Here is a 110106-nt window from a genome sequence, read left to right as displayed (position 1 = left end):
TTAGGAATGTAAATTGTGTTCTTTAGCTCTTTAGCAGCAACAAAGAAGAGTAGTATTCTGGGCCCACTTATGCAGGGACCTCACTTAGTATTCATATCAACAAGAAAGATGGATTAGAGCAAGCTGTTTTGATTCAGGAAACTTTTCCTCCATAGGAAGTTTAACTTAATACTCAGAAAAAAATCAGATTTCTATGGCCCCTATGATTTATATGTTTAATTAATTTAAACATTTAGCTCTTTGGACAATAGACTGTCTTTTCATTGCGTTACCCACCTCATTATGACTTACACTTTAATGTGGCTTATAGAGAGTACTGCAACTTAAAAGGAAATAATGAGGAAATGGTCCTGCAAAGTGAAGCTGCTACTGTAGCAGTGATACTGCAGTAGTCCCAAGAGAAATAGGTGTTCATAGGTGCTAAAGTCACCATAACAGCAAACTCCCGCAGGCCCTTTGTGCAAAAGGAAAACCCAAAGGATATGAAAATGGTCCTCACTGTTCTAACTTAACAGTGAGCAAACAAGCAATCTGACAGGGTACAGAGGGGACAGCCTGACAAAAGGCCGACAGCAGGTGTGCTCTACTACTGAATAGAAAGTTAATGGTAATAATCACCTCAGAGAAAACGGACTGCACAATGTGACCATTCTCTCGGCTTCAGGCAAATCCTTGTGAAGAAACACCCGGAAGATGAGTGACCCAAGAAAGGCAATTATTCCAAGTTGCTCTTGATAGTATTGCTTAGTCCTGATGGAGTTGTAAACATCATTTGAAGTATGGGCTTGAGTGCTGCAGCCACATTTTTCTTCACAATTAACACATTTCAATAGCTTTTTGTGGTAAGCAGCACCGTATTGCTTCTCGTGACATGTGCTGATGGGTTTTTCAAGGCATCCAATGTTGAGGAAAAAGTGACAAAGCCACCTGAGACTGCAATTCAGTTCGAATATCCTTCTGTTCACGGAAGGGAGGCGGATGACATTTCACTGTAGCTATCTAGCTGCTGCATATTTCCTGTCTTCCCTTCCTTGCTGACCTGCTGTTCTTTTTTAATTCCTTCAGCCTCCACAGTGATTTCCATCTTCAAAATCCTAATAAGGGCTCTTTTAGATAACGGTTGCATTTTTTTCAGAGATGACAGAAATAAATAGAAATTATTTGGCAGAAAGATCTAACCCTCATCACTGATTTCATATTCCTCTACAGAAACAAGTAGATCCATCAGACAGGTAGCATCCTCATCTCTGTGCTGTAAGAGGACAAGCTTCAAAATGTTGAGAAGAATCCTCTGACTCCCACTCTGCTTGAGCTATCCACAGACTGGTATCAGCACAGACTCATAGAGAAACGAGACTTAATTGAAAAGCCCAAACCATGCATCACATTTTGTTTCTGTATGATGTAGCACCGTTTTTTAACCACATTTTCCAAGAAAATGAGGTGGCTGCTCCCTTGTCTGTCTCTTCACATTAGCCTGCCTATCTTCCAGTTGGTATCCTCTTCCCCTGTTAGCTCTTCAACTAATTAATAGATATTAGCTGAGGTAGGCAGAGGAACAGTGTTCTCAAAAGTATTTGCTTCTATATGCTACGGTTGACAGAGAAGTGAGTCCCTTTTAGTGTTACCAGCGAGGGAAAAGCAGGAGAATATGGTTATGGTCAGTTCTGCTGGCCCACAGCAGCATGAGAGTGCTGGCTGCCCAGGGAGCACACAGCGTGTTTCTGCATCTGAGGATGTGCTGCCCCTTGTCCAAAAAAAAAAAAAAAAAAAAAAAAAAAAAATTAGGGAATGTGGGACGTAGAAATAGCTGGGAATTTTACAGCAGAGATAGATGATTTGGGGTGTAAGGCTAGAAGGGCCATCATGGTATGGAGAAATGCTGGGAAATGGTGTCATTGTGTTGAGAAGTTGCAGGAACCAGCACTGTTGCAACAGTGGGTATTTACAGGGTGTTGGACACAAATCTTTAGGAAATCCAGCTGTGAGAACACAAAGGCTCGGTGAACAAGCTGTTATACCTCTTCTGTCTTTGAAATCTCATCAAGAAAATGTTGTCTGTAAAAAAATAATGCTAATGCACACTCCTAGCCCTGCTGCCTTTCTGGAATTGAATGTGTTTTGCAACAATTGCACTTCGCCACCGTTCTAGGAGGCTGCCAAAGTATAATTGCTGTAGGTCAAATGCACGGTCATTGTCAGAGCACAGACCAGACCATGGGGATCCGCAATCTACGTCTCTAAGTCTTCCTTGTGCTGGACCCTGAAGTTAGTTCTTTTCTTCAGAGTCGATAAAGGTATCATCTGCAACCACCCTGAAACACCACAATCCCAATTCGCGTAACACAGAGGTGCAGCTGGTCATGAGTTGTTGCCTGACCACTGGTTTTGGATCCTTCGCTAGTGTTTCAATGTCACCTAATTTCACTACAGGATGCCCGTGTTCAATTTCAAATGCATTGCTAATGGCTTTTCTTTAATGCCTCCTTCCACTCACGAAAGAGTAATAATTCCACCAAATACATCTCATTGAACAATGTGTGACAGTGGTAAGGTCCCTGTTTATGTTCAGAACATCGTATCTCTACCTGGGAACAGAGTGCTTCAGGGTTCTACCCCGACCCAAACAACAACAACAACAATAAAAAAAAAAATAAAAATCCCCCTATGTTACATAAGGGTAGAATTGAGACATGAAAGTACAACAGTATCTCTGTACCACACTGAAAAAAACCAAACAGAACCATAGAATGGTTGGGGTTGGAAGGGACCTTAAAGATCATCTAGTTCCAAGCCCCTGCCCTGGGCAGGGACACCTTCCACTAGAGCAGGTTGCTCAAAGCCCCGTCCAACCTGGCCTTGAACCCTTCCAGGGAGGAAGCAAAGAATGAGTTCAGCAATTACTTCACTGAATAAATGCAGCTAAGAAGCTCTCAGAAAAAAAAAGTACAAGAAATCTAAAGCAGAGATTTTGCAGCTTGCTCCCTCTTGCGCTTGTTTTGCATTGTTTTGATAACACGATGCACAATGTACACATAACACACTGTGACTCCTGCAACATCTGTGTGAATAAGCAGGGATCATCTACCCTGGGGCAAGGTGCTAACCAGACGTATAATTCTTTCTAATGCTAGCTTTTATCTATTTATCAAACCTTTAATTTTTGTCAGACTAGGCAGATTAAAGCCATGTGAATTTTTTAGTCTGCAGAGACACTTGACAGAGAAACTGAGAGATAGGTCACATTATTTCCAGATATTTTTTTAAAAGCAGAGTTGTCACAGTAAAATCATTGCTAGGCCAAACAAATTGAAGAATTACAGTAATTTGTGATAGGGAAACTCTAGGAAGCTTTAAGGTCTTAGAATTAATTTTTTCTCTCTTGTCAGCTCTGTGACCTTGTGTTCCAAGGATATTACTTGCATGCTGTGAGAACCAATCATTTGTTTAATAATATTGAATAGACAAAGCACTAAGAATTATTTCTAACGAAACACCCAGTCTTCTCTTTTACTTGATTGGATCTTCTTTATATCAGTACTAGTATCCACACAGCACTGCACTGTATGGGATGGACATAATGTAGATTATACACAGGGAATCATATTGCGCGATTAAAAAAAAAAAAAAAAAAAAGGTGTTACAGTAATTATGATTTAAGCACATTAAACCTGCTAGTTCTTCACATCCGAAAGGTTGACCATTGACTAAATTGTTGCTTCTGCTAGGAAGAAACAAGCAATAATAATCAAGAGTTTCCTTAGTGGCATCCTGTGTGTTTGTACGGGAGGTTGCTGCTTCCATGGGCATGGCTGGAGTTGTGCAGCAGGGGACACTTCATTCTCACCATTCCGTGCTTATTTCCAGACAACGCACTGCTCAAACAACCTCTCATGATCCTCCTGCTAGAAATGAATCTGTGGTTTTGCTGCCTGCCCAGGTCTGTGACCGTCACAAGTAGACGCTCCTGATTATTCCCAGTCTACAGTGCAAGGGTTTATCAGCAGGCATAAATTTCTGTGGCTATAAGTGTGCATGTGCCCTCCTGTTTGTTAAGTGAGATAGCAAAAACCAATTTTTCAGCCTGGGAACTGGTCATCTTTGACCCTCTATCCTTCCCAGTGGTCTTAGTTTTCAAATTACAACTCTGTCAGCAAAATGAGTATGTAGACACTGTATTGTTTATATCTGTTCCAAAAGGCCTTTGTCCATAACCTCCAGTGCCCCTGCCTTCAACAGCACTTTTGTCGCCCCTTTGAAGCTTGGGAAGGGAAAGGGGGCAAAAGAATTACAGCCCTACAATTCCCCCTTCCCTAAATATTCCTCACATGCTCTTGTACTGTCTCTTTCCTTCCTAGCCCACTTTGGAAATTGCTTAATATAAAGAGAACAATCAACTCTCTGTCCTCAGAGTTTTGTTCAGGGCATCCAGAATTTTCAGCCTGTGAAAAAAGAGAAGGTTTTTCACAGCTGTAATGGGACAACTGTAGGAACAGGAGTATTTGTGTAACACTGCAATGGAAAAACAAGCCGATAGCAGTGAAAGAGCCAAGAAATTATGTTAAGAAAAGGTGAAGTCCTTTCACAAGGCAGCTCATGAAAACGATCTCCCCTATGCCAACCCCTTCAGGATTGAATGCTTTACTCAGTAAGGAGCCTCTATCTCCTCTGCTTCTTGCTATGGGCTCCCCATGTGATTTGGTAGAATTAGTCCTGCAGATGTGTGGCAAAAGGTAAGTCAGCTTGATACCAACTTTCACAAAGTCTACAGTTTTCTGAAACCCAGAGGATCTGGGATGGATCCAAACATGGAAAAGGAGGGCTGTCAAAGAAGTGCAGCAATGTGTGGTGGTGAATGCAAGGATATTTTTAGCCTAGTTACCAAATGTTCAAGTTATCACTCTGTTAGAATATCTGTCTGGGTATCGGTCTCCAGTCATTTTTGAACCTGCTGGTTAATTTTATTCCAAACAGTGAGCATAATATAATTACATATCATACAATGCCTTACAGGGGAGTGTCACCCATCTCAGTATGATACAGTACTGTGCACCATATTGCAAAGCATAGCAATCTAAACTGCAGCATCTCACAGTGCAATATAATGCAACATAATGCATTTCCCACATGAAAGTAGTCCTGCATTGCCTAAAGGCTTTCTAGAGGACACAGTCATTGGGAAGGTCAGAGATGGGGAGAAACAAGAAATATTTACCATACTTGAAACCTGAACTTCTGAGAATCAGGAAACGGAGTTAATAAATTCTCTAATGAGGCCTTACTTCTTCCTTTTTCAGCAGGTAAACTGCACCACTAATCTACACACTCGCACTGTGCCAATATGCATTGTTCAGCACACAGCAAATGTTATAATTATTGCAAGCACTGTAACAAGTGCTATCAGGCAAACCTTGTTCTGGGCACGAGGCACAGAGTTGAACTGCCTGCACTTATCCTAGTCTTGAAAACCTTGATTCCCCCACTGACACGCCTCACTTCTTGCCAGTGCTTACAACCCATTCATTTTCACCCAGGGCATTCCCTTTGACACTGTCCTTTCACTTGTCTTTCATTAACATCCTCCCTTTATCTTCCTCTGGGTAATACAGCTGAGACATTTTAAAGGAGGGTAATAAACGAATGCCAAAATAGCAGATATTCTGCTGACTGTGTATTGGCTTGAGATACAGGTTTCAGCTTCAAGCCTTGCTCCAAATCCTACAACACATCCTCCAGAAGCTGGATATCAACCTACCAAATGTCCTTTCTTACTAGCTCGTTCGGGCAGTTGTTTCTTTTCCTCTTTTTTTCCAGTCCCTAATTCCACTTGGAACTGAAAGCTTTCCCTGACAAACTGTTGGCAGTGTGGTGTGTCTAAGTGACAAGCTGTGGTTTCAGCAAGTCCTCATTTTTTGAGAAAAATATTTCATTTGAAAAATAAGTGACCAACTCTACTGTTGTTACTGTTGTTCCCTTTACTGTCTAACAGGCAGTGGTCTTCCCACCATTTCGATCTAAACCAAAATATAGCATATTTCCATAATTTCCATATTTCCTTCCCAAAAAACAAACACAAAAAATAAAGAAGAAAGTAGGTCTTAGTCTGAGCATCGCTGCAAAGAAGTGGTGCTTAACACCACTTCTTTAACCTTGATAAAATGAAGGATAAAGTCAGAAAATGGTAATTTAAACTATTTTAAATAACAATATTTAGTTTTATTCCTATCGTTCATCACAACAGAAGTGTCAACATTATTAGAGGTAGGGTCCTTTAACTATCCTTACACATGAACACTGGCAGAAGTAGCTGTTTTTAAAATGCTGCCTTTCTCCCTCATTAATCCCTCATTTTGAGGAGATATAAGTCTGTTGTCTAGGCCTTTTATTGTCACTGCAGGCATAAATCTCTTGCCTTAATATCTGCATAAATAGATATTTTAGATGGCCTAGTGATGAAAGACTCTTTCCACATTGCTGAAACAAGACTCTGTGACTTTTTTTTTATTTGTTTAATTTAGTATTTTGTTTAAAATTGGCCTAAAAAAGCAAGGAAAGGTGTCAAATGACCTCAACAGAAGGTCAAGTATTCTGAAATTAAATAATAATGTTGCTTCAACTGGTTATAATGGGAATCCTGTGCTTCCTACCCTGCACTGCCACAGGTTGTTGCTGAGCTGGGGAGACATGGAGGGTTGAAGTTGGCTGCGTGTCCGGGACGTGTGTGCTGCCAGCAAAAGGTTTCAGCAGTGGAGCCTTCAGGGGCATTTCAAAAGGGCATAGAATTTTCATTCTTCTTCATCTCCTGAGTTTGTTGTACATCATTGCAATTGCCAAAGAGAAAACGCAGTGAACCATCACTGTTTTCCTCTTCTCCCTCTGTGTCTCTGCCTGCTGCCTGAGGCAAATCCTCAGAGGTGTCATTGCAACTTGTGATTCTGACTCTCTTTCTTTTCACACTTGGGTTCTGTAAGAGCACTTAGTTTTTTAAAGCAGGCAGTTTTTATCTTCTTTCCTCTACTCAGGTCATCTATAATTTTATAATTTTCTTTGGCATGTTGCTCACTGTCAATCTGTGCTATCTTCCTGTTCCTGAATATCTCTCCCACACCCCTCAGCAGTGGCATGCAACCACCACATCCTGCTCCATCAAAGAAACCATGCAATTCTAATCTTTGTCACACAGCTAAACCATCCCTCCTTGTAATCCGAGGATAGTCATGTCTTCCAGAAGTGTCTCAGATGCATCCCCTGATCTCACGCTCCCTTCCACGTGAGAAAGGGATTTTCTGCTTAAAAGAGTGGAGAACCAGCAATGGTGAAAATTTCTCACACCAGTAGCTCTGCCAAGCACCCTAATGCAACCATGCAGATTCCCTTCCCTTTTTCCCACTCCCCTTCATCAGGAACTCTCTTTGGTTCTCCCCACAGAGGGGCTGAAGTCCTTCAGTTTTGATATCCCTGTGCTGTCCTAGCCTTGAAATACTCATCTTGCATTACCGTAGCCCTCAGCGCTGCCTAGTTCCCCCAGAACAGTGACTATCAGGGACTATCAGGAATATGGAAAATTTAAAATGTTGGCATTGTATTACATCATTCACAAAAGAGACCACAAATATACTTGTTGTCTACAGCAGGACTGTCAACAACGTAACATGGGATTCAAATACTCTGTATGCAATTGGATCTGCTTAAGCCCTGTCCCTGAAGATCAGATTAGATATCTCTCCTTCTCTGTTACTCTTTTGTTCTGCGAGAATTTGTCTCTGCAGATTAATACAAATGGGCTTTTCCAGGCTTCCCTAGCAAGTAAATATGAATAAACTACAATGTCCTTCAAAATCCACAGACCCAGGCTATGTTTTGTAATGGATTATGCAACTAGACAAATTGGAGATGAGATGCACAAGGCACTTCCTGGAAGAACCAGTTGGAAACCTGCTGACGCTCTTTGTTTTTCATGTCATTACAATGAAAGGTCTTAGGCAGGGCAACAGATGACGCCCTTTTCTCCTTCCACTCACTCCCACCAAGGCATAGCGCATGGAACAAAGGCATTTTTATTTTACTATTCCACTACAGTCAAGATTGCTACCCTTTTATGTGCCATAGGAGCTTCCTCTGATAAGCCATGGCATCAAGACTCACCAGACCCTTTCCAACAAACTTGCCAATAATCGTCATACTAGACGACAGGATGGCATAGTCAGAGTTCATTTCAGCATTTGCAACAGAAAGGCACTTTAGCCAGAAGAGCGCCTTTACCTTGGTGAGAGGAGCCCACATTCACCCACCCTGAGGAGTACTGGGTGGGAGATGAATGCTTTGTTTCTGGTTTTGGTTGCGTAGTACAAAAATCTATTGGAAATGTTTTAAGATAAAGGCCACTAGGCCAGTGCTTTCACTGAGGCAGGGTGCCAGGGCATATTATGTAAAGAGCTGATCTTTCCTACATATTAAATTTGATCTAGAACACTTGGTTTCTACTCCTCCCTCCTGGCAACAGGCCCAGCCTCGTGCACTTCCATATAAACTGGGCCCCTCACAGCAGAATAGCTGCCCAAGGTATCAGCAAGACCCAAACTGCAGTGGTCCTGCTGATGATGGCAGTTCTACTCTCAAGAATCAAGGGTATGCTCTTCCTCTTGTTTCTCCCATTCTTTTGTTCTGGTCAGCCTGCACCTCCACTGCTGCGTTTCTCCATCTTCCTGGATCCTTCAAACACGGTCTACCTCCGCTGGGACCATGACGAACAGGAGCTGATGACGTTTGAGCTGCAGGTCCCTACAACGGGCTGGGTGGCATTTGGATTCAGCCCTCGCGGAGAATTGCCTGGATCTGACATTGTGATAGGAGGTATCTTCCCAAATGGCAGTATCTACTTCTCTGTAAGTTGAAAAGACTTCCTCTGCATCCCTCTTTGCCAGGGGTCATGATCCAAGTATACTGGCTTGAAAGCATATGAGCTCAACTGGCTCAAGATAGATGTCAGAGGCCACTTGAGATCCTTAGTTGGCATGGCCTCTGATTGACAGTCCAGAAGAGCCCAGGTCTTCTGCAGGTCCTGTGTCATACCTGCTAGCTCCATGCAGCTTCCTGAGACACCTCGTGGTATCCCAAATGGCACTAGATGATGTTTAGGCAGACAAACTGATCCCATCTGCAAGTCAAAACCACAGCCAGAACCAATTAGGTATGACTGAAGCAATCACCTCCCATGAAGCTAGAAGAGGCTGCTAGGAGTGTAACTTCTGATTCACCCAAACCAGAGGTCAGGTCAGACAGCAGTCAGACGTGAAATTCCGATGTTTTCCCTCACTGAAGCTCCTCAAAGATTAATTTAATTGGTTTCCTCTGTAGTAAGTGGAGACATGCATTCACCTCCAAAGGTTGCTTCTTCCTGATGGTCTTAAATGTCTCCCTTAGGAATAAGGTAGGACATCCTTGGGATTTTCTGCTTTTCCCATTGTCTGTAAAAGCAACCACTAAGGATAGATGTCTGATGTTAAAACAGCTGGAATTCAGAGGAACAAAATGCCACTGAAGGTGCTAAATAAAAAAAAAAAAAAAAAACAAACAGGCTGTTGTTTGGTTTTGTTTTGGATTGCGAAGGAGAAGCAGGCAGTTTAATGTTATCCAGATACAGAAAGAAAAAGCATTTACACTCATGAAGTGCTTGCTGGTCACAGTGGTTTTATTTTGTTCAGCTGTTTTCACTTCCCTTTTCACACAACAGTAAACTGTGTTTTGCATGAAATACGTCTTAGTGATTTTCTAAAATGGGTGAATTTTGGAAGGGGTGGGGTAGCTAGACTTACTTGTGGTTGTCAGTTGCTTGCAAAACCATTCTTGTAATACCCAATTTTGAAATCTTCTTGTAATTGTGACACAGACAGGCCATTTTTAGTTGTTAATGACTACAGGGAAGAAAATTGTGATGAATATAGAAGAAGCACTTGTTCTTTATTTTTTAATAATTATTTTTTAATAGTGTTTTGGGGTAAAACCAAACCATTAATTTCTCCTAAAAGAACATCCTGAAAAGTGAAGTGTTTGGTTTCAAAAATACAAAATATTCCATTCTTTTCAGAAGACATATTTAACATTTTCAATGTTTTTCTGCATTGGTAGCTGAAACTCATTGCTTATGTTAGAAAATAATTTTGGTCTCACAAAAGTTTAGGTTTTTCCAATTCTTTTATATATCAGAAAATATCTCCCAATGCATTAGGTCTGGAGACATTTCAGTAAACAAGCACATGAATGACCACAGAAATCGACATTTGCTCAGCAGGCTGTAAAGCACATCCACTGAACCCATGGAACAGACTGAAGGAAAAATATGCTAGTCACTGTAAATGGAGTTTAAGTGGGGTTTTCCATTTGCATACTTCCTTCTAACCCTCTCTCTCTCTCATCCTTGGTTTTGGTTTTAATTTTCCTCTTTACTACAGCCATAGCAAAGTCATTATTGGATTAATGTCCAATGGGAGAAAAACTAGCCAAACAGTCTTGTTTTCACAAAGTCTTTTTTTTTTTTTTTTTTTTTTCCCCAGGTGTTTGCTTCCTTCCTCTTTCATAAGGTACATTTAATTTTAAATATTTAATTTATTTCAGAGTAGCTCATTTGCAGACTACTTATCTTTGAATTTTGATCTTTTAAGGAAAGAGTGCAACAGCTATTTCAGAACAGTAGGAAAACAAAAGCTGTATTTTCAAACTATGATATGTCTCTATAAATTGAGAACTTGGGTTAGAGAAAACTTGTTTTGAATACTCTGAAATTCCAAATCCATGGATAAATTAAAGAAGAAAGAATAGGAAGAAGAGGAGATACTGGGAAATTTAGCAAAAGCTATAAGCAGGTTTTGAAATAATCACTTAAAGGAACAGAGAGGGGAGGAAAAATTACCAGGAAAGATTTCACATAAAAATATTTTTCAATGTAGCACTTAACAGCTGTATATTAGGGAGACATCTGCTTTATTATGTTTCAGGTTTCTCTAGGAGAGATTTTCATCCCATCTGCAGCCACTACCTTCTAATTTCTGGTCATTTGAACTCCTTTGCCACAAAAATATGACACGATCTCTGTCAGCCAATTCGGAGCTTTGCTCCTTTTTAACCTTCTTCCCTTTCTTCAGCTGTGTGTACAGTCCCACCTTCTCACCTCATATTTTCATACCAGCAGTTATTGTGGCCCATTCTGTTCCCAGTGAGATTTCTACAGGATCTAGACATTCAGATATTTTTCAAAGTCTGCTCATGTTTTTGTGCCCTTTAACCAAGTAACAATTGCATTTGATGACCGCAGTAATGTATTATTTGTCTTTTTCACTATGCCTGTGCTGGTAAATCCATTGGTTAGCTTGTTGTTTCTAGGAGACCTTAACACCCACAACCAGGCCCAGCTCTCAGGTGGTATGGAAAACCTAAGAGTTAAAGTAGAAACTCTGGTATGGATAAAATATTTTACTTTTGAACGACCTCTGTTTTTCAATAGGACTTATTTTACTTCCCACCCTGTGTGGTTGAGCCAGATGTGCTCCTATGCTCCAGCGTGTAGCAAGTCACTCGCTCAGGGAGCAGTGAAGACCCTCTAGTTTCCATCCTACCCAGCCCATCCTCTGGGTGATGGGGTTCATGGGCTTTCCTTGAGCAGCTGGATATAGCAGGGACTGGGTGTGAGTTCTTTTCAATTGGCTTGTGGCAATCACCAGTGAAAGCAGAGGAGCTTTTGGAGAATTAAATGCTTTGATAATTACTTGGGTCCCACCAGTGGTACTTGGAAACTTGACCTCTTGGAGTGTAGGAAGTTCTGCTCTTCTCTCTATTGCTTTGACCACTGTTCCTTTTCCAGGATTGTCACATGGTAGATGAGGCAACGCTTGAGGAAGATGAGAGCCAGGACTACCAACTGCTGTCAGTGACAGAGAATGAGACCTCCACTACCATGCTGTTCAAACGCCACCTCCGGACGTGTGACCCAAATGACCTTGATATCACGGTAAGAAAGGGGGTTGCTCAAGGCACATCCCAAACAAAGCTGCTCTCATGTCCCACTGTATTCCCAGATCCCTCAGATCAGATCTGAGAACGACAGGTTTTTCTCACAACAGTACAATAATAGTAATATAAAGAAAAATATGGAACCATACAGCCACATTTATAGGAGCCCATTTCAATGGCACTATTTTGATGTACAGATGTTTTCTTACAATGTTTTCCATCAAAGAATCAGGAAGATATATATCTCAACATTTTCTTAAGACTGAACACAGCTCTTAAAAATTCTGCTCATTTCTCTGTTTCTCTCTTCTTTGTCATGTACGAAATAACAATCGTGTGTGGGGGATAAAATTTTTATTTGCCTAATACAAGGCAGTATGTTGGTAAGAATTGTGTTTAGCAAATTCAGAACGTTTTGATAATCTCAGTCCTCTCTTAGAAGAGCTTCATATTGGTATTGACTGACACTAAAAGCTTAGCAAACCCAAATTGTTATTTTAAGTGAGAGATTTTTCAAAAATATGCTTTGCTAAGGTTTACAAGCAATTCAAATGCTCACAGTTGTGGAACTCTACATATATAGACACTGTTTACACTATCTCACCTTTGCTTGAGAGACTTCTGGGTAAATCAGCATTATCCAAGGCTTATCCTACTCAGAATGTGTCCGGAATTAGGTGTACATTCACCATTTTTCTGCAGTTCAAATACACGTGCAAATGACTGGTTAGATGACTTTGTAGTCATAAACCTTAATGACCTTTACTAATCGAAAGAAATATTACCCCATTCTGAGTGGGAAGAACCTACAGACTTCGATGGTGGCCGCTGTCCTTACGTGATGGGGCAGATCCAGGTAGATCATTCAGCACATTCGTGCTCAACAGTGCCTGGTAATGGGGAATCAGGGGACTAGAGTTTTGTTAGTTTTTTGTGTAAGTCCCTCAGTAATGCTTTGTAAAAATTGCCCAAAGCGCATTAACAGTATATACAGATAAATGAACTGCATCTGCCTGCTCTAGGATGTGCAAATATCTGAAAATAGGATCTTTAGCACCATTGTACAGCTGTCACAGCTAGAACATTATCCAGACACTCAGTATCTGAACATCTAAACACAAAGTGATGCAGGTTCGGAAATCTCTATCAAAACCCTCACAGCCTTTTTTTCATCTTTCTTTCATTTCACATACCAGCACTTTAAATCCATGAGTGCTTTAATAATGTGTGTGAAATGACAGTGTGTCTTTTCTAGCCAGCACCCTCTCTTTGGGAATAAAACATTATGTCTCTGGACAAGACAAATCTTGTGTGTTACACTGCTTACTTTCTGTTGTGTGTTCTGACATATTGATTGAGTGGTGTCTGGGTACGTACCAAATATGCACAGTTATATTATTTTGGGTGGCTTCTAATTGCATATGGTTAGTATGTGGATTGCATTTTAATACATGTGCAGTAGTATAAGGCATGTGGTGTAGGGTGAGTACGTGTGTGTGTGGTTGATGGGAAGGAATGAAGGAGATTTTTCAGTGAAACACTTCCATTACAGACGGACACAGCACGCCTCATTGTTGCATTTGGCACTGATGACACAGTCCAATTCTTTAAAGGCCAAAGATTTTCCAAATCTCTTTTCTTGATGAGGTACAGAGGCCCATCTGACTTAAATGACCCCAAAATATTCTTCACCTATGACCTGAGGCTGGACAATGTAAGTATTGGACAAGAACTTGGCATACTAAAAATTTCCCCTTCTTCTGCCTTTCTTTGCAAAGTTGATCATGCCCATGCTGGAGGTTTGGATTGCACAGGTCAAAGATGGACAGGACTGATCTTGGAAACACGCAACTAGAGCTGGAAAGAGTAGGAATGAAGTGGGAATGGAAGGCTTGCTGTGTGGAGGGTAAAGGGCTTATTTGTTAGGAAAATGCTGTAAGGTGTTATCTGTTCCCTTGACTAGAGTTTAGGGAGCCAGACACAGACTGTGGTGCTACTAAATTGCAATGTAATTATTATATGTATACAGGTCTGTTGTACCATCCATACAGACCCATATAAAAAAACCCTGTAATACACTGAAGATATTTACTGCTTCCCATCTTAGTTTCATGGGAACTGCACAATATGACAGAGAGGAGAAAGAATGGATATACATTTAAATGCTCTGTGACAAGTCTGGCTCAGAAAATGCCATATACACTACTGTGTGCACTGCCTCCAGTATTAATTCATGGAGCATCTCAGTGTTAGATATAAGGATTTACCAGGAGAGCTGGAGCCCCCTGTTAGCATCACCTCATGCCACATGTGCTATCCTTGTCAAATGGAGTTCAAAAATGCCAGCACAGTGTGGTATTGCATTAACACCTTCCTTCTTTAAACAGCATCAGCCCACACAGTCAGCACTCACTCACTCAAGACGCAGCAGAATCTGCTGATCAGTGTGGGCAATATTCCATAGTAAAGAGGAGCACTATTTTTATGCAAAGATTTGTGGGATTAGTGCTCTCACGTGTTGTGCTTGTGACTGCAGAAAACCAGCAATTAAAAACATTAATTGAACTGGACGGATGTTTTCTACACTTGGTTCATGATACAATAGGCAAATTAGTAATGCAATTCCCTTTTGGGAAAAAACAAAAACAAAAACAAAACAGAAAAAATCTGAAAGAAAAAGGATTTAAGACCTGGTGAAGCTGACAAATATGATTTCCCTTCATCAGAATACAGTTTCATCTTCTTGAATCCTTTAATCTCACTCATTACAACCAAATCCCAAGCAGTTGTTTGCTAAATGCATGACCCTTCCTGTCCCCTCCAGTTCTGGGTCTCCTTCTCCTTGCACTACATCCCTTTGGCTTCTTCAATTCCTCGTGCACATTATTGAGTTGCCAGTGTAACTTGTGTGTGTTTATTTTCCAGTTTGCTGTTCCCATTGAAGAAACCAAGTATGCCTGTACATTTCTCCCACTGCCCGTGGTCAAGCAGAAGCACCATATTTACAAGGTAAACTTGCAGGATGCCTGACTGGGGAAAAACAGGACAGGACAGACTTCCTCCTTCAATCATGCATACAGGTGTGTCTTTTACAGCATTTTAGTATAAATTTGGGAGCATTCCATCCGTCCTTCATTGCCATTGGTATGAGCCAGCTACTTTGGCTCGTGTGGAGATAAGCTCTGCCTTGTTTCTAGCCTTGGAAGTACCTTTGTCTTTATGTACATCACACCTGAAGAATCCTTGCTACACGTCTGATGTTGCAGTGTAGTGAGCTCAAGTCATGTTACCTGTTGGCATCTCTGAGAGTAAGTGGATCCTCCAGAATTTTCTATATTGAAAGGACCTTAGCTTTTTTTCTTCAGAGATTGCTAAGAATATTTATATAAAAGGGAAAACATTTTTGCCGTCCTGTTTTCAATATTGAATATGAAGAAAATGAAGAGCAAAGAAAAGAAACAAGGATCTTTCCAAAGCAAGACGAGTTTACTTCTCAAATTCAGATAACTTTGCTTCAGGGTCAAGCAACCCTTCTTAGTTTTGTGGGTTTAGAAGATTTAAAAATAGATGTTCCACTACAATGGCATAAGGCAAAATTTCATAAGGAAGATTTTGCATGGACTGGAAAAATTAATTTAACAGGTAAACCTACTGAGCAAACTCAGAAGTTTTAGTCAGTTCTTGTGGTAACATCAGGACTTTAAAACCTGATCTCATCAGTGCTGGTAGAAAGTTCAGTGATTAATGAACAGATACAAGTTATTTGTGAGGTTTATTTTAAACTATCTTGATTATAGCACTTTTGGCACAACTGATGTAGCTGTGAATTACAGTGAACCTGAGATCAAGGTCCCTTATCTTGCTTTGCAGCCTAGAAAATGGTGCATGTCGTAAACTCTTTACTTTTCTGGTCTGGAACAACAGGGCCCAGCGTAACAGGTCAAACAGACACCCTTGTGATTCTGATTAAGGGGAGGTGCTTTAAAAGAAGATGAGAATCCTTTCTGGAAAATGGACTATGCTGGATGCATACCGAAATAAGTAGATAAACCATCCTCCAGTTTATCATCCATTTTGCAAATCAGATTACATCTGTTTGCCCAAGATATGGTTAACTGCTCTTTCTGGTTGCCTGGGAAATAAATCTTTTAGCGTTGACAGTAACTTTTTTTGACTCTCTCTTGATTGCAGTTTGAACCCATAATAACACCCCACAACATAACCTTGGTTCATCATATTCTTGTTTATGCTTGTGGCAACGTCAGCGTGTTACCCCGTGGCATAGATGATTGCTATGGAGCCAATCCAGATTTTGCCTTGTGCTCTCAGGTGCTGGTGGGCTGGGCTGTTGGAGGAGAGGTGAGTCTGCAGGGCCCATTCCCCTCCCCATTTCTTGTTATGAACAGTAGTGCCCTTGTTGTCAGCTTGTCTAGTAAGATCCCACAGTCCTGCAGGGCCAACAAATCTGGAGAAGTTTCCTCATACTGTCCCCACTCGAGTCTAATTCTGTTGCATCAGGTGATGCTGGTATTATCTAGGTAGTTGTTGATACTCTGTGTGTGTGTATGTTATCATATCTGCATTAAACAAATATTATCTGTCATATATTAAGGCTTTCATTCTGACCTTTTGATAATGTTACGATTAATTTCACAAAATTATCCTCATTTCAGTCTTGCATAACAGAAAGAAGTATACCTACTTATACCTACTTTCTACTTTTTTTTTTTTTTTTTTTGTACTGGCTCTGCCTCTTTTTCAGAAGAGTATAATTCAAAGTTCAGTGAAATTGGTGCTTCTGACTGAGTAGCCTAGTTAGAAGTCAGTACTGGACAAATTTTAGCATCCATCTTGTACTTTTCAGAGCAAAATATATTTCGTATTTCTATAGTATGCACGTATATGAGGATAGAGAGAGAAAGGAGATAAGTTTTGGACAAAACCCTTACACAGATTTTATTCTGATTTTATATTATGCAGTGGCAATACTGATATGGAATTTGTTGTAAGAGTGTACATATGCTATAACCATTTCCTATTCAATATAGTATAAAAATAAAAATTAAAACAATCAGAAGGATACATTAAAAATATATTTTGAAAACTCTTCCTTGTTCTGATTCAGAATGAAAAGAAATGGAACTGACATAATTTCCCACAGCATTTTGATTTCTAATGTCTAAATATTCAGAGATGCAAGAAAATAAAAACTTTCTTTTTCTAAGTTTTCAATCAAGAAATGACAGAGAAGAGTTAAAAACTAACTACTTCAAATAAGTTTATTCCTCATCTTCCTCTTTCTACAAGTCTTATCAACTTCCAGATGAAGCTGCATTTTCCATAGGGACACCCTGGGACCCTCGGTACATCCGACTAGAAATCCATTACAGCAATTTTGACTTATTACCAGGTGGGTAATGGGGATGGGCAGCTGTCTGACAAAGAACAGCCTCAGGATGGAAGCTCAAAGTTCACCTACAAGCCTATGAGAAACCAGCTTCTGCATGAAACCCTTCTGTATGTTGCTCAGTACAACCTTCAGGACAGTAAGAAGAAACTAGACTGTGCTCCCATTCAGGAATAACTTTAACTTTAGAAACATAGACAGTTACATCTGTTTAGATTAGACATGTCTTACCGTCAAATAAGCTGCGCACATCTTCCTGATATGATACTAGCAGGAGCATTAGGAAAAACATCAGGGAAATGTGGGCATCACGGGAAAAAGTTGCAGAGTGAGAAGGGACAGAGTGGCTGCAAGAAATAGGTGTACCGACGGTCAGATGAAGTCCTGAGAGCCTAATAATACCACCTCAGGCTTCTACCATGACCTCCAGCACTCAATCCCTGTGACAGGTGATGAAGAATGCCACCACCATAGCACTATTCTAGCTATTAAGAGGAAAAATTAGCTCTATCCCAGTCAAAACCAATGCAGCTATCATTTTACAGAAGGGGAAACAAAAGTGTGGAGTGATTTTATGGGAATCGCCTGAGACTCTAAGCAGGGCTGGATCCAGATGTGCTATGATTGGAGATCTGTGCAACCGTGCACCTTGCATGACTTGGAGGCTGTACATCACAGTGGGCCGTACAACTGCGGGTAGAGTGGGGGGCTTAGGTCTTCCTGTTAATCGGTGGCTGCTCCCATCCTTTGATTGGGAAAGCAACACTATATGTGTTGTTCCTTCAGGCCCCACTTCTGATGTTTCTGGAGTCATTACTGAAGGAGTGATCATTTTTTTTTTTTTTTTTTTTTACAGGCTTGATTGACAGCTCAGGGATACGAATCTACTATACTCCAGAGCTACGGAATTATGATGTGGGCGTTCTGCAAACAGGCATCTTCACTTTCCCTGTGCATTTCATTCCTCCTGGAGCAGAATCCTACAGATCTTATGGCCTTTGCAATTCGAGCCAGTTTGATGAAGTGAGTGTGGGGAAAGCCATACAAAATCCTTCTTGACCTTTCTCACTTAGGGCTTTCATCTTGCTCTAGATGTGACCAAAAGATATTTGGTGCAGGGTATTATCTCAGCCTCCATTTCTGCATGTTGCAAAATTAGTATCTTTTCCAATAGCACTACTTAGCAGGTAGGCAAGATTTGGCCCAAGAGTATTAGCAGAGCTGTGTAAACATGTCAGAATCTTGGCTCGAATACCCATTCAACCCATCCAGGTGAAAGGGAAACAGAATCCAAGGGATGTAGTGACTTCCAAAGAGCCCCAAGGGACCCAGCTCCACCACATGCAGAGGAATTTGTCTTACCTTAGGTGTGTTGTACTGATGCAGGAAGGAAGGTACTAGGCTGGGAGGATGTGGTGCCCTCTCTCAAGTCAAGAAGGTACCTCTAGAGCAGAGGTATAACATCCCTCAAAACGAAGCCAAGAGGCTGCTAACAATAATAAATTCAAGTGGACAGTGGGATCCAGGGGATTCGTAGGTCCCTCCAGGACTGCTAGATGTGAGGTTGCCACTTTCCCTTTTCCCAGGCCCAGGTGGTGCTGAGACTGGAGGGAAAACTCCAAAGATATAGACACCCCCCACCCATGCAAGCACCCATGCCCAGAAAGCAGAATCAGCTGGCCATAAATAGGTCAACACAGATGGGAGTACAATACCTTTACAGGCACCACACAGACATGAACAACATCCACACGAGCATGGAGAACACACAGGACCCAATCCTCTTCCTCCTTTCGGGCTAATCAGGATTGAATTTCACTAGGGGAACATAACCATACACTCACTCACTCAGCTCCCATAGGTAATCACATTTGTGGGTCTCCAACTTCTGGTCCAGATCATAAGTCCTTCCAGCATCTGTGCCAAGATCAAGGGCCCTTTTACACAGTGTCTGGACTGGACCTTGAGTCTTTCTGGCTTGAAGTTTCCTGGTGGATCATCCCACCCCAAAACCACAGGCACACACCTATGCACAGTATAGAGAGCACAAACACACAGAAAATGGTTAGGAACAGAGTTTAGTAAGACAGTCTTGATTTCAGTGGTTAGGCACCAGATTTAGTCAGACAAACATACTGACCAGTATCCTTCTTAAGTACAACAGGGCTCTCCTCCTCTTCTCTCCATTTTCCCATGTTTGTTTCTCTCTTTCCCTAACTTTGACGTCTTCCCTAAGCATCTGATAATAAATTTTTGCACATTTCTTACAATCCACTTAGAATATCCCATAAATTTTGCACAGTCCCACAATACCCCTCAAACAACCCATAGGTTCCCTCCCTTTTATGAGACCTGTGGTAATCTTATTTTTCTTCTTTTCATCAATTTTCAACGATTTTCTTGGAACCTTTTAAGGTTTATATTTTGATAGTTCTTTTAATGGCCTGTGGATCAGTGTCTTACAGTTTCTGCTTTTGTTCTTTCTATTATCTGCATTATGTATCTGCATGTTTAACTTATTACCTCTCCTGTATCCTATTTTTTTTTTTACATAGCTGATAGCAAGATATGCTTACAGTACCCAGCATGAGATATCACAAACTCAGACAACTATGCCAGAGTACCTAAAGCCAGAAGAGCAATTTTCAAAAAGTCTCATCAGAGCAACCTTTCAATCAGCAGTGACCTACATAAGGAAATGGTCTTTGACCTCCTTTTTTTAAAAAAAAAGTTAAGCTGACATGAGTTCCATCAAGCATTTAGCTTGATGGGCAGGTCTAAAACATAGTGCTATGCTCTGACTGCCAGGCTCTGACCTACTTCATTTTGAACCACAGATGAATGGGATGCTGGTTCCAGATCTGCATGTCTTTGCCTACTTGCTTCACACCCACTTGTCTGGCAGAGGAGTGAAAGCTGCTCAATACCGGTAAGAAAAGGAAACTCACAGTATTGCTGCCCATGCCACAGGATCAGAGTGCCTCTTGGACTAGAGTGGATGAGAATCATAGAATCACAGAAAGGTTTGGGTTGGAAGGGACCTTAAAGATCATCTAGTTTCAACCCCCCTGCCATGGGCTGGGGCACCATTCACTAGACCAGGTTGTTCAAAGCCCCGTCCAACCTGGCCTTGGACACTTCCAGGGAGGGGGCAGCCACAGCTGCTCTCGGCACCCTGGGCCACTGTCTCACTGCCCACACAGTAAAGAACTTCTTCCTTATAGCCAATCTAAATCTACCCTCTTTCAGTTTTAAACCCCTTATCCTATCACTACATGCCCTTTTAAGAAGTCCCTCTCCAGCTTTCTTTTAGGCCCCCTTTATGTACTGGAAGGCTGTGATAAGTTTTATGCAGAGCCTTCCCTTCTCCAGGCTGAACCCCCACAACTCTCTCAGCCTGGCCTCACAGGAGAGGTGCTCCAGCCCCCTGAGCATCTTCTTGGCCTCCTCTGTACTCTCTCAAGAAGATCCATGTCCTTTTTATGTTGGGTGGCCCAGAGCTGGACACAGTACTCCAGGTGGGGTCTCACAAGAGCGGAGCAGAGGGGGAGAATCACCTCCTTCAACCTGTTGATCATGCTTCTCTTGATACAGCCCAGGATGAGTTGGCTTTTTAGGCTGAAAGCACACATTGCTGGGTCATGTAGAGCTTCTCAACAAACAATACCCCTAAGTCCTTCTCCACAGGGCTGCTCTCAATCTACTCATCACCCAGCCTGTAACTGTGCTTGGGGTTGCCCCAACCCAAGTGTAGGACTTTGAGTTTGGACTTGTTGAACTTCATGAGTTTTGCAAGGGCCCAACTCTCAAGCCTGTCAAGATCTGAGTTACGTTCCCAGGTTAGTCTCCATCTGTCTGTCAGTGCAGGAGACTCTGCAGTGTCTGAACTGTACTGCAAAGAACTAGCTCCTAGGGAAAGAAGGGTCAGCTCAGCAGAGGGTAAGAGACTAGGACTGTGCCTCCCATTAAACAGAACAACTCCAGGCAGCGAGCTCAAGCACTGGACTGCTGCTCATTCATGCTAGTCAGCTGCTAGACGGTGTCCTTGCATAACTTGGTTCTGCTACCCAGGCTCACCCTGGGGCTACATAAGTGCAGTTCTGGGGATTGCGTGTACCAGTTCCCATGGGCTGCATAGGCAAAACTACACTGGGTTTGGTTTCCTCCACCATCCTCCCACACAAAAAATTTCAGCACTCCTGTGCGCTCTCTAATCACACGCCAGCCCATGAAGCATGATTTCTCAGTTTCAAGCTATGAAAAGAACCAGTCATGATCTGCAGCATAGCACTAGAACACTATTTCAGCCACTTAGAATTTGAAAATAAAACAAAACACAGAACTAAAAATGAATTGTACTTTAGGCCAAAGAGGCATCACAGAGGTCTAAGTCCTTGGTAGTATAGATATAACACCTATCTGCCCCTTAGGTTTCTAATTTCAGAATAACCCAACACGAGGCAAGCATCACACTGCAGACAATTACAGGGAGGCAGACACTTAGTCCATGCCAGTGAGCCAGAGAATAATCCACTATCCTACAATATTTAGCAATGCAGGTGTAGCCCCAGATGTTGCAGCGACACTCTAAGATTAGAGTGTTCACTGTGACACCTCCAAGATCAAGTTCCTTGCCTGTCTATGTGACATTGCTGGTGCACACTCTGGAGTGTGACGTGAGTTCCATCTGGAATGGCAAGGGGAAACTTTGGTATTGTCTGGTCCTTAGATGGCTGTGCTGTCACACCAAATCCTGACCCCTGCACTGTCTCACACACTGCCTCACATGCTGCTTCACTCTGCAGAAACTCCACACATACAGTTGCTCAGGTGGGTATGCAGGGAACCTGAACTGCACTGTACACAAGCTATGGAAGGCAGGAAGGTGCCTGGCCCCCGACAACTGATGTGAAACTCTGTTATGAGGAAGGCAGATGTTGCCTCGTTTGGCTTCTAAGTACACATTAGAAATATCATTCAGAAGAATCTAAGTTGTTCCAAAATGGCACATCTGGCCTTGAAGATGGCCTTCCTCAGTTATCCTTAAACACCAGTGGCACCCTGCAATCAAACATGGTTTAAAGACCCTGGCCGTGCGTCTCTCTACCCACTCCCCAGCATGCCAAGGAATGGGGCTAAGTGACCAGCAGCTCCTTCAAAGGCAACCTCAGAAAAGTGGGACTAGCATAATTGTATGATGGGAATTTTCCCCATCTCTGGTCAGCGGTATCTGCAAAATACTCACCTTGCAGCCTCTGCAGATTAACTGTGACATGGCAAAAGCAGGGGAAAACTTTTTAAGAACCGTAGGAAACAAACTTGGTCTGCTATAACTAGACTAAATAAATGGGGATTTTGTAACATGAAAGGTGCACTGTGAATATGCTTGCTCCCCAATTATGCCTGTCTGTGTCTCTCAGGAGTAGCACATTATAGCTGGCAAACACAGTTGTCTCTTGGAAAAGGAGCAAAGTAGACATCAATAAAACCTATTGGCTTTAAAGACATCCCACAGTTTCAGTGCTAGTGATCATCCACCCAAACTGGCCTGACACTTGGATTGCCATGCTAGACAAAAAGAGAACATGAGTGAGCCTCACTCCATCTCACTAGATAACACCTTCCAAGAGCATGCTCCAAGTAGCAGAGAGTGATATAATCAGGAGAGTTTTCCTTAGGCATCCGGAGAAAATGGAAGATTCTGCCTCTTTGCTAGGAATCACTTGAGGTGAGCATAGGGAGGACTAAAGCAACAGTTCAATTCACATATCATGAGCACATATCTGAGAAAGGACTCTTACAGACTTTACCATGTTAGGGCCATGCCCTGAAGCCATCTCAAGCACAGTCTCCAGAACAGAAGGCCAAGTGTTTGAAACACCTTCTGAGCAGAGATGATTCAGGCACCATAAGCAGTCTAGGATTTCCCCTGTAACACATAGGATAACTATGTTGTTCTTAGTCACTTGTCCAATTAGTAGAGACCCCAGACTCTTTGGAGCTTGACCTTGGTAGAACATAGCAGACTGTGAACCTTGATAGCAATTTAGAGGCAGACCTGCCTCCTTTTTAGGTGATAATTCCAGAATACCTCAGCATAGGCCAAAAGGCACACACAGCCAGTATGAGTGACCTAGCCAGAGCTATTCTGTTCTAGACAGTACCCATAGTTTTTGGCTCCTGCTCTTTATGCAAGCCACATGGTATACATAAACCATGTGCCACGTGACAGAGCATCTTCTTTCTTGACTTGAATTTTTGTGAAGCCTGGCCCCCAAGCCAGGTTCCTCCCTTCTGAACCCATTTTGTTATAAGGTGTAGCTGAACATTGCCATGAGCCTACCAGTTCACCTGCTCAGGGGTGCCAGCAGTCTCAAAGAAGACCTATACCAAGAAAGCAGGGTGTGTGACAGCTGCTGGGACAGCCTGGCCATGAGGGCCACAAGGATTTGTGGGCTGGGTGCCTCTGTGCACGATGCAGTGTGTACTGTGAATGTACTTAGCAAGATCTCATGACCCATAGCACGGATGGAGAAGCAGCACTCGAGCAGAGAAGAGACCACCTAAGAAGCAATATCACAAAGCCCTGTAGATATAGCAAGGAAGAATTCATATGTGATGCTTCTGCTTCTGCAAGGGAGGTCTAAGCAGCCTGCCAACTCAACTCTGTTAGGGTCAGAGAGTTTTTTTATTTAGGACAGTGTTTTGCAATGCAAACGTTGGAGTTCTTACTGCTGGGATCCCAGACTGGCGTTTGAAAGGTAAAAGTTTCAAGGCACAACAATTGCTGACATGTAAAAAGTTCATATTTGGACTCCAGACTGAAAAGGGTTGGGTGAGAAATTTCAAGTGTATGATTGGGACTGACTGCCACTGAAAATATGTTCTGTGAGTACAAAAGAGATCAGGCATGATTTCTGGAGGGGATTTTTCTCTGCTGTTTATTTCATGCAGCAGTTGGTTATTCCACTCCCCTCCCTGGAAATATTATCACTTTCTCCCCTTTTTTGTCTTCCCCAGGAACGGCGAGCAGCTAAGGATCATCTGTGAGGACAATAACTATGACTTCAGACTGCAGGAGATACGGGACATGAAGGAAATCCTCATAATCAAACCAGTACAATCCTCCCCTGGGGTGTAGCCATGGGTGGTCAGGCTGGGGAGGTGGTGTCAGAGTACATAAACATATTCTGTCCTTCATTCCACCTCAGGCTGTGGCCCGTTGTTTTCACACAGTTTGCTGGTTCCCCATGTCGCGAGCGGTTGTTTTGCATGTTTTGCCTGTACCACTCTGATGGTGTGACTTACTGTGTTCCCTAGGGGGATGAGATCCTGGTCGAATGCAACTTTCAGACACTGGATCGGTCAGGGGTTACTTTTGTAAGTTTGTTTTTCTATCTACAAATCTTCCATTGCTTTTAAAATTAGTTTATCACCATTAAAATCTTTTGGTCAGACACACCTCTCTTCCTCAAGCAAACGTGGCCCTGGCAAAAATTTCTTGTGTCAGACACAGTATCACTGACATACTGAGGCATGTCTTGCACAGATGCTTCATGGCTGGAGAGTAGCTCTCCATCTCCTACTACAGGCTTATGAACAGATTACAAAGCTATCTTGCATCTAATACTATACAAGCTAACTCTTGTCCAAAATGTCAAGAGCAAGTAGCGAAACTTGCAGCTGAGTTGGTGTTCAATCATTGAACACTTGGATTTAGCAGACAGGCAGAAGTCAAATACAAAAGATGACATAATCTGGAAGGTGGATCTGATTTAGACTTCTCAAAATATGTTCTTTTTAGTTCTTCTTAGTCAGACCAGACGTCAGTTTTGCAGAACTTCACATGCAAACAATTATTGTCATACTCAACCTTCATAACTTATTTTAGAGCATATGCCATGCAGAGGAGTTAATGATGTTATTGCACTTAGAAATGTGCACAAGAAACTGAGACTCAACCTAAAGAGGATTACAGAGTTTAAATTCACAGAGAGCAACACTGTTTGATTTGCTTGGGCCCATTCCAAAAGCAGGGATCAACTTTAAAATTCTGATCTGGATGTCACACTCAGTTAATTCCCTGAATATTATAGTTGAACTTCCCGAGGTTCCAGATTTTGTTATCTTGTAAATTGAAATAAAAAGATGGTAGTTTTCCTGAAGGAGAGAATAAGTAGATTTAGGTTATAAAACCACAGAGCAACCTATTTATGAGACTCTTGTGAGGATACTTTTATTCTCTGTTTCTAACTCTCAAACAATTTTTTTTTTCTTTTTTTTTCACCAAAGAGGATTTGCATGAGGTGTGAGAAAGAGTGTTTTCTTGAGGAGAAATATTCTCCTTGTTGTATCTCAGCAGACCTCTGAGTCATCCTTGTGTCTTTGCAGGGTGGGCCAAGCACCATGAATGAGATGTGTCTCACTTTCCTCTTCTATTACCCTCGTAACAACATCTCCAGTTGTATGGGCTACCCTGACATTTTGTACATTGCGCACGTACTCAAGCAGGAGGCCTCAGAGTGAGTCCTGAGTCAACATGTTTCTGGAAGTAGCAGAGCTAATTATAACTATGAAGAATAACAAATGGAAAAGATAAAGAAAATTAAATGTTACTGATAGGGAAGAAAGAGCCATGTACTTGGATCTGTCAGATTGAACCCTCTTGTGGCATGAATCTATGAACTGTGATAGTTTAACAATCTCTTCTCCTTTATCTTTTTTTCCTCCTTCCTTTTTTTTTTTTTTTTTTTATCCCTTCCTTCCTTTTTCTTCTCATTGTTTATCTTCACCTCCCCATTGCCCCTTACTCTTTCTCCAGTGCAGTGGAAGGAATGATGGCCATGGACTTCGTTGACTGGGACAACGATACTGTCAAAATTGCAGAGAAAGCAGCCAAGGAGGCAAATCAAGTAGTCATGATTAAAAACATTAATGTAAGCCCCCCTTCTGCTCACTTTGTGGGTTGGGAAATGGACTTGGCTCTCACGTTCCAACAGCAAAACACAGCTGAAAGACAGAGCCAACACACAACACCTTGGGTAATACCAGCTGTTCATATCTTATCCATGGCTATAGGAACTGAAAAGGATTACCTGAATTATGAAGTCCTGACTCTTAGGCTGCAGTTGCAAATAACTGTCCAAGACATATTTAGCTATCACTTAACTTTGAACTAAAAAAGCTAGAAATTCCTCTCCAAAGAGAAAAAACACTTTTGCATCTTGATAATATAACAGTGCCTGGGGAGTGATGTCATGGCAGAGTATTTTGGACAGAATAAGCAATAAAATAGTGCTGGAGATCCAGAAAACCCACATACATGGAACAGGGTTTCCTGTCTCCTACTTATCTGACTGCATTTCAGTGCCTTATTCTGGTACCTACTCATCTTAGAGGTAAGTTTGGGAAAAAATCTCTTAAATTCAGAAAGGATCAAAATTCCATCTTCTCATTTCCGAGAGCTTCTCTGCTGTCAGAGGGGAGACCTATGTCATTACTTTATCTGAGATGGCTAGCAACACTTCCAGACACCAAGAAAACTGACTAAAACACATCCAAGACTTGCAGTGTCATGCCAGAGTATTGTGGCTCACAACTTAAAAACAGATCATGTAATTTTGTTTTTCCTTCTTTCCTTCCACCCCTAGGAACTCCAAAGAAGTGAGAGTGGTCTAATCAGAGACATTAGTATTCCAGAGCAGGCTGCCTGCCACAATATTTCTGGACAACTCTCACTGTCGGGTCTGAGGGCCACTGCAAACCTTCATTTGACCTCAGTGTGCACTTCTGAGTCATCAGCTACCACAGAAATTGCTTCACTTCCTCTTATTTCTCTCACACATCTGGTGTTTGCTTGCCTTATTTTGGCCTCTGACTATGGGAAGTAAGGGGCAGAAGACCAGAACAGATCACTGGCCTGCTGAAGCAGTCTCTGTAATTACCACCTGGTAGTGGGGTATTCCAGATCTGACAGCCCTGAACATGAGAGGATACTTACAGAATAGAAAATCATCTCCCTTTGCAAGAAATGGGTTCAAAGGGCATTGGCGTTTATTTTATTTTCATAAAAAATACTTTTGAGTATAGCTTGTTCTAAATCAGAAAAGCAATGTACTATAATTCAGTAAAGACAGGAATATAGTAATCTCTTCAATAGCTACTGCTTAATTATTAAATCCAGAGCTTTCATAGATGGGCTACTGTATGTATTTGGTCACTGTAATCATTATCTAGTCTCAAGCTATCTACATACTCCCTGTATTTAGGTGAGTATAGAAAACTAGGCTCCTTAGTTATTAAATAATGTGATTGATTCTAAAACTAGTCCTGCAATATCCATCAGTGACTACATAGCAGGGAATTTACCTGCTGATGGCCAGGTAATAATGAGGCGATGACTTGGAGCTTACTGAAAAACAGACTTTATATGCTGTCATATAGCAAACCTATGAATTCCAGTTGTATAAAAGCTGAACCATTTTCTGTTCTCTTCTCTTATATTTTTCCCCAGTATATACATGAGAATTAGAAGAGCAAATCTGATGATAGTTACATTCTTTGTCACCATACTGACTCTGCCAAATTTCAGATTTCATACTGGGACTTTTCAACGAATTCTCTCCCCACATTCCCCAAGGCAGGGTCTCTGCTTATTTTGACAATAATTAGTACACTAGGTAAAAACAACTGCAGATTTTAAAAGCAAGCATCACAAAACTGATTAGGAGGGTAATCAGCCATGCAGAGTGGATTCCTTCCTCGCTGGGCTGATGAACATTTATTAGCTAGCAATTATCTTGGTTAAAACTGAAACATGGACAGAAAAAAAAATATATTTGCCTTGAAGCTCATGAAGAGAATCCATGCGATTCCAAGAGAATCATCCAGAGACTCAGCATTGTGTCCCAAATAAAACATACATTACTGAGATCACTGTGCTGTGCTTAGGAGCATATTCTTAATTCTCACTAAACATTTTCCCCTTCAAATTCCTATGGGAATATATCACATTACTTCTCTTTCACAGTGTAGCCAAGTCATGGCGAGGCTGGTAGTACTGAGTGAGACATTCAGCCTCCCTTGTATTTAATTAGGGCAAGAGGCTTAATAGAATAAATAGAATAGAATAGAATAGAATAGAATAGAATAGAATAGAATAGAATAGAATAGAATAGAATAGAATAGAATAGAATAGAATAGAATAGAATAGAATAGAATAGAATAGAATAGAATAGAATAGAATAGTTCCAGTTGGAAGGGACCTACAGCGATCATCTGTTCCAACTGCCTGACCACTTCTGGGCTGACCAAGTTAAAGCATGTTGTTAAACACTGACAGGCTCGGGGCATGGACCACCTCTCCAGAAAGCCTGTTCCAGTGTCTGACCACCCTCTCAGTAAAGACATGCTGCCTCATGTCCAGGCTAATCCTCCCCTGGTGCAGCTTTGAGCCATCCCCACGTGTCCTGGCACTGGGTCCCAGGGAGAAGATCTCAGCACCCCCCTCTCCACATCCCCTCCTCAGGGAGCTGCAGAGAGCAATGCGGTCGCCCCCCAGCCTTTTCTAAACTAGACAAACCCGGAGTCCTTGGCCACTACTCACAGGAGATGCCTGCCAGCCCTTACACCAGCTTTGTTGCCCTCCTCTAGACACATGCAAGGACCTTCACATTCTTCCTAAATGGTGGGGCCCTGGGCTGGTTTTGACTGGGATAGAGTTAATTTTCTTCATGGTAGAAAGTATGGGGCTATGTTTTGGATTTGTGCTGGAAACAGTGCTGATAACTCAGGGATATTTTAGTTACTGCTGAGCAATCCTTAACACAGAGTCAAGGCCTTTTCTGCTTCTCTCACCACTCCACCAGCCAGCAGGCTGGGGGTGCACAAGAAGTTGGGAGAGGACAGAGCTGGGACAGCTGACCCCGAATGACCACAGGGATATCCCCGACCATATGATGTCCTGCTCAGCATATAAAGCTGGGGGAAGAAGGAGGAAGTGAGGGACGTTCAGGGTTATGGTATTTTGTCTTTCCAAGTAACCATTACGTGTGATGGAGCCCTGCTTTCCTGGAGATGGCTGAGCACCTGCCTGTCCATGGGAAGTGGTGCATGAATTCCTTGCTTTGCTTTTGCTTTAGCTGTTGCTTTACCTTTTAAACTGTCTTTATCTCTTTGAGTTTTCTCACTTTTACTCTTCTAATTCTCTCCCCCATCCCACTGGAGTAGGGGAGTGAGTGAGTAGCTGTGTGGGACTTAGTTGCCAGCTGGGGTTAAACCATGACAGGCCCAGAACTGCACCCAGCACTCAAGGTGAGGCTGCACCAGTGTTGAATACAGTGGGATTGTCACCTCTTTTGCTGGGCTGGCCATGCTGTGTTTGATGCACCCCGGGATGGGGTTTGCCCTCTTGGCTCCCAGGGCACACTCCTGACCCCCACTGAGCCTGCTGTCAACCATCAGATCAGGCTGGGTGATCAGGCTTCTCCTGGCAGATTACACCTGCCCCCAGCGCAAAAACTAAATCTGGCATTTTCAATTGATAAACGCTGCTATGAGCTGGGATATTTCCTCTAACAACGATTCACAGCATTGTCTTCTGGACTCTGTAGGGCTGTTCCCCATGATGTGCCATGGGTCCCTCCTGAGAGCTTTACTCTGCTTCCCAGGACTGACTTCCAAATCTCTGTATTTTTCTTCTCCTTTCCATTTCATGTAATGAAGCTTGGATTTTCAAAATACGAAGTGTGGGGTGGGCAAGGTGTCAAGATTTGGAAACTCAAAATACTACTAATGTCAGAACCACTTCCCAACAAAGGCCATCAAAGCCACAACCTTACCTTTAGCACGCTACTATCAAAAGATCAATTAGAAGTAGGCTTGCTTTCTCGTTAGAAGTTTCTCTGTGACAAAAAGAGGAAACAACTTCCTCCTGAAGGTTAGAGAGGGGAGGGAGCTATGAGTCATCCTCAGTCCAGAGTACCATTTTAAAAAGAACAGCAAGAGGAAAAAAGAAGAAAGGGGGGCAAGAATGGCAGAAAATCTCGTTTATGCTGACTTGAACCTGACTGAACCAACCAAGCCCAGACTACAGAAGGTCGCTGATGGCCAAGGTAGGTCAATCGGTCTGCACTGAGCTTTCTTTGTATTTTTCAGCCTCCCTCCCACATATTTTGAAAGAGTGCTGTGGAGCACCAAAACCCCAAAGAGGGTGAAGGAAATGTGAGGGCCAGTGATGTGAAAAATGTGCAGCTGGATTGTCAATGTAGTTTTTTTACCCCCAAAAAAGGGGATTGCTATGAGGTCTACTTTTCATTTGTTAAGGTGCAAGTGTGAGCGGGAGTTTCTTGTGTGACATTGAGTAGTTGCTATCAATTTAGGAGACTATTCCACAGCTGAATAACAATTAGCCCTGAACCAGGCATGTTCTCATGTAGCAGACTGATTCCTGCAGCAAACTGATCAGGAGATTGAGTGCCTCATGTTTCTGTTGTTTGAAGCAGTCTCATGTGTAGCCTGTTTCTGTCTGCTGAGCATAGCAGGTATTGATTCAGGGTTTTTTCCTCCTGTCTTCGTCTGTACAGACTACTGGTTTAGTAAATTAAGCATAAAATGTTTCATGGACAGATTTAGTTTGTTTTAGTATAAATGACTTTCCAAAATTCTAACCTAAAATTTATATTTCTTTAATGCACTAGGAATTATTTAATAAACCTTTGCACTGGTTTTGCTACATCTGCATAAAATTACATCCTAAAATAGCAGGCTTCATACACTTTGTGCTTCATTACTTTTTTTTCTTCCCTTTTCAACCTTACTATCTCTTTGACCAAAATAGTAGTTCCTATTTCTTGATATCTTGTGCTTGTCCTTTGCATAAAGTGTGATCCCTTGGCATCTATTTTCAGATGGCTGGAGTTTCTCATGCCCCAGGAAACACTGTTTCTACCATCTCTTTCAACAGATTACTTCATGGCTGAATAGCCATAGCTACCCACAATATTAAAAGTTAATTTAAAACTTGATTAAAAGTTACATTTTCCTTATATTTTAATCCACGCACCCCTGTTTACGGTTTTTATACTGTTTTAATAGCATTTTTATGTTTCTCTCCTTGTTCTTTTCTGGAGAACCCCTATCTACTCTTTTTTTTCCATGTGTTTACTTAATTTATGCACAGTATTTCCCAGTGATTACACATATCTTACAGAAAAGAGCTCAAACACTGCTTTCTGTCTTATTTTCTTTTTCTTCCAGTTTGATATTTTATCTTTGATAGTGGATTCCCACGATCAAATGCAGTGTTCTCAAATGAATAAAACTAATTCCATAAGCCAGAAGAATGCCCTTAAATGCATAGAAGACATTAACTCTGTACAGTGATAGAAAAAAAATGGGCTCAGTGCTGTATATCAGGATGACTTTCAGTGTTTTATAAAATTTCAATATTGTATTTCCTACTTTCTACCCCCTTTTTATGTGTCCCTGCCCTTCCTTCCTTCCCCAGATGCTTTCTGTATACTGATTTATATTTATTATATCCAGATATTAGAACAGTTTTCACTTTTCTCCCTGTTTTATCATTAACCAGTAACTCATTCAAATTTAGCATAATCTGCAGTTCTCCGGTTTGCTTCAATGTTGTAGCCATTCCCACCACTCACATATGGATGTGAATCAAATAGTACGATCAGACAACCTTAGACATTTTTCTCCACTTCTCTTTATATTTAAAAGGTGTGTGCATGTGTCCATGTCTCCTCTGTTATTGCCTGAACTGAAGATAAACCAGATCTGTTTCTGCCTATAGCAAGTCCTCTAAGGTGTGAATGCAATGGACAAAAATATTGAGCATAGTTTACACAGTCACATAAATCACTTGCTGTCATGTGTTTAGAATTTCTCCTCCTTTTTCCTCATCCTTTCAGTCATTTTTGTTCCATTTAAGTTGTTTCTCAATTTTCTCTGTTCTTTGTTATTTTTGCCTGGTTGTAGATTCTACATACGCGGAAGTGAAAGTGCAGTCACGAGACACAAATGCTGCAGCTCACTACACATCACCCGGTGAGTTTTTAGCCGTCTGCTAAATTGATATGAATTTAAACAATGAGGGGAGAGGTGGCCATTCCTTATTTTCCAAAAATGCAGTGATATAAAGCCATATGGGAGATGGGAAGATACAGTTGTCTGCTTCACATAGCCAGAGCAGGGGGCAGTTGATGTGTCACGTTATATGCAACTAAACACTTGTTGGCTTCACTGGTATAAGAACGCAGCAACCTTTTGGGTCAGACCAAGAAACCACCTAGCCCAGCCTCCTGTCTCTAATAGCTGGCATGAGTGAACAACTAGAGGTGAATAAGAAGAGGGTAGGTATATATGATACCTTCCTGTAATACTTTCACATTCATGCATCTACTCAGGGATTTCCCAAGACAGATATGTTTCTATTTATGTACCCTCAGTGTATTTCTTTCTGCAAACTTGCCCAATCTCCCCTTGGGTCTATGCACAGCCCTGATTTCTATAATATCCTTTGACGAAGGGTTCCACAGTTCTTTTTAACATCACATGAAGAACCAGCTGTATTTCTCTTACTCTGAACTGGTCTCCTATTAGATTCAGCTGTTGTTCACTGAAAGAGACAGTAAGCAGCCAAACCCTATCCAAGTCTCCATGACACTCGGGACTTTATATAACTCTGACATAGATTCTTCTTAAGTCATCTCTTTTCCATACTGCAGAACCCATCTACACTGTCATTTACTGCTTCCATTCTCTGAACATTTTCCTATATGCTTTTTGAAACAGGGGTAGTAGAACTGCATGCACCATTGAAGGCAGAGGTGAATCGCGGATTTATAAAACCATATGGCAGACAAAACATCCCTGATCTTTGTTTGTTTTCCTTCTGAATAATTCCTAACGTGTGAGGTTGTAGAGTCTTCATCCTAGAAGATATTCAAAACCTGGCTGTGCGTGGTGCTGGACAACCTGCTCTAGTTGACTACACCTGAGCAGGGAAGTCGGACTAGGTGATCTGAAAAGGTCACTTCCAACCTAAACGATTCTGTGACTGTGTGGTCAGGACAGCAGACCTGAACTTCACAGATGTCCTCTAGAATTTCTTTATTTTTAAATTTTTAATTCACATTAGATCTGTTACCTTCTAGTCTCTGGGTGCAAAAATAGCTTTAAGAGTGGGATTACAAAATGGCATTAGTAATCCAGCTATCTCACACCTAATGTCTCTTGCTAGTATGTCCATTTTTTAAATTTGGGCCATATGTCTTCCAGTTCATGTGGCTCCTCACAACAAAGTGCCCTGAAATGGAAGATCTACCCAGTTCTTACTCAGTCAACCCTGATATGAGGGATTAATTTAGCTTCTCTACTATGACCTTATCTTCAGAATGCTTCCTGGATAGCCTACCATCCACTGGCCTACAGATCTCCAGCAAAATACCTTCTCTTCATGTGTTTGAAGACACAATGTCTTTGAAACACATGTTTGAAAGCACATGTTTGAGGTATTTTCCTCCTCAAATTCCTTTCTGTCCAATTGCTTTTTCTTATATATAATCTTCGATCTTCCAGGGTTTGTGATGCATTCTGTTTTCCTCATTTAATGTCTACATCTATGGAAAATTGGCAATCTGCTTCTAATAGCTGTGTCAGCTTTCTTTTGCCTGTTCCCAGATCGTTCTTGGTAGGTGCCTTCTATTGGCCATGTGTTCCCACGATGTTATCCTTCAATAATATGTGGTCTGCCTGTATGGACTTCATTCTCTTAGCCATTCATTGTAGCTTCTCTTTGATAAATGCCCTCTCCTTCCTGTAGTTCCTCTCTTTTACCCATTAGCACTCTGTTCTTCCTTATGTAGTCTAGTGCTGTGATGACTCTCTTCCTTTTAACCCTTTCCTCATATACATAGCAGATTGGGATGATGTTCAGCTACCTAACTACAGGTGTCCAGAGCCATCTGGGAAGCATCGGGACATTCGATCTAGATTCAGAATGCAAATCTGGAAGACCACAGATTCTTGGAGGTCCTGTGTAATATCTTCCAGGTCTGTGCTGTTATCTGATACCTGAGGGTACCTCAGATGGCAGAAGCCACCCATTTTCATCTGCTTGACATCTGATTATTTTAGCCTAGGGTGGGACATTCCAGGTCTTCCCATCTTATTTTTCAGACTTCTAGTATATGTGTGGAAGCTGGTGTGCCACATACATTGTTTACTTCTTAACACTTCATTTAAATGACAGTCAGTTTTGCATTTTCTGCTCGACTGTTTCTACACTCTAGTCTTTCCTTTTCCTGAGAACACAGTGGTTTTGAAGTCCACACAGGAAAGCTTCCCTTTCCTCATTTTAAGAGTTACTTACAACCTTCAGCCTCTGACAGCTTGCTCTTATTAATCTTAAATGTTACATAAAACCTTTTAGATGTCATGTCCATCAGCTTGACTCCTTTATAGTTAAGATGAAATCTGTTCCTTCAGAGTGTTTGGACACTGCACCGAATGTGTCCCAAATTCCTGAAGAATCGGGAATCTGGATCCTTACTCCATATTCTCAGCCAAGTGCTAAAATGCTGCTTTTCCATTTCTCCCTCCAGTCTTGCACAGGGTACTGGGACCACTGATGGAATTGCCCCCTTAGGATTCCTGGTCACCCACCTCCTTCCAACAAGCTTCATTTGTGTGACTAAAACTTCTCTCCACCCTTCCCAGTCTCGTTGGGAAGCACATGAACTGGAGTATCAGTAGATATTTTGCACCTATCAAATAGATCTGTTGATTATTGTAATAAAAATCTGTTCAGGGTGCAACCATTACCTGACCAAACCTTCTCAGGCAGAAAACCTGACAGCACAGACTTCTTCTCGAGTGCCTTCTTCTTTCAAAGACTGGTTTAAAGTCAGTCTAGTTTAATACTATACTAAGTATGAAACTTCTTAGTATTTCAGTAATTAAAATAGTAATGCACAAGTAGGTGTGAAAATAAGGTTACCAGGCAGAACAGACCAGATATTCACTGCAGTTAGGATGAAGATTCAGGATGGCTTCCTCATTTATCTAAAACTGTTTACAGAGTGGGGGTAATAGCAGCAAAAATCTCAATTTGATTTTCAGATCCTAATTGTCACACAGACACCATAAACTTCAAAGATAGCAGAAGGCATAAGTAAATACTCTAGCAGGTATATGAAGCAAGAAGAGATGGAAAGCTCTCCTTTAACTTTTAATTCAGTATCTGATGAGTCCAGTCAACATATTATTTGTCCCCTCTGGGACCTTCTTTTGCTCTATAGCACCCAGCCAATTTCCACTGAGGTGACAGACTAATGAATATCACAAGGATCCCCTTGATGTAAATCCTGAACATAAGTCCATAAAAAACAGTCAAAAGAGAAAGAGGAGACTGTTCAACCCCTCTGAAAAATTTGCTGTGTTGAGGAGTATTACACGGCAGGACCTTTATCTGGTAGGTTGATTGGGTTTTGCTTTCATAGTATTTTGGGAGGACATGTAAGTATCCCAGTGAGCACTTAACTCTAGTATCAAGCACAGCAGAATTTAACAAAGTATTCTAGGCAATGGGAGAAGGGTTCAGGTTGAATGTCAGTGATGGAAAAAAAAAAAACAAAAACATGTCCACACCATATCTATTACAAGAAGAACAAACACCTGAGGGGACAGCACTGAAGGGCTTTGTCTAACAAGAAAAAGTTGTCTCAGTGTGAGCCTGAAAAGGGCATTTTTGAATGAAGACAAAGGGTTCCTTTTCCATTTGTTACCTCAATCTTTATTTTTTCTATCTGTAGGTAAAAGATATTGCTCCAGAACACGTGTCGCTGTATTGGTTGCTGTGATAATCCCCCCACTGGTCTTAGCAGTGTGTCTGATACTCTTATGTAAGTCCTGCTAAAAATGTAATAACTGCAATGAATTTGTGACCCTCACCCACTGGCTGACACCTAAGTCACGACATCCAAACCCCGTAGCAACAGAAGGCTAGTTTGAAGGCACAGGACAGTAGCTTTTAGCCAACTGTGGCTGTAAGAGGAAATCTGTGAAAAAGTAGAGTGGTTTGATGGTTTAAAATTCCAAAAGAAAAAAAGCCAAAACCCAATTAAAAAACTGACAAAGTTCAAGCAATAAATAATTTATTATACAAATGTTTTGAAGAAACAAGTCAAGATTAGATAATGCCTATTATGAGTATTATGACTGCTAACTGTAAGAATATTTCAAGGCAATGCTCTTGTATCATGTCACCAAGATGTCCACAACACCAAAAATCTTTAAACAAATATGAATAAAAGCTCATTTGAAAGAGGTGGCTAAGTCACAACTTAAAGGAATTAGTTTGTCCTTTACTTGAATAAAAGCCTAGTACTAGGTCTCTCTGCATATATGTCACTCAGTTCATAACAATTTTTGAACTACATAAAAAGATATATATATTTTTTTAGAAATAAAGCATTCTAATCTCCATTAGGAAAAAAAAAAAAAAAAAAACAACAGATTTTAGTAGAGTCATGTGATACTTCCCTCTGATTATTTTCAAGGAATAATTTTTAAATTTCAGATGTGGTTGCTTGTTTCTTTTAATCCTTTGACAGTTGAGCAAGCTTAGGAGGCTTCCACAATCAATCAGTCAATCAAGTGCCAGAGTTTGCAACCTACTCAGAGATGCACATGGAGAAACTCTTTCTGAGGACATGCCAAACCCTTTGATCCATGGAACTTAAAAAATAGTGTTGGGGGATGTAATTATTTTTTTCTTTTTCAAGCCAAAGCGTAAAGGACAGATGTCTCATAGTGCTCTGACCTGTAAAAAGGTAAAATGCCACAGGAAGGGCAAAATTAAAACAAAACAAACCAACACAGCATAACAAGATGAAATTGCTAGCATTACTGAGGAGTTGAATGAGGAGCCATTAGACTTTAATTCAGGTCTGGCTTCAGTTATAGTTACTTTGTTGATTTCAGTACTCCCTCAGTGAACCAAAAAAATACTCCTAAGAAACTTGAGATCTAGATCAAACTTGAGAAACTAAATCAAATTAGTTTTTTATTTCAATAGCGCACAGTTTTCAGTTGTACTCCAAATGAAAACTGTTGTCATTTTGACTGTTTTATTTCTGAGTTTTAATTTTATATGAGTTTTCCATACAGTTTTGTTTTGCCAAATATACCGTTCCTAATGAACAACTTTAAAAAGTGAACTGTCACCTCTTAATATTGATTTATTATAAAAGAGCTCTGCAGGCCAGAAGGCATTTTCCATTTCTGTTCAAGAAAATTACAAAAATTTTACTCAGTAGAACCTGACCAGAAATTTTTATGATTTTTATAGTAGTGTCATACTATTTTCTTTTTGCTTGAGAGAAAATTTATCTGCTGGTAAGTAAAAAACTGGCACTGCAGTTCATGAGCTGGTCTTCCATAAACAGGCAGGTCTGACTTTGTTTCAAATGCTCCTTCATATGAATTACATTTTTCTTTTTTCTGAAACTAGGAGCTGATATCCAGCCTCAAGATATATGCATATAAATGCATATATGCATGAAAACCATACAATTCCAAACCAATTATTCTGTTTTATTTTTCCTTGTTGCTCTAGGGATTCAGTAAAATGCAAAAAAAGCCTTGATGTTCCCAGTTAGCGTATGACTAAAGCACCATAAAATTCAGTGTTAAGTTGCTCCAATTAGAAAATAACACATTGATGATTTCTTAAGTTTCCTGCCTTTGAACCATTCGCAGAAATGTTACTGTCTGCATCTCCCAGGCAGATTTCAGAGTTAAAGGTGACAATATTCCAGAAGAAAATCTTGACCCACCATTTATGTGTTTTCAATTGATTTCCATCCAGTAGAAGAATCAGTAGGGTGGTGTTCATTTTTTTAATGCATACCAGTATGCATTAATTTCTATTTTTTTCTCAGAAATCAGTGCTTTAAAATTATGTTAGGTACTTTTAGTACCAGTATTTGGTACTATTATATACTAAGGAATTCAGCATATAATTACAAGCAGTACTTCAAGTTTCTACCCACAGGCTCAGGCTATATGCAAACCCCAGCTTCTTCATATTCTAAATGAAATGGTCCTGATATTTGTTCATATCATGTTTTTGAGAATTTTTCCTGAAGAGTACATTCTGTTTTGCCCTATTCCAAACACGTGGTTGCTTCCTCAACTTCTCAGTCCTCAGCTTTAACTTCATTATTTCCACCACAATTATCTGTTTTAATACTCTTTAAAATGTAATGCATACTTTATCATGTGTATCTCTGTATACAGGTTTGAATGTAATTCTATATACCAGAGCTTTAAGTACCTTTGTTTTCAAATATTCAGACATACATCTTTCCTTGTTTGTTTTGGGTTTTCTGTTTGGTTGGTTGTTGTTGTTGGTTTTGTTTTTGGTTTTGTTTTTGTTTTTTTTTTTTAATAGTGATATCCAAGACTCAACTTCTCCTATACCAATATATTGGAAGCTAATCCCTAAAAAGAAAAGGGCAAATCACAAAATTTAGTCTCTGCAAAATTAGACTTTTATTGATCAACTTTGATCTTTGAATTGTAAAAATAGTATTATACATTGTCAGTATTTGGTTCTAGGTGCTACAGTGAAGCTTTTTCTCACAACTGCAAGAGTCTAGTTCTTGCTTTCTATTAGGAAAGAAATGTAGATTAGTAGGACTTCCTACGCAGCGTGGTTTTGAAGTCTATAGTGGCTTTTACAATTCATACTTCAGCAATATGTAAAAGAGTAGTTTGATAACTGTTTATCACCAGATGCCAGCTCATTACAATCCCAGTAAAAAAAAGAGCTCTCAGACTCTGTAAAGTATTACTTAAAATGCTATTTATTAGAGCTAATGCTATAAAGAAAGAGAGAACAGTATAGAAAATCCTAGGTCCCTTCAGATGCTGGGAACCCTAAGCAAAATTACAGAACAGAGAAACTTGGTCCAGTGGCTCTCTTTTCTGAGAAAGCAAATATAATCATTTCCCAGAATAATACTGTTATTTCATACTTACTTCCTTTTGTCACCCACTGTCTGGCTCTAGGTTTACTGAAGGAGCTGATTAATCCTTTGTGCTAAATTTGAGATTCACTTCTGTCACTGCTCAGTTTGGAGTCTCTAGTGGTCCTTGAAATCATTCTGGACATTTTTGGCAGTAGGGTCTATGCTCTATGGGGTGAAGTGATCTGTTTTATAAGACAATCATAAATTTGTTATTTATTTCAATGTTGAGTATTCTACTGAATCATTTAATGTAGCAGTTGGGAGGATATTTCAGCCATTGGGAGTATTTGTAGCTGCCAGCCAAAAAAAATCTATATTTATGATTGTCATAGGGATAAAAGTTGTTTCATTTTGGTTATGAAGAATGCTGTGAGATGGAGTTGGTAGAAAAAATCCTCACATGGTAAAGGCTGGTCAGGTTGTTTCTCACAGCAGGCAAAAGTGCACCTAGTGAAAGGTATTCCCTTTCCTGAAAACCTTTGCCTTGTCTGTATTCTTTATTTCTTGATGAAATAATGAATTTCTGCAGCATTCTATGAAAACTGAATTTCTTACCAGAATCAGCTATTCAGTCAGGGCACAGATGCTCCTTAGGATTACTGTCACTAAAATTTGGCTACAGAAAATGAATTGGAAGAAGAGATGCTACATTTATGACAAAATAACCTATTTTTGCCAGAGGTGGGTACAGGGCAAACCCAGATTCTCTGTAACAGAGATGCTCATCTCTCAAACTCAATAGTTACTTTTGTCAGCATAGTTACGACTACATTCTGGTGGGCTGAAATCCTTTCAACGTATCAACTACTGCACCATAGAGTCTTGCATCTGTAAGGATGCATAGGTACTAGGGAAGTGGCTCGACCCCAAGGAAAGTAAGAGCTCGGGATTGCCACCTCTCTTGTTGATAGTTGCAGTTTGGATGCTTTGGGCTAGTAACCTATCCTTTCACTACCAAACCTCAATGTCCAGAAGAGATTAGGTGTCATCAAATCTAACTGCCACTCTACTTCTTTTCCCTCATCTTATTTTTGAGCTTGCTGATTGTAGACAAAGTTCTTCCTTTAATATTCTGTTTCTTTTATCGTTTGGCTCTAGTATGAAGTCTGTAAAGATGTCAGTTCTTTCACGCTCCGTGTCATTCTGGTACAAGCTTCTTAGAACTTTCTTTAATTCAATCTTTTTCTTATTTTATATATTCTTTTTTAAAAGGAATTTATCAATTTCGGTTTCAAGTATAAGAATTCTACCCCTACAATTTTTAGTTTAATGTTTCTTTAATGTTATTATTCATCCCTTAATTTTTTAACTTCAGTTAACCTCAAAAATACCTCCTTAAAATTTGTTATAGACAATTTAGTATCTCCCAGTCAACTGAACTAATAATAGCCATTCATGGCATGGGCAACTGTGTCTCTAAAGCTAAGGTTTCCTAAGCAGAGAATCTGGGAAAATACCAAGATTTTCTTACTGCTACACAGAGCCACCTGGAACAACATAATCCTCCTTTAGCCTGTTAACTGTGAGTGATCCCTGAACTGTATACTTTCAACATGGTCTAAACTCCTGGGGGAGTCTCTAAACTGATAAAAACCAAAGCCCTGAGAAGACATGAAAAATACATAAAAATCACATGAGCTTCCATAGTAAACTAAGAATAAGTTTAGTTCACCTGAGGCCTCAGCTACTTTCTTCACCCTCTCAAAACATTTTCTTTTCCATTTTTCTTTGTGATAAATTCATGCAGTCCAGCTAGTCATCAGGTAATATGAATAAATTTGTAAGCCGCCCTCCATGGCCCCTTTTTCTTGGAGCCAGAAACCTCCCATGGAGCACAAATCCCTCACAACCACTGTGTTAGAAGAAGAGGAAAATCAATGCTATTTCAGGCTGGGTATATGCTTTAAAACCTAAAATGAACACTGTTGTTGTGTTTTGGTCTAGGGGAGCAACGTCATTAGATAAGCTTCCAGCTGGGGCATGGGGTGTGCTCTGCCTGAATATCTCACCCCAGCTGTTCGGGGTAGGAGCCAACAGTGTCCGCAGCTCCAATCTGTGTGGGAGCATACTTAAGCAAGAACAGATTGGCTTGAGCACTGATCTCTCAAAAATGGCTTATTTCTTATTGCTATAGTTATGCGTATACTGTACACCACATTTACCACTACTCTGAAAATGTGCGGAGCATTTTTTGTTAAATTCCAGAGTTAGACTCTTTAGAAATCTGCTCCATAGTATGGCACTACAGGTTTGGGTTTTTAAAATGGAGAAGAAAAAAAGGTGAGGAGTAGGCATTCTGTGTGGGATGATGGTGGGGGTCAAAGATGTCCAGAAGAGCTCTGATGGTGTACAGCAAAATGGCCAGCCATTCAAAGCAGAAATTGTATTCCTATTTCCAGACTATCCAAATGCAAGCAGCCCACCTGACTCAGAAACATTCTCCACCACTTATGAAGAGGCACTAGGTAGGTAATCTTCTGTCATTCAAAAGACAGTTTCTAGAAGCCTGTTAGATTGCCTTTTAAGATGGAGGGGGGCTGGGAGAGGGTGTCTAGATTTTGTTCAGAAAAAAAAAAAAAAAAAGAGAAACCAAAAAAAACCTCTGACATCACAGGAATAAACAACCTTATCTTGTACACTCATACGATGAGCTCTTAAGTCCAGAGACATTTCACATTTTCATCTTCTTTAAAAGCAGTGCTTGGTCACCACTGCATTACAGTTTCAGAGGTAAGAACTGATTACTCTCTCACACTAGTACGGAGGAGCCCACGGTGAGGTGAATGGACATGAATATAACAATCCTTTTGGTATCACAGCATCGTAGTGAGTGTGATGGATCGATGTGCATGTACTGCTTTTCAAATACCCCTCCATTCTTAACATTTAAATAAGTGCAATTCCCTTTTGTTGTTTAGGAGATGCAGGATAACCAACAAAGCTATAACATGCAGTCCCTATCTCCCTGAATCATACCACCCTTTCCAGGTCCCATTCTCTGTTCCTCCTGGGACCCTGCCTGGCAATGGAGAGAAATGTCTTTAAGTAGCATCACTATTGCCATATGTTACAGAAGGCAGAGAAGACATTTAAAAACTGAAAGCTGCTTTTTACCCTGACCATTTGTCTTTATCCCGTGAGCAAAGATTTAAAAGGCTGGATAATGTTATCTGTGAATCTCCTTGTCTGTCTCCTCCTCCTCACTCATGCCTAGTGACTCCTGGGCTGGTATTAGCTACAGAGATTGCCAGGGAACCCCGTTGGTCTGGTGAAAATTATAAGCAGGACCTCACAGGTACTCTTCTGGCTCTAATTTACTCTCTTAACTTTCTTTTGTAATGGGATCCTTTTGTTAGTGAGCACATGGATTTTTTCATACCTGTTCTTCCCTCCTGCAGGCTGCCCCCAACACTGGAAAAAAAATGGGGGAAAATGCTACTTCTTTTCTCAAATGAAGAAAAAAATTGACTGGAATGCCTCCCGTAAAGAATGTACTGACATGAATTCAGACCTGGTGATCATTGACAGCAAGGAAAAACTGGTGAGATCTAAATTCATAGGGCTGCTTCTAGAGTTTCTTAACCTGTATGCCAAAGGGCTGATGGGTCTTCTCATGTTAGATGTCTTTGGGGGTCTATAATCTACTGCTAGCTGTATACACCAAATATCTCTGTATGGTAGCAAACACCTTCACAGACAGACGTATCTTGGTGCTTGAAGTCTTGCACCTGGAGCCTTCTCTCTCCAAGGATGTTCCCATGCGAAGGAGCAAACTCTCTGCCTAGCTTACTTATGTTTTAAAGGCATTTAGCACACAATCCAAGACCAAGCAAGTAGAACAGACGTTTATTTGTGAGAGCCATTGCTTTGGCAAAAACTGAAAAGGTTTTCACATCACAATTGGAATTGAAAAGTGTCTCCAGGTATCAAGTAACACCTGGCTAACTACACTGTATAGCTTTAATGGTATCACAAGTGTATTATTCTACGTAGTTGATTCATAAGAATCCCCAGGAACAGAGATGAAATGAAATAAAAATGGAAAAATTCAGCCTCTGAAGCTGTGGAAAGAGATGGTGTGGCTTTACACACACTGGTCTGTTGGCTATTTAGCACTAAGCGTTCTGTGTGCTTCTAGTGAAGAAAATGTAAATTTAATGTATTATAACTGTTTGTTTCCTTTCTAGGATTATCTCATTTCACAATCAGAAAGTCATTACTACTTACTTGGTCTCACATACTCTAAGAGCGAGAACAAGTGGAAGTGGTTTAACAACGTGGAACATAGCACAGACATGTAAGCCTATTTCAGCAAGTCACTGTGATGCAACATCTGGAAGCACATCCCTGTGACAAAGTCAAAGGGAGCCTATAAGTCATGTGGGAACACAGGTGTATCACATCAGGATGGCAAAAGAGAACACAGCTGTAGTTCTGGAGGGGAAGGAGGAATATGGCTGGATGGAGTTCAGTGGCAAAAGAAAGGATACACCGGGCAGGTACAAGAGAGAGTGTGATGTCAGCACCACTGAATGGAGACTACCAAAGAAGGAGAAGGACTCTGGATGGGAAAGCATAGCCCGTATGCTTTTGTTGAGGTCTGGGGAAGAAAATTAAGGAATGGGAAGGATACTCCAATAAGGCAACTTCTAACCCCACTGACAGTACTATAGCTTAGCAGCAAGGCCAGGTGCCACTCTGCCTTTCATGGCAGTGATACCGATTGCATTGCATCGGTCAGGAATTAAACTAAATCTGACTTTCTCTCCTTGTTCAGGTTTACCATAGGAGGAGACTTTACTGACTATTTCTGCAGTGTCATTGGACATGGCAAAGTAGAAACCGCACCTTGCAGTGGATCCTCAACAACACAAAATATGTGTGAAAAAGCTGCAGATATTTCAAAGAGGCAGAAGGAGAGCTAAAAACAAAAGGTCTGTAGAGCTTGGGCATAGGATGGGTGGGTAAACTGGATCTGGTGTTGGTGGCTGAGATGAAGCTCTGCTGAACCTTTCCTATGGAAGCCCCTTTGCCAGTTCAGGAGGATGTTTGTTCAAGGCCAGATTCTGACTATATTATGAAAATGAAATTTAGAAAAATGTTAATGACACCGTTACCCTTACAGAAAAAAATCTGCAAAAGCCACTTCTGATACCTAATTAAACAAAGGATCTTGAGAGACCAAGAAAATATTTTCAATGCAGCTTCACTGTGTGAGAATAGCATCCATTTCCCTTGGATGTGGGAAGCAGGTTCGGAGCATGAATAGGCCTGTTTGTTATTGAATTTCTTTTTATAAGTTTGAAATTATTAATTACAGGAAAATTAGGTATAATTTATGCCATTTAGCAATGTTTGATATGAGACACAAGTAATGTGTAGGCATCTGTGATCCCAGAGGACTCCTCTGGGTCACAGGCCTTTGCCAGCTGGTGTTAAAGCTGGTGCTAAGTACTGTAACTCTGACATTTGATCATTCCCATTTACTTTGTTGGTTCTAAAGCACCCAGTCTTCTTCAAAGGGCCAGTAAAGCATAGATGCAGCCTTGATGAAGTGACAGCACCTTCCATTTGCTGTCAGATGACATTTATTCTGGCTCAGGGCTTCTGGAGGCTCACTGACTGCTACAGACAAGGGACCAGCTAACGCTCCCCAAATACCATCTCAGAGATACACTGCCTGTTCCTTGTATCTAGACAAGATACAGACTGCTATACTCACCTCAGTAACATAGGCAGTTTTCAAGCAAATTTTGAAGGAAAAGGTAATACAAATCACAGAGGTCAATGAGAGGAAAAACCCAATGTGAATATATTCACAAGGATAACTCATCCTGGTCAGCTTTCTCTGAGAAGACTGGCTCATCTGAAATTAGGATTTTCTTAAAACATTTGATTAGGATTCCACATATAAAATTAGCAAGCTTTTTAGAAAAAAATGTCACGTGTAATACATTCAGTAGTGTCCTTGTTGCAAAATGCAGACATCTACCAATAATGCCTAAAGTGACATAAAGTTACGTCTGAATAATGCAACACTGGAAGACGTCAAAACTGGTGAAGATCCAAGCCTAATACAGTAAGAACTGTATGACCTGAGGAGGACTGTAGCAAAAGAAACAGAATAAAATGGAACAGCAGAAAGTGCAGCAGAACAGACTAATAACAAGAATTAACCTGGGAGTTTAGCAGTTGGAAATGACAAAAGACCTGTACACTTCAGTCAATGCTAAGTGACAGGGATCTGCCACTGCAGCATGGCTGTGGAAAAAAAAAAAAAAAAAAAAAAAAGAAAAAGAAGTGCTGCAGTCCTAGAATGTATTGGATAAATATTTCCAGTAGAGATGAAACATTTTACTACTATTCTATAGGAAAAATACCCTTATCTGTAATAATATGAAGAGTTCAAGCTAACCATGTTGAACCTGAATATCAGCTGTAACAAGTACAGAGAATAATAACTAGCACAGCCAGAATATGGAGAATGTGGATCTTACAAGAAATTATTAGGAAAGTTTGCATGGACTAGCTTAGTGAAATGTCATGTATAGAGGAATGCATTTATTGTCCATAAGTGTATCAGAACTGGTTATGATGGAGGCAGAAAAGTTAAGATGAAGTACAAATCTGGCATGAAGTGAGGAATAAACTATCCATCTTAATCTTAAGATAAAAATTCGATTTAGGGTAAGATATGTCAGGATTGCATTGAAAGCCAGTCCAATGTTAAAAATAAAGCCTGTTCAGAAACCATGTATTCTTTTTAGGATATAAGTTTTTGGGGTTTTCGTGTTTGCTTTTTTTTTTTTTTTTAAATTTGCTCTGAAGTCTATATTCCCTAATTTCCAGACTTAGTTTTTAGAAAATGTTACTTGAAATCATAAATTTGATGATCAGGTGGACTTTTGGCTGTGTTTTCAAGCAGCTGAGATTCGGGGCTCTGGATTTGGCTCTGAAATATACAACTTCACAAGGAGAATTATATGGATAATTGTGATTGGAAATGGGGCAGCAATACCCAGCACTTCGGCACCAGACTGTGCCAAGCTCTTCTGAAACATAAGTGGTTCATCCATTCATAGTAAAACAGTGCCTCTCTATGGAAAGGACCAACGCTTAGTTGTAATAGCTCAGAGGAAATGCATTAAAATATTTTATGTTCTTTGCCTATTTATGTGTATTTCACACTTATGGGAAATAATACCTCCAGTGTCTACCTGAATTCAGAGTCTACCTGAACTCTAGCCCTTGTAGTTGTATGTTCTTGCACCCTGTGACAATGCAGAGCAGTTGTTCTCTGCTGCTTGATCTTTTTTTTTTTTTTTCCTTTCATGCTTAAACTTCTGCAAATCTTTCTGCTGATTAAAAAAGAAAAAAATAATCAGTGTTTTCTCTCTTTGTAAAAAGATCTGCAAGTGGATGGGAAAGGATTATTAATATAATGTCTATTCTAGGAATGAAATCGGCCAGGACCTTTTTCTGACTCAGATGACACAACTCACTTCTCCGCAGCGAAGCTCTCCTTCCAAAGCAGTTTGGCTGCATGCAAACTATGCAACCAGAATAATCCTTGGCACATACTAATCACCAGATCATACTTAGCTTTCTGTGGGAGAATACAAGCATTTCAGGATAAATCTGCGCAAAAGGCAGTGTAACAACTCGACAGCACTGAGTTTTAGAGAAGCCTGCAAGCAAGAGAATACCTAGAAAGGTTTTGCTGCTATTCTTATCTGTGTCCTGGTTTCGGCTGGGATAGAGCTATTATTTTTCCTTCCCTCTCAGCAGCTAGAATAGTGCTGTGTTTTGGATTCAGTGTAGGATTTGATATGAGAAGAATGTTGATAATGTACTGATATTTTTAGTTGTTGGTAAGAAATCAAGAACTTTTCAACTTCCCGTGTCCTGCTAGTGCGCAGGTGCACAAGAAGCTGGGAGGGAGCATAGCCAAAGCAACGGACCCAAACTGGCCGCTGGAATATTCCATGTCATCTAACATCATGCTCAGTATGCAGATGAGAGTTGATCGGGAAGCTTGCTCTCACTTCCAGGGTTGTGATTTCAGGATTCTCTGTTCTCTGGGATTGCTAGCCGGGAACAGGCTGGGCACTGGGCAGTGGGTAGGGAGCAATCACCTCATGCGTTACTCATTTGTATTTTCTATTATTACTATTGTTATTATCATTATTATTTTTATTTAATTTTATTTCAATTATTAAACTGCTTTTATCTCAACCTATGAGTCTTCTTTCCCTTACCCCTCCAACTCTCTCCCCCTTTCCCTGGGGGGGGCGAAGCAAGTGGTTGTGTGGTGTTTGGCTGCCGGCCGGATTTAAACCATGACACTGTCCTTCTTAAATTCTGCTTTGTCCAATCCCTTTTACAGTGCAAGGCTTTCCTTGAACACAGCTCAGAGTGCTGATGTCACAGCCACAGATCAAGGCCTAGTTTAGCAGGTACAAATATGTGATTAAATGATGCTTTCTCTGAAACCCAAACACAAGACAAGAAACACCTGATGGAGGGAACAAAGAAACAGCTGTGATTCTGTGATTGCATCATTGGCCAGGGAATGGCACACTTGTTACCTGGACCGTCGATGGAGGTACCCTCCACCACCCTCTGTGTGTGTGTGTGTGTGTATATGTGTTATCATTTGCATTCTAACTACTTATCTGGTTATATCAAGGGAAGGAGAATATTGGAAGGTGCAGATTTCTACTTTAGAAAAGAGAGAACCACTCTTTTCCTTCATTGTAGGAAATAACAGATGTGATCTGTTTTCAACCAATGAGTCCAAAGGCCTCATCATGGAAGCTCTCACTGGTACTATCTTCTAGATGTGTAAGGTATCAAGAGACATTGTAGATGCACTGGCAAAGAAAGCAATGGGCATGTTGATAGATAAAATAACAGATGGCTAATATTGGCATAATTTGATAATAGGTCCTCTTCTATCATATAAATACCTTGAAATGCTACTTTTCACAGCTTGCTTAGATGAATAGAGGGCGTTGAAGGGCAAGGAGGGGGACTAAGGAAAAAACCTACAATTGTGAGTTGGAAATAATCCTGTCCCTGGCAAATGACCAGAAGAAATGAGAAACACCTCATAGAAATCAGTTACTCAGAAATAACTGACTGTGTTTCTACATAATTTGGAGAAGGCTGTGGACTTCAGAAGTATGTGTGTGTGAAAAGGATGGCAAAGTTGCAAGTCTCAGAAGGATTTATCATCTATTATATAACATAGAGCATGACTAGTAGAAGCAATATCATTCATTTTCTATTACTTTCTCAAAAACAGCCCAGACATAAGACAATAAGGATGAAGATTCTGATTTTCATTTTTTTCCTCTCTTATTTCAAATTGAAAGTCTAAAAGCAACAATTTCAGCTGTGCTGTAATTCAACTAAATGCTGTGAATGTGCTGTCTTGTGCTGTCCCACCCTGTTATATTACAAAAATATACTCAATTTCCATATTGGACAGGAGTCTGGGATAGGAGACTATGCCAGAACTGAAAACTAGCCACAGGGACAGGTACCTATAGGCACGCAGGTTCCTACAGATTATTAAGAACATGGATAGCATCACTAATGGCTTAGCAAGTTCCTTGGAAATGGATATGCTTTTGACAGATGGAACTGCACTGATTTTGCAGTGAAATGTAGAGATTCCAAATTTCTATCATTATCTATCACAGACAATGAAGATTTGTGTAATTAAGCTCAATTATATGACAAGTGCAATGCATGACTGTTTCTCTAACAGTTTCTTCCTGTCTCTGCTCTTACAAAATTCATCCTGAAACAAACCACTTTGTATGAAGATGTAAGTTGAGATATTGTTGATGGTGAGCACCAGAAATGAGAAAATGTAGATGAAACTTCAAGAGCAGCAACGGAAGCTGTATCCAAGGCTATTTTTAAAATCTGCTCCAAAACCATCCTCAGACGTATCCATCACCACTCCACATATTTTCAGTGGCAGAGTAGAGATTTTTGATTAGCCAAATAGCTTTACTATACAGATATCATAGTCAGGATTCTCACTTCATTTCATCTTGACAGAGAGATCTCTTAGAGCATTTAATTACTTTAGCTGATGCACAATGGTTCAGGATTCCTGCTTGAAATTTACAATTTGCTTTTGACCATAACATAAGGGTAATATCATATAAGATTTGTGTACCATTTTTCTTTTAGGTAATTTTATTTGTACTGTAGCTTTCATTGCATCTTAGTGCATTAAGTTTAATTCCTTTTATTTACACCACAAACACCTATAATGTGTCTTGAAATCCCCAATCTCATTTCCTTCTGTTGCACTGTAAAATTCAAGTTGTGCAACTGAGATGTAAGCATAGTGTTTGTGAGGCAATGGATAATTCTAAATCAACTACATTAACAAAAAAGAAATCAAGCATCAAGTAACGGATATGGAAAGAATGATGAGTGGGACTCTAGAATATTTAAAAAACATTTTAAAATGGCATCATCAAGTGTAGTGTCTGTCTTTTATCCATTGGACTTGTTGATGTAGCAGTATACTTTCCAGTACTGCCCTCTGAAAATACTGAAGTGAGATGATGTCACTGAAAATAATACCAGCTTCAGTAGCAGACAGCTCCTATAGGACAGTCCCAGTGAAATTCCAGAGCAGCAAAGAAAGGGGAGAGAATAAGAAAAGCAATAGCGAGAAAACTCCTGGCTGTAGATGAAGCCATTTTTATATGTAAGAGGAAAAAAGCAAGTGACATAAAAGCAGTCACTCACTGCCTCCCATAAGCAAAGTGATGATCAGTCAGTCTCTGAGCAATGGCCACCTTGGAGCCAACCCCCTCCATGCCTCCTTCTTTTATTGCTGAGTAAGATGTTATATGGTATGAAAAAGACCTTTGGTCAATTTGGGTTAGCTGTGCTGGCTGTGTCTCCTCCTACCTTCTTGCCCACTCATGGTAGAAGAAGACAGGGAACAGAGTAGGAGAAAGCAAAAGCCTTGATGATGTGCAAACACTGTTCAGCAACAGACAAATATTAGTGTGTTATCATCACTGTTTTAGACACAAATCCAAAACAGGGCACCATACAGGCTGCTGTGAAGAAAGTTAACTCTATCCTAGCCATGCCCAGTACAATTTCCACTTACTCCATATCATTTGCCTCATGTTCATATCCCCTCATCACACCCACCCCATACTTTGACATATACACAGATGTTGTTCCCTTAAGTTTACAGGCCATCGAATGCTGATTCCAATATCCATTCAAATATCTGTTAATTTCTGTTCTGTCACGGTTTGAGCCTGGTCATCAGCCAAACACCACGCAGCCACTCCCTCCCCCTTCTCTTCTGGCAATAAAAAGGGACATGAGCCAGGCTTGGGGTTCGAGATAGGACTGGGAGGGGGAATTCACCTTGTATGGTCACGAGCAAAAGGCAGACTCGTTAGGGGAAGAAAAAAAGAACATGCATTTATTACAGACACTAACAACAACACTTAACAGAGTAGGACAGTGAGAAGCATTGCCACATCTTGAGAACATCTTCCCCCCACCCCTCCCTTCTTCCCGGGCTCAGCTCTGCTCCCGATATCTCTACGTCCTCCCCCAGCGGTGCAGGGGCAGGGAATGGGGGGTGCAGGCAGTGCTGCCATTTTCTCCATCTTCAGTGGGGGGAGCTTCTGGAACTTGTTCCCCCTGCTCCACCGTGGTCCCCCTCTCACAGGAGACAGTCCTCCACAAACTTTCTCTGACATGAATCCCTCACACGGGCCGCAGCGTTCCCCACACTGCTCCAGCGTGGGACACCAACTTTCTCCAACCAGATTCCCTCCCACGGCTGCAGCCCTTCCCGAGCTGCTCCGGCGTGGGACTCCCCCACATGCTGCAATCCTCCCAGCACTGAATTTCAGCAGCGGGGGCTGCTTCTTCCCACAAGACCCCGGCCTTCTTCAGGCACAGCACCTTGATCATCCAGGCGAAACAAAACACAGGCCATAAATCAGTGTCTGCTCCACCATAGATCTCCATGGGTGGCAGGGGGGGCCGCCCTGCCGTCTCACCACAGGATACAGGGGGGTCTCTGCTCTGGCACACCTCCCCCCTCCTTTCTTCCTCCGTTCCCCCACTGACCTTGGTGTTCATGCAGCTGCCCCAACTCCTCCTCACAAGTCCCACTGCTTCTCACCACGTCCCTTCTTAAATACGTTATCTCAGAGGCGCAGCTGATGGGCTCAGTTTTGGTGCAGAGGTGGAGCTGGCTTGGAGCTGGGGGAGCTTCGAGAAGCTTCTCACAGGGGCCGCCCCTATAGCCCCCCTCCCCTGCCACCAAAAAACCCCACCACTCACTCAAACCCAGGACATGTTCATTTAATTTAGTCAATTACTTGGGCTCCATATGTTGTAGTGGTCACTCAGACCAGGAGGGTTAGCATATTGTCATGGATTGTTGGGTGCTAAAACCAGTCTGGGCAGAGCTATAGCTGCATGTGCCCAGTTTCTTGTGAGGCTCTTATCCTCTGTTGGTTCAGGTGGTTCCTGCTATAGTACTCCCATAACATACAACTCAAACCATGACCCCTGAGGTTAACTCTCCCTGAGGTACACACTAGTTTTCCCCATCCTTCCACATTAACCTCCAAGTGCACCCACACTCCTGAGTGAAAGCAATCCCACAAATGGATTTACCCATTCCCAAGGGAGGAGCAAGCCACACTGTCTTTCCCAAGCAGATCCCTTACACGTACTATGGTAACCCTACCTCATCCTACAGTGTGTAGGGCCTTTGTCTGAGAAGAGCCAAGTCAGTTAGCAGAACATCTGGTGCTAACCAGCCACGTGGCTTCTGCTAAATTTTCATGCTGGTGTTTCCACATCCCAGCACTCATCACTCTAAGCTTAGTCTTTAGCAGTTCATTGTGTTGCTGTCTTTCCAGAGGCTGGTGGGTGACAGAGGATGTGATACACCCCCAATGAATGCCATGTTCCTTAGCTCCAGTGACTGTGGGATTGTTTTGGAAATGGGTCCCATTGCCTAACTCAATTCTTTTTGGTGTGCCATGTTGCTAAACATCTTGCTTTTCAAGGGCCAGGATGGTGTTTTGGACAGAAGCATGTGTTATAGGGTACGCTGCTGACCACCCGAAAGTCATCTCCACCATGCTAAGCACGTAGTACTTGTCTTAGCAGGTTCATGGCAGTAATTCCAGTTAAGAACATGCTTGTTAGTGCAGACAATTACCGAGGAAGCAAAGGACAACAGGATCTCACAGCAAGCACCAGAAGCTCTGCAGTTGCTCATTGCCTGTCCTGTTCTTCTCATCTGTGAAGTTAAAGGTCCACGGGTGTGCATCTTGGAACTGATCACAAGCCTGTTCACTGGTGCCTAGAAGAGTGTTAATATTATCTGCAGAGACATTCAGATATTAGCAGATGTTTCCAAGAGAAGATAGCGAGTGCCTGCAGTGTCACGGTGAGCTTGGGAAGAGCTATTGCTCTGCCCTAGGCAGGTGATGCACAGTGCTCAGCACATTCCCCCTGGGACTGTCCCAATCACATGTCACTAGGATGTCATTAGGCCACCTCATCTGTTCCCACACCGGACAACCCCTCAAATTTATTTTATGAATTCCAGACACTGACACTAGGACACATCCTTGGCCTGATTTGTGCATGGTGCCTGTGCATCTACAGCCACTGCTTCCCTGCAGCGTGGGTGTCTGCGCGGCACCTCACCTCATCTCAGGGGTTAGAGAGGAGCTCTCTCTGGGCTACTTGCAGCTGTGGCCTCCTAGCTCCTGTGAAGGTACAGTCAGCCATCACAGTTATTCTCTTTGCTTCAAAAGACATTTTCTAGAAAAATTTATATATTTAGCTTAGCTTATAAATTCCAACCATTTCTTGGTTTTCATCCTGCCACAGAAATAAGCAGGCAGTGTCTTCCACATCCCTCTGCCCCCACACAGTCTCATCTAACAGAGAAAGAGGAAGCCCCAGCTGTGAAACTACATTATGCAAGACAGAATGAAAAACTCCTCAGCCAAAATTAACACCCTTTGCAGCAAACACTTCCCTCTACAATTGCATTGCCCCCTCTTCTGGTGGCCTTTTTTTTTTGTCAACAGACCACCTTACCAGCTAAATGTCCACAACGCTTGCCCTGTGAAAGGTTCAGTGGAGGAGGACCAAGGTCACGCAGTAAATGGGACATACCTTGACAGTATGTCTGGCTTTTTGAAACTTTTGCTCATGGAAGAAAGGCTGTCATATCAAGGTGACAAAGAAGAAAGAAGACTATCATGCCAACATAAGATCTGTAATAGAAGAACATGGAAACATGATGTAGAGTTACACTTTTGATCATCATCATGATTGCAGAATGTAAGTGCCAACTAATTAAATCTATTTGTTTGCATTGTAGATACTTAAGAAGATTGTGAGGGTAAGGAGTCACACTGCTGTGCTTTCTAAATGACGTGTCCTTTAAAATAATTTCAATAAAAAGGATGGATGTCAGTGTATAATAATGAATTGATTTCTTCATACATTCCTATAACTCCATAAATGAATGGTATAGTGACTATAATGTAGAGGTTTACAGACAAGAAAAATGTGTATGTATATATATATATACACTGGCATTTAGTACTAGGACAGTGCTCAGGTCGTCTTCTCTGCAGTACACCTAAGACATAGATATGAAAGACACTTTACCCCATGAACTGGGCATGTTTTCTCAACCCAACTCCATCATATTTATTTCTGTCTAGTCAGGACAGCACAGGGTGCTTTGAGTACTCCATTTTACGTTTGTATAGCAGTACTAGAGATTACAGGAGCTAAACAATAAACAACTACTGAAAAAAATATATCAATATGTCAGTAGAGTAGATAAGAAAAAAGGAGTCTTGTGCCAGCTCTGTGTGCATAGTAATCACTCAAGCAAACACCATATACACATTCAAATCGCTTTTTCCTGCTTATCTAGGATGTTTCAAATATCTTACAAGTAATCTACAAATAAGCTCTACTCCACGTGACACACCTACTTGCTACTGAATGGTCCCAGCATTTCAGCAAATCTCTCAGCAGCCGCTATAGCATCTTCCAGTCACCCTGAACCATTTGTGGCCACGAACTTTCTGCGCTTTGTGTGAAAATAAACAGTTTCAGGGCAGCTCATTTATCTTTTTAAAGCTGGTCTTTAGAAGACAGACACATCCAAGTTAAGGCTTCTAAAATTAATGGTCATTGTTATTTACTATCATTCACTTCAAAAAATCACTAAAATCTAGAGGAATTCAGGACTTAAGGAAAAAATAAAATCACACTGAGTAAAAACAGGTAAAAGCCAAGTATACTTATCCAAAGAATTTCTGTTCAGACAGATCATAAATTCCTGCTCTTCTCCAATAGGCCTCAGGAGAGGACAGCCTAAGAAAACTACCCATGAGATTTATTAGAGCTTTTGGGATTTTTCTGCTGTTTTGGAGGCTCTACTTTTGTTGTCTTCAAAAATACAGTTTCTTCTATTTTTTCCTCTTTCACCTGAAAATTTCTGAGGCTGGGCAGTGCATTCTTCATCTTTCTCCTAGAGTTTGCACTTTTAAATAAGAGTTCTTTGCAGTTCATGGGCTCAGTTATGTAGGATCTTTTCCTCAAGGATTTCATGTGATGTGACCCTGAAGAACTCAGAGGTCACACAGTAACTCATGTATTCCAGTAGTTTATTTTAAAGCACACTGAACTGGCTGTATGAAAACAGGAGCAACAGTGTATGCTAAGGGTGCTAACCCTCCCTTCCTTTCCCTTTTAATTTCTTCTTTCTGATTTACTCCAGCCCTTTTCACCACGGTCTATGGAAACCTTCCTAAGTAAAAGCAATTGACTCTTAAAAAGCTTTTATCGTTAAGTCATTAATGAAGGAGGTTCACAGGTTACAATTTCACAGGTTAAAAAAAAAGGAAGAGGGAAGCTGATAGGAAATGCTGCCTTTTTTTTTTTTAATATTTATGCAGTTGGATGAGTTTTCATTATATATAAGCATTGTGCAAATACATAAGGGTATTTTACTTTTTCATCAGAAATTCAGGCATTCTTCTCCCAGTCTTCTTGGAAGTCTAAGGGATATTGGAAGATGCATGGAAACAAACCCACGATGATGAGGTTGAGAGGGATTGTAATTCTATCTGTTCAAATGGTTTGATCTTTGCCATTTTTATTCACATGTATTTAACAGAAAAAAACTGAGAAGTTGTCTGTTCAGTTCTGAACTTTGCTAACCTGGTTCTCTGGGGACACAACAGGCCCCCTGCTCTTCAAGGCCATGACCAACATGGGGAACTTTGGTGGGATCTCCTTAGACCAGATTTTGCTCTTCTAGCATTTCTACTTCAAAAAATAGCCAACCAAACAAAAAAGTCCCACATTCTGTGCTCCCCCCTCCCCCCAACTCAAAACACAAGTAGCAGCACAAGCCATTTGGTTTTATCATTGGGAAGTCTAGGGGAAATCAAACATTATTTACTTATTTAATATTTACATTAGGGAAGGGAAGGGAAGGGAAGGGAAGGGAAGGGAAGGGAAGGGAAGGGAAGGGAAGGGAAGGGAAGGGAAGGGAAGGGAAGGGAAGGGAAGGGAAGGGAAGGGAAGGGAAGGGAAGGGAAGGGAAGGGAAGGGAAGGGAAGGGAAGGGAAGGGAAGGGAAGGGAAGGGAAGGGAAGGGAAGGGAAGGGAAGGGAAGGGAAGGGAAGGGAAGGGAAGGGAAGGGAAGGGAAGGGAAGGGAAGGGAAGGGAAGGGAAGGGAAGGGAAGGGAAGGGAAGGGAAGGGAAGGGAAGGGAAGGGGGAAGGGGGAAGGGAAGGGAAGGGGGAAGGGGGAAGGGGAAAGGGGAAAGGACTTCACTGAGAAGAGTCTGGCTTCATTTTCCTTCTTCCCTCCCATCAGGTATTTACACACATTAACAAGTTCCCCCTGAATCTTATCTTCTCTACACAGTCTCACACTTTCAGATACCATGATGGTGGATTTTGATCAGTTTTGACTACAGTTTATCTTTCTCATTATCAGTTTAATTAGAAAAAAGAAATTATGTCCATTTACACATAAAACAATCTGCAAATATTTTATGCAACAGAAAAACAAGAAACAAATCATGCTTTGCTATGATAACATGGCATATGCTGGCAACTGAAAACACAAAACTGAAAGTGTAAACACAGGGATTTTTCCACTTGTTTGGATCTGCAAAGCCGCCAGATCTGTGGGATACAAAGCTGATGCTATTACTGGTTACTGTAAACAGCAATGTGTTTGTCCTCTTTTAATCAAATTTATCAGTTCACCACGTGAATGATGAACCTGTAGCTTAGGACAGGAATGCTTAAGAGCCCAGCTTTGTTTTCCTGGATCCAAGCTGAATTTGCAAGTTGGATGGAATGTATCATCCTTTTCATTTATAATAAATCTTTCAGCTGAAGTGCATTTAAGAGATGAATGATCCTCTAAGAAGCAATACAAAAGAAAGAGGCAAGTAGAACAAATAATGAATAACACTATCACTTTGATTTTTATCCAAGTGTTCTGTTATAAGCCTTTATTTTAAAAACTCATAGATGGATACAGTGGACCAAATGTTGCCACTGTTTATATCCTATATAAGCCCTCCTTAAATTCATTGTGCTTAAGCAGAATTTGGCTTTATATTTGCTCTAAACTATGTTGTTCATTCTGGATTGAAGGTAGGCCACTGAGCCAATCAAAGTTATATTTGATTTTTTGAGCTGTAAATCATGTTCTGTTTAAAAGTATCTGTACAAAAATACTCTGCATATTTTCAAAATATCAGAAAGTCTTGATTCTGGCAGCTGACGCAGTTTCACAATCAACTGGGAAACCTGAAAGCTTTAATTTCTTGGCATGATTTAATAGAAAGAACTTAAAGATATTTCCATTTCTTGTATATGAAACTTGGGTCATCAAAGACAGAATAGCTACAAAATTGTCTAAATTGCCGTTACTAAAAAGGGTTGGCTATAAAATAAAAATAAACAAACAAACAAACTAGCACAATCAAAGTTGAAAAGTAAACAGAGCAGTGTAAGTACAAGCTACTAATACCTGATCTATCACCTGTCCACAAAGGTGCCTCATATTTGTGATACCTCAGTTCTCTCTCCAGTATCTAGATGTATCTGGAGAGATGTCTCGGCATTATTGCTGGGCTGGGCAGGCCAGCAGCAGAGTGGCAGCAACCTTACTGAACGTCTAGGACCCAGCAATTTTGGTCTGGGAAATCACACAAGCCGTGGTGCCCAACAGTAGCAGTATGTCAGTGCAACTGTCCCAGGCTTCTCTCCCTGCCACAGTGAATCAGGCCCCTTGCATAACATCCCTTCCCTTTTCTTGTATCTCTATATACCCAACAACTACCCTCTGAAAATAACCGATGACCCACTTCAGTTTAGACAGTCACTGAGGTGCAGAAGAGAGAAGGGACATCTTGATGTAGCCAGAAATCAGCCTTGTAAAATGTTCCATGTGGACTAAAATGTTGACCCTGGAAAGGACAAGTCAGGTATTCATCCTTTAGACAGACGACTGTTGTTCCCCACCTGCTCTGACAGGAACTTTCCAGGCCAGAAAGAAAGGAGTGCATCACTGATAGCATCCATCTAAAGACACTGCTGTCCAGAGGGCATGAATTTCCAGAATCTACACTGGTCTCTGCTGATTCCACTGCTACTCAGCTCTGCCCACTGCTGCCCTTTTCACTAGTACTTTTCTGTTGGTTTTTAGCTTTTTTTTTTGTTTTTTGTTTTTACTTCCTACCCCACACTCATATACAGCAAGGCAATTCCTTATTGGACATTGTCAAGAATAGACTTGGAGATGAGCACTTGCCCCACCTGTTTTGTATGACCTACAGTAAAGGGAGTGTAGTAAAGAACATGCTGTGGTTAAGAGGCAGTAAATGATCCAGCCTTCTCTTCTTAACTCCCCTGCAAATAAGCCTAGAATGGAGGGTAAATAAAGTTCCCTAGTGGACATTTGCCTCTATATTAGCCTTTAGTAAGCCCTCTGTTGTGTGCTTGAGTGTCTGCACTTCCAACTACTTTGTATTTTACACTTTTATTCCCCTAACCTTTGTCTTGTGGGCGGCTTCTCAGGGCTGTGCACAAGTATAGCTACCTTAGTAGATGAAGAAAGCACTCTTATCCCTTTGCTATTTACACTGGAAACATTTGGGCTGCAAATACTTTAGTTTTGAAATTCTTTAAGGGTCAAGTGGAAATAGAAAAGAATCCCTTCCTGCTACACAAAGCTCTTTTTGTCAAGGGAAGAAGGACTGTTGAGACCAAGAAGTGTCCACTACATTTCTATCTTGCTCAGAGTGTAAACTCTCCAGCATATAATCTCCTTTTATCCTGACGATAATCACTATTCCAGTGCCAGGACCCCTCCTCCACACAGTGGGAAACAAACTGGCAGAAACAGGGCCCTTTATCCCAGTGCCCTGGTGTGGTCCCTGAGTAGGAGAACTGGAAGTGCCTCTTGGCTACACAACAGGCATAATCAGAGGAGAAATAGTGCAAGGCTCGCTGAAACATCTCTTCGGCAAAGCGTTCTCCCTCTCCAAAAGTCTCCGAGAAGTGCCTTCTGCACCCCACCAGGGAGATATAAACTAAATGGAGCTTCACGCGGGAATCGCAGCCAATCAGCAGGGAATTCTTTGTCAGCAATGAGTTGGCCTCACCAGCAACCTGGGACATCTCCAGAAGTTTCTCATCAGCTAATTTGATTTTGTAGTTGTAGGCACAACTACAAAAAGCAGAAAAGGTAGACAAAGTTGCAAAGACCATAATACAGCCAAGGAAGGTTTTATAGGAGTCACCAGAGTCCTGGTCTAAAGAAGCAAATAAGAAGGTGGCAATCATCAAGTATAAGCTTCCTAACAGGTAAGCTGATATCCCGAAGATAATGATGACTGTTGAACAAGGTGATACCCTAGATGATACCCGATTAATCATCTGGATGGCCTTTCTGTAGACCTCAGTATCTTCACAGAATATTTTCAGCTGGTCAGGCAGTGCCTCACTGAATGTGCCTCCTCTCCATTGTGGAATGACCTGATCATCCACTGCAGGGAGAGCCAGGAGGGATTTCCCATTGTAAAGGGATGGAGGGCTGTAAGGAACCATGGTAGCATTCTTCATCTTGTGGTTGGGAGTGCAAATGACCTTGATAACTTTATCCAAAAAGTGGATGTCGCTGGTGTCAATATAAGTCAAATGGTTGAGCTGCAGCGGCACAAAACAGGGCACCAACATGATGGGGATTACTGGCTTCCTTCCTAAACAGTCTTGGAAGACAGACAGATTGGCTTCCAGAAGGCACCACCTGCTCTGGATAAAGTCAGGACTGAGGACTAAGACAATTTTCTGGCTTCCTTGAATGGCTTCAACCATGTTTTCAATAATCGTTTTACCTGGTATAAAGTCCCTCTCATGATAACAGGCCTTCAGATTAGGAATCATGGCTTCTAGGCTCTGGATAAGGCTCCTAACCCACTCTGAATTGATGTTACTGTAACTGACAAAGATGTGATGAGTCTCATGGGCTGCCAGTGCAGGTAGCTCAGGAAGCACCTGTGGTCCTCGAAGATCTGTCATTCCTGCTCTTGTGGATAATGCAGGACTGGTCTCACCAATACAAGTATGAGAAATGGGTTTAATTTCCTCTTTGGAATCAATCATTCTTTGCTGCAAAAGCAAACCACAAAAGCACAAATTATGAAATCATGCTCCGCAAAGACAGACAGAAATAAAGTGCACAATTTTGCAAACTGTTCTGCCTACCAAAAGCATACCACTTTGCCTGTCCATGCTTCTTTTCTCGGCAACACTATACACTTATGGGTTTGCATTCACAAACACACTGATAATGGTGACAGACTCTGAGTTCAGAAGTTGGGGTATCAAGCATCTGGCTTAGTCCCTGGCTTCAACTCAATTCCATGCTGGAAACTTCAGTCACATCGTTGAGCACCGATTCTTTTAATTTAACCCAGTGAAATTGTTTCTAGGAGCAATGTTTTTCATCTAGCTAGAATTTTAATCAAATTACAATAGTAATTATAAGTAACTATATATTCCATTCAAGCACTTGAAACAACAAAGCTCCTTAGTGATAAATATCAATATTATCCACTTGGGATTAAATATTAGGAATGCACAGAATATTGTTCACTGCTTTTCATATCAACACAGAGAAGCAACAAGCAGAGCTAGTACAGTAAGTGTAGCAGCCCTCGTCAGACAGCTCTCTGCAGACCACCAGAAAGTCTCCTGAACCTTCTCAGACGGTCTGTCCTTCACTTCAGCCTAGTTATGCAAGACAAGAAGGAAGCAAATGTATTTCCTTGGAGACCTTTTTAAGATCAAGGTGTAATCACTGTGGAGGTTTTTGTTCCTGGTGTGAAAATCTCTCTGAAGTGGTCCATCCATCCATACTAGAGAGGCTGGGGAGAGAATACAATGACCTTTCCAAAACCCAAGGTGCAAGATGACTGTTCCCCATGGGCAATGAAGTGTAATAAGGCTCAAGTACTTCCACTCTAGATTGCTCCCTGTATCATCCGAGGCCTCATTAGTCCTAGAAAATTTTAATTTTTGCTAAAATCTGGCATGCAAAATTTCAAGCAACTTTGCTTTATGATAGCAAAGAGAAATAAGGGGTGTCAAACTGTGTCCTCCTGCCAAATATTCTCACCTGAACAAGTCACACGGAAGCTGGCTGAGAACTGTGTGACCAGCGTAAGGCATTCTCCAACATCTCCAGCTTCCACATTCCTCCCTTCGACAGCTGACTGCATGCGAGGCCCTCCTCCCTGCCCTCTTCCTCCTTCAGCTCAGAAAGGAATTCCCCTCTGCTGAGCTCACACGAGGACCTGAAACCAAAACTAACCAGGGCTGCGAGCCCAGGAGCCTGAGCGATAGCCACCTTTGTTTTCCCTACATCTCCCACCACGGCCCTGGGGTGCCGGGAGTGGGGCATTGTCTCAGGAGCGGGGCATCATCTCCGCTGCAGGAAGGAGAGCGGCAGGGAAAGGAGGAAGGAAGCATTCGCTCACCTCCTGGGAAGAGATGAGATGCGAGCCCCGGCGGCTGCTGGCTTCAGCGACCCTGACTTCCCTGTCAGGAAGGAGGAGCCTTAGCGTTGGAAAGAGAGCGACAGAAGGGGAGGGCACTTGGCAAGAATACAAACATTTGATGCCTTCATGGTTTGTAAAGCTCAGGGTTTGTAAAATGCCTTAAAAACCATTTCAAGTTCCTCCAAACAATGAACTCTCAAGCACCTCGATGCTTGGACCAGTCCCACTGAAACCACCCACCCAGCAACCCAGCACTCGGGCCATTCAGATCGGAAGCAACATGCTTGCTGATGCCACACTTTGCAAAGCTGCAGCTGAAGTGACATATGAAAGTCACGCCAGAATGGCAATGAGGGGTGCATTGCTATGTGTCACTGCCTTGAATGGGTCCACTGGGGGAAAAAAAATATAATAAAAATGGTGGGGGGGTCTTATTTAGAGCTGCAAAATTAAATTGGTCAGTGGCTATGTCAGGCTATGCTGACAGCCGTTACATTCTGGCGTCAGCATGCTCCTATATAACTGGAGTCAGCGTGTTTTATGAGTGATATCATCTTCTGCTCAGAAAATCTGTATTGTGCTTTGCAGAGTGGGCTCTCTAGGGCAACGCACACTGTACCCGCTGGTACTGGCAGGGAGCAAACTACGGAGAACCCTGAAAGCCATAAAGAGTCTAGAAGGTTGAGTCTTCTTACACTGAATAAACAGAGTAGTACGTTACAGCCACTCTGAAGCAAAGAGGAACTTCTCCAAGAGCAGACACCCAACAGCGACAAGCCACCGGAGCTCTTGCTGCTGGGCAGGAGCTGTGGAGATGGCACCGCATTCCCTAAAATCGCTACCCATTTCTAAGCTATCCTAAAGCACTACAGTTCAGACTTACTCTAACATACATCTAATACTCATACATGTCAAACTATACGCCTAGTACATGCTGAGGCTTTTTGTTTCAGTTTCTCTGATCAAAATGCAAACCTGGGGAAAAAAAAAAAAAGTAGAACACAAAAGGAGCTCTCCATCTGTTTTTTTATAATTCAAGAAAACATGCAACTACTGCAATTTTTTAAAAACTCTAATGAACAGTGGTCTGTCCTTTGATGAGCCAGTTCAGAAAAAGGATTTCAGAACCCAGCACAAAATCTTTGCTACAACCAGACAAAATTAAAACAGTGGATGGCCTCTCACTTCTCCAGGTACTCAATCTTCTTCCTTACTTCAGATTAATATTTGGTAACACAGGCAGAAACTCTGGAGGTCCGAGGAGCCCGCCTCCTATTTCACCCTTCAGTTCCTTGGGACCCTGTGTTTCACAGAAGAAATCATCCCAATTTCAGGCAGTAGGATAGTTTCTTCTTCCCTCTTTTGCCCAGGGGAAGAACTGCAGAGAGCAGCCAGGCAGTCTGCAGGCTCAGCAAACAGCTATTCGACAAGCCAATGAAAGGACTTGCAGCAACGCAGCGCCTTCTGCACTTTTACTTCTCTTAGTTCACTCTTCCCTAAAATTGCAAAGTTCCCCCAAAGTTCCCACCAAGTGACTGCTAACTTTGCTTGCACCCTTCACCTCTTTGATCTGCTCAGACTGTAACCACAAGGCCAAGTTTTGCTGTCATTTCTCCAGCTTGAGGTCAAATTCTTGGCTGACCCTTAGACACCACAGTGCCTGCATTTCTGAATGTTCATGCTTCACGCTTCACTTCCTGTAGCTTCTCTGACAGCTTCTAAGAGAAGAGCCTTGATTTAGGGTTTGGAGGTTTTTTTGGTTACACACAATTTTCCCGCTTCCACTTGCAGTGTCCATCTGTAGTCTTCCACTCATTGTTTCCGCCCTCACTACTCTGCCTACTTCTCAGAGAGAATATTATTTTTTTGCCTGTCAAATGGGATCCTTCCTTATTCACCATTCGCCCACTGCTTTCTTTGTCCTCCTGTTTCAAGATACTTCCTCTTGTCCCAGGGAAGGAGACACTTTTAAACATTTTGTCAGGCTTGGGTAGGAAAGCCTGTCTTCCCAACATTTTCATACAGAAACAGAAAACATTTCTGGAAATCAAAGCAAGACGGGAACAGGTTTATGACACACCACCTACTGTTTACCATTTTTTTCTTTTCCCAGTTCCTCACTTGAAGGACAAACTTGAGGATTTCTGTCGCATCTTTGACAAGGGGAGTTAATACACCACCTGAGCTTTAATTTAACAATGTCCTTACTCTTTCATCCGATATCATGGACACCTGTCTTAATGCTTGTGGAACTGTCTATGCACAAGTCAGGAGTCATTTCAGGCACAGTGCACAGGCACAAACACACCGATACTTAGCACTGGCCCTCAGTGGCACTCAAAGCAAGCACAGGAGTGGATCAGAAGCACAAAGCAAATGTCATAAGCTTTTTGCCCAATCTCACAGAACAAGCAATGCAGACAGGAGCGGAGTATGGTGATACACACTTCAAGCCTATGGGTCAGTTACAGAGCTACTCTGTATAAAGGCATAAGCATGGAACACCTCACCCTGAAGATCTGTAAAAATGATCCAGATTAGTGACATAAGAAGCACAGACAATCAGTTAAATCATATGCTCTTTATCTAGGTCATCACATTTAGTTAGTTCTTTTGCTTCTGTTGTTTTTTTTTCTTAACAGTGTGTCATAACTGTTTTCTGAGCTAGTCCCCTTGCTTTCAGGTGCCTGCAACTCATAGAGCAAGTACAACAAAAACCATAGTGTCTGCCATGTTTAAGAACAAAACTTTTTGCTGGTTAACAGCACATAAGTGCTTCAGTGCTGCACATGCACCAGTTTACAGAAAAATATTGACATAGTGGGTGATAGTCATATTGCCCACGTTTAGACAGCAAACTTGGGTACCTAATTCCAGTTGTTTGCTGTCCTTTCCTCCTCTCCATAAGTAAACCTAATGAAACCTTCACTTCAGCCTCCCCCAGGATTTCAGCTAAATCAGATGTTTTTAAGTCTGCAAGTTTGTATGACCAGAACATAAATATGGGCTGAAAGAGTTAGATCTCCTGTATTTAAAATTTCTCCTCAGCTAAATGCCTATTATACTAAGACATACCACCTATTAGGGAAAAGGTGAACAAAGTTCAGCAACTGCATGAGAACAAGTCTTACCACTGTTTCACCTAAGTAGTTTGTTCCACCATCTTCCACTCTAACAGTCATTGCCTGATCACAAACGTGCCATTCTCCACACCAGTACTGCAAAAGAGGGGTAAGGCACCAGACCACTATGGCTGTATCTTTCACCTCTGTTCTTCTGTGCAGGGCTTTGCACATATGTCTCAGCTACAAACAGAGAAAACATACCAAGGCTGCGAGAGTGTCAAATATTTAAATGTCCTGCCAAATATAATATTGCAATTTCCATCCGTAGCAATGACAGCTAATAAATATCACTTCTCTGATAATCTCAGCTGATGATACTCTCGCATCTGAGGAAGAGGGTGAAGCAGGTGGATCTATCACTTCTTCTTCAGTGTGCTGTTCCTAGAAGTGACTTTCCACCTGCACACACTCTGCACTTGCATTCCACATCCTGGACCCTTCACGGATAGAAGCCAGTGATACTGAACTCTGGGGTCAGTTAACTGGAAGGAAGTGGGGCAGACATGTAAACATTGTCTATGAGCACGTCTAGATAAGGAAAAAACAAAATGAAACAAAGCCAAGAGAGGTGTAAGTAGCATGGCAAGACATGGAGGAGCATAGAAACTAAAAATGCTGTGGAATTACACTGAATAGGGAAGACACAGTCTTCCCTGAAAGCAAAGTTTTCATGAAAGTTTCCATGAAAAGTGAAGCTCAGTCTGGATACATACTCCCCCTGTCCCTCAAAGACTGAACAGCATGAAAATGTTCACCTTAACTGTGACACCAGGACCCAGACAATTCTTCCCTTGGACCTGGATGTCCCCTGGTGATCCAGACACAACCTTTTAACATATAGCTCAAGGTATAGCTTGATGCCAGGCAATGACACATCCACATCATGTTTATTTACCTCTTTTACGCATCAAAACTTGGAGCAACACCTGCCTTTGGAAAAAACAGTATAAAAGGACCTAGAAGAAACATCTCCCAGACTACAATTATTGAATGGGCAGGAGGATCCTACTGATTCTTTAACACAGATTTTTTTCCTTTCCCAATTTCTTTACTTAAACAGAGGTTAAAGTGTGAAAATAAGTGAAGTGTCTTAGAATAAGGTTTCACAATAGGACATGTGCTAATTTAACAGGTCACTGCTGCCAAAAAAGAGCAGATCCTAGGCACTCATCCTATGTTCTCCCCTCTTCATGCCACCTACCTTGAGGCAGTTCTCATTCCTATCTGACTACATGTGGAATCGATTCAGCTGACCACCTCAGAAAATTAACTCAGAAAAAGCAATGTGTTTCTTTTCCTGTATTAGCAAGCTGAATGAGGTTATAGCACCGTCAGATGAGTGACAGAGAAGAATCAATGGGGGAAGAGAGAGAACTACATGCAGGTGGCTAGAAAGGGAGCAAGACTGTTTTGATCATGGTGAGTTGGTACTTTGACTCACACATATTGCAGAAGCATATCCTACAGCTCTGGTTATACTTTCTAGGTAGTTCTTCTGAAAACTTAAACAGTTCTCCACGCTCACCTTCCTCCTTAGCTGCGTGGCCCTGCTCTTGTGTCATGAGCACTGTGTATTTTCCAGCCTGACTCAAATCAGGCAACCAAAATAGCTGAAACAGTGCAACTGTTATTTTTCCATCTACCTCACTTCTATTTTCAGTTGTATCACCACATGGCCAGGTATACAGCAAGGCCAGTTCATTACGGAGGACACTATGGAAGTGCAAATGCAAGGAAGATGAACGTGAGGCTCTATAGCCAGCACCACTATAGACCTCACGGCCTAAAAGCTCTATCCACTCTTGCAGAACTGATTCCTAATGTTTTAATGAGATCACAGTCCTGACAGTGCCAGTGACTCACAAAATCATCCCACAGAAGAGAAGATCCTATGCCTATTACCAACAAAATTAAGCAAGGAAGACTATGCTAAAGGTATCAGTTCAAGCTTATTGGGAGTTTACCAAACTGGAACAACTGAAGCCACACATGAACCGAACTAGGAAATGATGGGAAGAATTTCTTAGTTCAGTTGCCTGCTTCACAGAAACTACATGTGTCACAAATACACAAAGACATTGACCACGGTCCTTCAAAGCATTACAGAGTCATCTAAGTCACAAGGGTCCTCTAGCAGTCTCTGGTCAAGCCTCTGGCTCAAAGCAGGTCCACTCAGAGCAGTTTGCTCAGGGCCATGTCCAGCTGAGTTTTCAGTATCTCCAAGGATACTCCACAGGATATCTCCAAGGATGGCTCTACAACCTTTTCAGGCATCTGTTCCTTAGTATCTTCACAGTAAAACATTGTTTTCCCTTTTATGAAGCTGGAATTTCCCATGTTCCAACTTGCATCCATTGCCTGCTGTCCTTTAACTACACCTTTGAGAAGAGTCCAAATCTGTCTTCTCCACGCTCTCCTATTACCTAGTTTTAGACAGCCATCTCAAGTCTGATCAAACCCAGGTCCCAAAACCTCTCCTTGTCTGTCATGAGCTTCAGCCCCCTACCCTTCCACCAGGCTCTCTCCAGTATGCCAGTTTCTCTCTTAGTCTGGGGCATCCCCAACTGGACACTGCAGCCCTCTGCACATTGATTCTCACCTGTAAAATGCAGATAATAATTTCTCTATTTGGCCTTATTCAGATCATTTATATTTATATTGCAAGCTCTTCCTGGCAGAGATGCCTGTTGCTCTAGGTATTTACCATACAGAATCTTGCCTGGGACCTCAATGTGAAAGAAACAGATACTCTAGTTTTACAGCTATGCCTGGTTTCCAAACCACCAGTGGCAATTTTACCCTACCTCATCAGCCACTCTAATTGAACACAACTACTTTAAACAGAAATAGGTGAAGTAGTACTCATATATGCCATTCATACAGATTATTTTTCCCCATCTCATTCTGATTTTGAACATTTAAGTAATAAGGATTACTTTCAATTCTATAATATGCCTAATCCACCACCAGACCTAATTTAGTTATGTTGCTAAAGTATTTAATATTAATACTTATTTAATATTATTTGAGGTGGAAGAAGACAGTACTGACAGAGCAAAATTTTCAGGCTACCCTGGATTATTGAGGTGATCAACAGACAGCGAAGAAATGCTAGACGCCTACCCAAGACATGTGAATTGACCTGACAATGACAAGTGACATTTTGTCCAAAAAAACCCCAAAGTTAATGCAGTATTGTGCATGGAAACATTTTTATATGGTTCTAAAAGTATCAATGTAAGAAAAGGACTTTGTTGACAGGTGGACAGTTCAGTGATGATGTACTGCCAATGTAGATCTGCTGTCTAAACAGCAAGCAGGCTTATGGGACAGATAAAGAATGTGGTGAAGGATAGCCCTGACAACATTACAATGCTCATATAAATCAATGGCATATTGGTTTCTTTTTTAGCACAAACTCATCATATGATGAGATGGTCTGATCCAAAGAGACCCCATGCAGGTCTCTTATGGCACTTCTCATACAACATCCTTCCCCGGCTTTGGTCCACCAGGGAGGACAGTACTTCTTCCTACAGTACCTTCAGCACTACAACAAGCAATGCTGGAGAGGAGAGCTGTTATACCGATACAGATTAGGCAAAGAAACCTTTCTGAGCACTCCAAACGTTATTCATGCCTTTGATGGAAGGTGCTCGGCTCCACCAGCTGCAGCCATGAGACAACTGCACAGGATGCTCAATGGCAAACTGAGTCGAGTAGCTCTGTCAAGCCCATGTCAGGATGACTCACCACTTTCAAAGTCACAGGTGATCACTGCATGGACTTCTTTCTTCTCCTTGGCTGAGAATGGACCTATCAGTAGAAGCAGTGGAGGTCTCTGCCTGATGATGTAGCTGCACGGTCTTGTTTCAGTTCTAAGAGCTTCCTGGTGCAGATGCACAGCCTGCAGACATTTTGGAGAGAAAGTTCTGATGCCTGCTACCCGTACAAGGGACATGATGACGCCAAACTCAACTGGCAAAATCCACGATCGGACTTTTTTGGAACCTTCCTTTGGTTTGTGGCTGCAAAGGTTTCAAATGGTGAGTGACTTTTCAAGGTGTTAAACATGATGTTTGTTCTATGCTATATTTATATGTATGGTATATCTATGTTATGGTATATCTACCTGTTCTATGGTATATCTATCACATATTATCTATAAAGAAATCCTGCACTTTCCTGGAAGACAACGTTTACAGGAAGTACAGCTACTAATATTTATTGAAGACCAGACCATCAGGTTGTGTAGATAAAGCCGAATAAGCTTATTTATATGATCGGAGGTTTCCACCCTAATCTCCCTGTCGTATTTATTTTTATACTTTTATGTAATGTTAATTGGTTTTATGTCATTATAATGCTGTGGTGCTTTCTCGTCCATACTCCAACCATCCCTACTTATTTCTACTCTCCTCTAGATCATTTTCAGTGGTAAGACTGTCAGTTCTTGAAGATGAGGGCTATGTGTCTCCTACTATGCAGTAACAATGCACAAGTGCTATAAACAAGTAAATAACAATCATAGTGAATACTAGCCTCACCAAAAATACAAACACAGCTGACAACGTAGCTGGATTCCTTTCTCTCGTGCCACCTATTCCAAAATATTCCAAAATAATATTTTGCAAGACTTCTGCAGTGGAATGACTGAGATGGTTTTGGTGTAAAAGACGTAGTTGTCTGACATACACAGCATTCTCAACAAGGCAGTTTATAAAATGCTTAGTACTTCTCAAATACTAACTTAACTTCAACAGTAAATACAATCTCCTAATACCTCTGTTAAATACTTTCTAAAGGAGAGTAACTTTTTAATTTCAAAACTACTAAGCACACAAGATGTCCCATAAGCCACTCAGCATTATTTCTGCTACATTGATCCTTCATGTTTTTCTTTCATTTTATTGTGTAAAACATGAATATTTCCCGTATTGTTTTCACTTATCTGACTAGTTTCATGTTATACAGCAAACACGTTTGCAACTTAAAGATAAGCGAATGCATTTGTCTTTCTGGTCTAATGACTTCACTTTGGGAATTGCAAGAACCTATCAATATCATCCTGAAAATATATTGCCGCAAAAAGTAATAGGCACTACAATAGTAAAAAATTTATAACTGTTGAGAAATAAATGTATTTTTATTCAGCTGAACACAGGACTAATGAAAAATATACTTCAGGAATAGCAAGCAAAAAGCAAATCTTTCAGTACCTTCCTCCTTATTTACTGTCAGGATTCCTATGGTGCAGAGGCATACTGAGATCAGGAGGCTTTGGGGCAGTACAGTCAAAACATCACAAATAAGCTGTGCTTTTTGCTGCGTGAGAGGTACTTATCAATGCATCAGCAGAGGCTTACTAGCTTTAAAAAATGTAAAAACAAACACATTAATTCAGCTCCTTTTCTAACAGGTGGATTGGCCCACTTCAGTGGGACCTTAAGAAACTAACACTTGTCTGATATATGTAGACTTTACAGGAGTTTCTAAAGCACCCCAGAACACCAGAAGGCAGTGTCTTGTTTGGGGTACAAATTCCTCGAGGTCTGACTAAAGATTCTGAACTCACGGGTAGTTTTTCCACTGACTGGGGAGGGAGACAGAGATGAACCGACGAAGTGAACCAAGCACAGGGTAAATTAGTCCATCCCAGTCTGTGCAGTCGCAGAGGGATTGCTACTAGCATGGGAGCTGTTTGGGGGCAGTCAGACTCCAGCATCTCTGCAGCACACTGCTGTGACCACAGCGCAGGTGTTTCCGACGTGTAGATGCTGCCTTTAAATTTCTGACACGCAGCGGTTTCTCCTTGCAGAACTTGAATGCCGTTCTTCAGAACAGCTAGAGGTAGGATGCTAGTGGGTGATAGAAGGTGATCAGAGATTATTTGTGGTAGCAGCAAGCAGGAAGTGGCATCACAGAGTCCAACTGTAACTTTTTGAGTGAGTCCCATGAGATTTCTAGTATTGCAGGAGCCAATTCTTTTTTCCAGAGAACACCATTTCTTTTGTAAAATGACATGCTTTTTATTTAGAATGTTTGCATTTTTTCCCTACATCATGGCAATATTCTAAAGTCATTTTCCAGTGATTGAGTTTGGAGGGTATTTTTGTCTTTTGTCTCTTTCCTTTACGAAATTCCTCTCTTCTTTTTCAATCTTCATTTTATAAAATGTGGAAACATTCTATGAAACCAAATAAGCAGTTAAAAAAATAAATATATGGCCCTTGCAGTGCCTTATGGAAGACAGTTTTTCCTGCAAAAATAAACATTTCAGTTTTCTGACCAGCTGTCCTCAGCTCCCCAGCAGCCTCCAGTGATGTTCGTGGGAGTTACCTGTGCAGAGGAATTTACAGATTTGCCTTAGCAGAGGCCCGTACACCTCAAGATGGTAAGGAACAAGAAAGGAGAGCCAGCTGCTAAGCATGGGTCAGACAAGTGGCCCACTTGCACTCAGTCTGTACATTTCATTCCACTCAGATATGAGGATGCGCTCTCCTCCTCCAAGATCAGCCTGAACACTTGGTGCAAATGCTCCGCTAGTCTACTGGCAGTTTGGCAGCAGCCCTTCCTTATTGAAGTTTTAAGCTGGGGTGGTGGGAGCCTGCCAAATCACACGTCCTCACTTACAGCTGCAGACTGCTTACTCTTCAGTCTGAAGGTGTCTTAGCCAAACTGATCAGGGAAAATAAAGGTCGAGTGTCTCAGCTAGAAGCATCTCGAGTTAATAACTATATTAGTTTTCGAGCATCAGATGAGTCACAACTGAGTATGTTACAGGTTCTCAGATTTTTTGTCATCCTGGGAAAGGGCCTGTATCTTCTGTATTAGTGGGTGAGTAAGTGTGAAAAGAGTACACATGAATGCTCTGCGGTTATAAGCCACGGTAAGTTATTTTTGACCTCAGTGACAGGCAAGCCTGAATGGCAAGAAAGCGAGCCACTTCTTCAGAGTGAATAAATGCTGACTAACATGTTCTTAGAATAACAGCTGTGCATACATTGGTATTCCACCGGCTCCTTGTATGCAAAATCTGCTCAATACGGAGCAGGTATTGAACCTCCCCGATGCCCTAATTCCACACCCCATTCTCATTCTCCTCTGACTTTCTGGACAGTAGTCTTGCAAAACCTCTTGAAGTGTCTACAGCTTGTGCTCTGTGAACCCATCGCCTCTTCCCTCTCCCATTCTCCTTCTCCTAGAAATCTTCAGTTCCCTAATTTCCCTGAAGCCATCGTGCTTCACACATATCTTTTTGGATTCTTCACCCTTTTGCCTTCCTGTTTCTTCTCAAGTATCATCCTGGGCATGCTGGCCTGTCCACCTCTCCCAGTCCATTGCTTACACGAGGATCTGCTGCAGACAAAGGCTGAAATCAACTGCAAGTCAATTTATGGAAGTATGAAGTTTATATGGCTCTTTATTACCCACAAATATAAACTCCTGGAGGTAATTTTCAGCAACCGACTACTGATCAAAATCCTTGACGATTAAAGTAATGGGAGACTGCAATGAAAGCATAAAGTGTAATCCTCCGTTCTCCTGGTTTTCTAGTCAAGGTTTTCTCCTCACACACAGATGGGTGCCTGTTTTGGATAAACCGTCACTGAATTCCTCGTCAGTGTCACGCAGAGCCCACAAGCTGACCTGGAGAGAGCCGTGTTCTGGCGATCTGAACGCGCCTCACCGCCAAGGACTGCTGTGAGTAGAGCCGCTGTTGCGCCCAACACACCCGATGAAGTGTCCGTGCTGTGTGCCAGCCCTCCCGACGAGCGCGGCCCTGTCTTACCAGCAGCGCTACAGCTTCTGCTAGGCCTTCATCCCCGTGGCTGGCCAACCATCAGGCTTTATGCTTTCCTGGATAAGGGAAATCCCTGGCCAGGTTTTCCAAAGAGATCGAGTTTTAAGGGGTCAACACGTAGATACAAAGGCAGCAAGAGCCTTCTGCCTCGGTATTCGGTCCCTCCCAAGCCCCGAGTCCTGCTGGTGGCAGGGAATCGCAGCGAGATCCGCTGGGAGCCAACTTCTCCTCAAACCCTTTCCCGTTTCCTTTTTCCGTCACAAAGCCGTGCGCCGGGCACCGAGCCCACGCACCATGAGGCTGCCCTCGGGCCCACCCCACGCACCCACCCACCCGCGCCCCGAGCCGCCCCCCCCGCGGCCGGGCCCGGGGAGAGCGGCCCCCGCCGGCCCCCGCCGGCCCCCACCCCCGAGGACGGGAGCTCCGGTAGTTCCGGCCCCGTGATCGCCCCACCCGGCGGGGCAGCCGCTCCGCACCCATGGGGCGCCGAGGGGGCGGCGGCGGCGAGGAGCGCGGCGGCTCCGCGGAGGGGGAGACGGGGTCCCGCAAAGGTGAAGGGGCAAAGGGAGAGGGGCCGGGACAGGGACACGCACACACGGACACACGCCGCGAGTGATCCCGTGGCCGCAGCCGGGCGGGGGAGTCGGGACACCCCGACAGAGAAAGGGAGCGAGAGCGGACGCGCCGTCGGGGGAGGGGGGGGGTGTCGCCGTGCAGCCCCCGGCCCCGGGGGGGGGGGAGGCCGCAGCTCCGCCCGGCCCGGGAGCGGTGGGGCTGGGCGCGGCGGTTCCCCCCGGGAGCCGCCGGGCCGCTGGAAAACCCCCCCCGCGCCCCCGGTGCCCGGCGGGGAGGGGGGATCCGGTGGCGGTCCCGCCGTCGAGGGACGCCGGCCAAGCGGGACAGCCGTGGGCTGCCGAGGAGGAGGACGGCGCCTGGCTCCGGGCGGCAAGACCCACCCGAGAAACGCCCGGCGGTGACGAGCATCGTGTGGACTGCGGCGTGCGTGGGGGCTGGCTGGGAATCGGCCCTGTGCCAGCATCCCGTGGGGCTCGCCTCGTGCGTGGAGGGTAGATAACCCCACCCGTGTGCCGTGGCTCTTCACAGAGGTGGGAGGCTGCCCAGACTGGCAGCAGAGTAAGCACCGGTGAGAGGGGACCCCCCCTTTTGCAGCTTTTCGGGGGCACCCCCGTCCCCTGCTGCTGCCTGCCAAGTTGGACACAGTCAGTCAGCGGGTCCCACCTCCAAACCCAGCCTGCTGCTGGCTGCTGGAAGGGACGCGAGAAGAAAAGGAGGCTCTGAAAACCTGTCGCCGTGGGATAAGGCTGGATGTGCCTCAGGAGAAGTTTTGGGCTCTGGAGCTGACGACTGACTTCTCTTATCCATGCCGTGTTTCGGCATCAGGTCTGCGTCAGACTTACTGTTCACCCTCGTCTGTCCCGCACTCATTTCTTTCTGTTCCAGTCACTTTGGAGTGGCGGGAACTACCTCGCTGTTAGGTTAAGTTCTGGATGATGTAATTAAAATTGAGAGTAAATCAGAGTTCTTGTTAGCCAAGTAGCTTCGCGATGACGAGCTAAATGTCACAGACTTCCTAGTGTTCAGCTCTGCTCCCAGCCTGCTTTCCACAGAGAGTGACTTTTTTGGAACAGCTGCGTGGGTCATGGGCTCTACTCCTCTGTCAACTGGTTATGGCTTTGGTTTGTTTATGTTGGGGTTTTTTTGTTGTTTTTTTTTTTGTTTGTTTGTTTGTTTTTCTTTTAAATTCATGACCTTTCTTTTTTTCAGGTCTGTTCTCAAATATCTGGTTATGGCAAGGTGTATCTGGAGTCCTTACAGCCACTGTCATTTTGATTTTGTGTATTCAGTTTGGTAAGTGTGTAAATCATTTAAAAAGAAAATACAACTAGCCTTAGAAATCACCAGAGTTTTAGGCTGGCAGAATTCCCTCAAAACTTCAAAAGATTTATTCAGAACTTCCCTTATCTCAAAGTTGAATAGATGTCTCATGGCACATTGCTTAAAATTGTGGTCAACTGCTGGAGGAATTACTCCACTAGTTGCAGTGGGGTTAGGGAGTGCTCAGTTTAGTTTTAGTGTACTAAGTTTATAACCTCACTGTTGGTCTTAATCCAAGTTCAAGAAAGCAAGTAACAAATGGAAGATTGCTCTTTGCAACCAATCTGTAGTCCTTCAAAAAATGACACTATAATAAACAAAGCTGTTAATTTAGCTGCAGGGAAGCAGCAGTTGCAAAAACTATAGTTGTCAGAAATATTTAATTTGTAGAAGAGTCCTTGGAAGATATGTTATTATCACCTTCTCAGCTGCTTCTACCAACCTGCCCTTGATTGTCACTTTAAAGTTACATCAGCAACCGTAAGTGTGCAGGATCCAGAGTATATCATTAGATTACAATAATTACTTCTGCTGGGCAGAAGTAATAACACTATGGTTAGACTTTGAAGATTTTAAATGATGCAGTCAGAAAGCAAGCTGAAAAGCTCCAGAAACCGTTTCCAGGTGAAAGAAGTAGGTAGATGGCTTTTTATCTTTTTGCAGTAAACCGTTCTTCAGCCAAAGATTTTCCTGTCTGTCCTTCCCTGGAGCACTGTCCATCAGGTTGGCTGTATTTCCAGAGGAAATGCTACTACCTCTCGGAGAGTGAAGCCAACTGGAACTCCAGTCAGAGCTTTTGCTCTTTGTACAATGCTTCCCTCCTGGTGATCGAAAATCATCAGGAACTGGTAAGGGAACAAAAGGGGGGGGGGGGGGGGGGTCCTGCTTTCACCCCATCTCACTTCTGGGGAGCTGCACAATGAACCAGTGTGTTCTTCCAGGCTCTTAAGCTGAATGATTTGAAAGCTGATGCAAAGACTGTGACAAGTCACAGCTTGCAGAAAGCTGCGTGCCTCCTCTCTGTGCAAACAGCAAACATCAGTTTTAGAACTTGATGTTTTAGAAAATGCCTGAGGCTTACCTGAGTTAAATTTGGTGCTGCTCACAGCTGTAAATACATTGAGGACAACTATCAGGGTAAACACTGTTGCATCTCATCTATCTTTAATTAGACAACCGTTGTCTCATAGCAAGATAGTTAATGACAACCGAGTTGGGAGATATGTCAGTCTTGACCTTTGGAGTTAATCATTTTCTGTATTATACTACAGTATTAGGAAGGATACCACCTAGCACAAAGACCTAGGAGAATATATTCTTCCATATCTGTTACAGACCTCGATAGCAGACCTTGATATTCTAAAACAGCTTCTCTCTAGATCAGTCAACTCTATCACAGACACCAGTATAATGGGCATACTGGGTGCAGATGTCAGCTGTGTTGCACACACTAGGGCAAGGGTCTTCCTTAACTAATCTCAAAAATATCTTCCACAAATCCTTGCTAGCTTATAATAAAAACTCGGTATGATCCAGACATGTCAGCAATGGAGAAATGTGTTAGCTGCAAAGGTGTTCATCATTCTTTGAAGACTTTCTTGTGGAGACACAGTGAAATGATGCATTTGCAGTTCCATAGCAGTTCTTAATATTCAGTAGTATACTTGCCTTCTCACAATTGACATTTTTGTCACTACAGTATCTGTAGTAGGGATTCTGTCTCAAAATTAATCCATTTGATTTCTGGTTGAGTTGTAAGTTCTCTTTCAGTTACATGATCGCACAAGATCCAGATGCTGTAGTACACTGTAGATTTAATTTTTAATATTGTTTCTTCTGGGAGAAAGGCAAGGTCATTGTTTCGCTTTCTAGACCTGAATCAAAGGCTTTGTATTTAACTGGACTGAACATGCAAAACTTCTTTTCTCATACGGGTTTATTCTTGCAGAGTTTTATGGTGAAGATAACAAAGCAAGACCCGTGGATTGGACTCTGTAAAAGAAATGAAGAGTTCTTTTGGGTAAATGGGAAAGCACTAGACAATGAACTGTAAGTCAGTGTTGAGGGGTTTTGTTGGTGATGCTAGATTATAGAGCAGTAAGAAAGGATAACTAATATAAATACAGTGACTTGAAAGAAATCTGTGTAATGATGTTGAAGGGATGACTACGGAGAGAGCATGGAATACCATAAAGGTTTCACATAGCATTGTTAGAACAGTGACAGATGAAAGTTAGGAGATCAATTTATAATGCCTGGTTCAGAAGCAATATGAGACAGGAGCTCATTGTAACACACAGTATAGAAAAGTGAAAGTTAAACCAAGAGACCACCAAGATACCAAAGCAACATGGGGAGGAAAAGAAGATGACAGTAACACAGATTCCTCATTATAGGATGTATTTTGCAAAAGTGCAAACCTGCACGCAACCTGCATGAGGTTTATAGCAAAGACATTTGGGAGGCTTCTAAGGGACGTTTCCGTACTTCTTGTAGAATGTGCGTACAAAAAAAGGCTTCTGGAGGAGAAGGTGAAGCTGTGAATTTATGTGGCATGAGCTGCTCTGTGGTCATGGCCCTGTGTTCTGTCCCACCGGTGTCAGGTGTGGGGTGGTTTGTTCCTCCCACTGACGACTGTCCCATCTTCTCAGAGACTGCTGCTGCTTGTCCTGGGGTAGATGCCAGCAGGAGTTGGTAGAATTACCAGTGCACTAAGATTTCACAGATCTGAAATTAACTTAAAAAGCGGAAAATTCAAATACTCTCTGGCATTACTAGTGGTGCGTGACTAAATTCAGTTTGTCTCCAAGATGTGAGGGCTGGATCTGATAAAGACCTTACGCATTTAATATGAGAGGTGAGCAACACGTGGGCACCTCAAGTTGAAAATTGCAGTCCTTCCCATTCTTGCTTATCCGCTGCCTGTGATACAAACATCCACTGACGTTTTTATTTTCAGTGATGAAGTTGTTCACATTCTTAGACTTCTGCCTTTGTGCTTGTCTCAGACTGCCCCCCCTCTCTTTAGAAGGACAAACACCTTGATGTCTAAGCTCAGTTGCTGTTAGAGTCATGTTAATGCGGATGGAAATTTGTCCCTTGGATTTTCCAGAGACCATACTAGTTTGGTTGGCCTATTCACAGAACACTGTAATACTTTCTTTGAAAACAGAGTTGGTGAAGGAGACCCTTACCTCTTGCACAGGGACACCTACGGTGTGGAAACGGGGGTTCATTTCCTTTTTTCCACCACTCCCTTCACCATAGTGCTGCATTCGGTTTTGAGGAAGAGAGAAATGAGAGAGGCATTTGTTTCACAGCTTCTGCTGGAACATTTTAGCTGTATAGAAGGATGTGGAAGTCAAAGGTGGAACCAGTCTTGATAGCACAGCATTCTTGAGGAGGGTAAATGTGAATTCCAGTCTCTGCTCTAAGGGCATATTTCACATTAAGTGACCACCAGACAAGATGCAGGAGTACTGCAAGTCCTAGATTTTGTATTATGGGGGCCAGGTCCCCGTAAAAAAAGACAATCTTTGTGGTGTTCTCTTCAAGCAGTCATCCTCCTGTGATGCCTTGCCTGTGGTAAATCAGGCTTTGTACAAAGAGACCCTGTGATTCTTGTAGTTCTTTTTGATCTATTGCATTATTTGATTATGGGTGTCAAAGTAACCGTGTCTTTCGTTCTCCTTTACAGGATTGAAGTAAAAGGCTCTGGAAACTGTGCCTATCTTGAGTCAAAAGGAGTCTCAGCCTCTGGATGTTACTTAACCAGGAAGTGGGTCTGTAGCTTGAATATTAGCTCAGCACAATAAAGGGGGGCGAAGCCACCACCCCTGAGAGTGCCCTGATATGATATGATGTCCGCACGGGCTGTCTCTGTACTCTGGGACCTGGGAACATGTCTCAGCTCCTGCATGGAGATGAGTGACTTGTCTGGTAACCAAAATTCTCCAGCCATGGAGAAAACCCCTGTTTTTTGAAGATACCATTTAAAAGGCTTGCTTCAGCATCTTGATAAGTCATTTCCTTGACCCATTTTTCTAGCTACTGCTCAGCCTCTAGTTTCTTTTTGTTGTGCCACCAGTATTTCTTCCATTAGTTTCTTCCATCAATATTAGTATTTCTTGTAGGATCCTAAGCAGCTGCTTTTTCTTTTCCTTTTTGGTGTGCAGTTGGAGGTATTTGTTCTGCTTTTCCTTTAGGCAAGCTCTGCGTGCATGGGTGGATTGTGAAGTGGGCTCTGCCAGTGCCTCTCAGATAGAGGGTGATGGAGAAATGAGCACTCTTGTTTCAGACAGGATCGTTGTGGATTTTGCTGTCCCAATTTGATGAGGTGCATCTTGTGTGACTACGTTGTATTCGATGTTTTGTTAATGTTATTTTACACTAATCTTGTTAAATTTGCTTGACAGTATTATCATTTGGATTTATGTAGCTGCACTGCACCTGAAGTTCTCCTTCCCTCAGCACTTACCTTAGCAAAAAAAAAGCCAGAATAGATAAAATTATTTATTTACCTGAGCATCTGCACTGATGGGAAACAAGTATGAACTGAAAAAGTAACAGTGAAGCTGCAGGCATTAATGTTATAAAGTTAGAAATAGTTCTCAGTGCAAACAGGCAAAATCATGAGTAGAGAATAAGAATTAAGAGCAAAGGATGTTTCTCCATGGTTTCCTTGTGTCCTGTGCTTGTTGGAGCATGAGGCTTCCAAGCAATTGGTACATTTCTGGATGGTGTTTTCTTCTGTGTCCATATCATTTTCAGCAGCAACACCCAGTGCTATTGAATTCCTATGAGCCTGAACAGAGTGAGGGCTCAGTCCTGCTGAGCTTTCTCCACTCATATCTAGCAGGTAACCTGAAGATTTCAAATGCCATTTGACTCAGAGGAAGCAAATCAGCTTTCTGGAAGGACTATCCCTATCAGGTTTCTGGAGAAGGAGGAATGGAGAATTCACCCGTGTAGCAGGGCAGAATACTTCCTTGCTTGGACTAAAATCTGGAAAATTAGTTTTCTCGTGATCTGGTGAATTAGTTTTCTCGTGATCTGGTGAATTAGTTTTCTCGTGATCTGGTGAATTAGTTTTCTCGTGATCTGGTGCAATAGAGAGGCCTGTGGACTCTGAAGGACTTCTTGAAGGAGCAAGTGGAGCCATTTGGGGAGTAGTCACTAGAGTGCACTGTAGCTTCAGGGAAGGGAAGGGTCTTCTCATTTTTTAAGAAAGCAAAATTGCACTGTGTTTGGCAGGTTTTTTGGAGTGTTTTTGATTCGTTGGGGTTTTTTGGCCTATTTGCCTTCACTGTATTTTTTGCCTTCACTGTATTTTTATGCAAATGTAATTGCTGTCTAGTTTTGTTCAGCTTCTTGTTTATGCCTTCGTTATTTCCTGTGACAGTAGGACTTTACTGTAGCAGAACCATGCAGTATGGATATTGTTAATAAGTTGAGACTTTAAGATGTTTATTTATATATGATCACTAGTTTTGCTGAACTGCACTTTTTAAAATTGCTTGTATTCTTTATAGGCACAGTAACAGGATTCTAAAGTATGAATGGCTTAATAATCTATGTGTTAATTATATGTAACTAGTTGGGGGGGATATTCTGCAATGTTTTTAAATTAACTAGCTCTGAAGGATATCATATGTGCAATAGTCCTGAAAAGATAATAAATATCTTTACAGAGCCTCTGAATTACATGGTTTGTGTCTTAGTATTGTGCCATTAAAAGTATTTCTCATCTCAGGCACCATTTAGGAAAAAAAACATCACCAGGCTGAAACAAAATTTTTAGGTTTTGAGTATGAAAAGATCTTTACTCATAATGTTGGGGTTGACATGAGACAAGACGTTTGACCCAAAAAAGGAATGCATTTCACTTTCTAACTTCTGACACATTTTCACGCTTCAAAATGTGTCAGACTTTTAACAAAAGCATTTAACTGAAACGCTGAAGTACTTCTGCGGAAATGCTGAAATGCACTTAGTGAAACACACACAGTACAGTAACTTTGGAGGAAAACATGGAATTTTCCACTGTTCATTCTTGTAGAGTTTTCTGAGTTTATTATTAGGGGCTTTAGTTTGGTAGAAATTGTAAGGGTTAAGGAGTGTTCACATAACACTTTCTGTCTTAGCCTTTCTTAATGAGCTGATTTACTTGAATATTTCTTTCAACTACAGAATAATGTTGCTCTTCCTTCCGGGTTTTTTCCATCAGTGTCATCTATGGACAGAGTCCAAAAATGGGAAATTTTGGTTCTTAAAGGAGGTTTTGGAGAAACTGTGCGTGCAGCAGGTTTTAATGAAAACTCCTTTGTAATCTGACTCTGAAGGGGTTCAGTTACCATCTTCTTTATTATCCAGAGTTTATCATGCTAAGAAATGAAGGGTCAGGCTGCAAATGCTTTACTCAGAGTAGGGCTTAATGAAGTACTCACTCCAATGGCCATTTTTTTTCTTTTTTTTTAAAACAGTGGAATTACTTAAGGTTTAGTGACTGGTTGAAATGTAGGTAAGGGCTTCAGTAAGGCTCTGCAAAAGCTTGTTTAATTACATTAGTAATAGCAAGAATGATAAAATACTAGATGTTTCATGAATATTGTTAAAACCTAAGCACCACAACCAATTTGAGAGAAACCAGCTCAGAAGTTGTAAGTTTTTCTTGTTAAATTCATCATGGCTCGAGAAACATCTGCCATAAAAACAGCAATTCAGCAGTTGTCTCCAATGCATGGAGAAGGGTATGCTTTAAGTACCCTGAAGGTACATTTCTCAATGGGGAAAAAAAAAAATACATCTATAAATATCTGTTTTATATATATATATATTTAAAAATTTCTATAATTTATATCTAGACAGATAGATAGATAGATCTTACTCAGACTCTCCTTGCCTTTGCTTCTCTGTCTAGAATAAAGCAATCCTCTTCCCCACATGTTTGCTGCACTGAGTTTGGGGGATTTTTTTGTTGGGTTTTTTTGACATAACAGAAGTTTTTCAAATGACTCTTTAGCTGCTGATGCTGTATTCTGTTGGGTAAGTCTGAGCTGTTTGTTTGTTTGAAAGGAACTCAGCCACCCTGAAGGTATGGTTCACTTTTTAATCTGTAGTCCCAAAGTCCTGAAGAGCCATCGTGCCGTGCCTGCGGGATGCAGCAGACTGCATCGCTCACTTGGTGTATCTTTTCCCTGAAGATCTCTACACCTTTTCAGCTCTCATTTTTATGCACCTACTACCTTCCTACCATCTCTCCCTGTCCATAATTAAGTGAGGTGTTACCGGTCAGTGTCTGCAGATGGAGGAGTGCCACTCTGTTGCTGTTACCATATTGCTTATGAGCGTTTTGTTCCACGGCTGAAGTCATCTGCGAGCTAAAGCTGTGGTACTTTACACTGAGAGCTCATGTGCAAGTGTATCTGTTGGTTACTCATCACAGGTTGCTAGACATTAACCACAACCCTCCATAGGGTCACTAGGCATCTAGCGGAGGTATGAGACAACATAACTGGGGAACGGCAGCTGCCTGGAGTTATTATATGGCAAAGATGGGCTAAAGGTTCTAAATTTCAAAAGTCACATCAGACTTGTTTCTCTCTCTCACTGCTAACAAGGACTTTAATTCCAGTCTGTGCTATTTTTTCTTAGAGCAGCATCTTGGATTTTAATGTTAAGGGGTTTTTTTGTTTTTTGTTTTTTTTTTTTTTTTCTCCTCCATACACGGCTAACCCCACATGGTTAGTGTAAAAGTACATAAAATTATGGTAAAACTCTGGGAACTTCGAATGTTCCCCTGGCTGGTCCCAAAAGGGCCCTCAGGTCCTTTCTGCTATAAATTACTGCATAATTCTATGAAATGAGGTAATAATTCAGCTTCTTATTGCAGAACGCACAACATACTGGGGTTATCTTCAGGGGCATTTGAAGAGATCCTGCCTGAAATTGAATTATAGTGGGTAAAATGAAAATTTACTTAAGCAACCCTGTCTGTAAGCACAGAGAAGTAGATTTTACACCTTTGCAAAACAGCAGTATGTAAGTATGGGAGTGCCTCACCTTTTTTGCTCCACATTCAGAAAATACAAGACTAGAGATCCACAGTTTTGAAAGGGGACTAACTTTTGAGCTTTGTGAGTATTAGCTTTCACATCAGAAGTGCTGGATACCTTATTCAAATAAAAAATTGGTTCAGTTATCAGTTGAATTGTCCAACCTGCCATGTAGGTAGGACTCAGCTGTCCGATCCAGGAGGTGGGACAGGGCTGGAGGCAGGTATGTCTTGGACAGAACTCAAGCAGAGCCTGAAGACTGAGAGAGTCTCAGGAGGAGAGGCTGGTGAGAATCCTTAAGGCATGTTAGAGCACTCAGGGCTCTGGAAATACCCAAGAGGAGGTATGTGATTTGCAAACATTATTACATCTCCACTTGTCCCTTATGTTATTTTTTTCATTTCCCTGTTTACACATTACTTGATTTCCTTTACTGTTGCAACATAAATCACCGGAAATAGCAATGATGCAAACACTTGCCTTGCATTTGGTCACTGTTTTCAAAGACACATGCTAGCTACAGATTTAGAGGGGTTATTACCACTATTAGACTGTTTTTTAAAAAGCTGAAACAAATGATGTGTCTGATTTCTTAAAAAGCAATTAATGAGATTTGTTCATTTATTTTTTCAAATATATGAACCTAATAAAGGCGCTAAGTCAGACTGCTCTTCTCATTTTTGATCCGGAAATGGCATGTATCCATGACACTTGAATACCCAAGTAATGCATTTACTGAGTGCACCCACAGGCATTAATTTCACCAGGCTTTAGCCTCAATACCTCATGATCATCCCTTCCAGGCAGTAACTATGATTCCACATTAAAGAATTTGCAATGTAAAGGGTGGAAAAGCAGGCTATCCTGTTCATTTCTTTGCACTTCAATGTTGTCTTATGGCCCAAGCCCCTTCCCTAGTCAAGAGCTTTCCTTCAGACCCCAAGGTTCAGCATCCGAAGGAGGTGGGAGCCATCAGCTTATTAACCACAACTGTTGGGAGTCACTTCATGCTTGGTTTGATATCTGTATTCTCAGTAGCTGTGCAGGTCAGCTCTGAATAAGTACAAGACACTGTCTAATAAATGCATTTTTCCCGGCCCTCAAGTGGCTTCTCTAAGTTGCAATTAGACTGTAAGGAAAAAAAAAAAAAAAACAAACACAAACTTCAGCAAACATTAAAATACTGAAACACAAATAAAAGGTGCCTCAACTCCGCAGCAGCTGCCTGAAGGATATGTGTGACAGCAGTGGGCCCCAGCACACTCTTCAACCCCCCCCAGATGGCATCTTGCCTGCACATCACACAGTTCGAGTGCACAGTGCTCATCCTCACAAGAGTACCTCTTCTCCCCTGCCCTCTCCTAGAGGAAGCTGCTGCCAACATCCGTCTCTGGGAAGGCTCAGCACCCCCAAATCCACACGTGCTGACTTGCAGTCCTGCTGTGTGACCTTCACATCACCACTTGGTAATTGCTGAGTTCCCTGTTTGCATCAAAGTCTTAGTGAGTACGGAACAGCAAAATGCAAATTTATGTGCAAGTCTCATAAGATTATTTACATCACATGCTGTTTTATCAGTCAAATGGGTCTTCTGACAAAAACTCTGCCTGTTGTCTGACAATTTGGCTCAGAGCACCAATAAAGTTGCATTCTTCTTACAGATCCACTTCTTCAAAGTTTGGCAGTCATCTGCTTGGATCATGTTTTTTCTTCTGTAAACAGCACAGTTCTTGTCAGTCTCAATTCTATTTATAGTTACCCTGGTGAGAGAACAAAAGGGATAGAGTGAGTTGCCAGCTTTAAATTCAGTGATGGATAAAAATATCAATAATATCCTGAGTGGTGGGTTTCGATGACGCCCATTCAGTAACCCACTGAAACAGTTTTCTAACAGCCACACATAGGTGGGATGGGCACCCACAGCAGAGCCTGCTGGCTGCTGAGGGCTGGATGCTCAGGAACATCAGTGTGAGAAGGATGAGAAAACCTCCACATGCAGCCACAATGCTGAACCATAATGGTAAGAGGGAGAAGGACTCTTAAGCTTCACAGATCCCAGCACCCACACTCTGTGATGGGTGCCACATTCAATGGAGGAAGTTAACACATGGTCTGTAAAGTAATAGAGTTTGTTGACAGTAATTTCCGTGGGAGAAGTGTGTATTAATGCCATCTGCATTAATGCATGCGTGAACTGTGGCTGTGGTTGGTCTTACAGGCTGAAAACAAACTTGTTTCCAAAGGTGGCCAACAAGAACCGGTTAACCTGGAACTGGTCATGAAGTAGACCCTGAACAGATGCCTGAGGCTGCAGGACTAGACCTGTGCTTTGGGCATATCTCAGATTCAGAGCTGTATTTCCATGAAGAGTACCTTACCTTTGCTATTGCCAAAGGTACCCTCCCCCCACAAATCATCACCTGTTTTTTTTCACTCCTGGATCTTCAGCTGAACTCCATTGTTTCTTCCTGTCTTGAATCTTCAACCCAATCCAGATATATTTGGTATCTTTCTCTTTATTGTCTATGAATTCCTGTGGAACAAGTAGGAGCGCGTTACCCAACAGCAGAACTTTCCTGGTCACTGTCCTGGCTCATGCACGGATTTTCATGTAGTCCCTCACATGGAGAGCAAGGGCAGGGATCCAGCCAGGGCAAAGCAGCCCATTACAGCAGCCCATACGCACGTGACTAGCCACCCAGTTTCAATTCAGGCTGGCACTCAGGCTGACTAGCTTCCTACCAGCTGCCAAGAAAAAACCTCAGTGACGCTCCTCACCCTAATGAACCAAGTTGCAAAACCTGGTCTTTAAGGCAAAAGACACATTCCTCAGGGAATGCTGAGTTTCTCGGAAGAGCCATTTGGTGATACCTTGCTATTCATTTTCCCAGAGGAAAATGAAAAGGAGGTTTGGCTGTTTGAATTTCCATTTAGTTGTTGAATCGGACCTCCCTTTCCAATGCCAAGTACTGGAAATGGGTGGGAAGTCCCCAGCATTTCTTCCTCCCAGTCAAAACTACTCTGGTTTCCACACTTGCATCTCCTGTGCTTCTCCTCTTCAGCTCTATGTTGTTGACACTCTCAAAGCGAGCTCCTGTCTGTGGAGAGTCAGATGCTCTGCACTCGATGGGGCTCCTGCTTGTTGGCGTGTACACTTGACATCTGGACCATGGGCAGCAATGTCTGGCTAAGGCAGATGCCTGCCACACAATTTTAGGGCTGCTGCATGACTCACCATCTCAATTTCATCTTCAATGACGAGAAGCTGGGACTTCCTGGCCAGACAGTTTCTCTGGCTGTCATCCCAGCTTACAGCATCCTCGGAGAAGTAGTAACATCTCCCCCTGTGTAGCTGCCACCCAGGAGGACACAGCTCGCACATCGTTCCTGTGGGTGGACAGGGGGAACCATTAGCTCATACTGTTCCAGTCGCCTTGCAGCATTTTATGTTCAGGTGCCTGGCTGACTGGTCCAAAAGCAGCCAGTCCCCACTCCCAAACACGTGCTCGCTGGGTGTGGAGAGAGGTTTGAAGGGTCCAGTGCCACTCCTCCTGCTCCCACTGCCTCGCTGTGGGTCTATGCACTTCTGCACTCCCAGGGCACGACATCAGGGTCTCCACCTCACCATGTGCCGGGCTGGTGGAGAGCCCTGGGAGGACCTGGAGGACTTTTTCGTCCTCCTGCATGCAGCCCTTTGGAGGAGACACTGCGATGTGATGTCATGTGGAGCGTGTGGTTTTCGCACATGATGTGACCAGACAGCACAGGCACTTAGATGACATGCAAACCATATCCACGGGGCTGGGGAAGGAGCTGTGTTAAATAAGGGGAAAACTGCTTTTCCCAGGTCTACTTCCCATTTCACTCAGAGCATCTGGGAGGAATGTCTTGGCTTTCTATAATGTTTCAAAGTAACAGCACTACAATCAGTCCTTAGAAAAGCATTAGTATTTGCCAGCAAATGATAGACCCACAGTAAAAAGACCAGGAAGGTCTTCCCCTGCCTCATCCTTGCAACAGGATAGGAAAGCTAAATTCCCTCACACTCTGTGCACGAAATTATTGTCTGGAAAGTGTTCTCCAGGACAAGGGGAAAATCTACAGTATATAGCATTTCTGACAGCAGCTCCTGGCAGAAAGAAATGTAAAGAAAGTACCAGAAACTATTTATACCGAAAGAGGAGCAAAACTATTGTTATCAAAATGTTAGTTTAGATCCTGTCATTACTTCTATGCAGGAACATCATGCTCCCTGGGTAGTACCAGTGAGTTCCCATAAACTGCAGGGTGTCATAGAAATGGGAACAGAGAGAACAGAAGTGTGCACACAACCTGTCTTCTATACTGTGAAATGACTAACTTTCCTCACCCTGTCCATCTTCACACAGTTCCTCCATGAGCCATTTCAGGAGCACCACCGAGACAGTCTTCTCCGAAGAAATGTGATTGCCAGTAGTATTTAGACCACAGTGGGACAGACTTTCTGGTTTTCCAGCTCTGCCCCTCAAAACTTGAACAAAAAAAAAAAAAAAAAAAAAAAAAAAAAAAGAGTCTGTGGTTAACAGAGGGAAGGAGCTTTAGTCTTTGTATCCAGTGATGTGTATTCAGTGTGAGCGTGAGGGGATATGTGTGTGTGTATACATTGGGGCTTATACACACTCAGCTATAAGCATACTGAGTGACTGTAACTGTCTGGCAAAGGCTGTAGCCACTGAATAATATGGACAGTACAGGAAAAGAAAGTAAGTTTGTAATTTCTGATAGTTGGATATATAAAGAATGCACACTATTTTGGTGAGATTTTCGAGAAGGTTGGAAGGTACCTGTTTTTTTCTGAAGGTTTTCAAGTCTTTTCTCTTAGGAAAGTAGTATCTTTTCTGGAACAGTTCTTGTACAACTGGGGCATGGTGTGGATTATGATATTGCTAGTACCAGGGAAGTCTGATTAAATGAAATGATCTGAAGTCCGATTTTTATTGTATTTGTTCAAATCTACTAATTAATTAAGTGAAATGCATCATGGAGGCAACATTTAGCCTGTAAGTCAGGAAGGCCAAATGTTTTGATTGTCATAATGATTTGAAATCTGCTTCTACAGCCTTTCAGCATCATTGATGACAAGGTAGACTGCAGCAACGCCCCTTCATCTGCACTATCCGTGTTAAATGACAGGTAGCAAACGTTTCCTTTGGAATGCTACTTTTTTTTTTCCTGCACTTGTGTGTAACTTGACACCTTTAGTGCGACACTAAGGGAATTTTTCTTTTGGCATCACTCTGCTTGTGAGGTTTAACCACATCTGCAACGAAAAGATGAAGCGAATGGTAGGAGCTACTTACATTGCTTGGCTAGTATGGCTACGACGCCGAGCAGGATGAGCACAAGGACTCCCAGGACCAGTGTCACATAGAACCAGGCTGAGTGCCCATGTCGGCAGCCTGGAGGCAGGAGGAGAAGTGGCTTAAGGTCTTTGCACTACTAAAATTAAAAATGCCTTTATGTATGCCAGCTTCTTACATGGAAACAACAGAGAAATCACCTGCCTAAAATCAATCTGCGATTTGAAGTCTGTGGGGACATCTTACTTATTAAAAATTTCCATCCATTTTGCTTACACAAAAGATAATTTAGTCAGACAGAGCAAGTTATTTTCAATCAGTCATTCCATTAAGAATTCTCTCGTTCTCCTTTGAGTTAATATTTTCAAGCGTTGCCCCCTCCCACCTACCCATCCACACCCTGCAAGACCCTGCTGAGCAGTTCTGGGGAAGTATGAGGGATGGTCTGGGGTATGTTTCCCCTCTCTGGTCACTCTCTCCTGTGTTAACGTGCCCGTCGTGTGGCTGCAATCTAACTCACCTGAATGCACAGAAAAGGCAAAAAATCCCATACTGACACCACAGCACAGTGAAGTACATCTGATCAAGCATCTCTCCAGCTGTTTGGCACTCATCAGCTTGTGAGAGTGAAGCACTCAGGACGAGGCAGGACCCAAGGAGATTAGGGGTCAAGGTGCAATCTCCACAAGCCATAGAGTTGCACATTCATAACCGCTCTTTTCCTGACCTCGCCTTCCTGAGCTGTATTTTGTGATGTTCCCTTTCAGCCCACAGTTCTGTGGGCCTGACCTTGTCTGGCATGTGGCCTTCAGTCTGGAGAGGTGGCAATCATCAGTGCACTAACTGTGCACAGAGAGGTGGGTATTACACCACTTCCAAAGCCAAACGTGTCCCTGTGACTGTTCCTGCAGAGACACTTGCAGGAGGGTTCCTAAAAAAAATGTGGAATTTTATTTTCCTTTGCTAAATTTTCAACGTAGGGCACAAAGGCATTTTTTGAAACTATTTTTAAAATCTCTTTCAATATTATTTATACAAGGAAAGTGTATGATCAGAGAACCCTGTGAAAAAAACACGTGAAATGATAAATCAGTTCTTTATTGAGAAACTGTACGTATAGTCTCCTGATAACAGGTTTTACTGTTGGGTAATAGGAAAGACTAAATCTATAATTAGTAACCAACAACCAAACAAAATAGCACACTACCAGAAGCGGAAGTCTCTGATCTGCTGCTCCCTTTGGGTTTCGGCTTTAAGCGCAGCTCAGCGTATGTGATCATGTTTCCTGTAAGGAGTAGGGAAATGCTGACATTTGTGGTTGTGCAAGCCATTAAGTGGAGAAACAATAAAGAATTACGCAGAAGACTGAGTCTGTATAAAAAGGGGCATGTGTTTCCAGAGCTGCTAGTTCAGCTTTTTTTTTTTTTTAAGAAACAAGAGGCAAGATGATGACTTACCATTTCCTGCTGCTGTCAGGAAGTAACTAAAAGCAGCCTCCTCCATAATCTTTTCTGGGACTACTTGGGTCCTGTGTGGCTGGACCAGGAGACAGACAGACAGACTGAAGCATGGGTAAGACCTGGGTACTACCTGCAGCAAACAGCCCACTTGTTGCTGAGCCATCTCAGGAGGTATCATAGGGGCTTAAGGGGCATCAGAGCCATGACCATTCCATGGAGCAGGGAGACCCAAAAGGGAAAACTGCTACTCAGAGAAATGCTTCTGCAGCAAGGTAATTCTTGAGGGGACATTCCTGACTCGTGAATGTTTCTGCCAAGATATTGTGCATTCATGCTGGGATACTACGTGGTGCCTGTAATAGCAGAGGAATGGACCTGATGGTTGAAGACACCTCTTTCCAGGTGCACATTGCCAAAACAAAACAAAAAAGCCATTAAAATACCACGGTGTGAGTTAGATGCACATGAATTCTTTCTGAACACATTTTAAATATTCTTTTAGCTGGATATTTTGTACAGCTACTGTCTAGCTTTATGGTAGATATTTGGACCTTTAAGAGACTGATTTTCTTTCCATAAATGGTGAGAGTTTAACAATCTGAATCAAGAATAAGCTTCTGTACTACAACCTTAGTTTGTGATCACTGGGGCTTTTAAAAAGAAGTAGCAATTTGTGTTGTATAAAATCTCACTGATCAGGGAAAAAAACTTGGCAGAAGTCTCAAAAGAGTCTCATTAGGTTAAAATGAGGCAACATTTGATACAATTGCTGAAGTGTGGAGAGGTCTTGCAGTAAGAAAAATGCTGGGGACCTGATTGGCAAATAATATTTATTCATACAAGTAAGATGTTCTATGCTTTAGAGAACCTGACCTAATACACTTTGCTGTTTGCTTTATTACAGTTTATTAGTTCAATGAACTACAGAAAAAATGTAAATTATATTTAACTGTATAAATAAGTAACTGTTCTCCAAAAGAAAGCTCATAAAAGTTTTTTTTCTTAGGATGGAAATATTTTTCAAAGCAGAACAACCAGGACTTTTAAACTTTTAAATGTTCTAGCCTTATAAATGGAGACACTTCTCTAAAATATGTACTTTAGAAAATCTGCTACCATCACTAAATATCTTCTCTCCCAAATAAAGATCCATTCCTATAAAAAACATCTCCCGCACTGTATGGAAAAAAAATATTATTTGCACAAACAGAATATTTTTAAAAAATGATTACTTCTATTACAGTGTGTATTGGTGCATAATCATTTGAATGCAAAGTCCTCAGCGAGTGGTTTTAAAATAACACGTAAACTTAATTTTGCCGGATGCTTACACGGTTACCTAGTTTAGCAATAAGGAGCCCTGGTGCTAGGTGGAGATCTCTGTCACTTACTAAAACTGAAATTTCACTTAATTTCTATATGCAAATTGTCAAGCGCAGATAGAAAACTCTGTTTACTGGAAGCTTCTACTTGGTGAATGTACAGATAGGGAGTGCTTCTGGCAGGTCTTTCGCTCCAGAGCGGGAGGCTTTACAGCCCCCGGGCTCTTGCTGTCAGTCGGACACCAGGCTGACTGTGAGCCAGCCCGTGGTGTGCCCTCGCCACCACAGCTTGTGCCAGCAGGGCTGCCGTGGCAGATCCCCGGCCTGCAGGGCAGGGGAAGGTCCCAGGCTGCTCCGTGTGCTACTGCTGCAGCTGCACGTGGTGTGCGGATGCGGGTGGACCCAGTCAGGGGGGTCTGGGGGAGGCTGGAGAGGGTCCAGCAAAGGGCGGACCTGGTCAGGACCTGGAGGGGCTGAGGAGGCTAAGGAGGGGAACAAGAAGCTAAGGGGAGAACTAGTAGCAGCCTACAACTACTTGTAGGTTAGTTTGATGGCGGAGTTGAACTCTTCTTCATTTGGTTTTTTTTTTTTTTTTTTTTCTAGAGAAAAGGTCTTGTACGTAATCATTTATGAATCACTATCAGGTGACTCTCAAATTATTCTTGAGTAGACTAGGAAGCGAAAACTGCCTGAGTCCTTTCAGTAGAAAATGGATTTCCAGGCTTTATTTATCCTTGCTTGCATTTCTGGAACTTTTTTATCCCTTTGAACATCTGTTTTGAAGCACATGCGCTGTAATAGCACCTGCTAGCTCACCAAAGCATGTGCACAGATGGTACCACCTACTAACGGCTCTTCAACGTGCTCTGCTAGGGCATCCAAGAATCACCTCGTCCTTGTAACTTAGAGCACCTGACTGACAGCTGAAGTCCAACCGGTTGTGTAACAACCTACCTTTAACTTTCCCATTGGAACAGGATCACAACCAACCCATTCCAAGCACTTTTCTGGGTGCAGCTTCCCGAGCTTACAGCTGCAGACAAGCTTTTATTGATACCTGGTGTTAAACTTTATTTAACAAAGTTTGCTCAGTCTGCCAAGTTTATCCCAATAATTTTCAATGAGCGAGCTTTCCTTATCATTAGACCGCAAACTTACGCAGTCTTTGCAACTGTGTCACAAGTGATTTTTATGTCTTTTTCTTTATCCTCATAAAATACACTGAATAGACTTCGAGATAAAAACAGTATTCAGGAGAACTCAAGAAACTGTGCATAATTCGACCAAACCAAGTCCCTTTCTCATGTATAAGGCAGAGCTATAAAACAGATGTGGACACTGGATCTGTAAAAAGACTTTCATTCTCAAATCCAAATTTTACATGTTTAAAACACCTACTCAACTACTAGAGAACCTTGGCAGAAGTTCAGCTCCCTGCATGTTTACCTTTCACGTGCACCAGAGCTTGGCAGCAGCTACACTATAGCAGGGCAAATTAGCTATGCCCCCTGCTAGTGTTTTCTAGAATCTACTCCAGCAAATTGCATTTAATGGTCTGAAACTTTCACAAATGCAGCCAGGAGGAGGTGGGCATGTTCCATTTTCCCATAGCCTAGTGATCTGAAGTCTTGCCTAACATCTGGGAATCTACCACTCAGAGCATCCATCTGCTGAATTTTCAGTGGCAGTTAAACCCAGCTCTCCCTCCTCCCTGGCGAGAGTTTTAACCATACATTGCTTTCCTCGTGCCCATCTTGAAGCTGCTTCTTTTTCTGCTAGATAGTCAGACATTCCTGGCCAAGAGCAGGACTGGCTTAAAATCAGGCAGAGGGCAAGATGTGGGTCCTAGCCATCCTCCAGCAGGCATTTCAGCGTGTCACAGCGTCAGGGTAGTGCCAAGCGAGCTTGTGATCAAGCGAGTTTGCGGTGCTTGCTACAGAGTCCCATCACCTTGGAGCTGGGACCCTCACTTTGAGAAACAGCTTCGAATTCCGGCTTCGGACTGGGGGAAGCACTGAAACCTCTTCACGGAGATTGGGACATGCTGTGCATGTGTTTGGTATGCAGAAGCTGTCCTGGCTGAAGCAGCCTTGATCCCAGTCCAGGGAGGAGAGAGCTCCTTCTAGCTTGCAGGGAAGGGTCTAACTCCCAGAACCGGCTGACCGAGCAGCACCCTGCATCGTTGATCTGTCCCACTGGCTGCTCTGGGCAGTTCCTAGCTCACCACACTAGGATCCCAGACTCTCCTCCATCAGCTGCAGAGAAATGCAGGGCATCCCACCAAGGGTTCCCTGTGCAGTGGGGAACCTTAACACTAATCATTGCTATACTTACACTGAGCTTAAGTGCGTTTCGTGAACATCGCTCAACATGCTTATAATATTTCAGGATTTTTTCCTGAATTTCCTACCAAGTTTTTAAAAATTACAGATCAAATTCTGTGGAAAATTTTAATTTTCTGCCATTCTTTCTATGGTAAAAGTGACTTTGCTTTTTGAAGGATTGCTTGTAATAAAAGAACACTCACCGGCTGGATGAGTATGTGTGAGTTTTGGTCAAAGCATTAAAACTTCAAGGAAGGAACAAGCAAGGGAAATTGTTCATTTCATTGATCCAATATTGCTTAATACTATTTGATGCTTTTTCCATTTGTGTCAAAGTAGAAAAATAATTGTTAATAAAATCTGAAAATAACAAAAAGGTTAACACAACAATAAATAAAGACATCCATAATGATAGCTCTATAAGTTCAAGCCCAGTCAAACAAAATGAGTATAACCATATATAAGAAGGGTGAGGGAAGGTGATACTGGGAGTTATAAACAGTGAAGGAAAAATTATTGAAGAGACTTTTTGTCTCTGTAAAAATGAGACTGCATAACTGAGACTTGCAGTACATCTCTGGTGCCCATATTTTTTAAAGGAGATGGAAACACTGGAGAATGAACAGACATACCACCAAAAAAAGAGTTCTTCAGAAAGTTAGAGTGGAAGATTTAAAGGCAAAAGGACACTGAGAAATTACTTGATTACTTTGGCCAGTAACTTCATGTGAGAAAATATTGAGTGCTAAAATCTATTTGACAAAGGATTAACAAGAGCCATCTAGATGTTAATGAGAAAGCTCACTGGAAATTAGAGTCTGGTCTACTCAAATTCAAGTTTTCCTTTAGACAGCATGATCAAGGGACATTTTTGGATGTCTTCAAATCAAGATTTGATGTTTGTCTTCCTTTGCAAATAAATCATATCACCTTAAAAACTGGGTAAAATTCTAGGCAAACCCTCTGTGCTTTGTGTTATACAAGTTATGTAGTACAAACAACATCCATTGATACATGAACATACAGTCTAAGGTAATATTTTCTGTTAGATATATAATAAAGTGAACTAATTTTAATTTTTTAGATACAAATCTTATAAAAATATTAAAAAATACATTTTGCCATCATTTATGTACATGTATTCAGAGCACCATCATCACTATTAATTTAGACTGTAAGTAGAACACCTTCTAAAAGTACTCATTATACAATGTTGTTTCCATAAATAATTAAATGCATTAATTACTAATGAACCTTGAAAGCATGAAAATATCATCCTACTCTGACCACAAGTATTTCCTATTTGCTCATAGTGAGAAGTTGTTATTCATACTAGATGTAATCCAGAATTTTGACAAAATGCTTTCATGAATGAATTACATTTTTTCCAAGTAGCGGAAAACTTATTTCTTAAAAAAATTTGGTTTAAGTCATCTCCTTACCCCAAATATTGACTTAATCCTTTGTCTTTTTTTACAAATATATGAAGTGATCACAGATTGATGATGTGGTTCTGGGAAAATCAGTACTGGAAAATTAAAGAGGAAGAGCAGGAAGGTTTTAGGAGTTATTCAGTACTTCCTTCAGTGACAGTGACTGCACTTTCAACTGCCACTTGTTTTCTGATTTACTAGTTAATTTACTACTCCTTTTCCATGAAGACACCATAAAATGCATTGATCTGATTTTTGGACTAGGTAGTAATTTGGTGGAGCGTATTCTAACAGGTTTTTGATCACATTGTTCACATAAAAAAAAAAGATTATGCTCATTATTCAAAAATGAACATTTTTTGTTTCTCATTCTGTTACTTAAGGGGCCAGAACTGAGGCACTACTCTGTAGTAGTACTGATTTAGGATTAGCTTTGCTGATTTGTGTCTTGTGAGGATGTCTCCCAACTTTTCACCCTTCCTGTGACTTCTGCATGTAGCATTCTATAGCATTCTTCTAGTATTATCCAGAGGCAATTTTAAAAATGAAAGAGAGAGAGGGAGAGACAAAACAAGAGAAAAGAGTGCATGCCCAAGAGCTGATTAGATGTTTTACCTGGAACTGATGTCCGAGAAGGAGCATGTGGTCTTTCCCTCGGTAGCATTGCCACGTCCGCGTATGTGATATCACCTGCCATTGATGAACAAGTCCCTCTGAGTTATGGAAAGAGCTGGTTTAATACAGCGGGTCGCATCCTGTATTAGCTTTTGCCTGCCTCCAAATGTATACATACGCCGTGCTATGGCTCTGAGGAAGGCTGAGAAACAGATAAAAGGAAGGAAGTTACTTCTTTCAATACAGCTTCAAAGCCAATTTTCAGCCACCATTCTGTCTCTTCTTGTGTGATCTCTTGCCCTTCAGAATACAGGAGAAAATTAAGCTTAAAAACCATTATTTTTATTAATATAAAAAAAAATATTTTTGGTTAAAGAAAAGTAAATTTTCTAAGGAATACCCAAAAATTGACTTATTCATCTACAAAAGCTTTGCTGGTTGTCATGAGAATAGCTAAAGTAGTACGATCTGTGTGGTGAATGTATTATGCTCGTGTGCATGATCTTACATAGCTTATTCACCTAAAAGGAAGATAAACAAGATACGTATCAGTATAAGATGTTTTGGGGCTAATGTAACTGCAACACAGTTAAAGCTATAAAAATGTAACTCAAATTCTAACCTGCTCCATCCACCAAATATATAGTGGTTTAACAACTGAATTTAGATTATATTAATGATGCATTAACTTTAACTCAAAATAAAAAGTAATATGGTCAATGCCTTTTAAAAAGAATATTTCAATACTTCACTGTAACAGTAGTTTCAAGGATCAAAGCTGCTGTTCCCAAGTTGCTTGACCCAGCAACTCCACAGGCAAAAAGCCTGAATTACCTTTGACTCCTTGTTCATGACCCATCTGTTTGCTGCAGGATATTTTGATGACAGTATTTTCATCTTCTATCTTGGGAAAAAGACCAAACAAACAAACACAAAAGCCCCACAGATTTTAATTGAAAATTAAAGTCCTTCTAAAACCTAAAAATACCTTTCAGAACTCACAGACATGAAGTCCTGTGCGTGCAGTCCTGACATTTCCTGCTAACAGCTATGCTATTGGTTTTGTGCTTTATTCCCACTTAGAAAATTCCTTCAGAGTTTGACACAGATAGGGTCCACAAACCTGCATGGGTCAACCACAAAGAATGTTTCTATTCTGTGATATAGCCTATTCACCTTTTCTGTTACACTTAATGGGACCCTAGATTAAAACGAAAAAAGTTTGGTTTTATGATCTTATATTACTGATCTTTTCCTTTCCTACTCTCAGTGTTGATAACAGTGTTAAGTGCAGAAACAAAAAGGTTTAGGGAAAAAAATGAACCTTTTATAGTCATGGAACAGATTACTCAGAAGTGCCACTCAGGTACGATTTATATGCAACGTATCTAAATCATTGTTGTTCTATCATCAGTCACACACAGTGATCAGTGTGCAGATGTGGATACTGCTAACTGGATGCTGATAAGATTTGTTTCATGGCAACCTACATACCAGCCATATGACTGGTCCTAACGTGAAACAAAACTTTGATCCTCTGATTGAATCAGTTTCCATTCCTTCTCCCTGAACTTCTCACTATCCTTTACAGCAGGATATTTGGGCTCTGAAATGGAAAACAAAAAAACAATCAAACCAAAAAAAACCCTAAACCAAACAGCCAACCCCAAACCCAAACTCACTTTCATTATTTTTTTTGGTTGTTTTTTTTTTTTTTTTTTTTTTTAACTTTAGTCCATAAAGGAGAGCTAGAAGGCCAAATGGGTTCTTAAACTCTTAGTCTCTCTTTCCATCACTGCATATACACCTAAGCAGTCTTTTCTCACATCACTCCCTCCTAAATGATTCAAAACTATCAAGATGTAATCATGTATAGTCGGTGTAAGCATGGGTCTTTTTGAGCTAGTGGAAAAAAACAGTGTTTCTATTTTAAGGGAACATGTCTTTCCTCCCGTCTCCTCTCTCCTCTCTTCTCCTCCCCTCTCCTCACCTCGCCTCGCCTCTCCTCACCTCTCCTTTCCTTGCCTTACCTCTGGAAAACACACTTTCAGACACAAGAGCAAACTCAGGAAGTGTGCAGTGCAGACCAGGCAATTGCCTCCTTTGCGACCTAGAAGATTCTCACTTGCCTGAAGAAAATTACAAATGCATGCAGTTATTTTCCAGTGTGAACTTATAAAATAGCCATAAGCAGTTTTCATTTTGGATTTGAAGTCTATGTGCTGTGCGCACTGTTAGGACTGATAATGAAAAGAAAGGTGAATTTTAATTTTTAGAAGGAACAGGTGAGTAGAAGCCTTTGCAAGGCATTTTTCTTGAATTCTTTCTATCCTACTGGGAAACTATGATTTTTTTTCTTACATTTAAAATGGATATCACACTGCCACCAAATTTTTATTTAATAAGTATTTTTTTTTTAGTGTTAATAATTTTAGCTCTGTAAGTGTTTGAATTACTTTATTTGCTTTCATTTTAGGTTGTAGCCTTATTTACGAATATCCAGATATGGGTCACCAAGTCTGACCCACTGATCTCTCAGTGTCAATAGTACTTTCAGAAGAAAAAATCCAGGCTGTTGTAGGAAAAGGCCATTGCAGGACTAGGAGATACTTGTTAGCAATATAATGCCCAGATCATAAAGATGATGGAAAGCCCCCTCTTTCCTGCCCAGGTGTCTGGGTATGGCAGTTCCACTCAGATCAGTGAGTCAGGTCTCCAGGGCTAAGCAGCATTGCCAGCCTGAAAACATCACAGTCCCATGGAGTCATCTGGGGAGGAAGGGAGCTGTGGAGGGCTCTAGTCCAACCCCGGCTCACAGCAGTGCCTCTTCAACAGCTAGAGCAGGTTGCTCAGGGCTTCGTCCAGGAAGGTTTTCGATAACTCCCTGGACAGAGATCCCATGGCCTCCCTGTATACCTGTTGCAGTGCTGCACCACTCTCATGAAGGAAAAAATTTGTTCCTTCTGCCTGGTCACAGCCTCTGGGCTGCAACTTGTACCCATTGCTTCTTGTCCTTTTGCTGCACCCCTTTGAGAAGAGACTGCCTCTGGCTTCTCCATACCCTTCTTCTCGTGTGTTACCTAGCAGAATACTGCAGATAAGCTAACAGGCTAACGTTAAATTTAATAAAGCAAGCCTCTTTCACTATGTGCCCTGTGTCTTAAAATAAATCGGTTTATTTCTTGTAAATTCTGCTAAATGGAGCTCTTCTGGTTTGTTTAGACAGTGTCACAGCTGCACTTCTATCATATAAAACCTCCAGAATCTGAACACACCTTTTGCTTGTGACAACGCACTGCTGTCTGCTGGTGTATTTTGCAGAATAAATACTTCAGAAGCAGAGCCGGGTTCAGCCTGGTCGTTCTCCCACTGTCATCTTTTCTCACTCAGATGTCATAGTCTTTTTGGTTTGTTACTCCTAGGGGAAAAAAGTCACCCAAATATCAAAATGCTTCTTCACAAACTGTAATCTGGGTTGGGCATCCATGTGGTTTAATTTCTCCCAGGATGTACCATCACCTCATATCCTCTGGATTCAGCAGGCAGAGCCTTGCCTCACCCACTCCTTTCCTCCCACGCCCCTGATTAAATGAATGCTGGTGAGGCCAGTAACACAGTGGGGCTTGCTGTGTGTCACTCAGTCACACGTCAGGGATGGGAGGAGTGATTCTGGAGCCTGGAGTTTCCAGACTGTTTGCCCGAGCATGGAGATGCCTGGCAGTTCAGACTTTCTTGCAGCATCTGCAAGGAAAGATGATGGCATTGCTGTCTAGAATTCCTCTGCACATCATTTAGAGCTTGGCTATCTGGAGCTTCAGTGACTCTCTTGAGGTAGGCAAATGAACGTGAGCTCATATTCTTCCCCACCTTGACATGTGCTTTGGGTTGCACGTGGACTCCACTTCTAACCGTCACGCCTGAGTAACATCACTTAGTAATGTCCGGGTGTTAGCACAGTTACCAGTTCCAACCATGCAGAGAGTAAATGTGGTAACAGCTGCAGATGACACCCCTTCTGTGGGTGTGACACTGTGTTCTTTGTTGCATGAGCAGGCAAAAGTAGATTGAAAACAGCAACGTGGGCTGCAGAGCAGAATTCAGCACCTTTTGCCACAGAACAGGCAGCTCGGGCCAGAGCTCCATCTGCCTCGTGATGCGCATTTTGAAGAACTTGAACTGCCTCTCTGACAGCAAAATGGGCCTTTCCGCTTCCCAAAAGCTGAGCCGCAACACAGAGACTTCCAAGCTAACCTGAGTGAATCTCCAGTTCGGGTTTTGATTCTAAACTCTGTGTCACAGCAGAGCCTGTATGTACAACGAGGTGCCAGAGCGCTACCCAGAAGGCGTGATCAGAGCCAGGGCTACAACTAAAGGTGCTTCCTGCCACAAATGAAAGTCTGTGCATTGTTATTTTACAAGCAGAAAAAAAAAAAAAAAAAAAAAAAAAGTAATGTAAACACAGCAAACTCTTGAATTTACCAAGGGAAAAAAAAAAAAAATAAAGCTCAGTAAACCAGCAGTGCCTGCGGATTGCAGGCTGAATATTTCTATACTGGCAGCTCCATGTTCAGCAGGTGGGACTTGGAGTAGGTGGGAAGCAAACAGAAGCCTGTGAGATGGGTTTCTTCCCTATGCTGGATTTTGGGTTTTTTTGGGGGGCATGTCAACTCTTTTTGAACTTCACATTAATTTCCAAAGACGTTACTGTGCAGATTATTTGATCTGAGTGACATGTATTCCCTTTGATGCGTTTGTCAATGTTAAGCAGTGGTGGGGTGAATGTGTGGGTGAGAGAACATACTCAGCCTCCTGAGCAGTTTGACGACGGCACGTTGGGAAGGAACTAGCAAACACCCCTTCCAGCATATTGCCATATTGCCTTCTCTCCTTCCTTGCACTGTTGCATACTTCTGGAACCGCTTCCCTGGGCAGCACGTTCTTGGTGATGTTATAAGGTATGTTCTGGTCTTCTGGAACTCTATCTGTGCCTTGGAGAATGACTGGTGGGGGAAAGATGGTGTATGTCTCTGCAAGTCATGCATCTGTACAACAGCATCTGGTGCTTGGGACAACAGAGGATGTGTCTGCAAGGTAAGCTATAGCAGACATGCTGGTACGGTTGCAGATCACCGCGGTGTGACCACAGCTCTGTAGTTGAGTGAACAGGTCCGGGTTGGATGTAAATACAATCTAACACAGTCCCTACAGCACACTGCAGCCCTGCACCATGAGGACTTGCAGGTTGAAGTCCATGTGTTTAGGCCTCCCACGATGTGCTCTGTTCTGCCATACAGACATAGCCTGCCTTCCTTCAGGTCTGGTGGAACTCCCGTCTCTTACCCTCATCCCTGATAAAGTATCCTCTTTTGGGTAGCATTTTAACCTGTGGGTCTGAGAGCACATAGCAAGGAAGGGCAAGTCACTATTCCCAGGACATAGTTGGAAGGGCAAAAGTAAAAGGACTTGCCCAAGTTCACTCATCAGGCCGGTGGCAGAGGCTGGAAGACGGCTCAGCACTCCTGTCCCTCAGCACAGCACTCTTTTCAGTAGGCCAGGCTGATTATTGATGCATCATGTATTTGCAGGTTTTTGCTTCATAAACTCTAAGACCTGAATCCAGATACATCGGTTTTCTTCTTCCCATGTTTTCTAGAACTCTTTCTGTAAATGCATTCACATATAAAGTTAGACATTCCTTGGCCGTTAATGTATTTATTTACTGTCACAGTGCTTTTTGGCAATAATTTTCTTTCTGCTTATAAAATTGGAAGCAAAGCTGTTGTAAAGTCTGATCATCTATGATAGTTGTATGAATTGAATGGACAAGGGTTGACTAGATCACACACAGCTTACAATTCTTCCAGAATATATTGGAATTATGCATTGAGCAGCTTTACAAACATTTTAGATTTGCGACTGAGCTACATTTAAGCTAATATTCTTAGTATCTGCAGATGAGATGGGCAAATGTATCTATAATCAGTAATGGCATTGCTGAATCACAATATAAGTACAGTGTCCGTGGCATACATGCTAACCTTCCCCAGACTGCAGCAATTAGGAAGTCTGTATGGGAGCATCTCACCTAAGCCTGGAGATCCGAGTTGAGCCTCGATCAGACTAACTGTGTTAAGGCCTCCTGCAGTTAAGTGAAAGCAGCTCGGCAGCCCAGGAGATTTACCACGTTCTAACTTCATGTTTGAGAGAAGGAGCCCCCTGGAACTGCCCCTCTCTCCATCGGCTCCATAGAGACAACCAGCTTACAATACAAACTCAAAGATAGGACAGATGAGTGTTCCCCCCCTCTGCAAGTATCTCTGGATGTGCTACAATTGTTAGGGCAGAGATCTGGAACAGAAATGAGATCTGGCTGAGCTCTCATCATGATAGGATAATTCTGCACCAGCAAATCAAGAAATTGGCTATTAGTGTTTAAAAATCGCTTAGAAGGAGTATAAAAGTGTATGCACATATATAACACATAATATTATTAAGACTAGAACAAATACCAGAGCACAGAAAATGCCTGTGACTAGATATCTGAACACAGAAAACAAGCACCATATTCCATGCAGCAAATCATGCTGAGCAATGAATGAGCAGTGTGCCCCTATGACAAGGAAAGCTAAGTGCACAAGGAAGGGCTGCACTGACAGAAAAGAGCATAGCTAGAAAGTGCTTTTTTCACTTTGTTCAACATAGCCATGAAGCCACAGCTGGTGTACTGTGTCAACATCTCAGCATACCATTCCAAGAGGTGTTGACAATCTGGTGCAAACCCAGTGGAGAGCCACTAAAGTGGCAAAGGGGTGCCAGAATCAGGGTCCGTACAGCCTGGGGAAGGAAAGATTGAGGAGAAGAGGGTCTAGTTTGTCACCATCCACCACTTAATGGGGAGGGGGTTATACAGAAGCCAGACTCTTCTCAGACGTGCAAAACAGGCAATGGGCATAAGCTGCAGTGCTGCAGAAAGAAAAATTTCTTCCTTCATGAGAGTGGTGCAACACTGGAATGGATGCTCAGAGAGTCTGTGTGATCGCTGTCCTTGGCAAAAATCCCCAGAGACAAGAGAGCCACCCTGAGTGACATCATCTGGTTTTGAAGTTAGCCCTGCTGTGAGCAGGGGGTTGGACTAGAGTCTTCCAGGGCTCCCTTCTTCCCCGATTTATTTGATGGGTTTATGATTCTGTAATTTACTTATTTATTTTCCCTCTGATAGTTTGAATGAGCACAGGGGCATATGGCCAACATCAGACCAGGAGGTCCCTTTAGGGGCTCTCCAGCCCTAATTTACTACGTGTTTTTTCAGATCAGTTTAGGGAAGAAATGAGGATACGGTGAGCACTTCTGCAAAACTTCCAGCGCTCTCTAGCGTTATTTCTTTACAACTACAAGTGTGACATCTTTACACTTTTCCCCAGGAGGCAGAAACACAATCATGAATTAATTTTTCTCAAACATATACTTTCAAGATTCAAAAGCTAATTCTTTCAGTTACAGCTCTGTAGAGCACCAGTGCTTGTTCATCCTGGGACCAACTTATTAAGGGATTTTTTCCCAGCTTTCACGTGACTGATTCTGTGGGAACTGGACACTGTGCTTCAGTCTTTATAGAATTTTTTGTAAGGACTACATAGGACTCCATTAAGAAGACCATGCCTTCTATTTTTTTTTCATAATATGCTGTATAAAGTTTAAGTAAATATATTTTTGTCTAAAAGAAGGAAACAGATTAACCCCGGAATATAAATGGTGATCAAAATACCATGAAGAAGATATTCAAGGTATGACCTTACCACATCCAATATGAGGTAGTGGCCCAGTTCTCAGTCACAAGGAGTCAGAGTCAGCAGAATGACTGGGGTGGCACAGGACCCGTTGGGGAGGTTGAACTCAGCCCCTGGAGAAGTTCCAGCAGTAAAGCCTGGATCTTGGTTGGTTTTCTACGCAAAGGTAGCTCCCTACAGAAATACCTTGTAAAACTTTGCAGGGGAACAAACCTAGCAAGCTGACACACTAAGAGTTTACTGTGAACTAGAAGGCTGACTGCATGGCTTCTGGAGTTAGAAATTGATGGCTGGGGAAAGAGTACATGGTGTTTCACAGGGACAGCTTACAGTGCTAAAGTCCTAAAGAATCAGAACTGCTTAGCCTGCCTTTGTGGTTTCAGCATGAAAATCTAGTGGTCAGAGGGATCTCGATTACCCCATGTCTACGGCAAAGCTGTTTTGTATTCATCTGGTTTACTAGGCACAGACAAACCGGTGACATTTCTGTTTGAAATGCTGTGTACATAATGTGATCAAAAGTCTGTAATATAAACCATATCCTGAGATTATAATATTTTGTTTATCTGTTATTTAGCTGGTTTATTCTGCACCTTTAACAGTAATATTTAGTTAGCTACATGAACTTTTCTGTTGACAGGCAACATATCTCCTTCTGGCTTTAGCACATTTATTCACCATGTTGTACATCTGGGCCTCAGTAAAATTATCACAGCAGTAAAAGCAAAGAAGCTGCTGAGATCTCCAGGTTTGGCTGGATGTCCTGTTACAACTATTTTTACTTTGCAAGTACACCAATCGGTTGACGCTACACTTATAAATACTGATGAATTTGTATTTCACAGAAAACAAATGGCATTCAAGAGGTTAAGACATATGATATAGAAGTAGCAAAAGCAAGCATTCAGATTACAATTCTCCAGGTGTCTTTGAATGAACCACTTTTTATTTATATCCGTACAATACTCAGATTGCATCCATAGGAAAGGACCAGTCACTGTTCTGCATAACGGCTGTGATTGAGAGAGCATGTAAAAGAACTAGAAGGCAGCCCTGTAGCCCAGTAGATACGATTTTCACAATACTAGGGTTAGTGACAGGCTTTGATTTTACACTTGTTTCGGCCTGTGCTGATTTCAGCTTGTTTTAGCTATGACATCAGTTGTAGAGCAGCCAGGGAACAATTGCATACCTTGTTTTTAGTTACCTGTGAATATCACATACAGTAAAGGTGTAGCTGACCTGTGCTGTTATTTAATAACAAATATTAACCCCATAGACTGAGGCTACAGAGGCTATTGTGTATCTTTAACTAAAACAGTCAAACAAAGGTTGAGGAGATTGACGACGCGGACTCCAATGTTAAGATCGAAGACCCTTTATTATTCAGAAAGCTGCATTTTTATCCCCCTACAAAGTTGTCAATCCCCTCAACATAAGTGCTTATTGGTTAACATACGTTATTCACACACCTATTCTAACATTTGACTGGCTACCTTAACTACGCATGTCTTTTTTTTTCTTTGTCACAATAACTTTTTTGCTCCGGGCATTCTTCCAAAGTTCTCTGTTGTTCACTGATAACATACTTATTTTTCTGTTATTCCAAAACCTTATTTTTCTCTTAGTCTCAAACCTTCAAGGTCTGTTGTTACCTTATTTTTCTGTTATTCAAGGTCTGTTGTAACCTTATTTTCTGTTATTCAGAAACCCTATTTTTCTGTTATTCACAAACCTTCAAGGTCTGTTGTGACCTGATTTGTCTGTTATTCAAAGCCCTTATTTTTCTGTTATTCAAAAGCCTTCAAGAGCATCATGGCCTTCATTGATGTAAAATGTCTCCACAGTTCCCCCTTTTTTGTTTTCAACAACCAAGGCATGCAGTTGTTGATATTGTTGTTGAATCATCCCTTGAATACACTGCAAAAAACAAGGTAATATAATAACAATAATCAAAATCACCAATAAAACCATTCCTCCCCTGAGAATTGCTTCTTTTAACCATCCCATGATCCCCCTATCCAGATAACAACCCTCTTAACTATTCTGGGTCCTTTTTACTCTTCAAATCTTTGGTCAAATCTTTTAATTGTCTTAATTGTGTGTGAATGGACTCTGAATGATCTGACAAATTCATACCACACATTCCTGCAAAATCTTCACATCCATGACCTTGAGCTAACAATAAAAAAATCTATGGCTGCTCTATTCTGAAGAGTTGTGTGCCTTACTGAATTTACATCTACCGCTAATTCTGATATTAAAGCTGAGGTTAAATTCGTTTGCTTCACCACCCAACATGACAACTTATCTATGTTACCTAAAGCTTTACCTACACCTACATTTGGAGCAAACAAAGCTACTAATACTCTTACTGTTTTTCCCCAGTTAACCACCTTCGAATTACAACCTTGCTGACATCCTAAATGTCCTCTCCGCCTTTGTTTTGTTTGTTTTAATAACTGCATCATGGATGGGGCTAACATAGTTAATCCCCCTGACATACAAGGTCCTCCCGTTGGTTTGGCTGGGACTCCAGGCCATGCTTTATCACCACAAATCAAAAATAGTCCTGGTGGTAGCATCCTTGGTTTGTCAATTAACTTTGATTCAACTATTTTAATTTGTCCTCCACACCACCAAGATGTGTTCTGATATATAGGATTATGTGGGTCTACAGCTCGCATGTCTGAATTGTCCAACCATGCCCTAACTCTTTCTGTCCCAATCCTTGTACTGAGAAATTGAGTCATTAACCACAATGATTCCGCTGTGACTTTGACTCTTCCTCTCTTACTAAATCTCACACAGCTATAATTTCCTCCTGATGCAAGAATGTTTAATTCTTCGGGGTCTGGCCCAATGCAATTTAATGTCTGAATGATCTTTTGAATGTCGCTACCATTTCGCACATTATTTAAGACTCTAGCGTCATTCACACACTCCCAAAAATCTTTCAAGTCCTTCACCGCCTTCCCAATAAGACATGTTCTGAATGGATCTCCTGGTGTGGCTAGTGACAGACACAATGAGTCTTGCCCTGTTAAGTTTGCAAAAGACACCCATAAGTTTTGTCTTGTTTGGATGGTCCATGGTCCTGCTGTCGTTGTTGCGATGATTGCTGCTCCAAAGATGATCCATCCGATGAAGGTTCCTTCTCTACCGCCGGTTTCACCCATTTTGCCGGGATCCACGTAGGTCCACTGTCTGTAATGACACAAGCATAACCTCTTCCCCATGTTACTAATTGAAACGGTCCTTCCCATACTCCTTCCTTGTTTTTCACTAACACCTTAATTTGTTCGTTATATGTTGACATTCCTGTTGACATAGCTTGCATATGTTTCACAATGGGAGGAATAGTGTCTTCCCCTGCTAATCGTAAAAAGTTCATGACATATTGTACTTTCATTAATCTGTTTACTGGTGTCTCTCCAGAAAAGGTAGTCAAACTTTAGTTCGGAACCAGTGAAAAAAGAGCAACTAAGCAGACCATGTTAGTAACCAAAGAAAATATAACTCCAGCTCAACCCAGGAATGAGGAGGAAAAAACTTATCTCCATCAACAGCATGCCCTTCCTGAGAAACATCTTGGTGGACAGCAGTCGATGACTCCACACTCTCCCTGTTCTTCTCATGAAAGGCAGGTACCATGGACATAGGACTCATGGGGCATTGCAATGACGAACAAAACTACCAGGAAGTATATGTCAGCAATTTTAATGTATTATTAATGAGGCTTTTCTGATAATTTTGACTGTCCAGCATTATTGCAACTGGACTAATAATTTCTTTGTTATATTCTGATTAGACTGTGTATTAATTTTGTTTATATAACTTTAGCTAGCCAAATAATGACTTCTTGACTTTGTATATAAGGTGTGCATTTCCTTTTGTCTTGTAATAAGACTCTGAGTGTAACAAAGACTGAAAGCAGCTTTTCTGAGAAAAGCTTTCTGTGGATGGCAACTTCCAGTGATCACAGAAGACCTGGAATGGAGCTAGCGGGTTCCTGTGGCCCTGGCAAGCATCTTGCTTATACGCTATCTCCATATTTTAAGAAAAGTTGGAACTGGGGAACAGGGTTGCTTGAGCACCCAGAGCCCAGTTTTCATAACACACATACTAAGCAAGGGTTTGCAAACTTTACAGTGTTAGTGCCAAAACTTTCCTATAAAGAGATCAGGTAAGTCAGCATGTGGGTAATGTGGTCAGTGACACATAGGCTAGATCACGAAATTCAGACTTCAAAGGCAAAGACAAGAAATTAAAAGCTGAAATAGGAGCCTGTTGAATTAAAACACTGAAAAAGTAAAATTCCAGAAGGGATTGAAGCTGTAGAGCAGCATTATGTGCAAAGCAAGGCATGGACACAGCTCTTAGCAAAGCACCCTCTCATGATGATGCTGACAGAGTATAATGATTAATGGTTTGATTGAGATAGCAATGCTTCCCCAGAGAAGGCTAAAAGTCCACATGCCTCTGATGCTGAGGTGCTGCCAGTGTTCAAAGTGAATACTGTATCACCCATCATTACCTGGGTTACTGTAAAAAGAGAAGATGGACAAACAGAAAGGAAAGAAGGAGAAATACACAACCAGACACAGACTGAGTTGTTAGGGAAGAAATAATTATTACTGCTTATCAGATCTCAGAATAAGTAAGGGTCTTGGCCCCCAAATCAGATCCTTTAAACAAAAAAACTGTGTATTAAATGGCTTGTAAATTTAGATGCTAATACTGGTTTAACCATGGTGATCAAGAGAATTCTTCTCGAGCATCTGCTACAGCTTCTGGGTAGACTGATGGAATAACTGATATAAATGCAAACTTTGCAGTAATAAATAATCATTATAAGTGGATACATTACATTGTATTATATATATATATATATTAGTAGTAGCCAAATGTAACAGTAGAAGTGTATTTGGCATGGAAAAAGTTGTCAGCCTCTACTCATAGACTTCTAAATAATAGAGTCAGGCAAGTCAGGCAAGTTATGACCAGGTTGCATTTGAACAGTTGGGTATAGCCCAGCCCCAGGACATTAAACACATCTATAAAGCAAGGGAACTTAGACATTATTAGGATCTACCCAAGACAAGGAATTATAAAGACTGATCTAGGAAGAGTCTGGAGGAATACAGTTACCCACTGGCATCTGCCCCATTGCAAAAAGACCTCCACAGTAGAGACCCAGATGAAAAACTGAGAGAAACTTTAGTTTCTGAAACCATTGTAAAAACATAAAGGGCCAGAGATATAGTCAAGAACAGAACAAATCACTATCACATTAGACTCAGAACAAATACGTATAACAATGGAGATGATAAGACCCCTAAATGATGATACTTGCACTGAATTAAATCAAAGCCCCACACTTGATACATAAGAATCTAGCTTGAGCAACAAACAGTGAACCAGTTTGAGCAGTGAGGTCAATTATTGCTTGGGTAGAATTAGCAGAAGTGATCCAGCAAGCAAGAAGGATTATGAGAAATGAGAAAAGAGGATAATAACACATTGGAATTAGCCCAGCCTGTAACATTTGCTAACAGTGGGCTGCAGCAGTGGAGCTGGAGAAGGAGGGTAGGTGTGAGGCAGGGTGTTAGTAGGAGTGCCCAATGTTGTATGGACCTTGCACATGGAAAAGCAAGGAAGGATAAAAAAGAGTAATACAAAAGAAGAAGTAATCCATTTCAACCCTAAGGGTATCCCTACTTACAGGGTGCATTGATTTAGTTTAGCTGGTTTTGCTTTCTTTTTATTGTTGTATATATATATATGAAATGATAAGGATATAATACTGGGTTTTTTAATCAATTCCCACAGCTGAAGTTAAAATCAAGACCATCACATTCATCTATGAATAATAAGGAAAAATGGAACCAATTGTAAGGTGTTCCCATCTCCAAGCAAGGGAATCCCCATTTCTCTCAATGACAATATACATGTCTCCCATTAATAACAGTGATCATGATCACTAATATATGACATTTGTATATGCCACATAAATATACATGGATGAGATGTTGTGTATTAATAAAACATAATAGTTTAAGTGGGTGCTACAAAAAGTAAAGCTTAATCAATTAAGTATAGAAATAACTACAATGGTAAATTTTATTTTAGATGAATGTATGCTATTATGTGTACATTTGGAACATTGGGAGTGGAAAGACTGCACGTTTGTGTAGTGTTATATATGATGCCAGAGATATACAACAGCTATGTAAAAGTGGATGTTCTGGGCTAGGTAGAAAACAGATCATAGTGGAAACCAGAATTTCCTCATTGACAGAGATATAAAAAACTTCATAAAAGTATGGCATCCAACCATGTTCTAATTTTGAGAAAAAGACTTTTTGTTACCAAAGAGATAGCCAGATAATGTTAGAAATGTGTAACACCATTGAAATTGTGTGTTCATCACGTGCCCACAAATTATTGTAAATTATCTCATTTTGTATAGTTTATCTGGTAATAGATGTGCAAGTAAAGTAACATCTGTTGAAGGATGAGGTTTTAATTACATCACACCTACAGAAGCCATGATCAGCTTCCAGGAATCATTGCAATTGTATGGTATGTTAGGCTCAATGCCTTTGGGAATTGCCAAGCACTTTTCAACAATTCTCAAACAATTGTCAGAAATGCTAGAGCACCTCACTCTTACACCATGTGGTACAGAAGCCACAAAGGGAGAGGTTGATGTACACTGAACAGCTCACCAAGTAAACCACATTATTACCACAGTCAGTAGAAGTGCCCCTCAGAGCGAAATTCCTCAACTGGAAGAGTTTGGAACTTGGCTTTACATCCTAGAGTCATCATTTTAATCATTATACTAATTTTTCTTAGCTATAAGAATCAAATGTTAATTATGTGGTGGTTATACATAAGAATTAAGAAGTACAGATTACTCTCAGACCTCTACAAGTTATCTCAAGGTAAGATCAGACAGAAAAGAGCCAACATCTCTGATATCTGCTGCCTCATCCTGATCAGTAGCCTTGAGATATAGAGGGGTTGCAACATCCATCTTTGACCTGTAAAAAGTGTCTGTGAAGTGGACTAATAACAGGAGGGATTATAGCCCTGTAGCCCAATAAATATGATTTTGCCATTTTTAGCATGCTAATAGAATGAAGACATCATATCAGGCAACTAAATCTCACATTCAAATTGAAGAGGTGTTTATGTTTTTTTTTAAGTGCCAAATTCTGTAACGCTGAATGACGTACATGAAATTGAGCTTTTCTGAAAAAATACTAGGTCTTGACTTTCTCATGTGTAGAGCTATGTCTTGCCATATCGGGCCTCCAATG

General features: G+C 41.7%; 5 protein-coding genes across 5 annotated transcripts; 3 read left to right on the top strand and 2 right to left on the bottom strand.

Moving 5' to 3' along the window:
• The first annotated feature begins 5114 nt into the window (after positions 1-5114).
• On the top strand, positions 5115-27303 carry LOC104367198 (putative DBH-like monooxygenase protein 2). Its single transcript, XM_032995053.1, has 14 exons — positions 5115-5183; positions 8673-8885; positions 11858-12004; positions 13559-13720; positions 14932-15015; positions 16198-16365; positions 17314-17416; positions 18270-18436; positions 20251-20342; positions 24434-24530; positions 24734-24793; positions 25805-25935; positions 26235-26349; positions 27064-27303. Exons 1-14 carry the CDS (start codon positions 5115-5117, stop codon positions 27301-27303), a joined length of 1848 nt encoding a protein of 615 aa, XP_032850944.1.
• Positions 27304-30374: 3071 nt separating this feature from the next.
• Positions 30375-47684, top strand: LOC104367197 (C-type lectin domain family 5 member A-like). The gene is made up of 8 exons (XM_032995084.2): positions 30375-30525; positions 32408-32476; positions 36244-36333; positions 41865-41930; positions 42864-43006; positions 43653-43762; positions 44243-44399; positions 46920-47684. Exons 1-7 carry the CDS (start codon positions 30444-30446, stop codon positions 44388-44390), a joined length of 708 nt encoding a protein of 235 aa, XP_032850975.1. The 5' UTR covers positions 30375-30443; the 3' UTR covers positions 44391-44399; positions 46920-47684.
• An 8886-nt stretch (positions 47685-56570) lies between these two features.
• Positions 56571-61648, bottom strand: LOC116962106. Its single transcript, XM_032995045.2, has 2 exons — positions 61599-61648; positions 56571-60228 (listed from the first exon to the last, which is right to left on the bottom strand). The coding sequence occupies exon 2, from the start codon at positions 60220-60222 to the stop codon at positions 58855-58857; it is 1368 nt and encodes a 455-aa protein (XP_032850936.2). The 5' UTR covers positions 60223-60228; positions 61599-61648; the 3' UTR covers positions 56571-58854.
• An 8183-nt stretch (positions 61649-69831) lies between these two features.
• Positions 69832-79496, top strand: LOC104366301 (C-type lectin domain family 2 member L-like). The gene is made up of 5 exons (XM_042795563.1): positions 69832-73099; positions 74334-74417; positions 75108-75292; positions 76393-76493; positions 78142-79496. Exons 1-5 carry the CDS (start codon positions 73027-73029, stop codon positions 78257-78259), a joined length of 561 nt encoding a protein of 186 aa, XP_042651497.1. The 5' UTR covers positions 69832-73026; the 3' UTR covers positions 78260-79496.
• Positions 79497-84125: 4629 nt separating this feature from the next.
• On the bottom strand, positions 84126-95073 carry LOC104366542 (killer cell lectin-like receptor subfamily F member 1). Its single transcript, XM_032995034.2, has 7 exons — positions 94992-95073; positions 89045-89122; positions 87838-87936; positions 86868-87008; positions 85734-85885; positions 84919-85031; positions 84126-84258 (listed from the first exon to the last, which is right to left on the bottom strand). The coding sequence occupies exons 1-7, from the start codon at positions 95071-95073 to the stop codon at positions 84126-84128; spliced, it is 798 nt and encodes a 265-aa protein (XP_032850925.1).
• Positions 95074-110106: the final 15033 nt, after the last annotated feature.

The sequence above is a fragment of the Tyto alba genome, unplaced genomic scaffold, assembly GCF_018691265.1.
Source record: "Tyto alba isolate M040663 unplaced genomic scaffold, T.alba_DEE_v4.0 Super-Scaffold_21, whole genome shotgun sequence".
NCBI lineage: Eukaryota > Metazoa > Chordata > Aves > Strigiformes > Tytonidae > Tyto > Tyto alba.
The sequence above is the reverse complement of the archived record's forward strand: the minus strand, read 5'-3'. Positions and strand labels throughout refer to the sequence as shown.

Excerpts from the sequence above, each read along its gene's own strand:
- LOC104367198 (XM_032995053.1), top strand. The coding sequence starts at position 5,115 with ATGCATTTCCCACATGAAAGTAGTCCTGCATTGCCTAAAGGCTTTCTA. Across the intron at positions 12,005-13,558 it reads CAAATGACCTTGATATCACG|ACGGACACAGCACGCCTCAT; the intron begins GTAAGAAAGGGG and ends CTTCCATTACAG. Across the intron at positions 26,350-27,063 it reads TCATGATTAAAAACATTAAT|GAACTCCAAAGAAGTGAGAG; the intron begins GTAAGCCCCCCT and ends TTCCACCCCTAG.
- LOC104367197 (XM_032995084.2), top strand. The coding sequence starts at position 30,444 with ATGGCAGAAAATCTCGTTTATGCTGACTTGAACCTGACTGAACCAACC. Across the intron at positions 32,477-36,243 it reads AGCTCACTACACATCACCCG|GTAAAAGATATTGCTCCAGA; the intron begins GTGAGTTTTTAG and ends TTCTATCTGTAG. Across the intron at positions 43,763-44,242 it reads GTGGAACATAGCACAGACAT|GTTTACCATAGGAGGAGACT; the intron begins GTAAGCCTATTT and ends CTCCTTGTTCAG.
- LOC116962106 (XM_032995045.2), bottom strand. The coding sequence starts at position 60,222 with ATGATTGATTCCAAAGAGGAAATTAAACCCATTTCTCATACTTGTATT.
- LOC104366301 (XM_042795563.1), top strand. The coding sequence starts at position 73,027 with ATGGGGCGCCGAGGGGGCGGCGGCGGCGAGGAGCGCGGCGGCTCCGCG. Across the intron at positions 74,418-75,107 it reads GATTTTGTGTATTCAGTTTG|TAAACCGTTCTTCAGCCAAA; the intron begins GTAAGTGTGTAA and ends ATCTTTTTGCAG. Across the intron at positions 75,293-76,392 it reads TCGAAAATCATCAGGAACTG|AGTTTTATGGTGAAGATAAC; the intron begins GTAAGGGAACAA and ends TTATTCTTGCAG.
- LOC104366542 (XM_032995034.2), bottom strand. The coding sequence starts at position 95,073 with ATGGCAGGTGATATCACATACGCGGACGTGGCAATGCTACCGAGGGAA. Across the intron at positions 85,886-86,867 it reads ACTGTGTGAAGATGGACAGG|GAACGATGTGCGAGCTGTGT; the intron begins GTGAGGAAAGTT and ends GTCCACCCACAG. Across the intron at positions 84,259-84,918 it reads CCAGGAGTGAAAAAAAACAG|GGTAACTATAAATAGAATTG; the intron begins GTGATGATTTGT and ends TTCTCTCACCAG.